The following is a 144,179-nucleotide window of genomic DNA, read 5'->3' as shown; positions in this document are numbered from 1 at the left end:
TTGACGAAGCCAACTCGAACACGATGGTCATCTGCGTATGGTGCATTATCGGCGGCATTTGTCACGAGTTCTCCCTCGATTTCGATAAACGCTTCACACGGCAAAAAATATTTACTGGTATCTTGGACTTGAAGTTCAATTCGCGATCGTAGGTCGGGTTGCGCTGCATAATAAGAATAAAATTGATAATCACGGACAGAATCATCCCTGCGCACTGGGGCGTCCATATCAAACGCGGGATCAGCGGTTCGCGCAAACATTCTATTATTTATCATGTTGATGTTTTCAATTGAAATCCATCAACGTCGTTTTCGTCGTAAATTCTTTGAATTTAAACCACTCCCCGCTATCGCGTTCATGAGCGCGTTGGTTGCCGCATCGGCGGATGGCGAAGTCGCCAACGACGGAGTCGTCGCCAACGACTCTAGTTTTTCTTCCACGGCGTTATTTATTACTTTACTGACATTTGCAGGCATCACTGTCGTTGATGGCATTACCGGTGGTTTCTGTTTTCTTTTTGAAAATCTCTTGGATTTCACCAACGACATTAGTTTGTCCCGCGCGGCTGAAAGCGCCTTTCCGGCAACATCTCCAATAGCGCTGATTCCCTTATCACGAATAACATCAATAGCCTTCATTCCTAATTGTTTGGCTAACGGCGCTACTTTTGGAGCCATTCTTGTAAATAACCCCGCAATGGTGCTACCGAGACCATCTCCATAGTACGCGCGGTAAACAGGCAATCGCGAGTTTACCACGTAGACGAGTACTGGTTTATCGTGGTTGTAGTGTATGATCATCCTTATTAAAAACACCAGTTTTCCAATTAATCATCCACGAGCTCGTCTATGAGCGTTCGATATGCATTAATGTCCATAATACCGCCTGCAAATAACCGCTTGCAAATATCAGCGGCCTCATTGATTATTTCCGGAGAGTTATTTCCGGCTCGTTTTCCTCCGATTAGTACTTCCAGCCGTGATATATCACTGAGAACACTATTAGGACAGGTAACGCCGTAGGATTCTTTACCAACAGAGTATCCTTTTCCTTTTTTTGGTGTTATACTCTTAACTTCCTTGTGGAATGCGTCGTAATCGGATTTACTACGATGTGGTAATGCATCTTTATGTTTACTCGCTAAATACACTATTCTTGCCCAGTCCTTTAACGACTTTATATTTTTCTCGTAACCGCTATTGATATGCTTCTTATCTCGTATGCTCTTAGCAAAATTGTTGGCAGCAAAATTAATTAATTCTTCCCTGTTGCTGAAGCCTCTAATTTCATCTATTGTGCTCTTCTTGAGTACAATACGGGGTATATTCCCCTCTTTTTCTTCCGGTATTTCTTCTTCTGGTGTTTCTTCGGGTATTTCTTCTTCTGGTTCTTTCGCAGTAGCACCTAATTCTTCCTCGTCGGCCATTGTAACATAAGGTTCTTGTGGTTCGGTTATAGCGAGTGGCGGTGGCCTCCGTGTTGTAGCAGCCGCTATTTTTGCAGGGAGTGTTTCTAAAGACCTTTTTGTTTGTTTTGTCTCTGCCGCTATCTTTTCAAGCGCACCAAGAACGGGTACAGTTACCGCCGTAACATCCTTAGTCGCTTTAGTTACCGGGGCAAATAACTGTTCACTTCCAACAGCAAAATCAGTTTGCATTTGTTGTCGCGTTTGAAGTTTCTCTCTCACTCTGTCTCGTAACGGTATAAACTTTCTAAGCGCTGCTAGCCGCTCTCTGGCTAGCCGAGTAGTAAGTGATTCACCTACCATTATTGTAAATTGATCCGCAATTTTCTAATTTTCCGCCGAGTGTACCATCGGGGGCTCCACGGAGTTTTCGTCTATAATCCTTCTAATGTTTTTGATCTTACTAGAAATCTCCCGGCGTCGTTCATAAACACGTCCGAGTTTTTTTCGTATTATTTCAACGGCAGTGAATAGTCCAATGAATGCATTTGCGTCATTGTGGTACAAGTTTTCATTGATCGTATGTTGTAATCGTTTTATAAAAAAGTACTCGCGGGCCAGGGTAAAACGTCCCCGTTTTGATTGCTCGTTAATAATTTCATAATCGGATAATATTTTTTCACTGTCGAGACCATCAGATAATTCAATTCCTTGATTTTTTAATTTTGAAATCTCGGCTAATATATTATTGATGTCTTCGATATTCATTATTCTTATAAAACATCTTGTTTTTAAATAAAAAGAAAAATGAAACCCCGTGTATCAATTCCGAAGGTGTTTAATAATTCGTTAGACGTGACCTCGTCAGCGCCATAGGCGCCGGTGACTTCATCACTCGCTGATTTCTGTTATATATGAAAATCGAATTCTATGCCCGGTCTTTTTTGAGATCGCTGAATTCTGTATTCCTTCTGCAACAAATCGTATTGAGGCGATATAAATGTCAAAATATTTTCCTGCCTCATTCATCGACTGAAATATTTTTTCCTCGTGAGTTGTTGTATCAAATGACTTTACGGGTTTTGCTTTCTTTGGGTATTTACCGGTTTGGCCTTTTTTGGTATTCTGACTTTGCGAGATAGCTTGCAAGTTTGTAAGAGAATTATCAGTCTTATTATTATTAATATGATCAATCACAAGCCCATTTTCGATTAATCCGTTGAATGCTTCAAATACAATCCTGTGAACATAATACTTCTTTTTTCCGGCACCAAACATCAAATACCCCTGATTATTTTTCCATCCAACCGGCTTCTTCAGTCTACGATTTCTAACAATGCCGTCGCGAGATGCCTCGTAATTGACGACCAGGGGATGCGGCTGAAATTCTTGGTCCATTTGTATAATAATACTACTTGTCTAATTTATTATTTGGTTTAATTATGAATCTTTCAACGTAGTCTTGGGGGGTTTTAATGACGAAATCGGCGGTGGGGTCAATGACGGCGTTTTTAATTCGCTTGTCATAATAGCGTTTTAGTTCCCTGTATCGCTTTCCGCCACAATTAATACACAACTGCGATTTTCCTCTTACACCGACGTGACAAACCAAGCACGGGAGGGGGCCAAGAGAACCATTACGAACGCTTTGTAAATGATACCCGCAGAATTCACCTCTACATGATTTATTGCACGGGGTTGTCGACCCAATCATCAACCATTTGCAGTGATTCATTATACTATATTCTTTCATTTAAATACTTGTTTTAATTATATGGATGAGTTTGAGAGATTAGCAGTAATTAAGCCCTGGAAAAATATTAAGTTCAATCTCGATAGAGTCCTCAAGGACACACCAAAAGCGTTAATAAACGATAAAACCCTGTTGAATAAAATACGCGATTGTATCAATGAATTCAAACGTGATGGTGCATCTCATAGTTGGTCAACATTTCGAATTGATGGTGTTGTTGATGCTACCATGAACGACAACCGCGCAGCAATGATAATATCACAACTTGACAGTAAAAGGTATTTCTTCAGAGTAAAATTCATTTTCCGGGTGGAATCAGGCGATTGGATCATACGTGATAAATTTGAACCAGTTTTCAGCGACAAGAAAACAGTCACTGTCAGCCGCGACTCCAAGCCGGGGTTGTTAACCGGAATTGACAGACCATACTATGAACGAGCGTATCCTGAAACAGCAGTTGTTTATGGAATATACCCGTTAAATAAGAAACCTGATATCGGAAAACTGAAACCGATGAAACAGTCAACGGGGATAAATTGTGTAGCAGAACGAATAATAGAGCATTTTACAAATGCATGTCGAGGAAACAAATTGACTGATTTACGACGTAGCAAAATCAACCAGTGGGAACTAACCGTAAAAGAGCGTGGAGCGACCATCAGCGACATAGCGAGATTAGAAACATCGCTGAGATTTCCAATAACCGTTACAACGATAACCGGTGAAGTATTACACGAATCAAAGTACAAATCAAAGGGAGCCCCAATCAAAATTATCGATCATAACGAACACGCATGGACGCCCGTGATCACAATATTTCCACGGAATAGAACAGTAAAGTATATACCCGAAGAATTCCTGGGAGAACAATTCTCCAAGGACGGTTTTCTCGCGGAGAGGAAACTATTTGATGCTATTGCCTACTTGTGTAAAAACGACCCTGTATCAGTGTGGTTACTTCGCAGCGCTGAAAACGATGCGGATACCTTTGATCAGTTTGTAAGGCCAAACGGTGAATTATATCGCACTGAAGCATTTCACAACAGGATGAAAAAAACCGCCATAGAATTTGAGGAGCATGATGAACAACTGCTAACAAATTGTTTTACGATTCCATCGGTTGCGGCTCATGTTGCAGCAAGGAAAAATGCGTGGAGACCAACGCGCAAGGAATTTCTACCGGATGTACAATCCAGTTGTTTGGAGTATTATCACGGTGGATTATGGAACACTGGATACAACCGCGACGCTATGATCTCGGTTGATATGGTTGCCTGTTATCCAGCGAGTTTTCTCGGGTATGGATCCGCCGCTGAGTATTTCAAACGATTTGGACACCCCAGACATGAAATGACTCGTGTTGCTATTAATGGACCACTGCCTGATTTTGATTTAACCGGATTCGCTCGCATAGTATCATTTGAATTCGCGGCAGGACTCCATCGCTGTTGCTATATTTGGATCGGTAGACACATGGCTGAAAAGAGATGGCTTCCAATAGCGCTGCTACGGTATATGATTGATTGTAGCATGCTTGTATCGTTGATTGTCAGTGACGCGATTATATCATACCGGGCGCAGACTGAAGTCTGGTTACCAGAACCAGAGCGTCTAGATAGCATAATTGACGAGTCCAGAAAAAACATTGATGCCGACGAGGAATATATCATCGAATGGTCCAGGAGGATATTTAACCAACGAAACCGCGAGGCAAAAGATCTCGGTAGAAGAATAATTGGTAAGTTCACACAAGGTGGAAAAAACCACGACTACAAACGATATTGCTCACGGCTGATTATAGATGACGCAGAATATGATTTCGTAATCAAGGACGCAGTGGCAAAAAATAGATACGTGAACTGCAAAACAGCTTTCTTGTCCAATGGAACGAGGTTGGGTACAGTTGTTACCTACAGCGATGGAGACAGCCCGGCATATCCACATTTGAGGGCGTCTATGCTGGGTTACGCCGCTATTAATTTATTCTCGATGATAAATAGATTCCCCGATACCGCGGTTAGAGTAGCAGTTGATTCGTTTTATATTGACGTAGCATATAAGGGAAACGTAGCCGAGTTTACTAGTCCGGACGAGAGTTGGGGTACATGGAGAATTAAAAAAGAAATACGACGCGATTATTCCACGTCAACAGATGTCACCGTTGAGAACAACTACTTACGCGGTGATAAATTGTCAGAATGGTCTAATGCACCATCGTGTTCTGATCCAATTTGTAGACACAAGACGGTTTATTTAAGCGGCTGTGGCGGGTCAGGAAAGACGACTCGGGCAATTGAATTATTTCGAACGCGGGCAAGTATAATCGTGCTTACACCGACCCATAGACTAGCGCGAGAGATAAAACAACGAAATGTTGACGCCGTTACTTATCACAGCTTTTTTCGATACAGCGGCGGTGAGTGGACTCCTGATCGAATGGGTGAAAAATTTATTCCCGATATTATCATCTGGGATGAGATATGTACTGTTTCGTTAGACGTTTTACAAATGTTTCTTGAGTGGTTGCTGCGCGCGAATACAGCGGTGATCATGTGTGGCGACCATGGCCAACCACCACCATTTGTCGGCGAGGGTCCACATGATTGGTTGAGCGAGTTCGTGGACTATTATGAAGAAACCGATACTGATTACCGGGCACTTGATGAACAACTGCGCGGGGTTAAAAAATTAATCAGATTACAGCCGGATAGAATTCAATGTGAAATAATCCGCGAGGTGATTCCGGAAACGCCGTTAAATGAATTCTGGGAAACATGGAGACCAAACGATTTGATTGTAGCGAGTAGAAAGATAGTCAGAGACACACTTCAGCGGAAGTTGTTTACGTTGCATAAGGAAAAGTTTCCAACGCGTCCAGTGCCGTTATGTTATAGACCCGCGGACACACGGCGGCAGAACATTGAAGTTGAAATTCCAGCCCCGACAGCGTCGGGGACAAAAAAACAAATTCTCGTGCTGAATGATATCGTGCTCGTTGATATCAGCGTCGTCGAGGACGCGCTACGTGCTGATAAATCCCCGTGGACGCTAGGATACGCAACAACAATACATTCCTCGCAGGGACTAACCATCACGGACACAATTGTTTGGATAGTTGATAATCGCATCGAATGGTCGAATCTAGTCTATCTTGCAGTGTCCAGAGTACGAAGGATAAATCAGCTTCGAAGAATTGTTATTGACGAAGCCGGTGACGGAGTCACTGACGAAGCCGGCGACAAAGTCACCATCGATGCAAGCGTCATTGATAGAAAACTCTCGGGTTACCGCCAACAGGATAAAAAAAAAACAGCGGCGTTTTGATATTGATGCCGAATTAATAATCTCGCTACGACAACAACAGAATAATCACTGCGCGAGTTGCAATTGTATAATGAGTTGGCGTTATTCGGATAAAGACACTCGCCAATTTACCGTGGATAGGATCGATAACAGTCTCGGTCATGTCAAAAACAATGTGAGGTTGACCTGTCTTGAGTGTAATAGACGCAACGGCGCTAGTTAAGACCACGCGGGGGTAATTGAGTATCGTTAGGTATCACTTGTAGTTGCTCGCGTGTAAATCCGCGCTGAGGAGCAGTTGAATCCAGTCTATAGATCGGTGGTCTACCAGTTGATCGTGTTATCGTTGATATGTTATGTGTGGTAACACTCCAAATAGGATCGGTAGCCCTTTTTTTACCGCCTTCAAGCTCTCCTGGTTCATATAGATATCTAACAGTGACATCGCCAAGAATCGGCTTAGAAACGCTATTTATTTTTAATTTTCCGGGTATATACTCGTATTTAATCGCGTCGCTGGGCTTCATGTTGATTACTCGGGTAATCTCGTTATTTAACGCTGCAATTACACCTGGCAACCTTTTAACCCATTCACGAGATCGTTTTTCTTGGATGAATTCCTTCGCGTATTGATATCCAAATAACCGTTCAGCGAGAGTCCGATTGAATCGTTCAACAATTGCCTGATCACGATGTAGCGCAGTATGACCTCGTCGTATCGCGACGCTATGATGTTTCAGCGTTGATAAAACAGCGCCGCGAAATTCACTACCAGGATCAACTTGTAATAGATTTGGCCAGCGCAGAGGACCTCTTCGATAAATCCGCTCAAACGCAGCGGCTACTTCAGTTGCCGACTTTGTTTTTAACGGCTCCGCTTGTTTGTATCGACTCGCAACATCAACTACGGTTAGCGCGTATTTGTAACCGTTGTCATGCGGCAAAAATAGTATATCAGCCTGATGAACTTCATTAGGTACGCTGACATCAAAGCGCGAGAAGTTGATTTGTTTAGGCGGTGGTAGATAGATTTGCCATATAGCCTGTTTGGATAACCAATTAGCCGCAGTGGTCTTTGTTACCTTTGCAGCGCTTGCAAGCTTACCAATTGCGGCCTTCCCCTTCCAGTATCCTCTCGGAGAATAATAGATGGATTCCATGTTGTTATTATAAACGCTATCGTTTTCAATTACCAGCGCGAGAAGCTCCGCTTCCAATCATTAATTTACCTTTCATAGCCGATTTTACCAACCATGAGGCCAATTTTTCTTTGACGGATTTATCAGGAATAGCATTTAATGCGTGAATTAATTTTACATCCGCGATATGACGCTGTTGCAGATCGCTACTTTTGTAAGCAACATCATGACCATGACACGCCTTATCGATAGCGTTTATTGGATACTCACCGGGTTTGGGCTGATTTTGATCATCGAGTCTAATATCTAATCGTGTTCCGGGGCCACAGTAGTTATATCCTGGGAGGTGTTTTTCTCCTGGATACTTTGCCCACGGTGTTCCGGGGAGTTTTGCCAATTTGGCTGCGATGTCACCTCCTCGCTTTTTTTTAAAACATCTCCGGGTCTAATAGAAATAAATCTAAATTTCTTTGTACCGCATTGTACACACTTACCAGTAAGCGCCGATCTGTTATTTCTTGTTGTAGCGGTTGTCATATCATTTGTGCCAGTACGTACTCTACACTTCACACAATATAGATCCATAATTTATGTATAGAAATATGAATATAATTGATTTTTCGGCGACTAAAACAAGAGAACCAGTTAAGCATGTTGCAACGTTACCAAACTCGATCCGGATGATTATCATCGGACCATCTGGATCCGGCAAGACGCAATTGTTACTCAATTTAATAATGAGATGGATGAAGTGGGATAAGTTGTATTTGGTTGCTCCTAGCGTAGATGATCAACGATGCTACGAGGTGTTGAAAGATTTCAACGAGAATGCATCAGCGATCGCTAAAAAAAATGTCATCGAGTTTATTACGGATATCAATGATGCACCGGGTATTGATGATATTGATGGCGACGTTAACAATCTAGTCGTGTACGATGATGTTATGTTAGACAATCAAAAAAACCCAGCTAGGATATTTTCCAGAGGCAGGCATAAAAACACTGACGTGATATATGTCACTCAACGATACACTCAGATTCCAAAAGTAATTAGAGACAACTGTAATATTCTTGCTGTGTTCAACGGCGTTGATACACACACGCTACGAAATATTTGGCAGACATGGTGCGGCGGTGACATGGACTTTAATGGTTTTCGAAACTTTTTTAGTCATGCTCAGTCGACCCCACATGGATTTGTAACGATAAATTTACATGATCCTCGGACACGATATCGTATCGGACTTGACCTAATATTCGGTTAGTTGTAAATAATTTTCATTGTAAATAACTTTTTAGCAGCAGGGGGGGAAATGACATCGACGCGGTCGTCGCTGTGTTTACCGGACGCTGACAACGCTGGGATCGGCGCACAGAAGGTGTTAATTAAACCAAATGACGTCACCGTCGTGTAGGATGGACCGACGTCGTTTTTTTTTTACCAGGCGACGACTACACCGGATCCGCTGAGTGCAGAAGTAATAATTAAGCAAAATAACGATTGGACAAAATGTCCGATTCGCCCCCCCTGCTGCTGGAATTGCCATCACTTAGGGGACATGTCATGCATAATGCTTGTCTGTGATGTGTAAGAGACATCCATGTTAGATAGACTGTCTCGTTGTATTCACTACTGACGTTGTTGTTGCAAATTTTGACGCCATTTTCAGCACAAGATAGGCTATACATGGCGGCCAGTATAAATGGTGGAGGAAGAATCCAGGAAAGCCCTGGAAAGAACCACCGACCCACGAGAACCTACCGGCAAGCTTCCTCTCATCCCAACATTGGCCGAACCCGAGACTCGAAACCATGCCGACAGAGGTGAGATGGCAGTGATCCGTAACGGTGAGCGCTTTAGACCACTGGGAAGTTCGGAGGGTGTGGTGTTTGGACCTTCACTACGGACAGTTTCGTGAATGTTATGTAAAGACGAAATACAAAAAATACAACATTAATTAATAGGAGAACGAATCGATGCATTTACTTTAGGAAAAGAAAGTAAACCAAAGCGTATGTGCATGTAATATGAGGAAAGCTTTTCACATATGTGTCAAAATATGTGAAAATTATTCTCGAATATATGGTAATTACTGTAAAGGACTAAGACACATTATGAAGAAGGAACATAGAAATCAGAAGAAAGAAAGAATATATAAAGACGTGTTTCGAAAAGAGATGTAAAAGTGAAAGCAATTGAGGCAGATAAAGCAACAAGTGTTAAAATATATGATCATCATCTGACAGTTGTTGGTTACATGACCGCCGTCCCGAAGGTGGCCTGAGTGAATATCGAACCGGTCACCCTTGGATAACGAATCGGATACTCTACCAACTAAGCTATCGTGCCTGTCTTCGGAATTAGTGCAATGCTTATGGCCGTCCTACATATGAAATCAAAATCATGCACAGTGAAGAGAAGTATTGAAACTTGTGACTGAGGGTTGCTAGATATCCAAAAGAGAAATAAAACAAAGACGCTGATATGTTCTCTTTTATGCTCGTTATAAAAAAATGACATGCGTCAGCCGGGAATCGAACCCGGATCGGCTGCTTGGAAGGCAACCATGCTAACCTTTACACCACCGACGCGCTGGTTATACTCTATTCTCGTCACTTAGGTGACAGGTCATGTATAATGTTTGTCATTACAGTGACTAATTCAACGTGGCATAGTTTGGATTGATCCATTTATCTTTCCCTTGCAAATATTCTCAAAGAGAACAGTCAAATAAAAATATTTGCAAAAATATTTTGATGTCATTTGTGTCAGTTTTAATATATAGATGTTAGAGTGTCTTCATTGTGTGATCCGTCTGGAGTATTTTATTTCTTTATTCATAGTGCTGTTTTGTTTGCTAGAAGAAATTGTATACCATACCAATCGGGAGATCTGAACTAGGAAGAAATAGAGAAAAAGAAAGATACAAACAATCGCTTTGAAAAGAGATGGAAAAGTGAGGACATTACTAGCAACAGGAGAACCTCAAGCAAGAAACATAAACATGTATCGTTTGGATCCTATAAGGCTGTTGGTTTATGGCAGGTTGACAGTGCATTTTGTATTAAATGTTTAATAAATTCATTGAAAGGTTATGGTCCAGGCATCCATAATTCATTATCAAATTTATAGCTCAAGAGACAAAATCTTAAATTTTGTAAAATCTTTTGATAATTAGTTTAGATTATTATTTGAAAGTAGATGAATACATGTGGGATTATATGGCTGCTTCTGATAATATTTAAGTAGATATTTGCGTCAATATTTCATTTAACGTTGACATTCTAATGCCAAAAAAATTATACTAGACTCCATAACATTATAACAAAATTTTGGTTTTGTGTGTGATATGATGTTTGTTGCGTAGCCCATCTACCTGGATCAACACGAAATATCTTAAAATGATGCTCGCTATTGTCGTAATGCGTGTCTAATCACAGTACTAAAATAATAATTCTTTTAATACGGAGAAAGGAAATGAAGAGATGAGATACATCCATTTCTTTTTATCTCCATTTGTATTAAATAACACGCTTTGATACCGAATCAGAAACTCTATCAACTAAGTGATCGTGGCTGTCTTCGGAATTAGTGGAAGGTTTATGAACGTCCTACATATGAAAAACAAAATCATGCACAGTGAAGAGAAGTATTGAAACTTGTGACTGAGGGTTGCTAAATATCCGAAAGAGAAGAAAAACAAAGACGCTGATATGTTCGCTTTTAAACTCGGTATTGACAAAATGACATGCGTCAGCCGGGAATCGAACCCGGATCGGCTGCTTAGAAGGCAACCATGCTAACCTTTACACCACCGACGCGCTGATGATACTCTATTCTCGTCACTTAGGTAATAGGTCATGCATAACGTTAATCATTCCTGTGTGAGAGATCAGTGAAGTAACAATATTCGCAAATTATCTGGTGTTATTTGTTTCAGTTTGAATTTATAGATGTTAGAATGTCTTCAGTGTGTTACACATCTGGATTATTTTATTCCTTTATTCATAGTGTTGTTTGTTTTGCTAGAAGAAATTGTATACAATACCAATCGGGAGAACTGAAACAGAAAAAATATAGAAAAAAAGAAAGATACAAACCATCGCTTTGAAAAGAGATGGAAAAGCGAGGACATTACCATTAACAGAGGGACCTCAGGCAAGATACGTAAACATGTATAATTAGGATCCTATACGGTTGTTGGTTCATGGCAGTTGGACAGTGCAGTTTGTATTAAATGTTTAGTAAATTCAATGAAAGATTATGGTCCATTCATCCAGAATTCATTATCAAATCGACAGCTCAAGAGACAAAATCTTCAATTTCGTATAATCTTTTGATAATTCGTTTTGATAATTATTTGAAAATAGATGAATAGATGTGGGATTATATGGCTGCTTCTGAGAATATTTAAGTAGGTGTTTGTGTCAATATTCCATTTAACACTGACATTCTTATGACAAAAAATTATACTTGATCTCCATCGCATGATAACAAATTTTTTTGTTGTTGTGTCATTTGATAATGTTTGTTGCGTAGCCCATCTACCTGGACCAACAAGATATCTCTTAAAATGATGGTCGCTATTCTCATAATGCGTGTCTAAACATAGTAATAAATTAATGACTCTTTTAATACGGAGAAATGAAATGAAGACATGAGATACATCCATTTCTTTTCGTCTCCATTTGTATTAAATAACTCCATCTCATTACAAGCAGTCTTAAAAACATCGTGTAGTCATCGCTATAGGTCTATTGATATGTAAAATACATTTTAGTTGCCTTGTGCATATCTGTACTGGATTCAGAGTAAAATACTTCAATGACATGAATATGGGTATTATTTTCTTTTTTCTATCTGCAAACGTAGCATCAACAAACCATATACATGGTTGCTGAAAAAGGACAACAGGTGGCAGAACGGCGTCGATTCTCTTGCTTGTTCCAATAAATATGTGGACTCTTTATGAAAAAAGTTCTCTGGTTAGTCAAGTGATTGATTCTCTAATAAAAATGGCACTGACAGTTGACTAACTGAATTAATTTAAAGTTGGATAGGTTGGTTGATGCAAAAATTATTTGTTGGATTTGATATTACATGGCTTTATGATTAGCAGACTCCTGATCAATGTATCGCATTAGTCTTTTTATTTTCAAAAAGGCATGCCTATCAATGAAGAGATGTGGTTTTTTTGTAAGTCTTGCGGCGAGCTGTCAGGATTTGGACAGTGTGATTTACGTGCGAGACTGAAAAGTTGAAATTCATTGTGATTTAGCCGGTTTGCAATTGTACTTTCTTTTGGACTAATTTGACCAAGCATAATTTTGATTTGGAATGTTTTGTTTCTCATACAAAATGAGAGCAAAGACAACATTCAAATAAAAATATAAGCAAACATTTTGTTTAGTTATTAAGTTGAGTTTTTAATATATAGCTATAAAAATGTATAGATTTCCTATTCAACTGATTTTAAAAGTAGAGTCGGTAGATTGTTTTCTTTTGACATGACATATATTATAATGAACTATCTATTTATGTATATAAACGCTTCAAGGACTGGGCAAAACCGGCTGAAATAGATGCGTCAATCAGTTTCCGAAATTAGTTTTCTTATTTTACCCAGGGGAAAAAGTTCATTGATCGGCAAAGAAAAACATGGACGGTCAGCCGGACGGAAACACATGTATCTGTTTTTCCTTGGGTTTGTTCCCATTGATCTATGTTAGGAAATATTTTCTGTAATGTCATTTTCAAAATATTATTGTCTTTACTATGGCGAGGAAAGTGAAAGTTGTTTGGATTTACCACGAGGTAATTAGTTCCCAGAGAGGCCGCCGTTCGGAGCTTGCCTGAGTAAACATCCAACCCGGTACCCTTTTTGATACCGAATCAGAAGCTCTTCCAACTAAGCATCGCGGCCATCTTTGGAATTAGCGGAAGATTTATGAACGTCATACATATGCAAAAAATAATGATGCACAGCGAAGAAAAGTATTGAATCTTGTGACCGAGGGTTGCTCAAAAATCTCCAACAGGAGATATGTTCGCTTTAAGTAGGGCAGTGACAAAAAGCGATGTTTCAGCCAGGAATCGAACCCGGATCGACTGCTTGGAATTGCCATCACTTAGGGGACATGTCATGCATAATGCTTGTCTGTGATGTGTAAGAGACATCCATGTTAGATAGACTGTCTCGTTGTATTCACTACTGACGTTGTTGTTGCAAATTTTGACGCCATTTTCAGCACAAGATAGGCTATACATGGCGGCCAGTATAAATGGTGGAGGAAGAATCCAGGAAAGCCCTGGAAAGAACCACCGACCCACGAGAACCTACCGGCAAGCTTCCTCTCATCCCAACATTGGCCGAACCCGAGACTCGAAACCATGCCGACAGAGGTGAGATGGCAGTGATCCGTAACGGTGAGCGCTTTAGACCACTGGGAAGTTCGGAGGGTGTGGTGTTTGGACCTTCACTACGGACAGTTTCGTGAATGTTATGTAAAGACGAAATACAAAAAATACAACATTAATTAATAGGAGAACGAATCGATGCATTTACTTTAGGAAAAGAAAGTAAACCAAAGCGTATGTGCATGTAATATGAGGAAAGCTTTTCACATATGTGTCAAAATATGTGAAAATTATTCTCGAATATATGGTAATTACTGTAAAGGACTAAGACACATTATGAAGAAGGAACATAGAAATCAGAAGAAAGAAAGAATATATAAAGACGTGTTTCGAAAAGAGATGTAAAAGTGAAAGCAATTGAGGCAGATAAAGCAACAAGTGTTAAAATATATGATCATCATCTGACAGTTGTTGGTTACATGACCGCCGTCCCGAAGGTGGCCTGAGTGAATATCGAACCGGTCACCCTTGGATAACGAATCGGATACTCTACCAACTAAGCTATCGTGCCTGTCTTCGGAATTAGTGCAATGCTTATGGCCGTCCTACATATGAAATCAAAATCATGCACAGTGAAGAGAAGTATTGAAACTTGTGACTGAGGGTTGCTAGATATCCAAAAGAGAAATAAAACAAAGACGCTGATATGTTCTCTTTTATGCTCGTTATAAAAGAATGACATGCGTCAGCCGGGAATCGAACCCGGATCGGCTGCTTGGAAGGCAACCATGCTTTTTTTTTTCTTTCTTTATTTAAAAAACGTTTTGTACAGTATATAAGTTAAAAGTATACAGTCAGTATTTACATAGGAGTTTGTAATTCTATATTACAAAATAATGGTTCTACAATAGTATTTTGTAATGCTATATTACAAAACAATGATTCTACAAAAGTATTTTGTTAAGCTCTATTACAGAACAATGATTCTAAAATTATATTTTGTAATGCTATAGTACAAAACAATGATTCTACAATGTAATAAACAGTTTATCCTCTTCCATTCTCATTAAAGGATTATCTTTAACAAAATATTTCGTTATCAAAGTCTGATTTTTGTCTTTGTAATGTTGATACGCATAGAATATATATTTTCTAGTCAAATATTGGAACAATCTTTCGATGTCTATTTGTTTCCCTAATAACGACATAATGTTTCTTCTTTTGTAAATGCACAATCGAGCAATGCTCAGAATGTAGTTCAAAAAATAACTATTTACTGATTTTGTTTCTTTGTTATATCCTATCATGAGCATTTGTTCAAAAGAAGTGCTATTGAGAACACCAACTCTACAGTCTTTAAAAAGAATCTCAACTATATATACAATATAATTCTTAAAAGAGCTTAATTCAGGACATTTCAAAAACATGTGAAATAAATCCTCTGTTTCCAACTGGCACACTGGACATAAGTCATTATCAATTTTGCCATAGTATTTTAGTCTCTCTTTTGTAAATATTCGATTGTGCATTATTCTGTAATCCAAATCTATACAATCTGGGGTCTTGAAAGGTAGATGTATCAATTTCCAGTATTTATGCTTTTCCAAACTAAATATCTTACTCCAAAAGGAAACAGAAGCTGGTTCTTGAAAAATCAACGTACATAAAAGCTTGTAAAATAGTTGTGTTGTACATAAACAGAGGTCATATAATTTTGTATCAACTCTGAGAAACATATTATTTCTCCCATTGGTTACAGTGGGTTTTGACTCTGTTGCAACAATATTTCTCCAGCCTAATGGTATACTTTCTATTATGCAATTATAATCTTTTTTTTATCTTATCTGTTTTGATCTCAGAATTTGATTTGTATATCATTTCTTGAATAGCTCTATAAGGTAGTATTCCAGGTACAAATTCATATGTAATATCCTGAACACGAACAACTCCTGCTTCTATAAATTCTGCGAAAAACAACGTTTTACCAGCACATGTAATATTAGGATTTAAAAAGAGAGGTTGTTCAAAAACATTCCTCACATCAATATTTGTATCGATATTATTTCTAAGTTTTTCCCATGCATGAAACATTTCTCTGTAAAATATAGGTAGGGTATTCAATTGTTGCTTATTTAAAGACATGAGAAACAACTCTTTGGTCAACCTCATGTTCAGGACAGTAGATAAAAAGTGATCAAAGATATTTTTCCACATAGCATGGCAATTCACATCAAAGTATCTTTTTAAAAATTTTAGTCTGAATGCATACATTTTCATCTTTATATCAGTTAACTGTAGTCCGCCATTTCGCTTATCACCAATTATTGTATAATAGTGAACCAAATGGGACTTTCCTGACCAGATAAATCTGAGAAATAATTGCTTCAATTCATCAGCAATCATATCAGGAAGAGGCTGAACTGACACTATGTACAATACTCTAGAAACTAATAAGTTATTAACAACTGTTACTTTTCCTTGTATTGTCAAATATCTCTGTGACCACAGTTGCAATAAGTTTTTAATTTTAGACAATCTATCATTCCAGTTCAGTTGCTCACATAACTTTGCACATTTTCCAACATAAGCTCCCAAAATTAAGATGACTTGATCACACATTTGAATTTGTAATTGTTTGCAATAATCATCAGTAAGTTTACCAGATCCAATACACAGAAGTTCTGTCTTTTCCTTGTTCACCTTTGCACCAGATCCTTTACAATACAAGTCAAGTACATTAAAAGATTGATTAATGGATTGTGTGTCCGCTAATGTCAAGGTTGTATCATCTGCATGTTGAAAAACCTTACTTGTATTACTAGACAGTGGGAGTGGAATACCTTTGATAGTGGGATTTGCTTTGATAGCGAGTCCTAAGGGTTCTGCTGCTAATACATATAACATTGCTGATATAGGACAACCTTGTCTGACTGAATTTTTAATTAAAAAGGGTTTCGTTAGATGACCATTGCATTTAACACTACTTTTAATTTCATTATAAAATATCTTTATCCACTGAATAAAATTGTCACCAAAACCGAACTTTCGTAAAACAGAAATCAAATATGAGTGGCAACCTCTGTCAAACGCTTTTTCTTGATCAATTTTTAAGATATATCCCTCAAGATTGTCTCTCTCAACCATATCTATAATATCTCTTACAGTGACTATAGTATCAGAAATATCTCTCCCAACTATACAACATGTCTGAGTTTGAGAAATAATTTTGGGTAATACCATTTTTAAACGTGTAGACAAAATTCTTGCCAAAATTTTATAATCTACATTAAGTAAACTGATAGGACGCCAATTTTGCAATCTTCTATTATCCCCCTTATTTTTATAAATAAGTGATATAACCCCAAATCTCATTGATCTCGACATAATATTGTCATTCTTAACACTCTGAAAGATGTGCAACAGAATATCATATATACAATCATAAAATTTACAATACCACTCTACTGTCAATCCGTCCGGGCCGGGGCTTTTATTTTTAGCCATCCCTTTTATAGCTGTATGTATTTCATCAACTGTTATTATGGCATCACACATATCTTTATCCTCATCAGATACAGAACAATTTACAAAATTTAAAAGTGAATCAGTACAATTATCATCAACAGTTACCGAAGAATATAAATGACTATAAAACTGATGTATTTCATCTAAGATTCCGCTTGTATTTGAAATAATTACACCATGATCATCAATCAATTCATTGATTACATTTTTGTTGTGTCGATATTTCTCAAGATTTAGAAAGTATTTAGTATTTCTATCGCTTTCAATTGCCCATTTCGCCTTAGATCTCAATATAGCACCCCGACAAAAATCGGTTTCATAGTCACTTAGCTGATGTTTTAGTTCTTCATATTTGTTAATGTCATATGATTCTTTATTTGCGACTTTTTCTGAAAATGATTTTAATTTATTTTGCAATGTAAAGTATTCTTGTAATCTTTCCTTATTTCTTCTTGTACAGTATACTTGGGAAAATTTTTTAATTTTGTATTTTACATTATCCCACCAAATGAGTGGTTCACTAAAATACATTTCGTCAGTTTTTCCCTCGGTAAGAATTGATTTCACTCTTTGTACATATTTTTCCTCAAAAAGAACATTGTTATTTAGTATCCATAATCCGGGCCCTGTTTCCACTTTGCAGGTATTTAGTTTAAGGTATACAAAAGAATGATCACTAAAAGATGTATCTGCATAATAAATATTTTGCACATTGGAATGCAATTTTGAGGAAATCAAAAAATAATCTATTCTACTCTGCTTCATTTCGCCTAGTACAACTTGTTTTCTGGAGAAACTACGAGTACTAGGATTTCGTGATCTCCATAAATCGGTAATATTCCTATCATGAATAATTTTATAAAGTTCACGCACTGCTACATCATCAATATGTAAGGCTTTGTTATGTCGATCAATACCTGCTAAAGTTGTATTAAAATCACCAGCCAGGATAGTGCTATCACTAGTACTGTTATGTAAATATGTATTTAGCTTCATGAAAAAGTTAAACCTTTCCTTCACAACATTTGGAGCATAAATATTGATTAAATCAATCACTTTATCATCAATAGCTATTTTAAGATGTAAAATCCTACCCTTTTCAATCATTTCTTGTGTCACCTGATTTCTCAATTCTCTCACTACTAAAACAGCAACACCTGCCCTCCTATTGTCTGCATTACTATAAAATGTCACCATTCCAAATCTCATTTTCTCTAATACTTTCAGCAAACTCATCATCCCAAAAGGTTTCTTGCAATAATAAAATATGTCCTCTTTTCTCTTTAAATATTTCTAAAACAGACTTTAGTTTATTCAAATTACGCAAGCCATTTACATTTAGAGATACAATATTTAAAGCCATGATTATGATGAGTGTATTGAAAGTATTAAAAAATGTTGAGTGTTTGATCATTTCTTAATAGGTGTTCGTCGCATGCTATTCATTTTCAGGTTAGGTACTGGATTAAACCTTCTCCTTCTCCTTTGTACTACCTTGAAATTTTCGATATTAGTACCGTTTTCTTGACATGTACGTGATTCGTTTGATCTTTCAACAACGTCTGCAGCCATCTTCCTGTCATCATCTGAATCTGTCCCCGATCCATCTCCAATTGTATGATTGTTGTTTACTTCCTCCTCAGATTCTATTTCTACATTGGTCATATCAACTCCACTTCTTTCTTTTTCTTCCCCACTTTCTCCACTCTCGTTATCTTGTTTTGCATTCTCAATTTCTTCTTTATCATCTTCGTCACTCGGTAACTCCAATATGTCTTCCCTCGTATCATCATCAACTTGCGAATGAATCCCTGCAATGGCCTCTCTGTAACACATACATGTTTGCGCCTCTTTGTGGCATTTGTCGCATATCCTGCATGTACACATTAGAGGAAAACTTCCACAACTGTCACATCTTTGCCTTGTGCAATTTTTTGCTACATGACCTTGCTCCCCACACTTGTAGCATACAAAATCAGGGCAGTCTTTCATAACATGTCCCGGATCTAGACATCTAGAACATACCTTAACTTGGTTATCGTGTAATACTCTAAAGTATTGCTGACCATTGACAGTCTGAAATTTCAGACTGTAAGGCAAGGATTTTACCTGCTGTGGAAATTTACATTTGACATAACGAGTCCCATCAGCCACACTAGTCCCAGGATAATATCTGCGTTGAATGGGAGAAAGAAGTTCTACTCCGTATTCACCGAGCTTCATACTTATATCATCATCGGTGATGTATGCTGGTAAATGAAGAATTGACACAATAATAGTGTCTGAATATAAGAGAGTACAATCAAAGTGTTCACTTCCAATATCAATTCCACACAAGGTATTATATGCTACTTCCTTGCTCGGTAGTGTGACCTCATACAAATTTGCACCTTTGGGCACAACTGCATAGACCGACATATCTCCGGTTAATTCTTCTACACTTCTAACAATATCACTTGCCTTTATTTTCTTCACATCCTTTACATCAATCACCACGGTACATTCTTTCCCAAAACGACGAGAAGCTCCTGTCTGTCTATCGATGTTACTCGACATGCCATTCTTATTGTTAGCTATTCCACTGGTGTCATTAGAATTTGAGTCCGCTCCCTGTGCTGCACGTGCAGCACGACCAGGCTTTGAATTCATTGTCACAGAAAATAGTATTTTGTGTGGTGGATAAAGTTATCCACACACACAAAATATATCTAACTTCTATATGAATGCGATCACACGAATCTAATAAACGTACCTGTAACAACTTAAAACAGAAAAAATGTCTATTAAAGGAATAAAACTTGAAAATTCACGGAACGATCATCAAACGTGTTTTCCATCTGATGTCATAACCGGAAGTCCTGGGCCCGACGTTGCTTAACTTCGGTCTGGATCGGTTGCTTGGAAGGCAACCATGCTAACCTTTACACCACCGACGCGCTGGTTATACTCTATTCTCGTCACTTAGGTGACAGGTCATGTATAATGTTTGTCATTACCGTGACTAATTCAACGTGGCATAGTTTGGATTGATCCATTTATCTTTCCCTTGCAAAATATTCTCAAAGAGAACAGTCAAATAAAAATATTCGCAAAAATATTTGATGTTATTTGTGTCAGTTTTAATATATAGATGTTAGAGTGTCTTCATTGTGTGATCCGTCTGGATTATTTTATTTCTTTATTCATAGTGCTGTTTTGTTTGCTAGAAGAAATTGTATACCATACCAATCGGGAGATCTGAACTAGGAAGACATAGAGAAAAAGAAAGATACAAACAATCGCTTTGAAAAGAGATGGAAAAGTGAGGACATTACTAGCAACAGGAGAACCTCAAGCAAGAAATATAAACATGTATCGTTTGGATCCTATAAGGTTAATGGTTAATGGCAGGTTGACAGTGCATTTTGTATTAAATGTTTAATAAATTCATTGAAAGGTTATGGTCCAGGCATCCATAATTCATTATAAAATTTGACAGCTCAAGAGACAAAATCTTAAATTTTGTAAAATCTTTTGATAATTATTTTTGATAATTATTTGAAAGTAGATGAAAACATGTGGGATTATATGGCTGCTTCTGATAATATTAAAGTAGATATTTGCGTCAATATTTCATTTAACATTGACATTCTAATGCCCCAAAAAATTATACTAGACTCCATAACATTATAACAAAATTTTGGTTTTGTGTGTGATATGATGTTTTTTGCGTAGCCCATCTACCTGGATCAACACGAAATGTCTTAAAATGATGCTCGCTATTGTCGTAATGCGTGTCTAATCACAGTACTAAAATAATAATTCTTTTAATACGGAGAAAGGAAATGAAGAGATGAGATACATCCATTTCTTTTTATCTCCATTTGTATTAAATAACACGCTTTGATACCGAATCAGAAACTCTATCAACTAAGTTATCGTGGCTGTCTTCGGAATTAGTGGAATGTTTATGAACGTCCTACATACGAAAACAAAATCATGCACAGTGAAGAGAAGTATTGAAACTTGTGACTGAGGGTTGCTAAATATCCGAAAGAGAAGAAAAACAAAGACGCTGATATGTTCGCTTTTAAACTCGGTATTGACAAAATGACATGCGTCAGCTGGGAATCGAACCCGGATCGGCTGCTTGGAAGGCAACCATGCTTTTTATTTTTTTCTTTCTTTATTTAAAAAACGTTTTGTACAGTATATAAGTTAAAAGTATACAGTCAGTATTTACATAGGAGTTTGTAATTCTATATTACAAAATAATGGTTCTACAATAGTATTTTGTAATGCTATATTACAAAACAATGATTCTACAAAAGTATTTTGTTAAGCTATATTACAGAACAATGATTCTAAAATTATATTTTGTAATGCTATAGTACAAAACAATGATTCTACAATGTAATAAACAGTTTATCCTCTTCCATTCTCATTAAAGGATTATCTTTAACAAAATATTTCGTTATCAAAGTCTGATTTTTGTCTTTGTGATGTTGATACGCATAGAATATATATTTTCTAGTCAAATATTGGAACAATCTTTCGATGTCTATTTGTTTCCCTAATAACGACATAATGTTTCTTCTTTTGTAAATGCACAATCGAGCAATGCTCAGAATGTAGTTCAAAAAATAACTATTTACTGATTTTGTTTCTTTGTTATATCCTATCATGAGCATTTGTTCAAAAGAAGTGCTATTGAGAACACCAACTCTACAGTCTTTAAAAAGAATCTCAACTATATATACAATATAATTCTTAAAAGAGCTTAATTCAGGACATTTCAAAAACATGTGAAATAAATCCTCTGTTTCCAACTGGCACACTGGACATAAGTCATTATCAATTTTGCCATAGTATTTTAGTCTCTCTTTTGTAAATATTCGATTGTGCATTATTCTGTAATCCAAATCTATACAATCTGGGGTCTTGAAAGGTAGATGTATCAATTTCCAGTATTTATGCTTTTCCAAACTAAATATCTTACTCCAAAAGGAAACAGAAGCTGGTTCTTTAAAAATCAACGTACATAAAAGCTTGTAAAATAGTTGTGTTGTACATAAACAGAGGTCATATAATTTTGTATCAACTCTGAGAAACATATTATTTCTCCCATTGGTTACAGTGGGTTTTGACTCTGTTGCAACAATATTTCTCCAGCCTAATGGTATACTTTCTATTATGCAATTATAATCTTTTTTTATCTTATCTGTTTTGATCTCAGAATTTGATTTGTATATCATTTCTTGAATAGCTCTATAAGGTAGTATTCCAGGTACAAATTCATATGTAATATCCTGAACACGAACAATTCCTGCTTCTATAAATTCTGCGAAAAACAACGTTTTACCAGCACATGTAATATTAGGATTTAAAAAGAGAGGTTGTTCAAAAACATTCCTCACATCAATATTTGTATCGATATTATTTCTAAGTTTTTCCCATGCATGAAACATTTCTCTGTAAAATATAGGTAGGGTATTCAATTGTTGCTTATTTAAAGACATGAGAAACAACTCTTTGGTCAACCTCATGTTCAGGACAGTAGATAAAAAGTGATCAAAGGTATTTTTCCACATAGCATGGCAATTCACATCAAAGTATCTTTTTAAAAATTTTAGTCTGAATGCATACATTTTCATCTTTATATCAGTTAACTGTAGTCCGCCATTTCGCTTATCACCAATTATTGTATAATAGTGAACCAAATGGGACTTTCCTGACCAGATAAATCTGAGAAATAATTGCTTCAATTCATCAGCAATCATATCAGGAAGAGGCTGAACTGACACTATGTACAATACTCTAGAAACTAATAAGTTATTAACAACTGTTACTTTTCCTTGTATTGTCAAATATCTCTGTGACCACAGTTGCAATAAGTTTTTAATTTTAGACAATCTATCATTCCAGTTCAGTTGCTCACATAACTTTGCACATTTTCCAACATAAGCTCCCAAAATTAAGATGACTTGATCACACATTTGAATTTGTAATTGTTTGCAATAATCATCAGTAAGTTTACCAGATCCAATACACAGAAGTTCTGTCTTTTCCTTGTTCACCTTTGCACCAGATCCTTTACAATACAAGTCAAGTACATTAAAAGATTGATTAATGGATTGTGTGTCCGCTAATGTCAAGGTTGTATCATCTGCATGTTGAAAAACTTTACTTGTATTACTAGACAGTGGGAGTGGAATACCTTTGATAGTGGGATTTGCTTTGATAGCGAGTCCTAAGGGTTCTGCTGCTAATACATATAACATTGCTGATATAGGACAACCTTGTCTGACTGAATTTTTAATTAAAAAGGGTTTCGTTAGATGACCATTGCATTTAACACTACTTTTAATTTCATTATAAAATATCTTTATCCACTGAATAAAATTGTCACCAAAACCGAACTTTCGTAAAACAGAAATTAAATATGAGTGGCAAACTCTGTCAAACGCTTTTTCTTGATCAATTTTTAAGATATATCCCTCAAGATTGTCTCTCTCAACCATATCTATAATATCTCTTACAGTGACTATAGTATCAGCAATATCTCTCCCAACTATACAACATGTCTGAGTTTGAGAAATAATTTTGGGTAATACCATTTTTAAACGTGTAGACAAAATCCTTGCCAAAATTTTATAATCTACATTAAGTAAACTGATAGGACGCCAATTTTGCAATCTTCTATTATCCCCCTTATTTTTATAAATAAGTGATATAACCCCAAATCTCATTGATCTCGACATAATATTGTCATTCTTAACACTCTGAAAGATGTGCAACAGAATATCATATATACAATCATAAAATTTACAATACCACTCTACTGTCAATCCGTCCGGGCCGGGGCTTTTATTTTTAGCCATCCCTTTTATAGCTGTATGTATTTCATCAACTGTTATTATGGCATCACACATATCTTTATCCTCATCAGATACAGAACAATTTACAAAATTTAAAAGTGAATCAGTACAATTATCATCAACAGTTACCGAAGAATATAAATGACTATAAAACTGATGTATTTCATCTAAGATTCCGCTTGTATTTGAAATAATTACACCATGATCATCAATCAATTCATTGATTACATTTTTGTTGTGTCGATATTTCTCAAGATTTAGAAAGTATTTAGTATTTCTATCGCTTTCAATTGCCCATTTCGCCTTAGATCTCAATATAGCACCCCGACAAAAATCGGTTTCATAGTCACTTAGCTGATGTTTTAGTTCTTCATATTTGTTAATGTCATATGATTCTTTATTTGCGACTTTTTCTGAAAATGATTTTAATTTATTTTGCAATGTAAAGTATTCTTGTAATCTTTCCTTATTTCTTCTTGTACAGTATACTTGGGAAAATTTTTTAATTTTGTATTTTACATTATCCCACCAAATGAGTGGTTCACTAAAATACATTTCGTCAGTTTTTCCCTCGGTAAGAATTGATTTCACTCTTTGTACATATTTTTCCTCAAAAAGAACATTGTTATTTAGTATCCATAATCCGGGCCCTGTTTCCACTTTGCAGGTATTTAGTTTAAGGTATACAAAAGAATGATCACTAAAAGATGTATCTGCATAATAAATATTTTGCACATTGGAATGCAATTTTGAGGAAATCAAAAAATAATCTATTCTACTCTGCTTCATTTCGCCTAGTACAACTTGTTTTCTGGAGAAACTACGAGTACTAGGATTTCGTGATCTCCATAAATCGGTAATATTCCTATCATGAATAATTTTATAAAGTTCACGCACTGCTACATCATCAATATGTAAGGCTTTGTTATGTCGATCAATACCTGCTAAAGTTGTATTAAAATCACCAGCCAGGATAGTGCTATCACTAGTACTGTTATGTAAATATGTATTTAGCTTCATGAAAAAGTTAAACCTTTCCTTCACAACATTTGGAGCATAAATATTGATTAAATCAATCACTTTATCATCAATAGCTATTTTAAGATGTAAAATCCTACCCTTTTCAATCATTTCTTGTGTCACCTGATTTCTCAATTCTCTCACTACTAAAACAGCAACACCTGCCCTCCTATTGTCTGCATTACTATAAAATGTCACCATTCCAAATCTCATTTTCTCTAATACTTTCAGCAAACTCATCATCCCAAAAGGTTTCTTGCAATAATAAAATATGTCCTCTTTTCTCTTTAAATATTTCTAAAACAGACTTTAGTTTATTCAAATTACGCAAGCCATTTACATTTAGAGATACAATATTTAAAGCCATGATTATGATGAGTGTATTGAAAGTATTAAAAAATGTTGAGTGTTTGATCATTTCTTAATAGGTGTTCGTCGCATGCTATTCATTTTCAGGTTAGGTACTGGATTAAACCTTCTCCTTCTCCTTTGTACTACCTTGAAATTTTCGATATTAGTACCGTTTTCTTGACATGTACGTGATTCGTTTGATCTTTCAACAACGTCTGCAGCCATCTTCCTGTCATCATCTGAATCTGTCCCCGATCCATCTCCAATTGTATGATTGTTGTTTACTTCCTCCTCAGATTCTATTTCTACATTGGTCATATCAACTCCACTTCTTTCTTTTTCTTCCCCACTTTCTCCACTCTCGTTATCTTGTTTTGCATTCTCAATTTCTTCTTTATCATCTTCGTCACTCGGTAACTCCAATATGTCTTCCCTCGTATCATCATCAACTTGCGAATGAATCCCTGCAATGGCCTCTCTGTAACACATACATGTTTGCGCCTCTTTGTGGCATTTGTCGCATATCCTGCATGTACACATTAGAGGAAAACTTCCACAACTGTCACATCTTTGCCTTGTGCAATTTTTTGCTACATGACCTTGCTCCCCACACTTGTAGCATACAAAATCAGGGCAGTCTTTTATAACATGTCCCGGATCTAGACATCTAGAACATACCTTAACTTGGTTATCGTGTAATACTCTAAAGTATTGCTGACCATTGACAGTCTGAAATTTCAGACTGTAAGGCAAGGATTTTACCTGCTGTGGAAATTTACATTTGACATAACGAGTCCCATCAGCCACACTAGTCCCAGGATAATATCTGCGTTGAATGGGAGAAAGAAGTTCTACTCCGTATTCACCGAGCTTCATACTTATATCATCATCGGTGATGTATGCTGGTAAATGAAGAATTGACACAATAATAGTGTCTGAATATAAGAGAGTACAATCAAAGTGTTCACTTCCAATATCAATTCCACACAAGGTATTATATGTTACTTCCTTACTCGGTAGTGTGACCTCATACAAATTTGCACCTTTGGGCACAACTGCATAGACCGACATATCTCCGGTTAATTCTTCTACACTTCTAACAATATCACTTGCCTTTATTTTCTTCACATCCTTTACATCAATCACCACGGTACATTCTTTCCCAAAACGACGAGAAGCTCCTGTCTGTCTATCGATGTTACTCGACATGCCATTCTTATTGTTAGCTATTCCACTGGTGTCATTAGAATTTGAGTCCGCTCCCTGTGCTGCACGTGCAGCACGACCAGGCTTTGAATTCATTGTCACAGAAAATAGTATTTTGTGTGGTGGATAAAGTTATCCACACACACAAAATATATCTAACTTCTATATGAATGCGATCACACGAATCTAATAAACGTACCTGTAACAACTTAAAACAGAAAAAATGTCTATTAAAGGAATAAAACTTGAAAATTCACGGAGCGATCATCAAACGTGTTTTCCATCTGATGTCATAACCGGAAGTCCTGGGCCCGACGTTGCTTAACTTCGGTCTGGATCGGTTGCATGGAAGGCAACCATGCTAACCTTTACACCACCGACGCGCTGGTTATACTCTATTCTCGTCACTTAGGTGACAGGTCATGTATAATGTTTGTCATTACCGTGACTAATTCAACGTGGCATAGTTTGGATTGATCCATTTATCTTTCCCTTGCAAAATATTCTCAAAGAGAACAGTCAAATAAAAATATTCGCAAAAATATTTGATGTTATTTGTGTCAGTTTTAATATATAGATGTTAGAGTGTCTTCATTGTGTGATCCGTCTGGATTATTTTATTTCTTTATTCATAGTGCTGTTTTGTTTGCTAGAAGAAATTGTATACCATACCAATCGGAAGATCTGAACTAGGAAGACATAGAGAAAAAGAAAGATACAAACAATCGCTTTGACAAGAGATGGAAAAGTGAGGACATTACTAGCAACAGGAGAACCTCAAGCAAGAAATATAAACATGTATCGTTTGGATCCTATAAGGTTAATGGTTAATGGCAGGTTGACAGTGCATTTTGAATTAAATGTTTAATAAATTCATTGAAAGGTTATGGTCCAGGCATCCATAATTCATTATAAAATTTGACAGCTCAAGAGACAAAATCTTAAATTTTGTAAAATCTTTTGATAATTATTTTTGATAATTATTTGAAAGTAGATGAAAACATGTGGGATTATATGGCTGCTTCTGATAATATTGAAGTAGATATTTGGGTCAATATTTCATTTAACATTGACATTCTAATGCCCAAAAAAATTATACTAGACTCCATAACATTATAACAAAATTTTGGTTTTGTGTGTGATATGATGTTTTTTGCGTAGCCCATCTACCTGGATCAACACGAAATGTCTTAAAATGATGCTCGCTATTGTCGTAATGCGTGTCTAATCACAGTACTAAAATAATAATTCTTTTAATACGGAGAAAGAAAATGAAGACATGAGATACATCCATTTCTTTTTATCTCCATTTGTATTAAATAACACGCTTTGATACCGAATCAGAAACTCTATCAACTAAGTTATCGAGGCGGTCTTCGGAATTAGTGGAATGTTTATGAACGTCCTACATATGAAAACAAAATCATGCACAGTGAAGAGAAGTATTGAAACTTGTGACTGAGGGTTGCTAAATATCCGAAAGAGAAGAAAAACAAAGACGCTGATATGTTCGCTTTTAAACTCGGTATTGACAAAATGACATGCGTCAGCCGGGAATCGAACCCGGATCGGCTGCTTGGAAGGCAACCATGCTAACCTTTACACCACCGACGCGCTGATGATACTCTATTCTCGTCACTTAGGTAATAGGTCATGCATAACGTTAATCATTCCTGTGTGAGAGATCAGTGAAGTAACAATATTCGCAAATTATCTGGTGTTATTTGTTTCAGTTTGAATTTATAGATGTTAGAATGTCTTCAGTGTGTTACACATCTGGATTATTTTATTCCTTTATTCATAGTGTTGTTTGTTTTGCTAGAAGAAATTGTATACAATACCAATCGGGAGAACTGAAACAGAAAAAATATAGAAAAAAAGAAAGATACAAACCATCGCTTTGAAAAGAGATGGAAAAGCGAGGACATTACCATTAACAGAGGCACCTCAGACAAGATACGTAAACATGTATAATTAGGATCCTATACGGTTGTTGGTTCATGGCAGTTGGACAGTGCAGTGTGTATTAAATGTTTAGTAAATTCAGTGAAAGATTGTGGTCCATTCATCCAGAATTCATTATCAAATCGACAGCTCAAGAGACAAAATCTTCAATTTCGTATAATCTTTTGATAATTCTTTTTGATAATTATTTGAAAATAGATGAATACATGTGGGATTATATGGCTGCTTCTGAGAATATTTAAGTAGGTGTTTGTGTCAATATTCCATTTAACACTGACATTCTTATGACAAAAAATTATACTTGATCTCCATCGCATGATAACAAATTTTTTTGTTGTTGTGTCATTTGATAATGTTTGTTGCGTAGCCCATCTACCTGGACCAACAAGATATCTCTTAAAATGATGGTCGCTATTCTCATAATGCGTGTCTAAACATAGTAATAAATTAATGACTCTTTTAATACGGAGAAATGAAATGAAGACATGAGATACATCCATTTCTTTTCGTCTCCATTTGTATTAAATAACTCCATCTCATTACAAGCAGTCTTAAAAACATCGTGTAGTCATCGCTATAGGTCTATTGATATGTAAAATACATTTTAGTTGCCTTGTGCATATCTGTACTGGATTCAGAGTAAAATACTTCAATGACATGAATATGGGTATTATTTTCTTTTTTCTATCTGCAAACGTAGCATCAACAAACCATATACATGGTTGCTGAAAAAGGACAACAGGTGGCAGAACGGCGTCGATTCTCTTGCTTGTTCCAATAAATATGTGGACTCTTTATGAAAAAAGTTCTCTGGTTAGTCAAGTGATTGATTCTCTAATAAAAATGGCACTGACAGTTGACTAACTGAATTAATTTAAAGTTGGATAGGTTGGTTGATGCAAAAATTATTTGTTGGATTTGATATTACATGGCTTTATGATTAGCAGACTCCTGATCAATGTATCGCATTAGTCTTTTTATTTTCAAAAAGGCATGCCTATCAATGAAGAGATGTGGTTTTTTTGTAAGTCCTGCGGCGAGCTGTCAGGATTTGGACAGTGCGATTTACGTGCGAGACTGAAAAGTTGAAATTCATTGTGATTTAGCCGGTTTGCAATTGTACTTTCTTTTGGACTAATTTGACCAAGCATAATTTTGATTTGGAATGTTTTGTTTCTCATACAAAATGAGAGCAAAGACAACATTCAAATAAAAATATAAGCAAACATTTTGTTTAGTTATTAAGTTGAGTTTTTAATATATAGCTATAAAAATGTATAGATTTCCTATTCAACTGATTTTAAAAGTAGAGTCGGTAGATTGTTTTCTTTGACATGACATATATTATAATGAACTATCTATTTATTTATATAAACGCTTCAAGGACTGGGCAAAACCGGCTGAAATAGATGCGTCAATCAGTTTCCGAAATTAGTTTTCTTATTTTGCCCAGGGGAAAAAGTTCATTGATCGGCAAAGAAAAACATGGACGGTCAGCCGGACGGAAACACATGTATCTGTTTTTCCTTGGGTTTGTTCCCATTGATCTATGTTAGGAAATATTTTCTGTAATGTCATTTTCAAAATATTATTGTCTTTACTATGGCGAAGAAAGTGAAAGTTGTTTGGATTTACCACGAGGTAATTAGTTCCCAGAGAGGCCGCCGTTCGGAGCTTGCCTGAGTAAACATCCAACCCGGTACCCTTTTTGATACCGAATCAGAAGCTCTTCCAACTAAGCATCGCGGCTATCTTTGGAATTAGCGGAAGATTTATGAACGTCATACATATGCAAAAAATAATGATGCACAGCGAAGAAAAGTATTGAATCTTGTGACTGAGGGTTGCTCAAAAATCTCCAGCAGGAGATATGTTCGCTTTAAGTAGGGCAGTGACAAAAAGCGATGTTTCAGCCAGGAATCGAACCCGGATCGACTGCTTGGAATTGCCTTCACTTAGGGGACATGTCATGCATAATGCTTGTCTGTGATGTGTAAGAGACATCCATGTTAGATAGACTATCTCGTTGTATTCACTACTGACGTTGTTGTTGCAAAGTTTGACGCCATTTTCAGCACAAGATAGGCTATACATGGCGGCCAGTATAAATGGTGGAGGAAGAATCCAGGAAAGCCCTGGAAAGAACCACCGACCCACGAGAACCTACCGGCAAGCTTCCTCTCATCCCAACATTGGCCGAACCCGAGACTCGAAACCATGCCGACAGAGGTGAGATGGCAGTGATCCGTAACGGTGAGCGCTTTAGACCTCTGGGAAGTTCGGAGGGTGTGGTGTTTGGCCCTTCACTACGGACAGTTTCGTGAATGTTATGTAAAGACGAAATACAAAAAATACAACATTAATTAATAGGAGAACGAATCGATGCATTTACTTTAGGAAGAGAAAGTAAACCAAAGCGTATGTGCATGAAATATGAGGAAAGCTTTTCACATATGTGTCAAAATATGTGAAAATTATTCTCGAATATATGGTAATTACTGTAAAGGACTAAGACACATTATGAAGAAGGAACATAGAAATCAGAAGAAAGAAAGAATATATAAAGACGTGTTTCGAAAAGAGATGTAAAAGTGAAAGCAATTGAGGCAGATAAAGCAACAAGTGTTAAAATATATGATCATCATCTGACAGTTGTTGGTTACATGACCGCCGTCCCGAAGGTGGCCTGAGTGAATATCGAACCGGTCACCCTTGGATAACGAATCGGATACTCTACCAACTAAGCTATCGTGCCTGTCTTCGGAATTAGTGCAATGCTTATGGCCGTCCTACATATGAAATCAAAATCATGCACAGTGAAGAGAAGTATTGAAACTTGTGACTGAGGGGTGCTAGATATCCAAAAGAGAAATAAAACAAAGACGCTGATATGTTCTCTTTTATGCTCGTTATTAACAAAATGACATGCGTCAGCCGGGAATCGAACCCGGATCGGCTGCTTGGAAGGCAACCATGCTAACCTTTACACCACCGACGCGCTGGTTATACTCTATTCTCGTCACTTAGGTGACAGGTCATGTATAATGTTTGTCATTACAGTGACTAATTCAACGTGGCATAGTTTGGATTGATCCATTTATCTTTCCCTTGCAAATATTCTCAAAGAGAACAGTCAAATAAAAATATTTGCAAAAATATTTTGATGTCATTTGTGTCAGTTTTAATATATAGATGTTAGAGTGTCTTCATTGTGTGATCCGTCTGGAGTATTTTATTTCTTTATTCATAGTGCTGTTTTGTTTGCTAGAAGAAATTGTATACCATACCAATCGGGAGATCTGAACTAGGAAGAAATAGAGAAAAAGAAAGATACAAACAATCGCTTTGAAAAGAGATGGAAAAGTGAGGACATTACTAGCAACAGGAGAACCTCAAGCAAGAAACATAAACATGTATCGTTTGGATCCTATAAGGCTGTTGGTTCATGGCAGGTTGACAGTGCATTTTGTATTAAATGTTTAATAAATTCATTGAAAGGTTATGGTCCAGGCATCCATAATTCATTATCAAATTTATAGCTCAAGAGACAAAATCTTAAATTTTGTAAAATCTTTTGATAATTAGTTTAGATTATTATTTGAAAGTAGATGAATACATGTGGGATTATATGGCTGCTTCTGATAATATTTAAGTAGATATTTGCGTCAATATTTCATTTAACGTTGACATTCTAATGCCAAAAAAATTATACTAGACTCCATAACATTATAACAAAATTTTGGTTTTGTGTGTGATATGATGTTTGTTGCGTAGCCCATCTACCTGGATCAACACGAAATATCTTAAAATGATGCTCGCTATTGTCGTAATGCGTGTCTAATCACAGTACTAAAATAATAATTCTTTTAATACGGAGAAAGGAAATGAAGAGATGAGATACATCCATTTCTTTTTATCTCCATTTGTATTAAATAACACGCTTTGATACCGAATCAGAAACTCTATCAACTAAGTTATCGTGGCTGTCTTCGGAATTAGTGGAAGGTTTATGAACGTCCTACATATGAAAAACAAAATCATGCACAGTGAAGAGAAGTATTGAAACTTGTGACTGAGGGTTGCTAAATATCCGAAAGAGAAGAAAAACAAAGACGCTGATATGTTCGCTTTTAAACTCGGTATTGACAAAATGACATGCGTCAGCCGGGAATCGAACCCGGATCGGCTGCTTGGAAGGCAACCATGCTAACCTTTACACCACCGACGCGCTGATGATACTCTATTCTCGTCACTTAGGTAATAGGTCATGCATAACGTTAATCATTCCTGTGTGAGAGATCAGTGAAGTAACAATATTCGCAAATTATCTGGTGTTATTTGTTTCAGTTTGAATTTATAGATGTTAGAATGTCTTCAGTGTGTTACACATCTGGATTATTTTATTCCTTTATTCATAGTGTTGTTTGTTTTGCTAGAAGAAATTGTATACAATACCAATCGGGAGAACTGAAACAGAAAAAATATAGAAAAAAAGAAAGATACAAACCATCGCTTTGAAAAGAGATGGAAAAGCGAGGACATTACCATTAACAGAGGGACCTCAGGCAAGATACGTAAACATGTATAATTAGGATCCTATACGGTTGTTGGTTCATGGCAGTTGGACAGTGCAGTTTGTATTAAATGTTTAGTAAATTCAATGAAAGATTATGGTCCATTCATCCAGAATTCATTATCAAATCGACAGCTCAAGAGACAAAATCTTCAATTTCGTATAATCTTTTGATAATTCGTTTTGATAATTATTTGAAAATAGATGAATACATGTGGGATTATATGGCTGCTTCTGAGAATATTTAAGTAGGTGTTTGTGTCAATATTCCATTTAACACTGACATTCTTATGACAAAAAATTATACTTGATCTCCATCGCATGATAACAAATTTTTTTGTTGTTGTGTCATTTGATAATGTTTGTTGCGTAGCCCATCTACCTGGACCAACAAGATATCTCTTAAAATGATGGTCGCTATTCTCATAATGCGTGTCTAAACATAGTAATAAATTAATGACTCTTTTAATACGGAGAAATGAAATGAAGACATGAGATACATCCATTTCTTTTCGTCTCCATTTGTATTAAATAACTCCATCTCATTACAAGCAGTCTTAAAAACATCGTGTAGTCATCGCTATAGGTCTATTGATATGTAAAATACATTTTAGTTGCCTTGTGCATATCTGTACTGGATTCAGAGTAAAATACTTCAATGACATGAATATGGGTATTATTTTCTTTTTTCTATCTGCAAACGTAGCATCAACAAACCATATACATGGTTGCTGAAAAAGGACAACAGGTGGCAGAACGGCGTCGATTCTCTTGCTTGTTCCAATAAATATGTGGACTCTTTATGAAAAAAGTTCTCTGGTTAGTCAAGTGATTGATTCTCTAATAAAAATGGCACTGACAGTTGACTAACTGAATTAATTTAAAGTTGGATAGGTTGGTTGATGCAAAAATTATTTGTTGGATTTGATATTACATGGCTTTATGATTAGCAGACTCCTGATCAATGTATCGCATTAGTCTTTTTATTTTCAAAAAGGCATGCCTATCAATGAAGAGATGTGGTTTTTTTGTAAGTCCTGCGGCGAGCTGTCAGGATTTGGACAGTGCGATTTACGTGCGAGACTGAAAAGTTGAAATTCATTGTGATTTAGCCGGTTTGCAATTGTACTTTCTTTTGGACTAATTTGACCAAGCATAATTTTGATTTGGAATGTTTTGTTTCTCATACAAAATGAGAGCAAAGACAACATTCAAATAAAAATATAAGCAAACATTTTGTTTAGTTATTAAGTTGAGTTTTTAATATATAGCTATAAAAATGTATAGATTTCCTATTCAACTGATTTTAAAAGTAGAGTCGGTAGATTGTTTTCTTTGACATGACATATATTATAATGAACTATCTATTTATTTATATAAACGCTTCAAGGACTGGGCAAAACCGGCTGAAATAGATGCGTCAATCAGTTTCCGAAATTAGTTTTCTTATTTTGCCCAGGGGAAAAAGTTCATTGATCGGCAAAGAAAAACATGGACGGTCAGCCGGACGGAAACACATGTATCTGTTTTTCCTTGGGTTTGTTCCCATTGATCTATGTTAGGAAATATTTTCTGTAATGTCATTTTCAAAATATTATTGTCTTCACTATGGCGAAGAAAGTGAAAGTTGTTTGGATTTACCACGAGGTAATTAGTTCCCAGAGAGGCCGCCGTTCGGAGCTTGCCTGAGTAAACATCCAACCCGGTACCCTTTTTGATACCGAATCAGAAGCTCTTCCAACTAAGCATCGCGGCTATCTTTGGAATTAGCGGAAGATTTATGAACGTCATACATATGCAAAAAATAATGATGCACAGCGAAGAAAAGTATTGAATCTTGTGACTGAGGGTTGCTCAAAAATCTCCAGCAGGAGATATGTTCGCTTTAAGTAGGGCAGTGACAAAAAGCGATGTTTCAGCCAGGAATCGAACCCGGATCGACTGCTTGGAATTGCCTTCACTTAGGGGACATGTCATGCATAATGCTTGTCTGTGATGTGTAAGAGACATCCATGTTAGATAGACTATCTCGTTGTATTCACTACTGACGTTGTTGTTGCAAAGTTTGACGCCATTTTCAGCACAAGATAGGCTATACATGGCGGCCAGTATAAATGGTGGAGGAAGAATCCAGGAAAGCCCTGGAAAGAACCACCGACCCACGAGAACCTACCGGCAAGCTTCCTCTCATCCCAACATTGGCCGAACCCGAGACTCGAAACCATGCCGACAGAGGTGAGATGGCAGTGATCCGTAACGGTGAGCGCTTTAGACCTCTGGGAAGTTCGGAGGGTGTGGTGTTTGGCCCTTCACTACGGACAGTTTCGTGAATGTTATGTAAAGACGAAATACAAAAAATACAACATTAATTAATAGGAGAACGAATCGATGCATTTACTTTAGGAAGAGAAAGTAAACCAAAGCGTATGTGCATGAAATATGAGGAAAGCTTTTCACATATGTGTCAAAATATGTGAAAATTATTCTCGAATATATGGTAATTACTGTAAAGGACTAAGACACATTATGAAGAAGGAACATAGAAATCAGAAGAAAGAAAGAATATATAAAGACGTGTTTCGAAAAGAGATGTAAAAGTGAAAGCAATTGAGGCAGATAAAGCAACAAGTGTTAAAATATATGATCATCATCTGACAGTTGTTGGTTACATGACCGCCGTCCCGAAGGTGGCCTGAGTGAATATCGAACCGGTCACCCTTGGATAACGAATCGGATACTCTACCAACTAAGCTATCGTGCCTGTCTTCGGAATTAGTGCAATGCTTATGGCCGTCCTACATATGAAATCAAAATCATGCACAGTGAAGAGAAGTATTGAAACTTGTGACTGAGGGGTGCTAGATATCCAAAAGAGAAATAAAACAAAGACGCTGATATGTTCTCTTTTATGCTCGTTATTAACAAAATGACATGCGTCAGCCGGGAATCGAACCCGGATCGGCTGCTTGGAAGGCAACCATGCTAACCTTTACACCACCGACGCGCTGGTTATACTCTATTCTCGTCACTTAGGTGACAGGTCATGTATAATGTTTGTCATTACAGTGACTAATTCAACGTGGCATAGTTTGGATTGATCCATTTATCTTTCCCTTGCAAATATTCTCAAAGAGAACAGTCAAATAAAAATATTTGCAAAAATATTTTGATGTCATTTGTGTCAGTTTTAATATATAGATGTTAGAGTGTCTTCATTGTGTGATCCGTCTGGAGTATTTTATTTCTTTATTCATAGTGCTGTTTTGTTTGCTAGAAGAAATTGTATACCATACCAATCGGGAGATCTGAACTAGGAAGAAATAGAGAAAAAGAAAGATACAAACAATCGCTTTGAAAAGAGATGGAAAAGTGAGGACATTACTAGCAACAGGAGAACCTCAAGCAAGAAACATAAACATGTATCGTTTGGATCCTATAAGGCTGTTGGTTCATGGCAGGTTGACAGTGCATTTTGTATTAAATGTTTAATAAATTCATTGAAAGGTTATGGTCCAGGCATCCATAATTCATTATCAAATTTATAGCTCAAGAGACAAAATCTTAAATTTTGTAAAATCTTTTGATAATTAGTTTAGATTATTATTTGAAAGTAGATGAATACATGTGGGATTATATGGCTGCTTCTGATAATATTTAAGTAGATATTTGCGTCAATATTTCATTTAACGTTGACATTCTAATGCCAAAAAAATTATACTAGACTCCATAACATTATAACAAAATTTTGGTTTTGTGTGTGATATGATGTTTGTTGCGTAGCCCATCTACCTGGATCAACACGAAATATCTTAAAATGATGCTCGCTATTGTCGTAATGCGTGTCTAATCACAGTACTAAAATAATAATTCTTTTAATACGGAGAAAGGAAATGAAGAGATGAGATACATCCATTTCTTTTTATCTCCATTTGTATTAAATAACACGCTTTGATACCGAATCAGAAACTCTATCAACTAAGTTATCGTGGCTGTCTTCGGAATTAGTGGAAGGTTTATGAACGTCCTACATATGAAAAACAAAATCATGCACAGTGAAGAGAAGTATTGAAACTTGTGACTGAGGGTTGCTAAATATCCGAAAGAGAAGAAAAACAAAGACGCTGATATGTTCGCTTTTAAACTCGGTATTGACAAAATGACATGCGTCAGCCGGGAATCGAACCCGGATCGGCTGCTTGGAAGGCAACCATGCTAACCTTTACACCACCGACGCGCTGATGATACTCTATTCTCGTCACTTAGGTAATAGGTCATGCATAACGTTAATCATTCCTGTGTGAGAGATCAGTGAAGTAACAATATTCGCAAATTATCTGGTGTTATTTGTTTCAGTTTGAATTTATAGATGTTAGAATGTCTTCAGTGTGTTACACATCTGGATTATTTTATTCCTTTATTCATAGTGTTGTTTGTTTTGCTAGAAGAAATTGTATACAATACCAATCGGGAGAACTGAAACAGAAAAAATATAGAAAAAAAGAAAGATACAAACCATCGCTTTGAAAAGAGATGGAAAAGCGAGGACATTACCATTAACAGAGGGACCTCAGGCAAGATACGTAAACATGTATAATTAGGATCCTATACGGTTGTTGGTTCATGGCAGTTGGACAGTGCAGTTTGTATTAAATGTTTAGTAAATTCAATGAAAGATTATGGTCCATTCATCCAGAATTCATTATCAAATCGACAGCTCAAGAGACAAAATCTTCAATTTCGTATAATCTTTTGATAATTCGTTTTGATAATTATTTGAAAATAGATGAATACATGTGGGATTATATGGCTGCTTCTGAGAATATTTAAGTAGGTGTTTGTGTCAATATTCCATTTAACACTGACATTCTTATGACAAAAAATTATACTTGATCTCCATCGCATGATAACAAATTTTTTTGTTGTTGTGTCATTTGATAATGTTTGTTGCGTAGCCCATCTACCTGGACCAACAAGATATCTCTTAAAATGATGGTCGCTATTCTCATAATGCGTGTCTAAACATAGTAATAAATTAATGACTCTTTTAATACGGAGAAATGAAATGAAGACATGAGATACATCCATTTCTTTTCGTCTCCATTTGTATTAAATAACTCCATCTCATTACAAGCAGTCTTAAAAACATCGTGTAGTCATCGCTATAGGTCTATTGATATGTAAAATACATTTTAGTTGCCTTGTGCATATCTGTACTGGATTCAGAGTAAAATACTTCAATGACATGAATATGGGTATTATTTTCTTTTTTCTATCTGCAAACGTAGCATCAACAAACCATATACATGGTTGCTGAAAAAGGACAACAGGTGGCAGAACGGCGTCGATTCTCTTGCTTGTTCCAATAAATATGTGGACTCTTTATGAAAAAAGTTCTCTGGTTAGTCAAGTGATTGATTCTCTAATAAAAATGGCACTGACAGTTGACTAACTGAATTAATTTAAAGTTGGATAGGTTGGTTGATGCAAAAATTATTTGTTGGATTTGATATTACATGGCTTTATGATTAGCAGACTCCTGATCAATGTATCGCATTAGTCTTTTTATTTTCAAAAAGGCATGCCTATCAATGAAGAGATGTGGTTTTTTTGTAAGTCCTGCGGCGAGCTGTCAGGATTTGGACAGTGCGATTTACGTGCGAGACTGAAAAGTTGAAATTCATTGTGATTTAGCCGGTTTGCAATTGTACTTTCTTTTGGACTAATTTGACCAAGCATAATTTTGATTTGGAATGTTTTGTTTCTCATACAAAATGAGAGCAAAGACAACATTCAAATAAAAATATAAGCAAACATTTTGTTTAGTTATTAAGTTGAGTTTTTAATATATAGCTATAAAAATGTATAGATTTCCTATTCAACTGATTTTAAAAGTAGAGTCGGTAGATTGTTTTCTTTGACATGACATATATTATAATGAACTATCTATTTATTTATATAAACGCTTCAAGGACTGGGCAAAACCGGCTGAAATAGATGCGTCAATCAGTTTCCGAAATTAGTTTTCTTATTTTGCCCAGGGGAAAAAGTTCATTGATCGGCAAAGAAAAACATGGACGGTCAGCCGGACGGAAACACATGTATCTGTTTTTCCTTGGGTTTGTTCCCATTGATCTATGTTAGGAAATATTTTCTGTAATGTCATTTTCAAAATATTATTGTCTTCACTATGGCGAAGAAAGTGAAAGTTGTTTGGATTTACCACGAGGTAATTAGTTCCCAGAGAGGCCGCCGTTCGGAGCTTGCCTGAGTAAACATCCAACCCGGTACCCTTTTTGATACCGAATCAGAAGCTCTTCCAACTAAGCATCGCGGCTATCTTTGGAATTAGCGGAAGATTTATGAACGTCATACATATGCAAAAAATAATGATGCACAGCGAAGAAAAGTATTGAATCTTGTGACTGAGGGTTGCTCAAAAATCTCCAGCAGGAGATATGTTCGCTTTAAGTAGGGCAGTGACAAAAAGCGATGTTTCAGCCAGGAATCGAACCCGGATCGACTGCTTGGAATTGCCTTCACTTAGGGGACATGTCATGCATAATGCTTGTCTGTGATGTGTAAGAGACATCCATGTTAGATAGACTATCTCGTTGTATTCACTACTGACGTTGTTGTTGCAAAGTTTGACGCCATTTTCAGCACAAGATAGGCTATACATGGCGGCCAGTATAAATGGTGGAGGAAGAATCCAGGAAAGCCCTGGAAAGAACCACCGACCCACGAGAACCTACCGGCAAGCTTCCTCTCATCCCAACATTGGCCGAACCCGAGACTCGAAACCATGCCGACAGAGGTGAGATGGCAGTGATCCGTAACGGTGAGCGCTTTAGACCTCTGGGAAGTTCGGAGGGTGTGGTGTTTGGCCCTTCACTACGGACAGTTTCGTGAATGTTATGTAAAGACGAAATACAAAAAATACAACATTAATTAATAGGAGAACGAATCGATGCATTTACTTTAGGAAGAGAAAGTAAACCAAAGCGTATGTGCATGAAATATGATGAAAGCTTTTCACATATGTGTCAAAATATGTGAAAATTATTCTCGAATATATGGTAATTACTGTAAAGGACTAAGACACATTATGAAGAAGGAACATAGAAATCAGAAGAAAGAAAGAATATATAAAGACGTGTTTCGAAAAGAGATGTAAAAGTGAAAGCAATTGAGGCAGATAAAGCAACAAGTGTTAAAATATATGATCATCATCTGACAGTTGTTGGTTACATGACCGCCGTCCCGAAGGTGGCCTGAGTGAATATCGAACCGGTCACCCTTGGATAACGAATCGGATACTCTACCAACTAAGCTATCGTGCCTGTCTTCGGAATTAGTGCAATGCTTATGGCCGTCCTACATATGAAATCAAAATCATGCACAGTGAAGAGAAGTATTGAAACTTGTGACTGAGGGGTGCTAGATATCCAAAAGAGAAATAAAACAAAGACGCTGATATGTTCTCTTTTATGCTCGTTATTAACAAAATGACATGCGTCAGCCGGGAATCGAACCCGGATCGGCTGCTTGGAAGGCAACCATGCTAACCTTTACACCACCGACGCGCTGGTTATACTTTATTCTCGTCACTTAGGTGACAGGTCATGTATAATGTTTGTCATTACAGTGACTAATTCAACGTGGCATAGTTTGGATTGATCCATTTATCTTTCCCTTGCAAATATTCTCAAAGAGAACAGTCAAATAAAAATATTTGCAAAAATATTTTGATGTCATTTGTGTCAGTTTTAATATATAGATGTTAGAGTGTCTTCATTGTGTGATCCGTCTGGAGTATTTTATTTCTTTATTCATAGTGCTGTTTTGTTTGCTAGAAGAAATTGTATACCATACCAATCGGGAGATCTGAACTAGGAAGAAATAGAGAAAAAGAAAGATACAAACAATCGCTTTGAAAAGAGATGGAAAAGTGAGGACATTACTAGCAACAGGAGAACCTCAAGCAAGAAACATAAACATGTATCGTTTGGATCCTATAAGGCTGTTGGTTCATGGCAGGTTGACAGTGCATTTTGTATTAAATGTTTAATAAATTCATTGAAAGGTTATGGTCCAGGCATCCATAATTCATTATCAAATTTATAGCTCAAGAGACAAAATCTTAAATTTTGTAAAATCTTTTGATAATTAGTTTAGATTATTATTTGAAAGTAGATGAATACATGTGGGATTATATGGCTGCTTCTGATAATATTTAAGTAGATATTTGCGTCAATATTTCATTTAACGTTGACATTCTAATGCCAAAAAAATTATACTAGACTCCATAACATTATAACAAAATTTTGGTTTTGTGTGTGATATGATGTTTGTTGCGTAGCCCATCTACCTGGATCAACACGAAATATCTTAAAATGATGCTCGCTATTGTCGTAATGCGTGTCTAATCACAGTACTAAAATAATAATTCTTTTAATACGGAGAAAGGAAATGAAGAGATGAGATACATCCATTTCTTTTTATCTCCATTTGTATTAAATAACACGCTTTGATACCGAATCAGAAACTCTATCAACTAAGTTATCGTGGCTGTCTTCGGAATTAGTGGAAGGTTTATGAACGTCCTACATATGAAAAACAAAATCATGCACAGTGAAGAGAAGTATTGAAACTTGTGACTGAGGGTTGCTAAATATCCGAAAGAGAAGAAAAACAAAGACGCTGATATGTTCGCTTTTAAACTCGGTATTGACAAAATGACATGCGTCAGCCGGGAATCGAACCCGGATCGGCTGCTTGGAAGGCAACCATGCTAACCTTTACACCACCGACGCGCTGATGATACTCTATTCTCGTCACTTAGGTAATAGGTCATGCATAACGTTAATCATTCCTGTGTGAGAGATCAGTGAAGTAACAATATTCGCAAATTATCTGGTGTTATTTGTTTCAGTTTGAATTTATAGATGTTAGAATGTCTTCAGTGTGTTACACATCTGGATTATTTTATTCCTTTATTCATAGTGTTGTTTGTTTTGCTAGAAGAAATTGTATACAATACCAATCGGGAGAACTGAAACAGAAAAAATATAGAAAAAAAGAAAGATACAAACCATCGCTTTGAAAAGAGATGGAAAAGCGAGGACATTACCATTAACAGAGGGACCTCAGGCAAGATACGTAAACATGTATAATTAGGATCCTATACGGTTGTTGGTTCATGGCAGTTGGACAGTGCAGTTTGTATTAAATGTTTAGTAAATTCAATGAAAGATTATGGTCCATTCATCCAGAATTCATTATCAAATCGACAGCTCAAGAGACAAAATCTTCAATTTCGTATAATCTTTTGATAATTCGTTTTGATAATTATTTGAAAATAGATGAATACATGTGGGATTATATGGCTGCTTCTGAGAATATTTAAGTAGGTGTTTGTGTCAATATTCCATTTAACACTGACATTCTTATGACAAAAAATTATACTTGATCTCCATCGCATGATAACAAATTTTTTTGTTGTTGTGTCATTTGATAATGTTTGTTGCGTAGCCCATCTACCTGGACCAACAAGATATCTCTTAAAATGATGGTCGCTATTCTCATAATGCGTGTCTAAACATAGTAATAAATTAATGACTCTTTTAATACGGAGAAATGAAATGAAGACATGAGATACATCCATTTCTTTTCGTCTCCATTTGTATTAAATAACTCCATCTCATTACAAGCAGTCTTAAAAACATCGTGTAGTCATCGCTATAGGTCTATTGATATGTAAAATACATTTTAGTTGCCTTGTGCATATCTGTACTGGATTCAGAGTAAAATACTTCAATGACATGAATATGGGTATTATTTTCTTTTTTCTATCTGCAAACGTAGCATCAACAAACCATATACATGGTTGCTGAAAAAGGACAACAGGTGGCAGAACGGCGTCGATTCTCTTGCTTGTTCCAATAAATATGTGGACTCTTTATGAAAAAAGTTCTCTGGTTAGTCAAGTGATTGATTCTCTAATAAAAATGGCACTGACAGTTGACTAACTGAATTAATTTAAAGTTGGATAGGTTGGTTGATGCAAAAATTATTTGTTGGATTTGATATTACATGGCTTTATGATTAGCAGACTCCTGATCAATGTATCGCATTAGTCTTTTTATTTTCAAAAAGGCATGCCTATCAATGAAGAGATGTGGTTTTTTTGTAAGTCCTGCGGCGAGCTGTCAGGATTTGGACAGTGCGATTTACGTGCGAGACTGAAAAGTTGAAATTCATTGTGATTTAGCCGGTTTGCAATTGTACTTTCTTTTGGACTAATTTGACCAAGCATAATTTTGATTTGGAATGTTTTGTTTCTCATACAAAATGAGAGCAAAGACAACATTCAAATAAAAATATAAGCAAACATTTTGTTTAGTTATTAAGTTGAGTTTTTAATATATAGCTATAAAAATGTATAGATTTCCTATTCAACTGATTTTAAAAGTAGAGTCGGTAGATTGTTTTCTTTGACATGACATATATTATAATGAACTATCTATTTATTTATATAAACGCTTCAAGGACTGGGCAAAACCGGCTGAAATAGATGCGTCAATCAGTTTCCGAAATTAGTTTTCTTATTTTGCCCAGGGGAAAAAGTTCATTGATCGGCAAAGAAAAACATGGACGGTCAGCCGGACGGAAACACATGTATCTGTTTTTCCTTGGGTTTGTTCCCATTGATCTATGTTAGGAAATATTTTCTGTAATGTCATTTTCAAAATATTATTGTCTTCACTATGGCGAAGAAAGTGAAAGTTGTTTGGATTTACCACGAGGTAATTAGTTCCCAGAGAGGCCGCCGTTCGGAGCTTGCCTGAGTAAACATCCAACCCGGTACCCTTTTTGATACCGAATCAGAAGCTCTTCCAACTAAGCATCGCGGCTATCTTTGGAATTAGCGGAAGATTTATGAACGTCATACATATGCAAAAAATAATGATGCACAGCGAAGAAAAGTATTGAATCTTGTGACTGAGGGTTGCTCAAAAATCTCCAGCAGGAGATATGTTCGCTTTAAGTAGGGCAGTGACAAAAAGCGATGTTTCAGCCAGGAATCGAACCCGGATCGACTGCTTGGAATTGCCTTCACTTAGGGGACATGTCATGCATAATGCTTGTCTGTGATGTGTAAGAGACATCCATGTTAGATAGACTATCTCGTTGTATTCACTACTGACGTTGTTGTTGCAAAGTTTGACGCCATTTTCAGCACAAGATAGGCTATACATGGCGGCCAGTATAAATGGTGGAGGAAGAATCCAGGAAAGCCCTGGAAAGAACCACCGACCCACGAGAACCTACCGGCAAGCTTCCTCTCATCCCAACATTGGCCGAACCCGAGACTCGAAACCATGCCGACAGAGGTGAGATGGCAGTGATCCGTAACGGTGAGCGCTTTAGACCTCTGGGAAGTTCGGAGGGTGTGGTGTTTGGCCCTTCACTACGGACAGTTTCGTGAATGTTATGTAAAGACGAAATACAAAAAATACAACATTAATTAATAGGAGAACGAATCGATGCATTTACTTTAGGAAGAGAAAGTAAACCAAAGCGTATGTGCATGAAATATGATGAAAGCTTTTCACATATGTGTCAAAATATGTGAAAATTATTCTCGAATATATGGTAATTACTGTAAAGGACTAAGACACATTATGAAGAAGGAACATAGAAATCAGAAGAAAGAAAGAATATATAAAGACGTGTTTCGAAAAGAGATGTAAAAGTGAAAGCAATTGAGGCAGATAAAGCAACAAGTGTTAAAATATATGATCATCATCTGACAGTTGTTGGTTACATGACCGCCGTCCCGAAGGTGGCCTGAGTGAATATCGAACCGGTCACCCTTGGATAACGAATCGGATACTCTACCAACTAAGCTATCGTGCCTGTCTTCGGAATTAGTGCAATGCTTATGGCCGTCCTACATATGAAATCAAAATCATGCACAGTGAAGAGAAGTATTGAAACTTGTGACTGAGGGGTGCTAGATATCCAAAAGAGAAATAAAACAAAGACGCTGATATGTTCTCTTTTATGCTCGTTATTAACAAAATGACATGCGTCAGCCGGGAATCGAACCCGGATCGGCTGCTTGGAAGGCAACCATGCTAACCTTTACACCACCGACGCGCTGGTTATACTCTATTCTCGTCACTTAGGTGACAGGTCATGTATAATGTTTGTCATTACAGTGACTAATTCAACGTGGCATAGTTTGGATTGATCCATTTATCTTTCCCTTGCAAATATTCTCAAAGAGAACAGTCAAATAAAAATATTTGCAAAAATATTTTGATGTCATTTGTGTCAGTTTTAATATATAGATGTTAGAGTGTCTTCATTGTGTGATCCGTCTGGAGTATTTTATTTCTTTATTCATAGTGCTGTTTTGTTTGCTAGAAGAAATTGTATACCATACCAATCGGGAGATCTGAACTAGGAAGAAATAGAGAAAAAGAAAGATACAAACAATCGCTTTGAAAAGAGATGGAAAAGTGAGGACATTACTAGCAACAGGAGAACCTCAAGCAAGAAACATAAACATGTATCGTTTGGATCCTATAAGGCTGTTGGTTCATGGCAGGTTGACAGTGCATTTTGTATTAAATGTTTAATAAATTCATTGAAAGGTTATGGTCCAGGCATCCATAATTCATTATCAAATTTATAGCTCAAGAGACAAAATCTTAAATTTTGTAAAATCTTTTGATAATTAGTTTAGATTATTATTTGAAAGTAGATGAATACATGTGGGATTATATGGCTGCTTCTGATAATATTTAAGTAGATATTTGCGTCAATATTTCATTTAACGTTGACATTCTAATGCCAAAAAAATTATACTAGACTCCATAACATTATAACAAAATTTTGGTTTTGTGTGTGATATGATGTTTGTTGCGTAGCCCATCTACCTGGATCAACACGAAATATCTTAAAATGATGCTCGCTATTGTCGTAATGCGTGTCTAATCACAGTACTAAAATAATAATTCTTTTAATACGGAGAAAGGAAATGAAGAGATGAGATACATCCATTTCTTTTTATCTCCATTTGTATTAAATAACACGCTTTGATACCGAATCAGAAACTCTATCAACTAAGTTATCGTGGCTGTCTTCGGAATTAGTGGAAGGTTTATGAACGTCCTACATATGAAAAACAAAATCATGCACAGTGAAGAGAAGTATTGAAACTTGTGACTGAGGGTTGCTAAATATCCGAAAGAGAAGAAAAACAAAGACGCTGATATGTTCGCTTTTAAACTCGGTATTGACAAAATGACATGCGTCAGCCGGGAATCGAACCCGGATCGGCTGCTTGGAAGGCAACCATGCTAACCTTTACACCACCGACGCGCTGATGATACTCTATTCTCGTCACTTAGGTAATAGGTCATGCATAACGTTAATCATTCCTGTGTGAGAGATCAGTGAAGTAACAATATTCGCAAATTATCTGGTGTTATTTGTTTCAGTTTGAATTTATAGATGTTAGAATGTCTTCAGTGTGTTACACATCTGGATTATTTTATTCCTTTATTCATAGTGTTGTTTGTTTTGCTAGAAGAAATTGTATACAATACCAATCGGGAGAACTGAAACAGAAAAAATATAGAAAAAAAGAAAGATACAAACCATCGCTTTGAAAAGAGATGGAAAAGCGAGGACATTACCATTAACAGAGGGACCTCAGGCAAGATACGTAAACATGTATAATTAGGATCCTATACGGTTGTTGGTTCATGGCAGTTGGACAGTGCAGTTTGTATTAAATGTTTAGTAAATTCAATGAAAGATTATGGTCCATTCATCCAGAATTCATTATCAAATCGACAGCTCAAGAGACAAAATCTTCAATTTCGTATAATCTTTTGATAATTCGTTTTGATAATTATTTGAAAATAGATGAATACATGTGGGATTATATGGCTGCTTCTGAGAATATTTAAGTAGGTGTTTGTGTCAATATTCCATTTAACACTGACATTCTTATGACAAAAAATTATACTTGATCTCCATCGCATGATAACAAATTTTTTTGTTGTTGTGTCATTTGATAATGTTTGTTGCGTAGCCCATCTACCTGGACCAACAAGATATCTCTTAAAATGATGGTCGCTATTCTCATAATGCGTGTCTAAACATAGTAATAAATTAATGACTCTTTTAATACGGAGAAATGAAATGAAGACATGAGATACATCCATTTCTTTTCGTCTCCATTTGTATTAAATAACTCCATCTCATTACAAGCAGTCTTAAAAACATCGTGTAGTCATCGCTATAGGTCTATTGATATGTAAAATACATTTTAGTTGCCTTGTGCATATCTGTACTGGATTCAGAGTAAAATACTTCAATGACATGAATATGGGTATTATTTTCTTTTTTCTATCTGCAAACGTAGCATCAACAAACCATATACATGGTTGCTGAAAAAGGACAACAGGTGGCAGAACGGCGTCGATTCTCTTGCTTGTTCCAATAAATATGTGGACTCTTTATGAAAAAAGTTCTCTGGTTAGTCAAGTGATTGATTCTCTAATAAAAATGGCACTGACAGTTGACTAACTGAATTAATTTAAAGTTGGATAGGTTGGTTGATGCAAAAATTATTTGTTGGATTTGATATTACATGGCTTTATGATTAGCAGACTCCTGATCAATGTATCGCATTAGTCTTTTTATTTTCAAAAAGGCATGCCTATCAATGAAGAGATGTGGTTTTTTTGTAAGTCCTGCGGCGAGCTGTCAGGATTTGGACAGTGCGATTTACGTGCGAGACTGAAAAGTTGAAATTCATTGTGATTTAGCCGGTTTGCAATTGTACTTTCTTTTGGACTAATTTGACCAAGCATAATTTTGATTTGGAATGTTTTGTTTCTCATACAAAATGAGAGCAAAGACAACATTCAAATAAAAATATAAGCAAACATTTTGTTTAGTTATTAAGTTGAGTTTTTAATATATAGCTATAAAAATGTATAGATTTCCTATTCAACTGATTTTAAAAGTAGAGTCGGTAGATTGTTTTCTTTGACATGACATATATTATAATGAACTATCTATTTATTTATATAAACGCTTCAAGGACTGGGCAAAACCGGCTGAAATAGATGCGTCAATCAGTTTCCGAAATTAGTTTTCTTATTTTGCCCAGGGGAAAAAGTTCATTGATCGGCAAAGAAAAACATGGACGGTCAGCCGGACGGAAACACATGTATCTGTTTTTCCTTGGGTTTGTTCCCATTGATCTATGTTAGGAAATATTTTCTGTAATGTCATTTTCAAAATATTATTGTCTTCACTATGGCGAAGAAAGTGAAAGTTGTTTGGATTTACCACGAGGTAATTAGTTCCCAGAGAGGCCGCCGTTCGGAGCTTGCCTGAGTAAACATCCAACCCGGTACCCTTTTTGATACCGAATCAGAAGCTCTTCCAACTAAGCATCGCGGCTATCTTTGGAATTAGCGGAAGATTTATGAACGTCATACATATGCAAAAAATAATGATGCACAGCGAAGAAAAGTATTGAATCTTGTGACTGAGGGTTGCTCAAAAATCTCCAGCAGGAGATATGTTCGCTTTAAGTAGGGCAGTGACAAAAAGCGATGTTTCAGCCAGGAATCGAACCCGGATCGACTGCTTGGAATTGCCTTCACTTAGGGGACATGTCATGCATAATGCTTGTCTGTGATGTGTAAGAGACATCCATGTTAGATAGACTATCTCGTTGTATTCACTACTGACGTTGTTGTTGCAAAGTTTGACGCCATTTTCAGCACAAGATAGGCTATACATGGCGGCCAGTATAAATGGTGGAGGAAGAATCCAGGAAAGCCCTGGAAAGAACCACCGACCCACGAGAACCTACCGGCAAGCTTCCTCTCATCCCAACATTGGCCGAACCCGAGACTCGAAACCATGCCGACAGAGGTGAGATGGCAGTGATCCGTAACGGTGAGCGCTTTAGACCTCTGGGAAGTTCGGAGGGTGTGGTGTTTGGCCCTTCACTACGGACAGTTTCGTGAATGTTATGTAAAGACGAAATACAAAAAATACAACATTAATTAATAGGAGAACGAATCGATGCATTTACTTTAGGAAGAGAAAGTAAACCAAAGCGTATGTGCATGAAATATGATGAAAGCTTTTCACATATGTGTCAAAATATGTGAAAATTATTCTCGAATATATGGTAATTACTGTAAAGGACTAAGACACATTATGAAGAAGGAACATAGAAATCAGAAGAAAGAAAGAATATATAAAGACGTGTTTCGAAAAGAGATGTAAAAGTGAAAGCAATTGAGGCAGATAAAGCAACAAGTGTTAAAATATATGATCATCATCTGACAGTTGTTGGTTACATGACCGCCGTCCCGAAGGTGGCCTGAGTGAATATCGAACCGGTCACCCTTGGATAACGAATCGGATACTCTACCAACTAAGCTATCGTGCCTGTCTTCGGAATTAGTGCAATGCTTATGGCCGTCCTACATATGAAATCAAAATCATGCACAGTGAAGAGAAGTATTGAAACTTGTGACTGAGGGGTGCTAGATATCCAAAAGAGAAATAAAACAAAGACGCTGATATGTTCTCTTTTATGCTCGTTATTAACAAAATGACATGCGTCAGCCGGGAATCGAACCCGGATCGGCTGCTTGGAAGGCAACCATGCTAACCTTTACACCATCGACGCGCTGGTTATACTCTATTCTCGTCACTTAGGTGACAGGTCATGTATAATGTTTGTCATTACAGTGACTAATTCAACGTGGCATAGTTTGGATTGATCCATTTATCTTTCCCTTGCAAATATTCTCAAAGAGAACAGTCAAATAAAAATATTTGCAAAAATATTTTGATGTCATTTGTGTCAGTTTTAATATATAGATGTTAGAGTGTCTTCATTGTGTGATCCGTCTGGAGTATTTTATTTCTTTATTCATAGTGCTGTTTTGTTTGCTAGAAGAAATTGTATACCATACCAATCGGGAGATCTGAACTAGGAAGAAATAGAGAAAAAGAAAGATACAAACAATCGCTTTGAAAAGAGATGGAAAAGTGAGGACATTACTAGCAACAGGAGAACCTCAAGCAAGAAACATAAACATGTATCGTTTGGATCCTATAAGGCTGTTGGTTCATGGCAGGTTGACAGTGCATTTTGTATTAAATGTTTAATAAATTCATTGAAAGGTTATGGTCCAGGCATCCATAATTCATTATCAAATTTATAGCTCAAGAGACAAAATCTTAAATTTTGTAAAATCTTTTGATAATTAGTTTAGATTATTATTTGAAAGTAGATGAATACATGTGGGATTATATGGCTGCTTCTGATAATATTTAAGTAGATATTTGCGTCAATATTTCATTTAACGTTGACATTCTAATGCCAAAAAAATTATACTAGACTCCATAACATTATAACAAAATTTTGGTTTTGTGTGTGATATGATGTTTGTTGCGTAGCCCATCTACCTGGATCAACACGAAATATCTTAAAATGATGCTCGCTATTGTCGTAATGCGTGTCTAATCACAGTACTAAAATAATAATTCTTTTAATACGGAGAAAGGAAATGAAGAGATGAGATACATCCATTTCTTTTTATCTCCATTTGTATTAAATAACACGCTTTGATACCGAATCAGAAACTCTATCAACTAAGTTATCGTGGCTGTCTTCGGAATTAGTGGAAGGTTTATGAACGTCCTACATATGAAAAACAAAATCATGCACAGTGAAGAGAAGTATTGAAACTTGTGACTGAGGGTTGCTAAATATCCGAAAGAGAAGAAAAACAAAGACGCTGATATGTTCGCTTTTAAACTCGGTATTGACAAAATGACATGCGTCAGCCGGGAATCGAACCCGGATCGGCTGCTTGGAAGGCAACCATGCTAACCTTTACACCACCGACGCGCTGATGATACTCTATTCTCGTCACTTAGGTAATAGGTCATGCATAACGTTAATCATTCCTGTGTGAGAGATCAGTGAAGTAACAATATTCGCAAATTATCTGGTGTTATTTGTTTCAGTTTGAATTTATAGATGTTAGAATGTCTTCAGTGTGTTACACATCTGGATTATTTTATTCCTTTATTCATAGTGTTGTTTGTTTTGCTAGAAGAAATTGTATACAATACCAATCGGGAGAACTGAAACAGAAAAAATATAGAAAAAAAGAAAGATACAAACCATCGCTTTGAAAAGAGATGGAAAAGCGAGGACATTACCATTAACAGAGGGACCTCAGGCAAGATACGTAAACATGTATAATTAGGATCCTATACGGTTGTTGGTTCATGGCAGTTGGACAGTGCAGTTTGTATTAAATGTTTAGTAAATTCAATGAAAGATTATGGTCCATTCATCCAGAATTCATTATCAAATCGACAGCTCAAGAGACAAAATCTTCAATTTCGTATAATCTTTTGATAATTCGTTTTGATAATTATTTGAAAATAGATGAATACATGTGGGATTATATGGCTGCTTCTGAGAATATTTAAGTAGGTGTTTGTGTCAATATTCCATTTAACACTGACATTCTTATGACAAAAAATTATACTTGATCTCCATCGCATGATAACAAATTTTTTTGTTGTTGTGTCATTTGATAATGTTTGTTGCGTAGCCCATCTACCTGGACCAACAAGATATCTCTTAAAATGATGGTCGCTATTCTCATAATGCGTGTCTAAACATAGTAATAAATTAATGACTCTTTTAATACGGAGAAATGAAATGAAGACATGAGATACATCCATTTCTTTTCGTCTCCATTTGTATTAAATAACTCCATCTCATTACAAGCAGTCTTAAAAACATCGTGTAGTCATCGCTATAGGTCTATTGATATGTAAAATACATTTTAGTTGCCTTGTGCATATCTGTACTGGATTCAGAGTAAAATACTTCAATGACATGAATATGGGTATTATTTTCTTTTTTCTATCTGCAAACGTAGCATCAACAAACCATATACATGGTTGCTGAAAAAGGACAACAGGTGGCAGAACGGCGTCGATTCTCTTGCTTGTTCCAATAAATATGTGGACTCTTTATGAAAAAAGTTCTCTGGTTAGTCAAGTGATTGATTCTCTAATAAAAATGGCACTGACAGTTGACTAACTGAATTAATTTAAAGTTGGATAGGTTGGTTGATGCAAAAATTATTTGTTGGATTTGATATTACATGGCTTTATGATTAGCAGACTCCTGATCAATGTATCGCATTAGTCTTTTTATTTTCAAAAAGGCATGCCTATCAATGAAGAGATGTGGTTTTTTTGTAAGTCCTGCGGCGAGCTGTCAGGATTTGGACAGTGCGATTTACGTGCGAGACTGAAAAGTTGAAATTCATTGTGATTTAGCCGGTTTGCAATTGTACTTTCTTTTGGACTAATTTGACCAAGCATAATTTTGATTTGGAATGTTTTGTTTCTCATACAAAATGAGAGCAAAGACAACATTCAAATAAAAATATAAGCAAACATTTTGTTTAGTTATTAAGTTGAGTTTTTAATATATAGCTATAAAAATGTATAGATTTCCTATTCAACTGATTTTAAAAGTAGAGTCGGTAGATTGTTTTCTTTGACATGACATATATTATAATGAACTATCTATTTATTTATATAAACGCTTCAAGGACTGGGCAAAACCGGCTGAAATAGATGCGTCAATCAGTTTCCGAAATTAGTTTTCTTATTTTGCCCAGGGGAAAAAGTTCATTGATCGGCAAAGAAAAACATGGACGGTCAGCCGGACGGAAACACATGTATCTGTTTTTCCTTGGGTTTGTTCCCATTGATCTATGTTAGGAAATATTTTCTGTAATGTCATTTTCAAAATATTATTGTCTTCACTATGGCGAAGAAAGTGAAAGTTGTTTGGATTTACCACGAGGTAATTAGTTCCCAGAGAGGCCGCCGTTCGGAGCTTGCCTGAGTAAACATCCAACCCGGTACCCTTTTTGATACCGAATCAGAAGCTCTTCCAACTAAGCATCGCGGCTATCTTTGGAATTAGCGGAAGATTTATGAACGTCATACATATGCAAAAAATAATGATGCACAGCGAAGAAAAGTATTGAATCTTGTGACTGAGGGTTGCTCAAAAATCTCCAGCAGGAGATATGTTCGCTTTAAGTAGGGCAGTGACAAAAAGCGATGTTTCAGCCAGGAATCGAACCCGGATCGACTGCTTGGAATTGCCTTCACTTAGGGGACATGTCATGCATAATGCTTGTCTGTGATGTGTAAGAGACATCCATGTTAGATAGACTATCTCGTTGTATTCACTACTGACGTTGTTGTTGCAAAGTTTGACGCCATTTTCAGCACAAGATAGGCTATACATGGCGGCCAGTATAAATGGTGGAGGAAGAATCCAGGAAAGCCCTGGAAAGAACCACCGACCCACGAGAACCTACCGGCAAGCTTCCTCTCATCCCAACATTGGCCGAACCCGAGACTCGAAACCATGCCGACAGAGGTGAGATGGCAGTGATCCGTAACGGTGAGCGCTTTAGACCTCTGGGAAGTTCGGAGGGTGTGGTGTTTGGCCCTTCACTACGGACAGTTTCGTGAATGTTATGTAAAGACGAAATACAAAAAATACAACATTAATTAATAGGAGAACGAATCGATGCATTTACTTTAGGAAGAGAAAGTAAACCAAAGCGTATGTGCATGAAATATGATGAAAGCTTTTCACATATGTGTCAAAATATGTGAAAATTATTCTCGAATATATGGTAATTACTGTAAAGGACTAAGACACATTATGAAGAAGGAACATAGAAATCAGAAGAAAGAAAGAATATATAAAGACGTGTTTCGAAAAGAGATGTAAAAGTGAAAGCAATTGAGGCAGATAAAGCAACAAGTGTTAAAATATATGATCATCATCTGACAGTTGTTGGTTACATGACCGCCGTCCCGAAGGTGGCCTGAGTGAATATCGAACCGGTCACCCTTGGATAACGAATCGGATACTCTACCAACTAAGCTATCGTGCCTGTCTTCGGAATTAGTGCAATGCTTATGGCCGTCCTACATATGAAATCAAAATCATGCACAGTGAAGAGAAGTATTGAAACTTGTGACTGAGGGGTGCTAGATATCCAAAAGAGAAATAAAACAAAGACGCTGATATGTTCTCTTTTATGCTCGTTATTAACAAAATGACATGCGTCAGCCGGGAATCGAACCCGGATCGGCTGCTTGGAAGGCAACCATGCTAACCTTTACACCACCGACGCGCTGGTTATACTTTATTCTCGTCACTTAGGTGACAGGTCATGTATAATGTTTGTCATTACAGTGACTAATTCAACGTGGCATAGTTTGGATTGATCCATTTATCTTTCCCTTGCAAATATTCTCAAAGAGAACAGTCAAATAAAAATATTTGCAAAAATATTTTGATGTCATTTGTGTCAGTTTTAATATATAGATGTTAGAGTGTCTTCATTGTGTGATCCGTCTGGAGTATTTTATTTCTTTATTCATAGTGCTGTTTTGTTTGCTAGAAGAAATTGTATACCATACCAATCGGGAGATCTGAACTAGGAAGAAATAGAGAAAAAGAAAGATACAAACAATCGCTTTGAAAAGAGATGGAAAAGTGAGGACATTACTAGCAACAGGAGAACCTCAAGCAAGAAACATAAACATGTATCGTTTGGATCCTATAAGGCTGTTGGTTCATGGCAGGTTGACAGTGCATTTTGTATTAAATGTTTAATAAATTCATTGAAAGGTTATGGTCCAGGCATCCATAATTCATTATCAAATTTATAGCTCAAGAGACAAAATCTTAAATTTTGTAAAATCTTTTGATAATTAGTTTAGATTATTATTTGAAAGTAGATGAATACATGTGGGATTATATGGCTGCTTCTGATAATATTTAAGTAGATATTTGCGTCAATATTTCATTTAACGTTGACATTCTAATGCCAAAAAAATTATACTAGACTCCATAACATTATAACAAAATTTTGGTTTTGTGTGTGATATGATGTTTGTTGCGTAGCCCATCTACCTGGATCAACACGAAATATCTTAAAATGATGCTCGCTATTGTCGTAATGCGTGTCTAATCACAGTACTAAAATAATAATTCTTTTAATACGGAGAAAGGAAATGAAGAGATGAGATACATCCATTTCTTTTTATCTCCATTTGTATTAAATAACACGCTTTGATACCGAATCAGAAACTCTATCAACTAAGTTATCGTGGCTGTCTTCGGAATTAGTGGAAGGTTTATGAACGTCCTACATATGAAAAACAAAATCATGCACAGTGAAGAGAAGTATTGAAACTTGTGACTGAGGGTTGCTAAATATCCGAAAGAGAAGAAAAACAAAGACGCTGATATGTTCGCTTTTAAACTCGGTATTGACAAAATGACATGCGTCAGCCGGGAATCGAACCCGGATCGGCTGCTTGGAAGGCAACCATGCTAACCTTTACACCACCGACGCGCTGATGATACTCTATTCTCGTCACTTAGGTAATAGGTCATGCATAACGTTAATCATTCCTGTGTGAGAGATCAGTGAAGTAACAATATTCGCAAATTATCTGGTGTTATTTGTTTCAGTTTGAATTTATAGATGTTAGAATGTCTTCAGTGTGTTACACATCTGGATTATTTTATTCCTTTATTCATAGTGTTGTTTGTTTTGCTAGAAGAAATTGTATACAATACCAATCGGGAGAACTGAAACAGAAAAAATATAGAAAAAAAGAAAGATACAAACCATCGCTTTGAAAAGAGATGGAAAAGCGAGGACATTACCATTAACAGAGGGACCTCAGGCAAGATACGTAAACATGTATAATTAGGATCCTATACGGTTGTTGGTTCATGGCAGTTGGACAGTGCAGTTTGTATTAAATGTTTAGTAAATTCAATGAAAGATTATGGTCCATTCATCCAGAATTCATTATCAAATCGACAGCTCAAGAGACAAAATCTTCAATTTCGTATAATCTTTTGATAATTCGTTTTGATAATTATTTGAAAATAGATGAATACATGTGGGATTATATGGCTGCTTCTGAGAATATTTAAGTAGGTGTTTGTGTCAATATTCCATTTAACACTGACATTCTTATGACAAAAAATTATACTTGATCTCCATCGCATGATAACAAATTTTTTTGTTGTTGTGTCATTTGATAATGTTTGTTGCGTAGCCCATCTACCTGGACCAACAAGATATCTCTTAAAATGATGGTCGCTATTCTCATAATGCGTGTCTAAACATAGTAATAAATTAATGACTCTTTTAATACGGAGAAATGAAATGAAGACATGAGATACATCCATTTCTTTTCGTCTCCATTTGTATTAAATAACTCCATCTCATTACAAGCAGTCTTAAAAACATCGTGTAGTCATCGCTATAGGTCTATTGATATGTAAAATACATTTTAGTTGCCTTGTGCATATCTGTACTGGATTCAGAGTAAAATACTTCAATGACATGAATATGGGTATTATTTTCTTTTTTCTATCTGCAAACGTAGCATCAACAAACCATATACATGGTTGCTGAAAAAGGACAACAGGTGGCAGAACGGCGTCGATTCTCTTGCTTGTTCCAATAAATATGTGGACTCTTTATGAAAAAAGTTCTCTGGTTAGTCAAGTGATTGATTCTCTAATAAAAATGGCACTGACAGTTGACTAACTGAATTAATTTAAAGTTGGATAGGTTGGTTGATGCAAAAATTATTTGTTGGATTTGATATTACATGGCTTTATGATTAGCAGACTCCTGATCAATGTATCGCATTAGTCTTTTTATTTTCAAAAAGGCATGCCTATCAATGAAGAGATGTGGTTTTTTTGTAAGTCCTGCGGCGAGCTGTCAGGATTTGGACAGTGCGATTTACGTGCGAGACTGAAAAGTTGAAATTCATTGTGATTTAGCCGGTTTGCAATTGTACTTTCTTTTGGACTAATTTGACCAAGCATAATTTTGATTTGGAATGTTTTGTTTCTCATACAAAATGAGAGCAAAGACAACATTCAAATAAAAATATAAGCAAACATTTTGTTTAGTTATTAAGTTGAGTTTTTAATATATAGCTATAAAAATGTATAGATTTCCTATTCAACTGATTTTAAAAGTAGAGTCGGTAGATTGTTTTCTTTGACATGACATATATTATAATGAACTATCTATTTATTTATATAAACGCTTCAAGGACTGGGCAAAACCGGCTGAAATAGATGCGTCAATCAGTTTCCGAAATTAGTTTTCTTATTTTGCCCAGGGGAAAAAGTTCATTGATCGGCAAAGAAAAACATGGACGGTCAGCCGGACGGAAACACATGTATCTGTTTTTCCTTGGGTTTGTTCCCATTGATCTATGTTAGGAAATATTTTCTGTAATGTCATTTTCAAAATATTATTGTCTTCACTATGGCGAAGAAAGTGAAAGTTGTTTGGATTTACCACGAGGTAATTAGTTCCCAGAGAGGCCGCCGTTCGGAGCTTGCCTGAGTAAACATCCAACCCGGTACCCTTTTTGATACCGAATCAGAAGCTCTTCCAACTAAGCATCGCGGCTATCTTTGGAATTAGCGGAAGATTTATGAACGTCATACATATGCAAAAAATAATGATGCACAGCGAAGAAAAGTATTGAATCTTGTGACTGAGGGTTGCTCAAAAATCTCCAGCAGGAGATATGTTCGCTTTAAGTAGGGCAGTGACAAAAAGCGATGTTTCAGCCAGGAATCGAACCCGGATCGACTGCTTGGAATTGCCTTCACTTAGGGGACATGTCATGCATAATGCTTGTCTGTGATGTGTAAGAGACATCCATGTTAGATAGACTATCTCGTTGTATTCACTACTGACGTTGTTGTTGCAAAGTTTGACGCCATTTTCAGCACAAGATAGGCTATACATGGCGGCCAGTATAAATGGTGGAGGAAGAATCCAGGAAAGCCCTGGAAAGAACCACCGACCCACGAGAACCTACCGGCAAGCTTCCTCTCATCCCAACATTGGCCGAACCCGAGACTCGAAACCATGCCGACAGAGGTGAGATGGCAGTGATCCGTAACGGTGAGCGCTTTAGACCTCTGGGAAGTTCGGAGGGTGTGGTGTTTGGCCCTTCACTACGGACAGTTTCGTGAATGTTATGTAAAGACGAAATACAAAAAATACAACATTAATTAATAGGAGAACGAATCGATGCATTTACTTTAGGAAGAGAAAGTAAACCAAAGCGTATGTGCATGAAATATGATGAAAGCTTTTCACATATGTGTCAAAATATGTGAAAATTATTCTCGAATATATGGTAATTACTGTAAAGGACTAAGACACATTATGAAGAAGGAACATAGAAATCAGAAGAAAGAAAGAATATATAAAGACGTGTTTCGAAAAGAGATGTAAAAGTGAAAGCAATTGAGGCAGATAAAGCAACAAGTGTTAAAATATATGATCATCATCTGACAGTTGTTGGTTACATGACCGCCGTCCCGAAGGTGGCCTGAGTGAATATCGAACCGGTCACCCTTGGATAACGAATCGGATACTCTACCAACTAAGCTATCGTGCCTGTCTTCGGAATTAGTGCAATGCTTATGGCCGTCCTACATATGAAATCAAAATCATGCACAGTGAAGAGAAGTATTGAAACTTGTGACTGAGGGGTGCTAGATATCCAAAAGAGAAATAAAACAAAGACGCTGATATGTTCTCTTTTATGCTCGTTATTAACAAAATGACATGCGTCAGCCGGGAATCGAACCCGGATCGGCTGCTTGGAAGGCAACCATGCTAACCTTTACACCACCGACGCGCTGGTTATACTCTATTCTCGTCACTTAGGTGACAGGTCATGTATAATGTTTGTCATTACAGTGACTAATTCAACGTGGCATAGTTTGGATTGATCCATTTATCTTTCCCTTGCAAATATTCTCAAAGAGAACAGTCAAATAAAAATATTTGCAAAAATATTTTGATGTCATTTGTGTCAGTTTTAATATATAGATGTTAGAGTGTCTTCATTGTGTGATCCGTCTGGAGTATTTTATTTCTTTATTCATAGTGCTGTTTTGTTTGCTAGAAGAAATTGTATACCATACCAATCGGGAGATCTGAACTAGGAAGAAATAGAGAAAAAGAAAGATACAAACAATCGCTTTGAAAAGAGATGGAAAAGTGAGGACATTACTAGCAACAGGAGAACCTCAAGCAAGAAACATAAACATGTATCGTTTGGATCCTATAAGGCTGTTGGTTCATGGCAGGTTGACAGTGCATTTTGTATTAAATGTTTAATAAATTCATTGAAAGGTTATGGTCCAGGCATCCATAATTCATTATCAAATTTATAGCTCAAGAGACAAAATCTTAAATTTTGTAAAATCTTTTGATAATTAGTTTAGATTATTATTTGAAAGTAGATGAATACATGTGGGATTATATGGCTGCTTCTGATAATATTTAAGTAGATATTTGCGTCAATATTTCATTTAACGTTGACATTCTAATGCCAAAAAAATTATACTAGACTCCATAACATTATAACAAAATTTTGGTTTTGTGTGTGATATGATGTTTGTTGCGTAGCCCATCTACCTGGATCAACACGAAATATCTTAAAATGATGCTCGCTATTGTCGTAATGCGTGTCTAATCACAGTACTAAAATAATAATTCTTTTAATACGGAGAAAGGAAATGAAGAGATGAGATACATCCATTTCTTTTTATCTCCATTTGTATTAAATAACACGCTTTGATACCGAATCAGAAACTCTATCAACTAAGTTATCGTGGCTGTCTTCGGAATTAGTGGAAGGTTTATGAACGTCCTACATATGAAAAACAAAATCATGCACAGTGAAGAGAAGTATTGAAACTTGTGACTGAGGGTTGCTAAATATCCGAAAGAGAAGAAAAACAAAGACGCTGATATGTTCGCTTTTAAACTCGGTATTGACAAAATGACATGCGTCAGCCGGGAATCGAACCCGGATCGGCTGCTTGGAAGGCAACCATGCTAACCTTTACACCACCGACGCGCTGATGATACTCTATTCTCGTCACTTAGGTAATAGGTCATGCATAACGTTAATCATTCCTGTGTGAGAGATCAGTGAAGTAACAATATTCGCAAATTATCTGGTGTTATTTGTTTCAGTTTGAATTTATAGATGTTAGAATGTCTTCAGTGTGTTACACATCTGGATTATTTTATTCCTTTATTCATAGTGTTGTTTGTTTTGCTAGAAGAAATTGTATACAATACCAATCGGGAGAACTGAAACAGAAAAAATATAGAAAAAAAGAAAGATACAAACCATCGCTTTGAAAAGAGATGGAAAAGCGAGGACATTACCATTAACAGAGGGACCTCAGGCAAGATACGTAAACATGTATAATTAGGATCCTATACGGTTGTTGGTTCATGGCAGTTGGACAGTGCAGTTTGTATTAAATGTTTAGTAAATTCAATGAAAGATTATGGTCCATTCATCCAGAATTCATTATCAAATCGACAGCTCAAGAGACAAAATCTTCAATTTCGTATAATCTTTTGATAATTCGTTTTGATAATTATTTGAAAATAGATGAATACATGTGGGATTATATGGCTGCTTCTGAGAATATTTAAGTAGGTGTTTGTGTCAATATTCCATTTAACACTGACATTCTTATGACAAAAAATTATACTTGATCTCCATCGCATGATAACAAATTTTTTTGTTGTTGTGTCATTTGATAATGTTTGTTGCGTAGCCCATCTACCTGGACCAACAAGATATCTCTTAAAATGATGGTCGCTATTCTCATAATGCGTGTCTAAACATAGTAATAAATTAATGACTCTTTTAATACGGAGAAATGAAATGAAGACATGAGATACATCCATTTCTTTTCGTCTCCATTTGTATTAAATAACTCCATCTCATTACAAGCAGTCTTAAAAACATCGTGTAGTCATCGCTATAGGTCTATTGATATGTAAAATACATTTTAGTTGCCTTGTGCATATCTGTACTGGATTCAGAGTAAAATACTTCAATGACATGAATATGGGTATTATTTTCTTTTTTCTATCTGCAAACGTAGCATCAACAAACCATATACATGGTTGCTGAAAAAGGACAACAGGTGGCAGAACGGCGTCGATTCTCTTGCTTGTTCCAATAAATATGTGGACTCTTTATGAAAAAAGTTCTCTGGTTAGTCAAGTGATTGATTCTCTAATAAAAATGGCACTGACAGTTGACTAACTGAATTAATTTAAAGTTGGATAGGTTGGTTGATGCAAAAATTATTTGTTGGATTTGATATTACATGGCTTTATGATTAGCAGACTCCTGATCAATGTATCGCATTAGTCTTTTTATTTTCAAAAAGGCATGCCTATCAATGAAGAGATGTGGTTTTTTTGTAAGTCCTGCGGCGAGCTGTCAGGATTTGGACAGTGCGATTTACGTGCGAGACTGAAAAGTTGAAATTCATTGTGATTTAGCCGGTTTGCAATTGTACTTTCTTTTGGACTAATTTGACCAAGCATAATTTTGATTTGGAATGTTTTGTTTCTCATACAAAATGAGAGCAAAGACAACATTCAAATAAAAATATAAGCAAACATTTTGTTTAGTTATTAAGTTGAGTTTTTAATATATAGCTATAAAAATGTATAGATTTCCTATTCAACTGATTTTAAAAGTAGAGTCGGTAGATTGTTTTCTTTGACATGACATATATTATAATGAACTATCTATTTATTTATATAAACGCTTCAAGGACTGGGCAAAACCGGCTGAAATAGATGCGTCAATCAGTTTCCGAAATTAGTTTTCTTATTTTGCCCAGGGGAAAAAGTTCATTGATCGGCAAAGAAAAACATGGACGGTCAGCCGGACGGAAACACATGTATCTGTTTTTCCTTGGGTTTGTTCCCATTGATCTATGTTAGGAAATATTTTCTGTAATGTCATTTTCAAAATATTATTGTCTTCACTATGGCGAAGAAAGTGAAAGTTGTTTGGATTTACCACGAGGTAATTAGTTCCCAGAGAGGCCGCCGTTCGGAGCTTGCCTGAGTAAACATCCAACCCGGTACCCTTTTTGATACCGAATCAGAAGCTCTTCCAACTAAGCATCGCGGCTATCTTTGGAATTAGCGGAAGATTTATGAACGTCATACATATGCAAAAAATAATGATGCACAGCGAAGAAAAGTATTGAATCTTGTGACTGAGGGTTGCTCAAAAATCTCCAGCAGGAGATATGTTCGCTTTAAGTAGGGCAGTGACAAAAAGCGATGTTTCAGCCAGGAATCGAACCCGGATCGACTGCTTGGAATTGCCTTCACTTAGGGGACATGTCATGCATAATGCTTGTCTGTGATGTGTAAGAGACATCCATGTTAGATAGACTATCTCGTTGTATTCACTACTGACGTTGTTGTTGCAAAGTTTGACGCCATTTTCAGCACAAGATAGGCTATACATGGCGGCCAGTATAAATGGTGGAGGAAGAATCCAGGAAAGCCCTGGAAAGAACCACCGACCCACGAGAACCTACCGGCAAGCTTCCTCTCATCCCAACATTGGCCGAACCCGAGACTCGAAACCATGCCGACAGAGGTGAGATGGCAGTGATCCGTAACGGTGAGCGCTTTAGACCTCTGGGAAGTTCGGAGGGTGTGGTGTTTGGCCCTTCACTACGGACAGTTTCGTGAATGTTATGTAAAGACGAAATACAAAAAATACAACATTAATTAATAGGAGAACGAATCGATGCATTTACTTTAGGAAGAGAAAGTAAACCAAAGCGTATGTGCATGAAATATGATGAAAGCTTTTCACATATGTGTCAAAATATGTGAAAATTATTCTCGAATATATGGTAATTACTGTAAAGGACTAAGACACATTATGAAGAAGGAACATAGAAATCAGAAGAAAGAAAGAATATATAAAGACGTGTTTCGAAAAGAGATGTAAAAGTGAAAGCAATTGAGGCAGATAAAGCAACAAGTGTTAAAATATATGATCATCATCTGACAGTTGTTGGTTACATGACCGCCGTCCCGAAGGTGGCCTGAGTGAATATCGAACCGGTCACCCTTGGATAACGAATCGGATACTCTACCAACTAAGCTATCGTGCCTGTCTTCGGAATTAGTGCAATGCTTATGGCCGTCCTACATATGAAATCAAAATCATGCACAGTGAAGAGAAGTATTGAAACTTGTGACTGAGGGGTGCTAGATATCCAAAAGAGAAATAAAACAAAGACGCTGATATGTTCTCTTTTATGCTCGTTATTAACAAAATGACATGCGTCAGCCGGGAATCGAACCCGGATCGGCTGCTTGGAAGGCAACCATGCTAACCTTTACACCACCGACGCGCTGGTTATACTCTATTCTCGTCACTTAGGTGACAGGTCATGTATAATGTTTGTCATTACAGTGACTAATTCAACGTGGCATAGTTTGGATTGATCCATTTATCTTTCCCTTGCAAATATTCTCAAAGAGAACAGTCAAATAAAAATATTTGCAAAAATATTTTGATGTCATTTGTGTCAGTTTTAATATATAGATGTTAGAGTGTCTTCATTGTGTGATCCGTCTGGAGTATTTTATTTCTTTATTCATAGTGCTGTTTTGTTTGCTAGAAGAAATTGTATACCATACCAATCGGGAGATCTGAACTAGGAAGAAATAGAGAAAAAGAAAGATACAAACAATCGCTTTGAAAAGAGATGGAAAAGTGAGGACATTACTAGCAACAGGAGAACCTCAAGCAAGAAACATAAACATGTATCGTTTGGATCCTATAAGGCTGTTGGTTCATGGCAGGTTGACAGTGCATTTTGTATTAAATGTTTAATAAATTCATTGAAAGGTTATGGTCCAGGCATCCATAATTCATTATCAAATTTATAGCTCAAGAGACAAAATCTTAAATTTTGTAAAATCTTTTGATAATTAGTTTAGATTATTATTTGAAAGTAGATGAATACATGTGGGATTATATGGCTGCTTCTGATAATATTTAAGTAGATATTTGCGTCAATATTTCATTTAACGTTGACATTCTAATGCCAAAAAAATTATACTAGACTCCATAACATTATAACAAAATTTTGGTTTTGTGTGTGATATGATGTTTGTTGCGTAGCCCATCTACCTGGATCAACACGAAATATCTTAAAATGATGCTCGCTATTGTCGTAATGCGTGTCTAATCACAGTACTAAAATAATAATTCTTTTAATACGGAGAAAGGAAATGAAGAGATGAGATACATCCATTTCTTTTTATCTCCATTTGTATTAAATAACACGCTTTGATACCGAATCAGAAACTCTATCAACTAAGTTATCGTGGCTGTCTTCGGAATTAGTGGAAGGTTTATGAACGTCCTACATATGAAAAACAAAATCATGCACAGTGAAGAGAAGTATTGAAACTTGTGACTGAGGGTTGCTAAATATCCGAAAGAGAAGAAAAACAAAGACGCTGATATGTTCGCTTTTAAACTCGGTATTGACAAAATGACATGCGTCAGCCGGGAATCGAACCCGGATCGGCTGCTTGGAAGGCAACCATGCTAACCTTTACACCACCGACGCGCTGATGATACTCTATTCTCGTCACTTAGGTAATAGGTCATGCATAACGTTAATCATTCCTGTGTGAGAGATCAGTGAAGTAACAATATTCGCAAATTATCTGGTGTTATTTGTTTCAGTTTGAATTTATAGATGTTAGAATGTCTTCAGTGTGTTACACATCTGGATTATTTTATTCCTTTATTCATAGTGTTGTTTGTTTTGCTAGAAGAAATTGTATACAATACCAATCGGGAGAACTGAAACAGAAAAAATATAGAAAAAAAGAAAGATACAAACCATCGCTTTGAAAAGAGATGGAAAAGCGAGGACATTACCATTAACAGAGGGACCTCAGGCAAGATACGTAAACATGTATAATTAGGATCCTATACGGTTGTTGGTTCATGGCAGTTGGACAGTGCAGTTTGTATTAAATGTTTAGTAAATTCAATGAAAGATTATGGTCCATTCATCCAGAATTCATTATCAAATCGACAGCTCAAGAGACAAAATCTTCAATTTCGTATAATCTTTTGATAATTCGTTTTGATAATTATTTGAAAATAGATGAATACATGTGGGATTATATGGCTGCTTCTGAGAATATTTAAGTAGGTGTTTGTGTCAATATTCCATTTAACACTGACATTCTTATGACAAAAAATTATACTTGATCTCCATCGCATGATAACAAATTTTTTTGTTGTTGTGTCATTTGATAATGTTTGTTGCGTAGCCCATCTACCTGGACCAACAAGATATCTCTTAAAATGATGGTCGCTATTCTCATAATGCGTGTCTAAACATAGTAATAAATTAATGACTCTTTTAATACGGAGAAATGAAATGAAGACATGAGATACATCCATTTCTTTTCGTCTCCATTTGTATTAAATAACTCCATCTCATTACAAGCAGTCTTAAAAACATCGTGTAGTCATCGCTATAGGTCTATTGATATGTAAAATACATTTTAGTTGCCTTGTGCATATCTGTACTGGATTCAGAGTAAAATACTTCAATGACATGAATATGGGTATTATTTTCTTTTTTCTATCTGCAAACGTAGCATCAACAAACCATATACATGGTTGCTGAAAAAGGACAACAGGTGGCAGAACGGCGTCGATTCTCTTGCTTGTTCCAATAAATATGTGGACTCTTTATGAAAAAAGTTCTCTGGTTAGTCAAGTGATTGATTCTCTAATAAAAATGGCACTGACAGTTGACTAACTGAATTAATTTAAAGTTGGATAGGTTGGTTGATGCAAAAATTATTTGTTGGATTTGATATTACATGGCTTTATGATTAGCAGACTCCTGATCAATGTATCGCATTAGTCTTTTTATTTTCAAAAAGGCATGCCTATCAATGAAGAGATGTGGTTTTTTTGTAAGTCCTGCGGCGAGCTGTCAGGATTTGGACAGTGCGATTTACGTGCGAGACTGAAAAGTTGAAATTCATTGTGATTTAGCCGGTTTGCAATTGTACTTTCTTTTGGACTAATTTGACCAAGCATAATTTTGATTTGGAATGTTTTGTTTCTCATACAAAATGAGAGCAAAGACAACATTCAAATAAAAATATAAGCAAACATTTTGTTTAGTTATTAAGTTGAGTTTTTAATATATAGCTATAAAAATGTATAGATTTCCTATTCAACTGATTTTAAAAGTAGAGTCGGTAGATTGTTTTCTTTGACATGACATATATTATAATGAACTATCTATTTATTTATATAAACGCTTCAAGGACTGGGCAAAACCGGCTGAAATAGATGCGTCAATCAGTTTCCGAAATTAGTTTTCTTATTTTGCCCAGGGGAAAAAGTTCATTGATCGGCAAAGAAAAACATGGACGGTCAGCCGGACGGAAACACATGTATCTGTTTTTCCTTGGGTTTGTTCCCATTGATCTATGTTAGGAAATATTTTCTGTAATGTCATTTTCAAAATATTATTGTCTTCACTATGGCGAAGAAAGTGAAAGTTGTTTGGATTTACCACGAGGTAATTAGTTCCCAGAGAGGCCGCCGTTCGGAGCTTGCCTGAGTAAACATCCAACCCGGTACCCTTTTTGATACCGAATCAGAAGCTCTTCCAACTAAGCATCGCGGCTATCTTTGGAATTAGCGGAAGATTTATGAACGTCATACATATGCAAAAAATAATGATGCACAGCGAAGAAAAGTATTGAATCTTGTGACTGAGGGTTGCTCAAAAATCTCCAGCAGGAGATATGTTCGCTTTAAGTAGGGCAGTGACAAAAAGCGATGTTTCAGCCAGGAATCGAACCCGGATCGACTGCTTGGAATTGCCTTCACTTAGGGGACATGTCATGCATAATGCTTGTCTGTGATGTGTAAGAGACATCCATGTTAGATAGACTATCTCGTTGTATTCACTACTGACGTTGTTGTTGCAAAGTTTGACGCCATTTTCAGCACAAGATAGGCTATACATGGCGGCCAGTATAAATGGTGGAGGAAGAATCCAGGAAAGCCCTGGAAAGAACCACCGACCCACGAGAACCTACCGGCAAGCTTCCTCTCATCCCAACATTGGCCGAACCCGAGACTCGAAACCATGCCGACAGAGGTGAGATGGCAGTGATCCGTAACGGTGAGCGCTTTAGACCTCTGGGAAGTTCGGAGGGTGTGGTGTTTGGCCCTTCACTACGGACAGTTTCGTGAATGTTATGTAAAGACGAAATACAAAAAATACAACATTAATTAATAGGAGAACGAATCGATGCATTTACTTTAGGAAGAGAAAGTAAACCAAAGCGTATGTGCATGAAATATGATGAAAGCTTTTCACATATGTGTCAAAATATGTGAAAATTATTCTCGAATATATGGTAATTACTGTAAAGGACTAAGACACATTATGAAGAAGGAACATAGAAATCAGAAGAAAGAAAGAATATATAAAGACGTGTTTCGAAAAGAGATGTAAAAGTGAAAGCAATTGAGGCAGATAAAGCAACAAGTGTTAAAATATATGATCATCATCTGACAGTTGTTGGTTACATGACCGCCGTCCCGAAGGTGGCCTGAGTGAATATCGAACCGGTCACCCTTGGATAACGAATCGGATACTCTACCAACTAAGCTATCGTGCCTGTCTTCGGAATTAGTGCAATGCTTATGGCCGTCCTACATATGAAATCAAAATCATGCACAGTGAAGAGAAGTATTGAAACTTGTGACTGAGGGGTGCTAGATATCCAAAAGAGAAATAAAACAAAGACGCTGATATGTTCTCTTTTATGCTCGTTATTAACAAAATGACATGCGTCAGCCGGGAATCGAACCCGGATCGGCTGCTTGGAAGGCAACCATGCTAACCTTTACACCACCGACGCGCTGGTTATACTCTATTCTCGTCACTTAGGTGACAGGTCATGTATAATGTTTGTCATTACAGTGACTAATTCAACGTGGCATAGTTTGGATTGATCCATTTATCTTTCCCTTGCAAATATTCTCAAAGAGAACAGTCAAATAAAAATATTTGCAAAAATATTTTGATGTCATTTGTGTCAGTTTTAATATATAGATGTTAGAGTGTCTTCATTGTGTGATCCGTCTGGAGTATTTTATTTCTTTATTCATAGTGCTGTTTTGTTTGCTAGAAGAAATTGTATACCATACCAATCGGGAGATCTGAACTAGGAAGAAATAGAGAAAAAGAAAGATACAAACAATCGCTTTGAAAAGAGATGGAAAAGTGAGGACATTACTAGCAACAGGAGAACCTCAAGCAAGAAACATAAACATGTATCGTTTGGATCCTATAAGGCTGTTGGTTCATGGCAGGTTGACAGTGCATTTTGTATTAAATGTTTAATAAATTCATTGAAAGGTTATGGTCCAGGCATCCATAATTCATTATCAAATTTATAGCTCAAGAGACAAAATCTTAAATTTTGTAAAATCTTTTGATAATTAGTTTAGATTATTATTTGAAAGTAGATGAATACATGTGGGATTATATGGCTGCTTCTGATAATATTTAAGTAGATATTTGCGTCAATATTTCATTTAACGTTGACATTCTAATGCCAAAAAAATTATACTAGACTCCATAACATTATAACAAAATTTTGGTTTTGTGTGTGATATGATGTTTGTTGCGTAGCCCGTCTACCTGGATCAACACGAAATATCTTAAAATGATGCTCGCTATTGTCGTAATGCGTGTCTAATCACAGTACTAAAATAATAATTCTTTTAATACGGAGAAAGGAAATGAAGAGATGAGATACATCCATTTCTTTTTATCTCCATTTGTATTAAATAACACGCTTTGATACCGAATCAGAAACTCTATCAACTAAGTTATCGTGGCTGTCTTCGGAATTAGTGGAAGGTTTATGAACGTCCTACATATGAAAAACAAAATCATGCACAGTGAAGAGAAGTATTGAAACTTGTGACTGAGGGTTGCTAAATATCCGAAAGAGAAGAAAAACAAAGACGCTGATATGTTCGCTTTTAAACTCGGTATTGACAAAATGACATGCGTCAGCCGGGAATCGAACCCGGATCGGCTGCTTGGAAGGCAACCATGCTAACCTTTACACCACCGACGCGCTGATGATACTCTATTCTCGTCACTTAGGTAATAGGTCATGCATAACGTTAATCATTCCTGTGTGAGAGATCAGTGAAGTAACAATATTCGCAAATTATCTGGTGTTATTTGTTTCAGTTTGAATTTATAGATGTTAGAATGTCTTCAGTGTGTTACACATCTGGATTATTTTATTCCTTTATTCATAGTGTTGTTTGTTTTGCTAGAAGAAATTGTATACAATACCAATCGGGAGAACTGAAACAGAAAAAATATAGAAAAAAAGAAAGATACAAACCATCGCTTTGAAAAGAGATGGAAAAGCGAGGACATTACCATTAACAGAGGGACCTCAGGCAAGATACGTAAACATGTATAATTAGGATCCTATACGGTTGTTGGTTCATGGCAGTTGGACAGTGCAGTTTGTATTAAATGTTTAGTAAATTCAATGAAAGATTATGGTCCATTCATCCAGAATTCATTATCAAATCGACAGCTCAAGAGACAAAATCTTCAATTTCGTATAATCTTTTGATAATTCGTTTTGATAATTATTTGAAAATAGATGAATACATGTGGGATTATATGGCTGCTTCTGAGAATATTTAAGTAGGTGTTTGTGTCAATATTCCATTTAACACTGACATTCTTATGACAAAAAATTATACTTGATCTCCATCGCATGATAACAAATTTTTTTGTTGTTGTGTCATTTGATAATGTTTGTTGCGTAGCCCATCTACCTGGACCAACAAGATATCTCTTAAAATGATGGTCGCTATTCTCATAATGCGTGTCTAAACATAGTAATAAATTAATGACTCTTTTAATACGGAGAAATGAAATGAAGACATGAGATACATCCATTTCTTTTCGTCTCCATTTGTATTAAATAACTCCATCTCATTACAAGCAGTCTTAAAAACATCGTGTAGTCATCGCTATAGGTCTATTGATATGTAAAATACATTTTAGTTGCCTTGTGCATATCTGTACTGGATTCAGAGTAAAATACTTCAATGACATGAATATGGGTATTATTTTCTTTTTTCTATCTGCAAACGTAGCATCAACAAACCATATACATGGTTGCTGAAAAAGGACAACAGGTGGCAGAACGGCGTCGATTCTCTTGCTTGTTCCAATAAATATGTGGACTCTTTATGAAAAAAGTTCTCTGGTTAGTCAAGTGATTGATTCTCTAATAAAAATGGCACTGACAGTTGACTAACTGAATTAATTTAAAGTTGGATAGGTTGGTTGATGCAAAAATTATTTGTTGGATTTGATATTACATGGCTTTATGATTAGCAGACTCCTGATCAATGTATCGCATTAGTCTTTTTATTTTCAAAAAGGCATGCCTATCAATGAAGAGATGTGGTTTTTTTGTAAGTCCTGCGGCGAGCTGTCAGGATTTGGACAGTGTGATTTACGTGCGAGACTGAAAAGTTGAAATTCATTGTGATTTAGCCGGTTTGCAATTGTACTTTCTTTTGGACTAATTTGACCAAGCATAATTTTGATTTGGAATGTTTTGTTTCTCATACAAAATGAGAGCAAAGACAACATTCAAATAAAAATATAAGCAAACATTTTGTTTAGTTATTAAGTTGAGTTTTTAATATATAGCTATAAAAATGTATAGATTTCCTATTCAACTGATTTTAAAAGTAGAGTCGGTAGATTGTTTTCTTTGACATGACATATATTATAATGAACTATCTATTTATTTATATAAACGCTTCAAGGACTGGGCAAAACCGGCTGAAATAGATGCGTCAATCAGTTTCCGAAATTAGTTTTCTTATTTTGCCCAGGGGAAAAAGTTCATTGATCGGCAAAGAAAAACATGGACGGTCAGCCGGACGGAAACACATGTATCTGTTTTTCCTTGGGTTTGTTCCCATTGATCTATGTTAGGAAATATTTTCTGTAATGTCATTTTCAAAATATTATTGTCTTCACTATGGCGAAGAAAGTGAAAGTTGTTTGGATTTACCACGAGGTAATTAGTTCCCAGAGAGGCCGCCGTTCGGAGCTTGCCTGAGTAAACATCCAACCCGGTACCCTTTTTGATACCGAATCAGAAGCTCTTCCAACTAAGCATCGCGGCAATCTTTGGAATTAGCGGAAGATTTATGAACGTCATACATATGCAAAAAATAATGATGCACAGCGAAGAAAAGTATTGAATCTTGTGACTGAGGGTTGCTCAAAAATCTCCAGCAGGAGATATGTTCGCTTTAAGTAGGGCAGTGACAAAAAGCGATGTTTCAGCCAGGAATCGAACCCGGATCGACTGCTTGGAATTGCCTTCACTTAGGGGACATGTCATGCATAATGCTTGTCTGTGATGTGTAAGAGACATCCATGTTAGATAGACTATCTCGTTGTATTCACTACTGACGTTGTTGTTGCAAAGTTTGACGCCATTTTCAGCACAAGATAGGCTATACATGGCGGCCAGTATAAATGGTGGAGGAAGAATCCAGGAAAGCCCTGGAAAGAACCACCGACCCACGAGAACCTACCGGCAAGCTTCCTCTCATCCCAACATTGGCCGAACCCGAGACTCGAAACCATGCCGACAGAGGTGAGATGGCAGTGATCCGTAACGGTGAGCGCTTTAGACCTCTGGGAAGTTCGGAGGGTGTGGTGTTTGGCCCTTCACTACGGACAGTTTCGTGAATGTTATGTAAAGACGAAATACAAAAAATACAACATTAATTAATAGGAGAACGAATCGATGCATTTACTTTAGGAAGAGAAAGTAAACCAAAGCGTATGTGCATGAAATATGATGAAAGCTTTTCACATATGTGTCAAAATATGTGAAAATTATTCTCGAATATATGGTAATTACTGTAAAGGACTAAGACACATTATGAAGAAGGAACATAGAAATCAGAAGAAAGAAAGAATATATAAAGACGTGTTTCGAAAAGAGATGTAAAAGTGAAAGCAATTGAGGCAGATAAAGCAACAAGTGTTAAAATATATGATCATCATCTGACAGTTGTTGGTTACATGACCGCCGTCCCGAAGGTGGCCTGAGTGAATATCGAACCGGTCACCCTTGGATAACGAATCGGATACTCTACCAACTAAGCTATCGTGCCTGTCTTCGGAATTAGTGCAATGCTTATGGCCGTCCTACATATGAAATCAAAATCATGCACAGTGAAGAGAAGTATTGAAACTTGTGACTGAGGGGTGCTAGATATCCAAAAGAGAAATAAAACAAAGACGCTGATATGTTCTCTTTTATGCTCGTTATTAACAAAATGACATGCGTCAGCCGGGAATCGAACCCGGATCGGCTGCTTGGAAGGCAACCATGCTAACCTTTACACCACCGACGCGCTGGTTATACTCTATTCTCGTCACTTAGGTGACAGGTCATGTATAATGTTTGTCATTACAGTGACTAATTCAACGTGGCATAGTTTGGATTGATCCATTTATCTTTCCCTTGCAAATATTCTCAAAGAGAACAGTCAAATAAAAATATTTGCAAAAATATTTTGATGTCATTTGTGTCAGTTTTAATATATAGATGTTAGAGTGTCTTCATTGTGTGATCCGTCTGGAGTATTTTATTTCTTTATTCATAGTGCTGTTTTGTTTGCTAGAAGAAATTGTATACCATACCAATCGGGAGATCTGAACTAGGAAGAAATAGAGAAAAAGAAAGATACAAACAATCGCTTTGAAAAGAGATGGAAAAGTGAGGACATTACTAGCAACAGGAGAACCTCAAGCAAGAAACATAAACATGTATCGTTTGGATCCTATAAGGCTGTTGGTTCATGGCAGGTTGACAGTGCATTTTGTATTAAATGTTTAATAAATTCATTGAAAGGTTATGGTCCAGGCATCCATAATTCATTATCAAATTTATAGCTCAAGAGACAAAATCTTAAATTTTGTAAAATCTTTTGATAATTAGTTTAGATTATTATTTGAAAGTAGATGAATACATGTGGGATTATATGGCTGCTTCTGATAATATTTAAGTAGATATTTGCGTCAATATTTCATTTAACGTTGACATTCTAATGCCAAAAAAATTATACTAGACTCCATAACATTATAACAAAATTTTGGTTTTGTGTGTGATATGATGTTTGTTGCGTAGCCCGTCTACCTGGATCAACACGAAATATCTTAAAATGATGCTCGCTATTGTCGTAATGCGTGTCTAATCACAGTACTAAAATAATAATTCTTTTAATACGGAGAAAGGAAATGAAGAGATGAGATACATCCATTTCTTTTTATCTCCATTTGTATTAAATAACACGCTTTGATACCGAATCAGAAACTCTATCAACTAAGTTATCGTGGCTGTCTTCGGAATTAGTGGAAGGTTTATGAACGTCCTACATATGAAAAACAAAATCATGCACAGTGAAGAGAAGTATTGAAACTTGTGACTGAGGGTTGCTAAATATCCGAAAGAGAAGAAAAACAAAGACGCTGATATGTTCGCTTTTAAACTCGGTATTGACAAAATGACATGCGTCAGCCGGGAATCGAACCCGGATCGGCTGCTTGGAAGGCAACCATGCTAACCTTTACACCACCGACGCGCTGATGATACTCTATTCTCGTCACTTAGGTAATAGGTCATGCATAACGTTAATCATTCCTGTGTGAGAGATCAGTGAAGTAACAATATTCGCAAATTATCTGGTGTTATTTGTTTCAGTTTGAATTTATAGATGTTAGAATGTCTTCAGTGTGTTACACATCTGGATTATTTTATTCCTTTATTCATAGTGTTGTTTGTTTTGCTAGAAGAAATTGTATACAATACCAATCGGGAGAACTGAAACAGAAAAAATATAGAAAAAAAGAAAGATACAAACCATCGCTTTGAAAAGAGATGGAAAAGCGAGGACATTACCATTAACAGAGGGACCTCAGGCAAGATACGTAAACATGTATAATTAGGATCCTATACGGTTGTTGGTTCATGGCAGTTGGACAGTGCAGTTTGTATTAAATGTTTAGTAAATTCAATGAAAGATTATGGTCCATTCATCCAGAATTCATTATCAAATCGACAGCTCAAGAGACAAAATCTTCAATTTCGTATAATCTTTTGATAATTCGTTTTGATAATTATTTGAAAATAGATGAATACATGTGGGATTATATGGCTGCTTCTGAGAATATTTAAGTAGGTGTTTGTGTCAATATTCCATTTAACACTGACATTCTTATGACAAAAAATTATACTTGATCTCCATCGCATGATAACAAATTTTTTTGTTGTTGTGTCATTTGATAATGTTTGTTGCGTAGCCCATCTACCTGGACCAACAAGATATCTCTTAAAATGATGGTCGCTATTCTCATAATGCGTGTCTAAACATAGTAATAAATTAATGACTCTTTTAATACGGAGAAATGAAATGAAGACATGAGATACATCCATTTCTTTTCGTCTCCATTTGTATTAAATAACTCCATCTCATTACAAGCAGTCTTAAAAACATCGTGTAGTCATCGCTATAGGTCTATTGATATGTAAAATACATTTTAGTTGCCTTGTGCATATCTGTACTGGATTCAGAGTAAAATACTTCAATGACATGAATATGGGTATTATTTTCTTTTTTCTATCTGCAAACGTAGTATCAACAAACCATATACATGGTTGCTGAAAAAGGACAACAGGTGGCAGAACGGCGTCGATTCTCTTGCTTGTTCCAATAAATATGTGGACTCTTTATGAAAAAAGTTCTCTGGTTAGTCAAGTGATTGATTCTCTAATAAAAATGGCACTGACAGTTGACTAACTGAATTAATTTAAAGTTGGATAGGTTGGTTGATGCAAAAATTATTTGTTGGATTTGATATTACATGGCTTTATGATTAGCAGACTCCTGATCAATGTATCGCATTAGTCTTTTTATTTTCAAAAAGGCATGCCTATCAATGAAGAGATGTGGTTTTTTTGTAAGTCCTGCGGCGAGCTGTCAGGATTTGGACAGTGTGATTTACGTGCGAGACTGAAAAGTTGAAATTCATTGTGATTTAGCCGGTTTGCAATTGTACTTTCTTTTGGACTAATTTGACCAAGCATAATTTTGATTTGGAATGTTTTGTTTCTCATACAAAATGAGAGCAAAGACAACATTCAAATAAAAATATAAGCAAACATTTTGTTTAGTTATTAAGTTGAGTTTTTAATATATAGCTATAAAAATGTATAGATTTCCTATTCAACTGATTTTAAAAGTAGAGTCGGTAGATTGTTTTCTTTGACATGACATATATTATAATGAACTATCTATTTATTTATATAAACGCTTCAAGGACTGGGCAAAACCGGCTGAAATAGATGCGTCAATCAGTTTCCGAAATTAGTTTTCTTATTTTGCCCAGGGGAAAAAGTTCATTGATCGGCAAAGAAAAACATGGACGGTCAGCCGGACGGAAACACATGTATCTGTTTTTCCTTGGGTTTGTTCCCATTGATCTATGTTAGGAAATATTTTCTGTAATGTCATTTTCAAAATATTATTGTCTTCACTATGGCGAAGAAAGTGAAAGTTGTTTGGATTTACCACGAGGTAATTAGTTCCCAGAGAGGCCGCCGTTCGGAGCTTGCCTGAGTAAACATCCAACCCGGTACCCTTTTTGATACCGAATCAGAAGCTCTTCCAACTAAGCATCGCGGCTATCTTTGGAATTAGCGGAAGATTTATGAACGTCATACATATGCAAAAAATAATGATGCACAGCGAAGAAAAGTATTGAATCTTGTGACTGAGGGTTGCTCAAAAATCTCCAGCAGGAGATATGTTCGCTTTAAGTAGGGCAGTGACAAAAAGCGATGTTTCAGCCAGGAATCGAACCCGGATCGACTGCTTGGAATTGCCTTCACTTAGGGGACATGTCATGCATAATGCTTGTCTGTGATGTGTAAGAGACATCCATGTTAGATAGACTATCTCGTTGTATTCACTACTGACGTTGTTGTTGCAAAGTTTGACGCCATTTTCAGCACAAGATAGGCTATACATGGCGGCCAGTATAAATGGTGGAGGAAGAATCCAGGAAAGCCCTGGAAAGAACCACCGACCCACGAGAACCTACCGGCAAGCTTCCTCTCATCCCAACATTGGCCGAACCCGAGACTCGAAACCATGCCGACAGAGGTGAGATGGCAGTGATCCGTAACGGTGAGCGCTTTAGACCTCTGGGAAGTTCGGAGGGTGTGGTGTTTGGCCCTTCACTACGGACAGTTTCGTGAATGTTATGTAAAGACGAAATACAAAAAATACAACATTAATTAATAGGAGAACGAATCGATGCATTTACTTTAGGAAGAGAAAGTAAACCAAAGCGTATGTGCATGAAATATGATGAAAGCTTTTCACATATGTGTCAAAATATGTGAAAATTATTCTCGAATATATGGTAATTACTGTAAAGGACTAAGACACATTATGAAGAAGGAACATAGAAATCAGAAGAAAGAAAGAATATATAAAGACGTGTTTCGAAAAGAGATGTAAAAGTGAAAGCAATTGAGGCAGATAAAGCAACAAGTGTTAAAATATATGATCATCATCTGACAGTTGTTGGTTACATGACCGCCGTCCCGAAGGTGGCCTGAGTGAATATCGAACCGGTCACCCTTGGATAACGAATCGGATACTCTACCAACTAAGCTATCGTGCCTGTCTTCGGAATTAGTGCAATGCTTATGGCCGTCCTACATATGAAATCAAAATCATGCACAGTGAAGAGAAGTATTGAAACTTGTGACTGAGGGGTGCTAGATATCCAAAAGAGAAATAAAACAAAGACGCTGATATGTTCTCTTTTATGCTCGTTATTAACAAAATGACATGCGTCAGCCGGGAATCGAACCCGGATCGGCTGCTTGGAAGGCAACCATGCTAACCTTTACACCACCGACGCGCTGGTTATACTCTATTCTCGTCACTTAGGTGACAGGTCATGTATAATGTTTGTCATTACAGTGACTAATTCAACGTGGCATAGTTTGGATTGATCCATTTATCTTTCCCTTGCAAATATTCTCAAAGAGAACAGTCAAATAAAAATATTTGCAAAAATATTTTGATGTCATTTGTGTCAGTTTTAATATATAGATGTTAGAGTGTCTTCATTGTGTGATCCGTCTGGAGTATTTTATTTCTTTATTCATAGTGCTGTTTTGTTTGCTAGAAGAAATTGTATACCATACCAATCGGGAGATCTGAACTAGGAAGAAATAGAGAAAAAGAAAGATACAAACAATCGCTTTGAAAAGAGATGGAAAAGTGAGGACATTACTAGCAACAGGAGAACCTCAAGCAAGAAACATAAACATGTATCGTTTGGATCCTATAAGGCTGTTGGTTCATGGCAGGTTGACAGTGCATTTTGTATTAAATGTTTAATAAATTCATTGAAAGGTTATGGTCCAGGCATCCATAATTCATTATCAAATTTATAGCTCAAGAGACAAAATCTTAAATTTTGTAAAATCTTTTGATAATTAGTTTAGATTATTATTTGAAAGTAGATGAATACATGTGGGATTATATGGCTGCTTCTGATAATATTTAAGTAGATATTTGCGTCAATATTTCATTTAACGTTGACATTCTAATGCCAAAAAAATTATACTAGACTCCATAACATTATAACAAAATTTTGGTTTTGTGTGTGATATGATGTTTGTTGCGTAGCCCGTCTACCTGGATCAACACGAAATATCTTAAAATGATGCTCGCTATTGTCGTAATGCGTGTCTAATCACAGTACTAAAATAATAATTCTTTTAATACGGAGAAAGGAAATGAAGAGATGAGATACATCCATTTCTTTTTATCTCCATTTGTATTAAATAACACGCTTTGATACCGAATCAGAAACTCTATCAACTAAGTTATCGTGGCTGTCTTCGGAATTAGTGGAAGGTTTATGAACGTCCTACATATGAAAAACAAAATCATGCACAGTGAAGAGAAGTATTGAAACTTGTGACTGAGGGTTGCTAAATATCCGAAAGAGAAGAAAAACAAAGACGCTGATATGTTCGCTTTTAAACTCGGTATTGACAAAATGACATGCGTCAGCCGGGAATCGAACCCGGATCGGCTGCTTGGAAGGCAACCATGCTAACCTTTACACCACCGACGCGCTGATGATACTCTATTCTCGTCACTTAGGTAATAGGTCATGCATAACGTTAATCATTCCTGTGTGAGAGATCAGTGAAGTAACAATATTCGCAAATTATCTGGTGTTATTTGTTTCAGTTTGAATTTATAGATGTTAGAATGTCTTCAGTGTGTTACACATCTGGATTATTTTATTCCTTTATTCATAGTGTTGTTTGTTTTGCTAGAAGAAATTGTATACAATACCAATCGGGAGAACTGAAACAGAAAAAATATAGAAAAAAAGAAAGATACAAACCATCGCTTTGAAAAGAGATGGAAAAGCGAGGACATTACCATTAACAGAGGGACCTCAGGCAAGATACGTAAACATGTATAATTAGGATCCTATACGGTTGTTGGTTCATGGCAGTTGGACAGTGCAGTTTGTATTAAATGTTTAGTAAATTCAATGAAAGATTATGGTCCATTCATCCAGAATTCATTATCAAATCGACAGCTCAAGAGACAAAATCTTCAATTTCGTATAATCTTTTGATAATTCGTTTTGATAATTATTTGAAAATAGATGAATACATGTGGGATTATATGGCTGCTTCTGAGAATATTTAAGTAGGTGTTTGTGTCAATATTCCATTTAACACTGACATTCTTATGACAAAAAATTATACTTGATCTCCATCGCATGATAACAAATTTTTTTGTTGTTGTGTCATTTGATAATGTTTGTTGCGTAGCCCATCTACCTGGACCAACAAGATATCTCTTAAAATGATGGTCGCTATTCTCATAATGCGTGTCTAAACATAGTAATAAATTAATGACTCTTTTAATACGGAGAAATGAAATGAAGACATGAGATACATCCATTTCTTTTCGTCTCCATTTGTATTAAATAACTCCATCTCATTACAAGCAGTCTTAAAAACATCGTGTAGTCATCGCTATAGGTCTATTGATATGTAAAATACATTTTAGTTGCCTTGTGCATATCTGTACTGGATTCAGAGTAAAATACTTCAATGACATGAATATGGGTATTATTTTCTTTTTTCTATCTGCAAACGTAGCATCAACAAACCATATACATGGTTGCTGAAAAAGGACAACAGGTGGCAGAACGGCGTCGATTCTCTTGCTTGTTCCAATAAATATGTGGACTCTTTATGAAAAAAGTTCTCTGGTTAGTCAAGTGATTGATTCTCTAATAAAAATGGCACTGACAGTTGACTAACTGAATTAATTTAAAGTTGGATAGGTTGGTTGATGCAAAAATTATTTGTTGGATTTGATATTACATGGCTTTATGATTAGCAGACTCCTGATCAATGTATCGCATTAGTCTTTTTATTTTCAAAAAGGCATGCCTATCAATGAAGAGATGTGGTTTTTTTGTAAGTCCTGCGGCGAGCTGTCAGGATTTGGACAGTGTGATTTACGTGCGAGACTGAAAAGTTGAAATTCATTGTGATTTAGCCGGTTTGCAATTGTACTTTCTTTTGGACTAATTTGACCAAGCATAATTTTGATTTGGAATGTTTTGTTTCTCATACAAAATGAGAGCAAAGACAACATTCAAATAAAAATATAAGCAAACATTTTGTTTAGTTATTAAGTTGAGTTTTTAATATATAGCTATAAAAATGTATAGATTTCCTATTCAACTGATTTTAAAAGTAGAGTCGGTAGATTGTTTTCTTTGACATGACATATATTATAATGAACTATCTATTTATTTATATAAACGCTTCAAGGACTGGGCAAAACCGGCTGAAATAGATGCGTCAATCAGTTTCCGAAATTAGTTTTCTTATTTTGCCCAGGGGAAAAAGTTCATTGATCGGCAAAGAAAAACATGGACGGTCAGCCGGACGGAAACACATGTATCTGTTTTTCCTTGGGTTTGTTCCCATTGATCTATGTTAGGAAATATTTTCTGTAATGTCATTTTCAAAATATTATTGTCTTCACTATGGCGAAGAAAGTGAAAGTTGTTTGGATTTACCACGAGGTAATTAGTTCCCAGAGAGGCCGCCGTTCGGAGCTTGCCTGAGTAAACATCCAACCCGGTACCCTTTTTGATACCGAATCAGAAGCTCTTCCAACTAAGCATCGCGGCTATCTTTGGAATTAGCGGAAGATTTATGAACGTCATACATATGCAAAAAATAATGATGCACAGCGAAGAAAAGTATTGAATCTTGTGACTGAGGGTTGCTCAAAAATCTCCAGCAGGAGATATGTTCGCTTTAAGTAGGGCAGTGACAAAAAGCGATGTTTCAGCCAGGAATCGAACCCGGATCGACTGCTTGGAATTGCCTTCACTTAGGGGACATGTCATGCATAATGCTTGTCTGTGATGTGTAAGAGACATCCATGTTAGATAGACTATCTCGTTGTATTCACTACTGACGTTGTTGTTGCAAAGTTTGACGCCATTTTCAGCACAAGATAGGCTATACATGGCGGCCAGTATAAATGGTGGAGGAAGAATCCAGGAAAGCCCTGGAAAGAACCACCGACCCACGAGAACCTACCGGCAAGCTTCCTCTCATCCCAACATTGGCCGAACCCGAGACTCGAAACCATGCCGACAGAGGTGAGATGGCAGTGATCCGTAACGGTGAGCGCTTTAGACCTCTGGGAAGTTCGGAGGGTGTGGTGTTTGGCCCTTCACTACGGACAGTTTCGTGAATGTTATGTAAAGACGAAATACAAAAAATACAACATTAATTAATAGGAGAACGAATCGATGCATTTACTTTAGGAAGAGAAAGTAAACCAAAGCGTATGTGCATGAAATATGATGAAAGCTTTTCACATATGTGTCAAAATATGTGAAAATTATTCTCGAATATATGGTAATTACTGTAAAGGACTAAGACACATTATGAAGAAGGAACATAGAAATCAGAAGAAAGAAAGAATATATAAAGACGTGTTTCGAAAAGAGATGTAAAAGTGAAAGCAATTGAGGCAGATAAAGCAACAAGTGTTAAAATATATGATCATCATCTGACAGTTGTTGGTTACATGACCGCCGTCCCGAAGGTGGCCTGAGTGAATATCGAACCGGTCACCCTTGGATAACGAATCGGATACTCTACCAACTAAGCTATCGTGCCTGTCTTCGGAATTAGTGCAATGCTTATGGCCGTCCTACATATGAAATCAAAATCATGCACAGTGAAGAGAAGTATTGAAACTTGTGACTGAGGGGTGCTAGATATCCAAAAGAGAAATAAAACAAAGACGCTGATATGTTCTCTTTTATGCTCGTTATTAACAAAATGACATGCGTCAGCCGGGAATCGAACCCGGATCGGCTGCTTGGAAGGCAACCATGCTAACCTTTACACCACCGACGCGCTGGTTATACTCTATTCTCGTCACTTAGGTGACAGGTCATGTATAATGTTTGTCATTACAGTGACTAATTCAACGTGGCATAGTTTGGATTGATCCATTTATCTTTCCCTTGCAAATATTCTCAAAGAGAACAGTCAAATAAAAATATTTGCAAAAATATTTTGATGTCATTTGTGTCAGTTTTAATATATAGATGTTAGAGTGTCTTCATTGTGTGATCCGTCTGGAGTATTTTATTTCTTTATTCATAGTGCTGTTTTGTTTGCTAGAAGAAATTGTATACCATACCAATCGGGAGATCTGAACTAGGAAGAAATAGAGAAAAAGAAAGATACAAACAATCGCTTTGAAAAGAGATGGAAAAGTGAGGACATTACTAGCAACAGGAGAACCTCAAGCAAGAAACATAAACATGTATCGTTTGGATCCTATAAGGCTGTTGGTTCATGGCAGGTTGACAGTGCATTTTGTATTAAATGTTTAATAAATTCATTGAAAGGTTATGGTCCAGGCATCCATAATTCATTATCAAATTTATAGCTCAAGAGACAAAATCTTAAATTTTGTAAAATCTTTTGATAATTAGTTTAGATTATTATTTGAAAGTAGATGAATACATGTGGGATTATATGGCTGCTTCTGATAATATTTAAGTAGATATTTGCGTCAATATTTCATTTAACGTTGACATTCTAATGCCAAAAAAATTATACTAGACTCCATAACATTATAACAAAATTTTGGTTTTGTGTGTGATATGATGTTTGTTGCGTAGCCCGTCTACCTGGATCAACACGAAATATCTTAAAATGATGCTCGCTATTGTCGTAATGCGTGTCTAATCACAGTACTAAAATAATAATTCTTTTAATACGGAGAAAGGAAATGAAGAGATGAGATACATCCATTTCTTTTTATCTCCATTTGTATTAAATAACACGCTTTGATACCGAATCAGAAACTCTATCAACTAAGTTATCGTGGCTGTCTTCGGAATTAGTGGAAGGTTTATGAACGTCCTACATATGAAAAACAAAATCATGCACAGTGAAGAGAAGTATTGAAACTTGTGACTGAGGGTTGCTAAATATCCGAAAGAGAAGAAAAACAAAGACGCTGATATGTTCGCTTTTAAACTCGGTATTGACAAAATGACATGCGTCAGCCGGGAATCGAACCCGGATCGGCTGCTTGGAAGGCAACCATGCTAACCTTTACACCACCGACGCGCTGATGATACTCTATTCTCGTCACTTAGGTAATAGGTCATGCATAACGTTAATCATTCCTGTGTGAGAGATCAGTGAAGTAACAATATTCGCAAATTATCTGGTGTTATTTGTTTCAGTTTGAATTTATAGATGTTAGAATGTCTTCAGTGTGTTACACATCTGGATTATTTTATTCCTTTATTCATAGTGTTGTTTGTTTTGCTAGAAGAAATTGTATACAATACCAATCGGGAGAACTGAAACAGAAAAAATATAGAAAAAAAGAAAGATACAAACCATCGCTTTGAAAAGAGATGGAAAAGCGAGGACATTACCATTAACAGAGGGACCTCAGGCAAGATACGTAAACATGTATAATTAGGATCCTATACGGTTGTTGGTTCATGGCAGTTGGACAGTGCAGTTTGTATTAAATGTTTAGTAAATTCAATGAAAGATTATGGTCCATTCATCCAGAATTCATTATCAAATCGACAGCTCAAGAGACAAAATCTTCAATTTCGTATAATCTTTTGATAATTCGTTTTGATAATTATTTGAAAATAGATGAATACATGTGGGATTATATGGCTGCTTCTGAGAATATTTAAGTAGGTGTTTGTGTCAATATTCCATTTAACACTGACATTCTTATGACAAAAAATTATACTTGATCTCCATCGCATGATAACAAATTTTTTTGTTGTTGTGTCATTTGATAATGTTTGTTGCGTAGCCCATCTACCTGGACCAACAAGATATCTCTTAAAATGATGGTCGCTATTCTCATAATGCGTGTCTAAACATAGTAATAAATTAATGACTCTTTTAATACGGAGAAATGAAATGAAGACATGAGATACATCCATTTCTTTTCGTCTCCATTTGTATTAAATAACTCCATCTCATTACAAGCAGTCTTAAAAACATCGTGTAGTCATCGCTATAGGTCTATTGATATGTAAAATACATTTTAGTTGCCTTGTGCATATCTGTACTGGATTCAGAGTAAAATACTTCAATGACATGAATATGGGTATTATTTTCTTTTTTCTATCTGCAAACGTAGCATCAACAAACCATATACATGGTTGCTGAAAAAGGACAACAGGTGGCAGAACGGCGTCGATTCTCTTGCTTGTTCCAATAAATATGTGGACTCTTTATGAAAAAAGTTCTCTGGTTAGTCAAGTGATTGATTCTCTAATAAAAATGGCACTGACAGTTGACTAACTGAATTAATTTAAAGTTGGATAGGTTGGTTGATGCAAAAATTATTTGTTGGATTTGATATTACATGGCTTTATGATTAGCAGACTCCTGATCAATGTATCGCATTAGTCTTTTTATTTTCAAAAAGGCATGCCTATCAATGAAGAGATGTGGTTTTTTTGTAAGTCCTGCGGCGAGCTGTCAGGATTTGGACAGTGTGATTTACGTGCGAGACTGAAAAGTTGAAATTCATTGTGATTTAGCCGGTTTGCAATTGTACTTTCTTTTGGACTAATTTGACCAAGCATAATTTTGATTTGGAATGTTTTGTTTCTCATACAAAATGAGAGCAAAGACAACATTCAAATAAAAATATAAGCAAACATTTTGTTTAGTTATTAAGTTGAGTTTTTAATATATAGCTATAAAAATGTATAGATTTCCTATTCAACTGATTTTAAAAGTAGAGTCGGTAGATTGTTTTCTTTGACATGACATATATTATAATGAACTATCTATTTATTTATATAAACGCTTCAAGGACTGGGCAAAACCGGCTGAAATAGATGCGTCAATCAGTTTCCGAAATTAGTTTTCTTATTTTGCCCAGGGGAAAAAGTTCATTGATCGGCAAAGAAAAACATGGACGGTCAGCCGGACGGAAACACATGTATCTGTTTTTCCTTGGGTTTGTTCCCATTGATCTATGTTAGGAAATATTTTCTGTAATGTCATTTTCAAAATATTATTGTCTTCACTATGGCGAAGAAAGTGAAAGTTGTTTGGATTTACCACGAGGTAATTAGTTCCCAGAGAGGCCGCCGTTCGGAGCTTGCCTGAGTAAACATCCAACCCGGTACCCTTTTTGATACCGAATCAGAAGCTCTTCCAACTAAGCATCGCGGCTATCTTTGGAATTAGCGGAAGATTTATGAACGTCATACATATGCAAAAAATAATGATGCACAGCGAAGAAAAGTATTGAATCTTGTGACTGAGGGTTGCTCAAAAATCTCCAGCAGGAGATATGTTCGCTTTAAGTAGGGCAGTGACAAAAAGCGATGTTTCAGCCAGGAATCGAACCCGGATCGACTGCTTGGAATTGCCTTCACTTAGGGGACATGTCATGCATAATGCTTGTCTGTGATGTGTAAGAGACATCCATGTTAGATAGACTATCTCGTTGTATTCACTACTGACGTTGTTGTTGCAAAGTTTGACGCCATTTTCAGCACAAGATAGGCTATACATGGCGGCCAGTATAAATGGTGGAGGAAGAATCCAGGAAAGCCCTGGAAAGAACCACCGACCCACGAGAACCTACCGGCAAGCGTCCTCTCATCCCAACATTGGCCGAACCCGAGACTCGAAACCATGCCGACAGAGGTGAGATGGCAGTGATCCGTAACGGTGAGCGCTTTAGACCTCTGGGAAGTTCGGAGGGTGTGGTGTTTGGCCCTTCACTACGGACAGTTTCGTGAATGTTATGTAAAGACGAAATACAAAAAATACAACATTAATTAATAGGAGAACGAATCGATGCATTTACTTTAGGAAGAGAAAGTAAACCAAAGCGTATGTGCATGAAATATGATGAAAGCTTTTCACATATGTGTCAAAATATGTGAAAATTATTCTCGAATATATGGTAATTACTGTAAAGGACTAAGACACATTATGAAGAAGGAACATAGAAATCAGAAGAAAGAAAGAATATATAAAGACGTGTTTCGAAAAGAGATGTAAAAGTGAAAGCAATTGAGGCAGATAAAGCAACAAGTGTTAAAATATATGATCATCATCTGACAGTTGTTGGTTACATGACCGCCGTCCCGAAGGTGGCCTGAGTGAATATCGAACCGGTCACCCTTGGATAACGAATCGGATACTCTACCAACTAAGCTATCGTGCCTGTCTTCGGAATTAGTGCAATGCTTATGGCCGTCCTACATATGAAATCAAAATCATGCACAGTGAAGAGAAGTATTGAAACTTGTGACTGAGGGGTGCTAGATATCCAAAAGAGAAATAAAACAAAGACGCTGATATGTTCTCTTTTATGCTCGTTATTAACAAAATGACATGCGTCAGCCGGGAATCGAACCCGGATCGGCTGCTTGGAAGGCAACCATGCTAACCTTTACACCATCGACGCGCTGGTTATACTCTATTCTCGTCACTTAGGTGACAGGTCATGTATAATGTTTGTCATTACAGTGACTAATTCAACGTGGCATAGTTTGGATTGATCCATTTATCTTTCCCTTGCAAATATTCTCAAAGAGAACAGTCAAATAAAAATATTTGCAAAAATATTTTGATGTCATTTGTGTCAGTTTTAATATATAGATGTTAGAGTGTCTTCATTGTGTGATCCGTCTGGAGTATTTTATTTCTTTATTCATAGTGCTGTTTTGTTTGCTAGAAGAAATTGTATACCATACCAATCGGGAGATCTGAACTAGGAAGAAATAGAGAAAAAGAAAGATACAAACAATCGCTTTGAAAAGAGATGGAAAAGTGAGGACATTACTAGCAACAGGAGAACCTCAAGCAAGAAACATAAACATGTATCGTTTGGATCCTATAAGGCTGTTGGTTCATGGCAGGTTGACAGTGCATTTTGTATTAAATGTTTAATAAATTCATTGAAAGGTTATGGTCCAGGCATCCATAATTCATTATCAAATTTATAGCTCAAGAGACAAAATCTTAAATTTTGTAAAATCTTTTGATAATTAGTTTAGATTATTATTTGAAAGTAGATGAATACATGTGGGATTATATGGCTGCTTCTGATAATATTTAAGTAGATATTTGCGTCAATATTTCATTTAACGTTGACATTCTAATGCCAAAAAAATTATACTAGACTCCATAACATTATAACAAAATTTTGGTTTTGTGTGTGATATGATGTTTGTTGCGTAGCCCATCTACCTGGATCAACACGAAATATCTTAAAATGATGCTCGCTATTGTCGTAATGCGTGTCTAATCACAGTACTAAAATAATAATTCTTTTAATACGGAGAAAGGAAATGAAGAGATGAGATACATCCATTTCTTTTTATCTCCATTTGTATTAAATAACACGCTTTGATACCGAATCAGAAACTCTATCAACTAAGTTATCGTGGCTGTCTTCGGAATTAGTGGAAGGTTTATGAACGTCCTACATATGAAAAACAAAATCATGCACAGTGAAGAGAAGTATTGAAACTTGTGACTGAGGGTTGCTAAATATCCGAAAGAGAAGAAAAACAAAGACGCTGATATGTTCGCTTTTAAACTCGGTATTGACAAAATGACATGTGTCAGCCGGGAATCGAACCCGGATCGGCTGCTTGGAAGGCAACCATGCTAACCTTTACACCACCGACGCGCTGATGATACTCTATTCTCGTCACTTAGGTAATAGGTCATGCATAACGTTAATCATTCCTGTGTGAGAGATCAGTGAAGTAACAATATTCGCAAATTATCTGGTGTTATTTGTTTCAGTTTGAATTTATAGATGTTAGAATGTCTTCAGTGTGTTACACATCTGGATTATTTTATTCCTTTATTCATAGTGTTGTTTGTTTTGCTAGAAGAAATTGTATACAATACCAATCGGGAGAACTGAAACAGAAAAAATATAGAAAAAAAGAAAGATACAAACCATCGCTTTGAAAAGAGATGGAAAAGCGAGGACATTACCATTAACAGAGGGACCTCAGGCAAGATACGTAAACATGTATAATTAGGATCCTATACGGTTGTTGGTTCATGGCAGTTGGACAGTGCAGTTTGTATTAAATGTTTAGTAAATTCAATGAAAGATTATGGTCCATTCATCCAGAATTCATTATCAAATCGACAGCTCAAGAGACAAAATCTTCAATTTCGTATAATCTTTTGATAATTCGTTTTGATAATTATTTGAAAATAGATGAATACATGTGGGATTATATGGCTGCTTCTGAGAATATTTAAGTAGGTGTTTGTGTCAATATTCCATTTAACACTGACATTCTTATGACAAAAAATTATACTTGATCTCCATCGCATGATAACAAATTTTTTTGTTGTTGTGTCATTTGATAATGTTTGTTGCGTAGCCCATCTACCTGGACCAACAAGATATCTCTTAAAATGATGGTCGCTATTCTCATAATGCGTGTCTAAACATAGTAATAAATTAATGACTCTTTTAATACGGAGAAATGAAATGAAGACATGAGATACATCCATTTCTTTTCGTCTCCATTTGTATTAAATAACTCCATCTCATTACAAGCAGTCTTAAAAACATCGTGTAGTCATCGCTATAGGTCTATTGATATGTAAAATACATTTTAGTTGCCTTGTGCATATCTGTACTGGATTCAGAGTAAAATACTTCAATGACATGAATATGGGTATTATTTTCTTTTTTCTATCTGCAAACGTAGCATCAACAAACCATATACATGGTTGCTGAAAAAGGACAACAGGTGGCAGAACGGCGTCGATTCTCTTGCTTGTTCCAATAAATATGTGGACTCTTTATGAAAAAAGTTCTCTGGTTAGTCAAGTGATTGATTCTCTAATAAAAATGACACTGACAGTTGACTAACTGAATTAATTTAAAGTTGGATAGGTTGGTTGATGCAAAAATTATTTGTTGGATTTGATATTACATGGCTTTATGATTAGCAGACTCCTGATCAATGTATCGCATTAGTCTTTTTATTTTCAAAAAGGCATGCCTATCAATGAAGAGATGTGGTTTTTTTGTAAGTCCTGCGGCGAGCTGTCAGGATTTGGACAGTGTGATTTACGTGCGAGACTGAAAAGTTGAAATTCATTGTGATTTAGCCGGTTTGCAATTGTACTTTCTTTTGGACTAATTTGACCAAGCATAATTTTGATTTGGAATGTTTTGTTTCTCATACAAAATGAGAGCAAAGACAACAGTCAAATAAAAATATAAGCAAACGTTTTGTTTAGTTATTAAGTTGAGTTTTTAATATATAGCTATAAAAATGTATAGATTTCCTATTCAACTGATTTTAAAAGTAGAGTCGGTAGATTGTTTTCTTTGACATGACATATATTATAATGAACTATCTATTTATTTATATAAACGCTTCAAGGACTGGGCAAAACCGGCTGAAATAGATGCGTCAATCAGTTTCCGAAATTAGTTTTCTTATTTTGCCCAGGGGAAAAAGTTCATTGATCGGCAAAGAAAAACATGGACGGTCAGCCGGACGGAAACACATGTATCTGTTTTTCCTTGGGTTTGTTCCCATTGATCTATGTTAGGAAATATTTTCTGTAATGTCATTTTCAAAATATTATTGTCTTTACTATGGCGAAGAAAGTGAAAGTTGTTTGGATTTACCACGAGGTAATTAGTTCCCAGAGAGGCCGCCGTTCGGAGCTTGCCTGAGTAAACATCCAACCCGGTACCCTTTTTGATACCGAATCAGAAGCTCTTCCAACTAAGCATCGCGGCTATCTTTGGAATTAGCGGAAGATTTATGAACGTCATACATATGCAAAAAATAATGATGCACAGCGAAGAAAAGTATTGAATCTTGTGACTGAGGGTTGCTCAAAAATCTCCAGCAGGAGATATGTTCGCTTTAAGTAGGGCAGTGACAAAAAGCGATGTTTCAGCCAGGAATCGAACCCGGATCGACTGCTTGGAATTGCCTTCACTTAGGGGACATGTCATGCATAATGCTTGTCTGTGATGTGTAAGAGACATCCATGTTAGATAGACTATCTCGTTGTATTCACTACTGACGTTGTTGTTGCAAAGTTTGACGCCATTTTCAGCACAAGATAGGCTATACATGGCGGCCAGTATAAATGGTGGAGGAAGAATCCAGGAAAGCCCTGGAAAGAACCACCGACCCACGAGAACCTACCGGCAAGCTTCCTCTCATCCCAACATTGGCCGAACCCGAGACTCGAAACCATGCCGACAGAGGTGAGATGGCAGTGATCCGTAACGGTGAGCACTTTAGACCTCTGGGAAGTTCGGAGGGTGTGGTGTTTGGCCCTTCACTACGGACAGTTTCGTGAATGTTATGTAAAGACGAAATACAAAAAATACAACATTAATTAATAGGAGAACGAATCGATGCATTTACTTTAGGAAGAGAAAGTAAACCAAAGCGTATGTGCATGAAATATGATGAAAGCTTTTCACATATGTGTCAAAATATGTGAAAATTATTCTCGAATATATGGTAATTACTGTAAAGGACTAAGACACATTATGAAGAAGGAACATAGAAATCAGAAGAAAGAAAGAATATATAAAGACGTGTTTCGAAAAGAGATGTAAAAGTGAAAGCAATTGAGGCAGATAAAGCAACAAGTGTTAAAATATATGATCATCATCTGACAGTTGTTGGTTACATGACCGCCGTCCCGAAGGTGGCCTGAGTGAATATCGAACCGGTCACCCTTGGATAACGAATCGGATACTCTACCAACTAAGCTATCGTGCCTGTCTTCGGAATTAGTGCAATGCTTATGGCCGTCCTACATATGAAATCAAAATCATGCACAGTGAAGAGAAGTATTGAAACTTGTGACTGAGGGGTGCTAGATATCCAAAAGAGAAATAAAACAAAGACGCTGATATGTTCTCTTTTATGCTCGTTATTAACAAAATGACATGCGTCAGCCGGGAATCGAACCCGGATCGGCTGCTTGGAAGGCAACCATGCTAACCTTTACACCACCGACGCGCTGGTTATACTCTATTCTCGTCACTTAGGTGACAGGTCATGTATAATGTTTGTCATTACCGTGACTAATTCAACGTGGCATAGTTTGGATTGATCCATTTATCTTTCCCTTGCAAAATATTCTCAAAGAGAACAGTCAAATAAAAATATTCGCAAAAATATTTGATGTTATTTGTGTCAGTTTTAATATATAGATGTTAGAGTGTCTTCATTGTGTGATCCGTCTGGATTATTTTATTTCTTTATTCATAGTGCTGTTTTGTTTGCTAGAAGAAATTGTATACCATACCAATCGGGAGATCTGAACTAGGAAGACATAGAGAAAAAGAAAGATACAAACAATCGCTTTGACAAGAGATGGAGAAGTGAGGACATTACTAGCAACAGGAGAACCTCAAGCAAGAAACATAAACATGTATCGTTTGGATCCTATAAGGTTATTGGTTAGTGGCAGGTTGACAGTGCATTTTGTATTAAATGTTTAATAAATTCATTGAAAGGTTATGGTCCAGGCATCCATAATTCATTATAAAATTTTACAGCTCAAGAGACAAAATCTTAAATTTTGTAAAATCTTTTGATAATTATTTTTGATAATTATTTGAAAGTAGATGAAAACATGTGGGATTATATGGCTGCTTCTGATAATATTGAAGTAGATATTTGCGTCAATATTTCATTTAACATTGACATTCTAATGCCCAAAAAAATTATACTAGACTCCATAACATTATAACAAAATTTAGGTTTTGTGTGTGATATGATGTTTTTTGCGTAGCCCATCTACCTGGATCAACACGAAATGTCTTAAAATGATGCTCGCTATTGTCGTAATGCGTGTCTAATCACAGTACCAAGATAATAATTCTTTTAATACGGAGAAAGGAAATGAAGAGATGAGATACATCCATTTCTTTTTATCTCCATTTGTATTAAATAACACGCTTTGATACCGAATCAGAAACTCTATCAACTAAGTTATCGTGGCTGTCTTCGGAATTAGTGGAAGGTTTATGAACGTCCTACATATGAAAACAAAATCATGCACAGTGAAGAGAAGTACTGAAACTTGTGACTGAGGGTTGCTAAATATCCGAAAGAGAAGAAAAACAAAGACGCTGATATGTTCGCTTTTAAACTCGGTATTGACAAAATGACATGTGTCAGCCGGGAATAGAACCGGGATCGGCTGCTTGGAGGGGAACATTGCTAACCTTTACACCACCGACGAGCTGATGATACTCTATTCTCGTCACTTAGATAATAGGTCATGCATAACGTTAATCATTCCTGTGTGAGAGATCAGTGAAGTAACAATATTCGCAAATTATCTGGTGTTATTTGTTTCAGTTTGAATTTATAGATGTTAGAATGTCTTCAGTGTGTGACACATCTGGATTATTTTATTCCTTTATTCATAGTGTTGTTTGTTTTGCTAGAAGAAATTGTATACAATTCCAATCGGGAGAACTGAAACAGAAAAAAAATAGAAAAAAAGAAAGATACAAACCATCGCTTTGAAAAGAGATGGAAAAGCGAGGACATTACCATTAACAGAGGGACCTCAGGCAAGATACGTAAACATGTATAATTAGGATCCTATACGGTTGTTGGTTCATGGCAGTTGGACAGTGCAGTGTGTATTAAATGTTTAGTAAATTCAATGAAAGATTATGGTCCATTCATCCAGAATTCATTATCAAATCGACAGCTCAAGAGACAAAATCTTCAATTTCGTATAATCTTTTGATAATTCTTTTTGATAATTATTTGAAAATAGATGAATACATGTGGGATTATATGACTGCGTCTGAGAATATTTAAGTAGGTGTTTGTGTCAATATTCCATTTAACACTGACATTCTTATGACAAAAAATTATACTTGATCTCCATCGCATGATAACAAATTTTTTTGTTGTTGTGTCATTTGATAATGTTTGTTGCGTAGCCCATCTACCTGGACCAACAAGATATCTCTTAAAATGATGGTCGCTATTCTCATAATGCGTGTCTAAACATAGTAATAAATTAATGACTCTTTTAATACGGAGAAATGAAATGAAGACATGAGATACATCCATTTCTTTTCGTCTCCATTTGTATTAAATAACTCCATCTCATTACAAGCAGTCTTAAAAACATCGTGTAGTCATCGCTATAGGTCTATTGATATGTAAAATACATTTTAGTTGTCTTGTGCATATCTGTACTGGATTCAGAGTAAAATACTTCAATGACATGAATATGGTTATTATTTTCTTTTTTCTATCTGCAAACGTAGCATCAACAAACCATATATATGGTTGCTGAAAAAGGACAACAGGTGTCAGAACGGCATCGATTCTCTTGCTTGTTCCAATAAATATGTGGACTCTTTATGAAAAAAGTTCTCTGGTTAGTCAAGTGATTGATTCTCTAATAAAAATGGCACTGACAGTTGACTAACTGAATTAATTTAAAGTTGGATAGGTTGGTTGATGCAAAAATTATTTGTTGGATTTGATATTACATGGCTTTATGATTAGCAGACTCCTGATCAATGTATCGTATTAGGCTTTTTATTTTCAAAAAGGCATGCCTATCAATGAAGAGATGTTGTTATATTGTAAGTCCTGCGGCGAGCTGTCATGATTTAGACAGTGTGATTTACGTGCGAGACTGAAAAGTTGAAATTCATTGTGATTTAGCCGGTTTGCAATTGTTCTTTCTTTTGGACTAATTTGACGAAGCATAATTTTGATTTGGAATGTTTTGTTTGTCATACAAAATGAGAGCAAAGACAACATTCAAATAAAAATATAAGCAAACATTTTGTTTTGTTATTAAATTGAGTTTTTAATATATACCTATAAAAATGTATAGATTTCCTATTCAACTGATTTTAAAAGTAGAGTCGGTAGATTGTTTTCTTTTGACATGACATATATTATAATGAACTATCTATTTATGTATATAAACGCTTCAAGGACTGGGCAAAACCGGCTGAAATAGATGCGTCAATCAGTTTCCGAAATTAGTTTTCTTATTTTACCCAGGGGAAAAAGTTCATTGATCGGCAAAGAAAAACATGGACGGTCAGCCGGACGGAAACACATGTATCTGTTTTTCCTTGGGTTTGTTCCCATTGATCTATGTTAGGAAATATTTTCCGTAATGTCATTTTCAAAATATTATTGTCTTTACTATGGCGAGGAAAGTGAAAGTTGTTTGGATTTACCACGAGGTAATTAGTTCCCAGAGAGGCCGCCGTTCGGAGCTTGCCTGAGTAAATATCCAACCCGGTACCCTTTTTGATACCGAATCAGAAGCTCTTCCAACTAAGCATCGCGGCTATCTTTGGAATTAGCGGAAGATTTATGAACGTCATACATATCCAAAAATAATGATGCACAGCGAAGAAAAGTATTGAATCTTGTGACTGAGGGTTGCTCAAAAATCTCCAGCAGGAGATATGTTCGCTTTTAAGTAGGGCAGTGACAAAAAGCGATGTTTCAGCCAGGAATCGAACCCGGATCGACTGCTTGGAATTGCCTTCACTTAGGGGACATGTCATGCATAATGCTTGTCTGTGATGTGTAAGAGACATCCATGTTAGATAGACTATCTCGTTGTATTCACTACTGACGTTGTTGTTGCAAAGTTTGACGTCATTTTCAGCACAAGATAGGCTATACCTGGCGTCCAGTATAAATGGTGGAGGAAGAATCCAGGAAAGCCCTGGAAAGAACCACCGACCCACGAGAACCTACCGGCAATCTCCCTCTCGTCCCAACATTGGCCGAACCCGAGACTCGAAACCATGCCGACAGAGGTGAGATGGCAGTGATCCGTAACGGTGAGCGCTTTAGACCTCTGGGAAGTTCGGAGGGTGTGGTGTTTGGCCCTTCACTACGGACAGTTTCGTGAATGTTATGTAAAGACGAAATACAAAAAATACAACATTAATTAATAGGAGAACGAATCGATGCATTTACTTTAGGAAAAGAAAGTAAACCAAAGCGTATGTGCATGAAATATGAGGAAAACTTTTCACATATGTGTCAAAATATGTGAAAATTATTCTCGAATATATGGTAATTACTGTAAAGGACTAAGACACGTTATGAAGAAGGAACATAGAAATCAGAAGAAAGAAAGAATATATAAAGACGTGTTTCGAAAAGAGATGTAAAAGTGAAAGCAATTGAGGGAGATAAAGCAACAAGTGTTAAAATATATGATCATCATCTGACAGTTGTTGGTTACATGACCGCCGTCCCGAAGGTGGCCTGAGTGAATATCGAACCGGTCACCCTTGGATAACGAATCGGATACTCTACCAACTAAGCTATCGTGCCTGTCTTCGGAATTAGTGCAATGCTTATGGCCGTCCTACATATGAAATCAAAATCATGCACAGTGAAGAGAAGTATTGAAACTTGTGACTGAGGGTTGCTAGATATCCAAAAGAGAAATAAAACAAAGACGCTGATATGTTCTCTTTTATGCTCGTTATTAACAAAATGACATGCGCCAGCCGGGAATCAAACCCGGATCGGCTGCTTGGAAGGCAACCATGCTAACCTTTACACCACCGACGCGCTGATGATACTCTATTCTCGTCACTTAGGTAATAGGTCATGCATAACGTTTATCATTACCGTGACTAATTCAACGTGGCATAGTTTGGAGTGATCCATTTATCTTTCCCTTGCAAAATATTCTCAAAGAGAACAGTCAAATAAAAATATTCGCAAAAATATTTGATGTTATTTGTGTCAGTTTTAATATATAGATGTTAGAGTGTCTTCATTGTGTGATCCGTCTGGATTATTTTATTTCTTTATTCATAGTGCTGTTTTGTTTGCTAGAAGAAATTGTATACCATACCAATCGGGAGATCTGAACTAGGAAGAAATAGAGAAAAAGAAAGATACAAACAATCGCTTTGAAAAGAGATGGAAAAGTGAGGACATTACTAGCAACAGGAGAACCTCAAGCAAGAAATATAAACATGTATCGTTTGGATCCTATAAGGTTATTGGTTAGTGGCAGGTTGACAGTGCATTTTGTATTAAATGTTTAATAAATTCATTGAAAGGTTATGGTCCAGGCATCCATAATTCATTATCAAATTTGACAGCTCAAGAGACAAAATCTTAAATTTTGTAAAATCTTTTGATAATTAATTTTGATAATTATTTGAAAGTAGATGAAAACATGTGGGATTATATGGCTGCTCCTGATAATATTTAAGTAGATATTTGCGTCAATATTTCATTTAACATTGACATTCTAATGCCCAAAAAATTATACTAGACTCCCTAACATTATAACAAAATTTAGGTTTTGTGTGTGATATGATGTTTTTTGCGTAGCCCATCTACCTGGATCAACACGAAATGTCTTAAAATGATGCTCGCTATTGTCGTAATGCGTGTCTAATCACAGTACTAAAATAATAATTCTTTTAATACGGAGAAAGGAAATGAACACATGAGATACATCCATTTCTTTTTATCTCCATTTGTATTAAATAACACGCTTTGATACCGAATCAGAAACTCTATCAACTAAGTTATCGTGGCTGTCTTCGGAATTAGTGGAAGGTTTATGAACGTCCTACATATGAAAACAAAATCATGCACAGTGAAGAGAAGTATTGAAACTTGTGACTGAGGGTTGCTAAATATCCGAAAGAGAAGAAAAACAAAGACGCTGATATGTTCGCTTTTAAACTCGGTATTGACAAAATGACATGCGTCAGCCGGGAATCGAACCCGGATCGGCTGCTTGGAAGGCAACCATGCTTTTTTTTTTCTTTCTTTATTTAAAAAACGTTTTGTACAGTATATAAGTTAAAAGTATACAGTCAGTATGTACATAGTAGTTTGTAATGCTATATTACAAAATAATGGTTCTACAATAGTATTTTGTAATGCTATATTACAAAACAATGATTCTACAATAGTATTTTGTTAAGCTATATTACAGAACAATGATTCTAAAATCTTATTTTGTAATGCTATAGTACAAAACAATGATTCTACAATGTAATAAACAGCTTATCCTCTTCTATTCTCATTAAAGGATTATCTTTTACAAAATACTTCGTAATCAAAGTCTGATTTTTGTCTTTGTAATGTTGATACGCATAATATATATTTTCTAGTCAAATATTGGAACAATCTTTCGATGTCTATTTGTTTCCCTAATAACGACATAATGTTTCTTCTTTTGTAAATGCACAATCGAGCAATGCTCAGAATGTAGTTCAAAAAATAACTATTTACTGATTTTGTTTCTTTGTTATATCCTATCATGAGCATTTGTTCAAAAGAAGTGCTATTGAGAACACCAACTCTACAATTTTTAAAAAGAATCTCAACTATATATACAATATAATTCTTAAAAGAGCTTAATTCAGGACATTTCAAAAACATATGAAATAAATCCTCTGTTTCCAACTGGCACACTGGACATAAGTCATTATCAATTTTGCCATAGTATTTTAGTCTCTCTTTTGTAAATATTCGATTGTGCATTATTCTGTAATCCAAATCTATACAATCTGGGGTCTTGAAAGGTAGGTGTATCCATTTCCAGTATTTATGCTTTTCCAAACTAAATATCTTACTCCAAAAGGAAACAGAAGCTGGTTCTTGAAAAATCAACGTACATAAAAGCTTGTAAAATAGTTGTGTTGTACATAAACAGAGGTCATATAATTTTGTATCAACTCTGAGAAACATATTATTTCTCCCATTGGTTACAGTGGGTTTTGACTCTGTTGCAACAATATTTCTCCAGCCTAATGGTATACTTTCTATTATGCAATTATAGTCTTTTTTTATCTTATCTGTTTTGATATCAGAATTTGACTTGTATATCATTTCTTGAATAGCTCTATAAGGTAGTATTCCAGGTACAAATTCATATGTAATATCCTGAACACGAACAATTCCTGCTTCTATAAATTCTGCGAAAAACAATGTTTTACCAGCACATGTAATATTAGGATTTAAAAAGAGAGGTTGTTCAAAAACATTCCTCACATCAATATTTGTATCGATATTATTTCTAAGTTTTTCCCATGCATGAAACATTTCTCTGTAACCTTTACACCACCGACGCGCTGATGATACTCTATTCTCGTCACTTAGGTAATAGGTCATGCATAACGTTAATCATTCCTGTGTGAGAGATCAGTGAAGTAACAATAGTCGCAAATTATCTGGTGTTATTTGTTTCAGTTTGAATTTATAGATGTTAGAATGTCTTCAGTGTGTGACACATCTGGATTATTTTATTCCTTTATTCATAGTGTTGTTTGTTTTGCTAGAAGAAATTGTATACAATATCAATCGGGAGAACTGAAACAGAAAAAAAATAGAAAAAAAGAAAGATACAAACAATCGCTTTGAAAAGAGATGGAAAAGCGAGGACATTACCATTAACAGAAGGACTTCAGGCAAGATACTTAAACATGTATAATTAGGATCCTATACGGTTGTTGGTTCATGGCAGTTGGACAGTGCAGTGTGTATTAAATGTTTAGTAAATTCAATGAAAGGTTATGGTCCATTCATCCAGAATTCATTATCAAATCGACAGCTCAAGAGACAAAATCTTCAATTTCGTATAATCTTTTGATAATTCTTTTTGATAATTATTTGAAAATAGATGAATACATGTGGGATTATATGGCTGCTTCTGAGAATATTTAAGTAGGTGTTTGTGTCAATATTACATTTAACACTGACATTCTTATGATAAAAAATTATACTTGATCTCCATCGCATGATAACAAATTTTTTTTGTTGTTGTGTCATTTGATAATGCTTGTTGCGTAGCCCATCTACCTGGACCAACAAGATATCTCTTAAAATGATGGTCGCTATTCTCATAATGCGTGTCTAAACATAGTAAAAAATTAATGACTCTTTAAATACGGAGAAATGAAATGAAGACATGAGATACATCCATTTCTTTTCGTCTCCATTTGTATTAAATAACTCCATCTCATTACATGCAGTCTTTAAAATATCGTGTAGTCATCGCTATAGGTCTATTGATATGTAAAATACGTTTTAGTTGTCTTGTGCATATCTGTACTGGATTCAGAGTAAAATACTTCAACGACATGAATATGGGTATTATTTTCTTTTTTCTATCTGCAAACGTAGCATCAACAAACCATATACATGGTTGCTGAAAAAGGACAACAGGTGGCAGAACGGCATCGATTCTCTTGCTTGTTCCAATAAATATGTGGACTCTTTATGAAAAAAGTTCTCTGGTTAGTCAAGTGATTGATTCTCTAATAAAAATGGCACTGACAGTTGACTAACTGAATTAATTTAAAGTTGGATAGGTTGGTTGATGCAAAAATTATTTGTTGGATTTGATATTACATGGCTTTATGATTAGGAGACTCCTGATCAATGTATCGCATTAGGCTTTTTATTTTCGAAAAGGCATGCCTATCAATGAAGAGATGTGGTTATTTTGTAAGTCCTGCGGCGAGCTGTCAGGATTTAGACAGTGTGATTTACGTGCGAGACTGAAAAGTTGAAATTCATTGTGATTTAGCCGGTTTGCAATTGTTCTTTCTTTTGGACTAATTTGACGAAACATAATTTTGATTTGGAATGTTTTGTTTGTCATACAAAATGAGAGCAAAGACAACATTCAAATAAAAATATAAGCAAACATTTTGTTTAGTTATTAACTTGAGTTTTTAATATATAGCTATAAAAATGTATATATTTCCTATTCAACAGATTTTAAAAGTAGAGTCGGTAGATTGTTTTCTTTTGACATGACATATATTATAATAAACTATCTATTTATGTATATAAACGCTTCAAGGACTGGGCAAAACCGGCTGAAATAGATGCGTCAATCAGTTTCCGAAATTAGTTTTCTTATTTTACCCAGGGGAAAAAGTTCATTGATCGGCAAAGAAAAACATGGACGGTCAGCCGGACGGAAACACATGTATCTGTTTTTCCTTGGGTTTGTTCCCATTGATCTATGTTAGGAAATATTTTCCGTAATGTCATTTTCAAAATATTATTGTCTTTACTATGGCGAGGAAAGTGAAAGTTGTTTGGATTTACCACGAGGTAATTAGTTCCCAGAGAGGCCGCCGTTCGGAGCTTGCCTGAGTAAATATCCAACCCGGTACCCTTTCTGATACCGAATCAGAAGCTCTTCCAACTAAGCATCGCGGCTATCTTTGGAATTAGCGGAAGATTTATGAACGTCATACATATGCAAAAAATAATGATGCACAGCGAAGAAAAGTATTGAATCTTGTGACTGAGGGTTGCTCAAAAATCTCCAGCAGGAGATATGTTCGCTTTTAAGTAGGGCAGTGACAAAAAGCGATGTTTCAGCCAGGAATCGAACCCGGATCGACTGCTTGGAATTGCCTTCACTTAGGGGACATGTCATGCATAATGCTTGTCTGTGATGTGTAAGAGACATCCATGTTAGATAGACTATCTCGTTGTATTCACTACTGACGTTGTTGTTGCAAAGTTTGACGCCATTTTCAGCACAAGATAGGCTATACCTGGCGTCCAGTATAAATGGTGGAGGAAGAATCCAGGAAAGCCCTGGAAAGAACCACCGACCCACGAGAACCTACCGGCAATCTCCCTCTCGTCCCAACATTGGCCGAACCCGAGACTCGAAACCATGCCGACAGAGGTGAGATGGCAGTGATCCGTAACGGTGAGCGCTTTAGACCACTGGGAAGTTCGGAGGGTGTGGTGTTTGGCCCTTCACTACGGACAGTTTCGTGAATGTTATGTAAAGACGAAATACAAAAAATACAACATTAATTAATAGGAGAACGAATCGATGCATTTACTTTAGGAAAAGAAAGTAAACCAAAGCGTATGTGCATGAAATATGAGGAAAGAATTTTCACATATGTGTCAAAATATGTGAAAATTATTCTCGAATATATGGTAATTACTGTAAAGGACTAAGACACATTATGAAGAAGGAACATAGAAATCAGAAGAAAGAAAGAATATATAAAGACGTGTTTCGAAAAAAGATGTAAAAGTGAAAGCAATTGAGGCATATAAAGCAACAAGTGTTAAAATATATGATCATCATCTGACAGTTGTTGGTTACATGACCGCCGTCCCGAAGGTGGCCTGAGTGAATATCGAACCGGTCACCCTTGGATAACGAATCGGATACTCTACCAACTAAGCTATCGTGCCTGTCTTCGGAATTAGTGCAATGCTTATGGCCGTCCTACATATGAAATCAAAATCATGCACAGTGAAGAGAAGTATTGAAACTTGTGACTGAGGGTTGCTAAATATCCAAAAGAGAAATAAAACAGAGACGCTGATATGTTCTCTTTTATGCTCGTTATTAACGAAATGACATGCGGATCGGCTGCTTGGAAGGCAACCATGCTAACCTTTACACCACCGACGCGCTGGTTATACTCTATTCTCGTCACTTAGGTGACAGGTCATGTATAATGTTTGTCATTACCGTGACTAATTCAACGTGGCATAGTTTGGATTGATCCATTTATCTTTCCCTTGCAAATATTCTCAAAGAGAACAGTCAAATAAAAATATTCGCAAAAATATTTGATGTTATTTGTGTCAGTTTTAATATATAGATGTTAGAGTGTCTTCATTGTGTGATCCGTCTGGATTATTTTATTTCTTTATTCATAGTGCTGTTTTGTTTGCTAGAAGAAATTGTATACCATACCAATCGGGAGATCTGAACTAGGAAGAAATAGAGAAAAAGAAAGATACAAACAATCGCTTTGAAAAGAGATGGAAAAGTGAGGACATTACTAGCAACAGGAGAACCTCAAGCAAGAAACATAAACATGTATCGTTTGGATCCTATAAGGTTGTTGGTTCATGGCAGGTTGACAGTGCATTTTGTATTAAATGTTTAATAAATTCATTGAAAGGTTATGGTCCAGGCATCCATAATTCATTATAAAATTTGACAGCTCAAGAGACAAAGTCTTAAATTTTGTAAAATCTTTTGATAATTATTTTTGATAATTATTTGAAAATAGATGAAAACATGTGGGATTATATGGCTGATTCTGATAATATTTGAGTAGATATTTGCGTCAATATTTCATTTAACATTGACATTCTAACGCTCAAGAAATTATACTAGACTCCATAACATTATAACAAAATTTTGGTTTTGTGTGTGATATGATGTTTGTTGCGTACCCCATCTACCTGGATCAACACGAAATGTCTTAAAATGATGCTCGCTATTGTCGTAATGCGTGTCTAATCACAGTACTAAAATAAGAATTCTTTTAATGCGGAGAAGGGAAATGAAGACATGAGATACATCCATTTCTTTTTATCTCCATTTGTATTAAATAACACGCTTTGATACCGAATCAGAAACTCTATCAACTAAGTTATCGTGGCTGTCTTCGGAATTAGTGGAAGGTTTATGAACGTCCTACATATGAAAACAAAATCATGCACAGTGAAGAGAAGTATTGAAACTTGTGACTGAGGGTTGCTAAATATCCGAAAGAAAAGAAAAACAAAGACGCTGATATGTTCACTTTTAAACTCGGTATTGACAAAATGACATGCGTCAGACGGGAATCGAACCCGGATCGGCTGCTTGGAAGGCAACCATGCTAACCTTTACACCACCGACGCGCTGATGATACTCTATTCTCGTCACTTAGGTAATAGGTCATGCATAACGTTTATCATTACCGTGACTAATTCAACGTGGCATAGTTTGGAGTGATCCATTTATCTTTCCCTTGCAAAATATTCTCAAAGAGAACAGTCAAATAAAAATATTTGCAAAAATATTTGGGGTTATTTGTGTCAGTTTTAATATATAGATGTTAGAGTGTCTTCATTGTGTGATCCGTCTGGATTATTTTATTTCTTTATTCATAGTGCTGTTTTGTTTGCTAGAAGAAATTGGATACCATACCAATCGGGAGATCTGAACTAGAAAGAAATAGAGAAAATGAAAGATACAAACAATCGCTTTGAAAAGAGATGGAAAAGTGAGGACATTACTAGCAACAGGAGAACCTCAAGCAAGAAATATAAACATGTATCGTTTGGATCCTATAAGGTTAATGGTTCATGGCAGGTTGACAGTGCATTTTGTATTAAATGTTTAATAAATTCATTGAAAGGTTATGGTCCAGGCATCCATAATTCATTATAAAATTTGACAGCTCAAGAGACAAGATCTTAAATTTTGTAAAATCTTTTGATAATTATTTTTGATAATTATTTGAAAGTAGATGAATACATGTGGGATTATATGGCTGCTTCTGATAATATTTGAGTAGATATTTGCGTCAATATTTCATTTAACGTTGACATTCTAATGCCAAAAAAATTATACTAGACTCCCTAACATTATAACAAAATTTTGGTTTTGTGTGTGATATGATGTTTGTTGCGTACCCCATCTACCTGGATCAACACGAAATGTCTTAAAATGATGCTCGCTATTGTCGTAATGCGTGTCTAATCACAGTACTAAAATAATAATTGTTTTAATACGGAGAAAGGAAATGAAGAGATGAGATACATCCATTTCTTTTTATCTCCATTTGTATTAAATAACACGCTTTGATACCGAATCAGAAACTCTATCAACTAAGTGATCGTGGCTGTCTTCGGAATTAGTGGAAGGTTTATGAACGTCCTACATATGAAAACAAAATCATGCACAGTGAAGAGAAGTATTGAAACTTGTGACTGAGGGTTGCTAAATATCCGAAAGAGAAGAAAAACAAAGACGCTGATATGTTCGCTTTTAAACTCGGTATTGACAAAATGACATGCGTCAGCCGGGAATCGAACCCGAATCGGCTGCTTGGAAGGCAACCATGCTTTTTTTTTTTTTTTTTTTTTTTTTTTTTATTTAAAAAAAGCTTTGTACAGTATATAAGTTAAAAATATACAGTCAGTATGGACATAGTAGTTTGTAATGCTATATTACAAAACAATGATTCTACAATAGTATTTTGTTAAGCTATATTACAGAACAATGATTCTAAAAAATTTTTTGTAATGCTATAGTACAAAACAATGATTCTACAATGTAATAAACACTTTATCCTCTTCTATTCTCATTAAAGGATTATCTTTTACAAAATACTTCGTAATCAAAGTCTGATTTTTGTCTTTGTAATGTTGATACGCATAGAATATATATTTTCTAGTCAAATATTGGAACAATCTTTCGATGTCTATTTGTTTCCCTAATAAAGACAATGTTTCTTCTTTTGTAAATGCACAATCGAGCAATGCTCAGAATGTAGTTCAAAAAATAACTATTTACTGATTTTGTTTCTTTGTTATATCCTATCATGAGCATTTGTTCAAAAGAAGTGCTATTGAGAACACCAACTCTACAGTCTTTAAAAAGAATCTCAACTATATATACAATATAATTCTTAAAAGAGCTTAATTCAGGACATTTCAAAAACATGTGAAATAAATCCTCTGTTTCCAACTGGCACACTGGACATAAGTCATTATCAATTTTGCCATAGTATTTTAGTCTCTCTTTTGTAAATATTCGATTGTGCATTATTCTGTAATCCAAATCTATACAATCTGGGGTCTTGAAAGGTAGATGTATCAATTTCCAGTATTTATGCTTTTCCAAACTAAATATCTTACTCCAAAAGGAAACAGAAGCTGGTTCTTTAAAAATCAACGTACATAAAAGCTTGTAAAATAGTTGTGTTGTACATAAACAGAGGTCATATAATTTTGTATCAACTCTGAGAAACATATTATTTCTCCCATTGGTTACAGTGGGTTTTGACTCTGTTGCAACAATATTTCTCCAGCCTAATGGTATACTTTCTATTATGCAATTATAATCTTTTTTTATCTTATCTGTTTTGATCTCAGAATTTGATTTGTATATCATTTCTTGAATAGCTCTATAAGGTAGTATTCCAGGTACAAATTCATATGTAATATCCTGAACACGAACAATTCCTGCTTCTATAAATTCTGCGAAAAACAACGTTTTACCAGCACATGTAATATTAGGATTTAAAAAGAGAGGTTGTTCAAAAACATTCCTCACATCAATATTTGTATCGATATTATTTCTAAGTTTTTCCCATGCATGAAACATTTCTCTGTAAAATATAGGTAGGGTATTCAATTGTTGCTTATTTAAAGACATGAGAAACAACTCTTTGGTCAACCTCATGTTCAGGACAGTAGATAAAAAGTGATCAAAGGTATTTTTCCACATAGCATGGCAATTCACATCAAAGTATCTTTTGAAAAATTTTAGTCTGAATGCATACATTTTCATCTTTATATCAGTTAACTGTAGTCCGCCATTTCGCTTATCACCAATTATTGTATAATAGTGAACCAAATGGGACTTTCCTGACCAGATAAATCTGAGAAATAATTGCTTCAATTCATCAGCAATCATATCAGGAAGAGGCTGAACTGACACTATGTACAATACTCTAGAAACTAATAAGTTATTAACAACTGTTACTTTTCCTTGTATTGTCAAATATCTCTGTGACCACAGTTGCAATAAGTTTTTAATTTTAGACAATCTATCATTCCAGTTCAGTTGCTCACATAACTTTGCACATTTTCCCACATAAGCTCCCAAAATTAAGATGACTTGATCACACATTTGAATTTGTAATTGTTTGCAATAATCATCAGTAAGTTTACCAGATCCAATACACAGAAGTTCTGTCTTTTCCTTGTTCACCTTTGCACCAGATCCTTTACAATACAAGTCAAGTACATTAAAAGATTGATTAATGGATTGTGTGTCCGCTAATGTCAAGGTTGTATCATCTGCATGTTGAAAAACTTTACTTGTATTACTAGACAGTGGGAGTGGAATACCTTTGATAGTGGGATTTGCTTTGATAGCGAGTCCTAAGGGTTCTGCATCTAATACATATAACATTGCTGATATAGGACAACCTTGTCTGACTGAATTTTTAATTAAAAAGGGTTTCGTTAGATGACCATTGCATTTAACACTACTTTTAATTTCATTATAAAATATCTTTATCCACTGAATAAAATTGTCACCAAAACCGAACTTTCGTAAAACAGAAATCAAATATGAGTGGCAAACTCTGTCAAACGCTTTTTCTTGATCAATTTTTAAGATATATCCCTCAAGATTGTCTCTCTCAACCATATCTATAATATCTCTTACAGTGACTATAGTATCAGCAATATCTCTCCCAACTATACAACATGTCTGAGTTTGAGAAATAATTTTGGGTAATACCATTTTTAAACGTGTAGACAAAATTCTTGCCAAAGTTTTATAATCTACATTAAGTAAACTGATAGGACGCCAATTTTGCAATCTTCTATTATCCCCCTTATTTTTATAAATAAGTGATATAACCCCAAATCTCATTGATCTCGACATAATATTGTCATTCTTAACACTCTGAAAGATGTACAACAGAATATCATATATACAATCATAAAATTTACAATACCACTCTACTGTCAATCCGTCCGGGCCGGGGCTTTTATTTTTAGCCATCCCTTTTATAGCTGTATGTATTTCATCAACTGTTATTATGGCATCACACATATCTTTATCCTCATCAGATACAGAACAATTTACAAAATTTAAAAGTGAATCAGTACAATTATCATCAACAGTTACCGAAGAATATAAATGACTATAAAACTGATGTATTTCATCTAAGATTCCGCTTGTATTTGAAATAATTACACCATCATCATGAATCAATTCATTGATTACATTTTTGTTGTGTCGATATTTCTCAAGATTTAGAAAATATTTAGTATTTCTATCGCTTTCAATTGCCCATTTGGCCTTAGATCTCAATATAGCACCCCGACAAAAATCAGTTTCATAGTCACTTAGCTGATGTTTTAGTTCTTCATATTTGTTAATGTCATATGGTTCTTTATTTGCGACTTTTTCTGAAAATGATTTTAATTTATTTTGCAATGTAAAGTATTCTTGTAATCTTTCCTTATTTCTTCTTGTACAGTATACTTGGGAAAATTTTTTAATTTTGTATTTTACATTATCCCACCAAATGAGTGGTTCACTGAAATACATTTCGTCAGTTTTTCCCTCGGTAAGAATTGATTTCACTCTTTGTACATATTTTTCCTCAAAAAGAACATTGTTATTTAATATCCATAATCCGGGCCCTGTTTCCACTTTGCAGGTATTTAGTTTAAGGTATAGAAAAGAATGATCACTAAAGGATGTATCTGCATAATAAATATTTTGCACATTGGAGTGCAATTTTGAGGAAATCAAAAAATAATCTATTCTACTCTGCTTCATTTCGCCTAGTACAACTTGTTTTCTGGAGAAACTACGAGTACTAGGATTTCGTGATCTCCATAAATCGGTAATATTCCTATCATGAATAATTTTATAAAGTTCACGCACTGCTACATCATCAATATGTAAGGCTTTGTTATGTCGATCAATACCTGCTAAAGTTGTATTAAAATCACCAGCCAGGATAGTGCTATCACTAGTACTGTTATGTAAATATGTATTTAGCTTCATGAAAAAGTTAAACCTTTCCTTCACAACATTTGGAGCATAAATATTGATTAAATCAATCACTTTATCATCAATAGCTATTTTAAGATGTAAAATCCTACCCTTTTCAATCATTTCTTGTGTCACCTGATTTCTCAATTCTCTCACTACTAAAACAGCAACACCTGCCCTCCTATTGTCAGCATTACTATAAAATATGTCACCATTCCAAATCTCATTTTCTCTAATACTTTCAACAAACTCATCATCCCAAAAGGTTTCTTGCAATAATAAAATATGGCCTCTTTTCTCTTTAAATATTTCTAAAACAGACTTTAGTTTATTCAAATTACGCAAGCCATTTACATTTAGAGATACAATATTTAAAGCCATGATTATGATGAGTGTATTGAAAGTATTAAATAATGTTGAGTGTTTGATCATTTCTTCATAGGTGTTCGTCGCATGCTATTCATCTTCATATTAGGTACTGGATTAAACCTTCTCCTTCTCCTTTGTACTACTTTGAAAGTACCGTTTTTTTGACATGTACGTGATTCGTTTGATCTTTCAACAACGTCTGCAGCCATCTTCCTGTCATCATCTGAATCTGTCCCCGATCCATCTCCAATTGTATGATTGTTGTTTACTTCCTCAGATTCTATTTCTACATTGGTCATATCAACTCCAATTCTTTCTTTTTCTTCCCCACTTTCTCCACTCTCATTATCTTTTTTTGCATTCTCAATTTCTTCTTTATCATCTTCGTCACTCTGTAACTCCAATATGTCTTCCCTCATATCATCATCAACTTGCGAATGAATCCCTGCAATGGCCTCTCTGTAACACATACATGTTTGCGCCTCTTTGTGGCATTTGTCGCATATCCTGCATGTACACATAAGAGGAAAACTTCCACAACTTTCACATCTTTGCCTTGTGCAATTTTTTGCTACATGGCCTTGCTCCCCACACTTGTAGCATACAAAATCAGGGCAGTCTTTTATAACATGTCCCGGATCAAGACATCTAGAACATACCTTAACTTGATTATTGTGTAATACTCTAAAGTATTGTTGACCATTGACAGTCTGAAATTTCAGACTGTAAGGCAAGGATTTTACCTGCTGTGGAAATTTACATTTGACATAACGAGTTCCATCAGCTACACTAGTTCCAGGATAATATCTGCGTTGAATGGGAGAAAGAAGTTCTACTCCGTATTCACCGAGCTTCATACTTATATCATCATCTGTGATGTATGCTGGTAAATGAAGAATTGACACAATAATAGTGTCTGAATATAAAAGAGTACAATCAAAGTGTTCACTTCCAATATCAATTCCACACAAGGTATTATATGCTACTTCCTTACTCGGTAGTGTGACCTCATACAAATTTGCACCTTTGGGCACAACTGCATAGACCGACATATCTCCGGTTAATTCTTCTACACTTCTAACAATATCACTTGCCTTTATTTTCTTCACATCCTTTACATCAATCACCACGGTACATTCTTTCCCAAAACGACGAGAAGCTCCTGTCTGTCTATCGATGTTACTCGACATGCCATTCTTATTGTTAGCTATTCCACTGGTGTCATTAGAGTGTGAGTCAGCTCCTTGTGCTGCACGTGCAGCACGACCAGGCTTTGTATTCATTGTCACAGAAAATAATATTTTGTGTGGTGGATAAAGTTATCCACACACTCAAAATATATCTCACTTATATATGAATGCGATCAAACAAATCTTATCAACGTACCTGTAACAAATTAAAACAGCAAAAATGTCTATTAAAGGAAAAAAACTTGAAAATTCACGGAGCGATCATCAAACGTGTTTTCCTTCTGATGTCATAACCGGAAGTCCTCTTGCTAAATATCCGAAAGAGAAGAAAAACAAAGTTCGCTTTTAAACTCGGTATTGACAAAATGACATGCGTCAGCCGGGAATCGAACCCGGATCGGCTGCTCGGAAGGCAACCATGCTAACCTTTACACCACCGACGCGCTGATGATACTCTATTCTCGTCACTTAGGTAATAGGTCATGCACAACGTTAATCATTCCTGTGTGAGAGATCAGTGAAGTAACAATATTCGCAAATTATCTGGTGTTATTTGTTTCAGTTTGAATTTATAGATGTTAGAATGTCTTCAGTGTGTGACACATCTGGATTATTTTATTCCTTTATTCATAGTGTTGTTTGTTTTGCTAGAAGAAATTGTATACAATACCAATCGGAAGAACTGAAACAGAAAAAAGTTGAAAAAAGAAAGATACAAACCATCGCTTTGAAAAGAGATGGAAAAGCAAGGACATTACCATTAACAGAAGGACCTCAGGCAAGATACGTAAACATGTATAGTTAGGATCCTATGCGGTTGTTGATTCGTGGCAGTTTGACAGTGCATTGTATTAAATGTTTAGTAAATTGAATGTAAAAGTATGGTGCATTCATCCAGAATTCATTATCAAATCGACAGCTCAAGAGACAAAATCTTCAATTTCGTATAATCTTTTGATAATTCTTTTTGATAATTATTTGAAAATAGATGAATACATGTGGGATTATATGGCTGCTTCTGATAATATTTAAGTAGGTCTTTGTGTCAATATTCCATTTAACATTAGCATTCTAATGCCAAAATATTATATTTGACCTCCATCACATGATAAGTGAATTTTGTTTTTTTTTTGTATGATATGATAATATTTGTTGCGTAGCCCATCTACCTGGATCAACACAAAATCTCTTAAAATGATGGTCGCTGTTCTCATAATGCGTGTCTAAACATAGTAATAAATTAATGACATCGTGTAGTCATTGCTATATGTCTATTGATATGTAAAATACAATTTAGTTGTCTTGTTCATATCTGTACTGGATTCAGAGTAAAATACTTCAATGACATGAATATGGGTATTATTTTCTTTTTTCGATCTGCAAACGTAGTATCGAGAAACCATATACATGGTTGCTGAAAAAGGACAACAGGTGGCAGAACGTCATCGAATATCTTGCTTATTCCAATAAATATGTGGACTCTTTATGAAAAAAGTTCTCTGGTTAGTCAAGTGATTGATTCTCTAAAACAAATGGCACTGACAGTTGACTAACTGAATTAATTTAACGTTGGACAGGTTGGTTGATTCAAAAATTATTTGTTGGATTTGATATTACATGGCTATATGAATAGCAGGCTCCTGATCAATGTATCGCATTAGGCTTTTTATTTTCAAAAAGGCATGCCTATCAATGAAGAGATGTGATTATTTTGTAAGTCCTGTTGCGAGCTGTCAGGATTTAGACAGTGTGATTTACGTGCGAGACTGAAAAGCTGAAATTCATTGGGATGTAGCCGGTTTACAATTGTTCTTTCTTTTTGACGAATTTGACGCAGCATAAATTTGGTTTGGAATGTTTTGTTTCTCTTACAAAATGATATCAAAGGTAACATTCAAATAAAAATATAAGCAACCGTTTATTTAGTTATTTACTTGAATTTTAATATATAGCCATAAAAGGAATATATTTCGTATTCCACTGATTTTAAAATTAGAATCGTTAGATTGTTTTTGTTTTTACATCACATATATTATAATGACCTATCTATATATCTATCTATTAATCCATATATCTATCTATCTATTTATCCCTCTATCTATCTATCTATCTATCTATCTATCTATCTATCTATCTATCTATCTATCTATCTATCTATGTATCTCTCTATCTATCTATGTATCTATCTATCTATCTATCCAAACGCTTCATGGAATGGGCAAAACCGGCTGCAATAGATGCATCAATCAGTTTCCGATATTAGTTTTCTTATTTTGCCCAGGGGAAATAGTTCATTGATCGGCAAAGAAAGACATGGACGGTCTGCCGGACGGAAACACATATATCTTTTTGACCTTGGGTTTGTTCCCTTTGATCTATGTTAGGAAATATTTCTCCTAATGTCATTTTCAAAATATTATTGACTTTACTATGGCTAGGAAAGTAACAAATGATTGGATTTACCACGAGGTAATTAGTTCCCAGAGAGGCCGCCGATCAGAACATGCCTGAGTAAATTTCGAACCCGGTACCCTTTGATACCGAATCAGAAGCTTTTCAAACTAAGCAACGCGGCTATCTTCGTAATTAGTTGAAGATTTATGAACGTCATACATATGCAAAAAATAATCATGCACAGCGAAGAAAAGTATTGAATCTTGTGAGTCAGGGTTGCACCAAAATCATAAACAGGAGTTATGTTCGCATTTAAGTAGGGCAGTGACAAAAGCGATATTTCAGCCAGGAATCGAACCCGGTTCGAGTGCATGGAATTCCCTTCACTTAGGGGACATGTCATGCATAATGCTTGTCCGTGATGTGTGAGAGACATCTATGTTAGATAGACTGTCTCGTTGCATTCACTACTGACGTTGTTGTTGTAGAGTTTGATGCCATTTTCAGCACAAGATAGGTTATACAAGACCGGTTATATTTTGCGGCCAGTATAAACGGTGTAGGAAGAAAATCGCGAAAGCCCTGGAAAGAACCAGCGACCCACGAGAACCTACCGGCAAGCTTTCTCGCATACCAACATTGGCGGAGCCCGAGACTCGAAGCCATGCCGACAGATGTGAGATGTCAGTGATCCGTAACGGTGAGCGCTTTGGACCACTGAGAAACTCGGTGGGTGTGCTGTGTGGTTCTCCGGAATTAGTGGAACATTTATGAACGTCATACATATGAATCGAGCCCGGATCGGCTGCTTGGAAGGAACCATGCTAACCTTTACACCACCGACGCTCTGATGATCCTGGTCACTTAGTTGACATGTTATGTTTAATGTTTATCATTGCTGTGTGAGAGATAGCCATTGCAAATAGTCTCGTTATATTGACTATTGGCAGTTTTGGAATGTTATATAAAGACGAAATATGAAAAGAAATGCAACATGAATGAATAGGACAATGAATAGATGTATTTACTTTAGGAAGACAGTGTTTACCAAATTGTATGTGCATGAATGATGAGGAAAGATTTTCACATGTGTGAAAATATGAGATACAATTATTCTGGAATATTAATTAAATGCTGTAAAGGAATCAGACACAATAAGAAGTAACACAGAAATGACAAAAAAGATTGAATCTATTAAACAACCGCTTTGAAATGAAATGGAAGATTGAAAACAACTGAAGCAACAAATCTAGACCTCCATAAGATTCTAACAAACGTTTGTTTTTTTTGGTAGTGATTTGATAATGCTTGTTGCGTAGCACATCTCCCTGGGTCAACAAGAAATGTCTTAAAGTCATGGTTGCTATTTGCGTAATGTGTGTGTAAACATATTAATGAAACCATGATTCTTTTAATACTGAGACATGAAATGAAGATATGAGATAGATACAGTTCTTGTCTTCTCTATTTTTTATATTAAATAACATCATCTGCTTACAAGCAACTTCAAAAACATGATGAAGTCATCGCTATAGGTCTATTGAAATGTTAAAGACATTTTAGTTGTCTTGTGCATATTTGTACTGGATTTATCAGATTAAAATACTTAAATTACATGAGCATGGGTATTGTTTTCTATTATCTGCAAACGTAGTATCAGCAAACACGTTACATTATTGCTGCAAATGGACTACAAGTGATGAACGATATCGAATCACTATTGCTTGTTCCGATAAAGATGTGGACTCTTTTTGAAAAAAAAAAACTGTTCTCTTCTTTCTTGTTATTTAAGTGATTGATTCTCTAATGGAAATGGCACTGACACTTGACCAATTGAATATAATTCAAGCTTGATACGTTAATTGATGCATTAAGGTTGTGTTGGCTTTGATATTACATGGTTTTACCAATAACAGGCTCCTGATGAATATATACCATTATGCATTCTATTTTCAAGAACGCATGCCTATCAATGAAGAGATGTGGTCATTTTGTAAATCCTCTGGCCAGTTTTCAGGATTAGTCGTGTATTTTCAGATTCTATCCAATTAATTATTTTAATTAAGCAATGAGTTTGTTTTAGTTATGATTTTGATGTTGTAGAATATTGGTAATAATGAATAGTGGCTTGTTTAATAGAAAGTGTGAGAGAGAATGATGCATATCTTCCTTGCAATGTTTGTATTAAATCTTACCTAGTCAAATTCAGTTGTGAATAAAGTAAAATAAAAACAACAAAGATATGCCACGTAGATCAAACCAGGTGTTTTCATTTACTCCATTGGCTCTTTCAGCGATAACTATATCGATATAAAAAAGAGATTTATTAATCTTGCTTGTTTTAATAATCTAATGTGATAGTGAGTAATATTATGAAAGTTTAAAGTAGTGTGTATAATTAAATCAATACCCTTGTGTGTGATATTTTGTGATTACATGTAACGGTATAGCTGTGTGTATGTAAAAGTTGCCTTACCCTTGTTTTCGACCCTATAAACACATCATATTTGTTTAGCAGGTGAGTTCCAAGCTGAGATGATGTGTAAGTGTTGGCTGTGTTGTTTGCATAAATAAATCACTTTCATTGTCACGCTATTGTAAGACAATATTAAATATCGACTAGAAACAGTTTCTCTTTAGATGTTTATCACTCGTGCACTTGACACACAAAGTTTTCTTCATATTGGATTTGCTAAAATCAATTGTGCATGGTCTCAGTAAATCATGTTCTGTACCGTTGTCGAGAGCTTTGCCCTTGTCGTTTGAACAGGATGCATTGAATGTTACCATTCGTCATGTTTACTTTGTTCTTCACCTACGAAGGTTTGACATACTAAAGTGACATCTCCGCATGTGCAGTATAATATATGGAACTCACGTGTCCATTCAGTTTATAAGATATTTGACGACGGTGAAGGGACACTTCTTTTCAAGCACGAATTATCTGGTACGTCTCCAAGGTATATGCAAAATCTACAATTTTCATTTTTATACAGGGTTTATACAGGGATACATAACGTCCGTCCGATAAAAATGAGTCAGAATTAGCCAGGAATTCATCTAGAATGCGACAAGATAGTTCTTGTGTTACTGTAACTATGGTTTCGTAAAGCAAAAATACTTTGGTTAAAGGATCATTTATTTTCTTTAACTATTGTTAGGGGTCTATGCTCTTAAAATAAGAAATAGAAAAGAGCGAAAAGCATCAATCTGGGTAAAATTCAACAAATAATGTACGGTATTGCGAATTAAATCCAAAATACAATCCTAGAATTATAGACACAAGTATTAATAATTCAAGTTCTGAATACACTTTAGCGGAAATCTAAATTAAATCATACGCAGAAGGTGTTAATGTGCTTGTGGTGACCCGTGTCGTGTTGATGTACCAATAGTCTTTTGTGGTAGCACAAAACTACAATCTAAGAAGAAATCATTATTTGCAATTTCTTCATAAATTCAAGTTTCTTTTTCCAAGAGTATTATCAAAGAACTTTTGTATTTCCAAAGAAGACAATTTTTGAATAATTTCAAATCAAATACTGTAAACAACAATAAATTGATGTTGAAACAAGAATGAGTAATCTTTTCAGTTACAAGATTATATAGTTCTCTTCTTGACCTCAGGTCACAATTAACGTTTCTAAACAATACCATAACTTAATGGAAAATAACATTCTAAAAAATAAAATGTTAGTTGTAATTAGAATGTCTGTTACTAACATTATAATATACAACCTGGACTACGTCAGGTATGCCAGATGAATTGTAGGGGAACTCCGATAACCTTTACCCAGACCCTAATAAACATGCTTTCTTCTATCAACAATGATACTAATAATAAACCATGCATATATAGAAAATTGTATAAGTTATTTACATCATTAAAAAAATCAATAATTCAATATAATGTAGAACTTAAACTTGATTTTGGATAAGATTAAGTCCAACATAAAATGTTACATTACTTTGTTTGTCATGAAAACAAAATATAACTATGCTCACTATCAAACAATGCAAATCAGATACACATATCTGTGACTTAAAACACATGGTGTTAACTATCTTTATCTATTGAATTTATAAATTATATGTTAGGGAAATATCATGTACATTTGTTTGTTCTGTTTATAATTATAACCAGGGTAAATCCTTGCTTACGGTCATAGGTCGGAACTGAGGAGCTAAAACATCAATTCGAAAATAAATGTCCTCACTTATTTGCCTTACACTGGCATTACTCGGCCTAATCAGTTTTAAGATAAATGCCGGCATGACAACATACATGAAAATATGGCTTAGATTTCTTATGGGACGTCAATGACACTTCGTAAGCTTCAGAGAGTAATCGGAGCAACATCGATTTTACTGAATGATACCTAGATAATGCAATTTATTTCATAATTGGTTTCGGTCTATATTTTTTGTTTGCTGTCAAAGGGGTACAGTTTCATAGAACATGAATTAGGATGGATTCGACAAAAAGCATAATGCTACAGTTTAGGACTCCTCTACTCTGTTCATTCCATCTGGGGTTGGAGAAGTTCCATGGCAACACATTTAAATATATAGTTTTCATGTATACGATAGGTTTTAGAGGTACATCTTGACGGGTTATTTTTGTAGCATACCTATTTTCCAATATTTGCATCTTAAAAAGTGGACAATGGATCAATGAACTAAATAAGTGTGAACAATGGATCATTGGACTAAATAACTGTTAAAATGGATCAATGGACTAAATAAAGCGGATTATGGATCAGTGGACTAAATATAAGTAGACAATGAGTCAATGGAATAAATTAAAGTGGACAATGGACTAAATAAATGCGGAATACTTTTCAATTTCGGTGCTTTTTATAGTTTTACTAAATATTATGCAGATCTTTTGCTTTTCTAAGTCAGCGTTTAAGTAAATCTTTTGACTTTGGTCAAAAGGATCAGAACTTTTAATTACATTTTAATTAGAGGATATATCTGACACTAGTGAAACTTTTCCTTAGACTGTAATTATTGTTATTAAGGTTCAGAACAAAGGTTGAGCAAACATCCAGTTAAAATTTAATTTCCGATATTATCTCTTTTATAGTTTATTTCGTTAGCTGTCAGAGCCATATGATGAACCGACTGCGCTGTAAAAAGTATAGGGATGCTATTGCAAAGATTATTTCATTGAGCTGAAATACGGCTTGTGTCCCTGTAAAACCTGTGCCACATACGTATTCGCAAACTGGTTTTAGAATTTCCACATTTGCATTTTAATTTTCAAGTTTTGTAAATTTGTTTTAAATGTTTATCATTTGTATCTTTTGAATATTTTGCTAAAGAAAATGAAACAAATTTTATAATTATATGATACGTTATATCATATAGTTGTAAATTTGTTTCATTTTCTGTTGAAATTGTTTGCTCATTTCTTTCTCTATTAGTTAACGGCAGTTTATTTTAATTTGTTTAATATTATATAAAAATTGTAAATGTTATTCTTTCGTTTTCCAATAAGTATATTACATTATCTGCGTAGCTATTGTTTTAAACTTGTTACAAATATATATGGCTGTATTGTTTTGGGATTTTTAAAAATGTTTTCAAATTCACTAATTGTATAGAACTTGTTTATCTAAATTTTTATCACGAAAATTAATTTTTAAAAATATTTATCTTCTCTCTACTTTTATATATCTAATATCTCTTGCTACAGTCTGGACGTAACAGCAATGGCTGCAGGAAGAACAATGACAAAAATTGCAACCAAAATAATTATTCACCAGGGTGAAGAATCGGAAGAATGCGCTGAATCAGACACACTTGTACCCTGTCCATGTCTGTAGGTCCGAAGAAACAAATCGTCTATGAGAGAAAAAGATCCATTTTAAGGTAACAGTTGGTCCTATTTAGGATCATCCAGGTTTCCAGAAATAGAAACACTACTTAAAATAAAAATTTATTTATGTTTATTTGTATGTATGTGTCTGTGTGAATAAATGTGTCTGTAATGTTGTTTGCATGTTACACGAGTATATGTTCATTTTTGGAGGTGAGTTAATGGCATTTTTTGTTAAAAATATTTTGTGTAGAATTTTAATGCTTATTTGAGAAAATATTTATTTTACTCAAAATTGTAAAACAAATCCATACGTTTTGTAATTTTTTAAACTAGGAAAATGTTTTTATATCATTTTAAATTGGTAAAGTTTACATGATTATTTTTAGTCTGCACTAAATTTCGTGAATGGTTCATAATTTTAGCATTGCTTTTCGTGTCATCCGTTTTAATAAAGTATTGTTTTTCTAATTTTAATCCATGCTAAATTGTGCATCAGTGTCGTTATTTAGTATAATCAAAATAATATTTTCTGTTGTAATTTGTTTAATTATTGTAATTAATTTCGACTAATGCTGTCTTCACATACGGTATTTAACTTTTATGACTTCAGGTTAATGTGATTGGACATGTCTATGTATTCAATCAACCGCCAGAGAATCCTGGAAACTCTCTATTAATGTCACCACTTACAGCATCATAACTGCCAACAGTTTAAATTCAAAGTGACCTGATATTTTAAACCTATGGATATTGTTAACATTAAACAGCCTTACGGCCCCTGAGAATCCCTTTCGGTTATTATTGTGGAGAGATCTTTCTTGTGGGATCCCAGAATTTCTCTGGTAGCTCCAGACCATCCCAATTAACCACTAAACACACACACACACACACACACACACACACACACACACACACACACACACACACACACACACACATTCAAGCAAAAGAAAAGAAAAATGTTTATATTCGGTACTTGCAGCTAATAATGAAAAAGGAAAGATGGTAAAAATATGTTGTATTATCAGAGTTATATCCATCGTAGCATATTAGCCGCTTAGACTAATTTACAAAAGCCTTCTCAGTTGATTACTATATTTATGCGTTGATCAAATTTTTGTAAAAATAAGAGAAATCTATAAGTACTGAAATTCGATTTAATACAAGATGCATCAAGAAACTTGCAGTCTAATAAATGTGGACGTGACAATCTTATGAGGGTCATGCTTTTAATATGCACCAATACATGTTTTTGAAACATTTACTAGTTTAAAGACATTAATGTGTGAAATGAGTAGGAATTAACAGTTCATACATTTACTAGAATCTTGAAATAAGAACACCAGTAAAACTTGACCATCCACCGCCATGTATATTAACACTTGATGAGGCCATGCCCCTTACGAACACTTCATCATTTGTGTCCATGGTTGTGACAACAGTGACTGAGCCGGTATCTCCCCAACTGCTTTTACTGTCCCCCGCATAGACTCTGCCAATGTATGAAAGATTTTTCATTAGCTCGAGATGGAGGCCATGTGGCGGTGTACTGTGGATCGTAACGGATAAAAGATACATTCCCCTGAGAGGAGCTTTGAAGACACCGGTGACTGGGTTGTATGCCCCTCCTTTGTTTTCCAATACCCTGTCAAATATGATTGTCTTCAAAGGAGGATAGTTCTGATTTGTGGACAGCTCAGCAGTAAATCCGACAGTGCTGTTTGATGTCTGTTTATCTAGAAAAATAATCGATAATTCATTTATTTGGATAAAACGTTACACTTTATATTTCAGTACAATCAATGTAAAGAAAATGTCACTTGATACTTTTATATGACGTTTAATGGAGACACCGCACCCAAACTTGATTGTGTTTGTTAAAATTGGACCTTCACTGGCAAGAGCACCGCTGGCAATTGTTAAGATATTGGTAAACGTCATATCTAGAAATCTTGTCATTTACTGATAGTATTGCTATATACCCTGTTAACGTCGTAAATGTCACCGGTGATGTTGGATATTGAGTATGAAACCCGTGAAATACTTTTAGGGAAGTCGTGTGCTGCTAGTATCTTAAACTTTAAAACAGTCGGTGTTGGAAAGCCATTCATTTGATTGCCAGACTTCTGCCTGGATTAGCTGGGGTTGCTTGTTGTAGTGATTTTCTGAGGAAGGCCCTTTAGCCCCATTGATTAGATACTCAGTATCATCTACTGTGCTAATGTACGGCTAACCACATAGAAAAACAAAGAGATAAACAACGACAATTATAGAAAATCTTTCGAAACTTCTAACGAGATAGTGAGGCTGACATATTAGAAAGTAATCTGTAGGTGGTTTGAGAAAGATGAACTATTCTTTTTCATAAAATATAGCACCGACATGCTAAAACAATGTGATCAACTGGTGTTAGTTACATTACCTAACACTAGATATGTCCGTTTAAAACAATCACGTTGACGCAATAGATTAAACATTAGCTGCATTTTGGACCCTGCGTTTTGTTATGGGACATTTAAAGCTATTACATTGCAAGTATGCATGCCGTAAACATGCAATGCCATTTTCAGTGTCTTACACAATTTACTATCCCATTTACAACGAGTGTCTGATGGAATAACATGAATGTTCGTGTCCCTTCGTTATATGCAGATTTAACATTTAACCCGTTTAAGAGTGACAGGTAGTAAAGCTTTGAACAATAAGATCAAACAGAAACCAGTTTCATTTTCATAAACTTTCATTAAAAGGAAACTAGGATTGTCGGGTTTCCTTTTATTGAATTAATTATACAACGGGTGGTAAATCAAAGATAGTGTACAGATATAATTTTGTTATGTCACATACAAATACACAAACTTGGATTTCCAAAGTAGTTATGAGTGACTACAAGCAACTTTGTATTTACGGAATGCATAAACTCTGCACAGCTCTGTCCAGTGTATCCCGTACAAAATGTAATTCTTAACCTTTTACAATTAATCCCAATCCCCTTTGAAAATGATAAATTGCATTGGAACTTCTACTTGCGTTCATATTGATTAAATAAATAGAAGATGCAATTATGATTTATACAGGAAAGATGGTTTAAATGAAGAAAGTTGAGCACTACCAAGATATCATAGTTACCTTCTGGAACATTGAACGCGGTGCATATAGGCCATCGTATTTAAAGGAGTTGGAAACATAAACTAAGCAAAATAGGAACCGGGAAGAGGTAATTGAAAGGTTGAAATGTATTTACAGTTCAGCTCAGTCATTATTATAATTTAATTAGCAGCAATATAATTGATTTTCCATTTTCATTTCTTCGTGTGACTATATTTTTCGAATATTTAACGGCCCGGAGATATCGACGCATGCCACTGATGAAAATCTGTCACGCTTGGTTTTGTAACGGACTTTCGCTGGGATCTGTCCACCAAGGTCCAGAGAGAGAGAAAGAGAGAGAGAGAGAGAGAGATATTGGTGGTGGGGTTGGATAGACGACCTTTAGGGTATTTATTCATTGCTTATCCCTATGTTACTTTACTGGTTGACTAGTCTGCTGCCTTAACAATCCACACAATTTTACGAGGACATTTTAATATTAAATTACATGTTTCTAGACCCTCATTATTAGGTTTTATAAAGCATGAAGAAATAAATATATATACACAAAGCATTAAGTAGATTACACTCTGTGTATTCCTCCTTATATATAAATGTACCGTACAAATCATGAGAGGATATTGGAACTTTGTATCTTTGCTACTGTGAACACCAAATCAGTCATCTTGAAAATCTGACATTCAATATGACCACCACAGCAGTCATCTTAAAAATCTGACATTCAATATGTCCACCACTATAGTCATCTTGAAAATATGACATTCAATATGACCACCACAGCAGTCATCTTAAAAATCTGACATTCAATATGTCCACCACTATAGTCATCTTGAAAATATGACATTCAATATGACCATCACAGCAGTCATCTTAAAAATCTGACATTCAATATGTCCACCACTATAGTCATCTTGAAAATATGACATTCAATATGACCACCACAGCAGTCATCTTAAAAATCTGACATTCAATATGTCCACCACTGTAGTCATCTTGAAAATCTGACATTCAATATGACCCCCACAGTAGTCATCATGAAAATCTGACATTCAATATGTCCACCACTATAGTCATCTTGAAAATATGACATTCAATATGACCACCACAGCAGTCATCTTAAAAATCTGACATTCAATATGTCCACCACTGTAGTCATCTTGAAAATCTGACATTCAATATGACCATCACAGTAGTCATCTTGAAAATCTGACATTCAATATGAAAACCACATCAGTCATCCTGAAAAATCTGACATTTAATATGACCACCACAGCAGTCATCTTGAAAATCTGGTTATCGGTACTCATCCTGAATGGATGGTAATTTTGACATGGAGTTTTCATCCAAAAACCTCTAATGAAGTCTGCTTGATACTAATTTAATTTTCTACCACTATGACACACAATATATTGTCGACCTTAGCAACTATTTTGAAAATCTTGTTATCGCTTAAGAGTAGTAGTGAGGGTTACACCAGTCAGCGATTAAAATGAAGAAATAGTCTTGAACTCCTTCGAATTCTTTTCAACAAGGAGGGCATCAACACCTTCGAGTGTCTCTTATTAATAAAATATTGTTGACCACTGACCCAGGGAGTTCATCATACTTTTAAGGTCAGTGGCCTAGGTTTATTTCATAACATTTGATCGATCTGTTGCCAATGGATTAATCTGTACAACATTTCAAGACCAGTCAAATGGCCTTGGTGGCAATGACTTTAGCATCTAATGTTTGAAAGGCATTGGACGTTGGTTTTGCAAAAGAACTTGGAGAATAGGAAAGAAGTTTCGAAGAGTTTTCCAAAACAAATAAAATCGATTAAACAGCCGATAGGTTAGATAACGATTTTAAATAGAGAAACGAAGAAGTCAACCTTAGCCGTTTTCTTCAACAAGCTCAGTCCTGTATATTCATCGATTTGTGGCTAAGCAGTCACTCTCTGTCTGTTTCTCTGTCTCTCTCTCTCTCTCTCACCATGCAAGCATATCTTGCAGGAGTTTAATAATATTTTACCCTTTAATTACGAAATTTTGCTATAGATATGTTTATGAAATATTCAAATTTCATTAATGTTTGGCGTAAACTTTGTTGTTTTGTGAAACGAGACCAATATGTTTGAAAGCCTACTTCCTGCCAACGTATTCTAAATATCTATCCTTTAAATGTCTGCATGACAGATTGCATTTGTCTTACCGCACATATTGCCTCCTAGTCGTCTCTCTAGATCTGCAAGCCAATGCCATATTTCCGCTTGATTTCGGATCAAAGTCATCGTTGTTTTCTCTTCTTCCAGTCTCGTCTTTATTGTGTCAATATTGTTCTCTTTGACCTCGGCAAGAGTTCCCCATAGGAAAAACATTATAGGGAAAATTGTACGATGTAAATTCTGCATTTGCATTCTCAAATCTCAGTCCAGTTCAGGAACGGATTTCTCGGCTTTGTATCTTACTCTGAAATTAGATGTGCTTGTGCAAGCTTAAAATCATCCAAGAGATTCCGTTTAACCAATCAGCGGAAATCTTTAGCCCAACGATGTCAATGTGGAACAAGACTATGCAAATTCGGGTGAGAACACCTTGAACAGGAAAAAACTTGTATGAACGAGTCCAATAATCTGTAGTGTTATATACTTGACACATTTTCCTTCCATCGCAACCTGCCTTGAATTAATTAATGTACCTGGTTCGTACTTACATTCGACTTATAATGAAAACTATCATGGTCATATAATTATGCAATTGTTTCACCTAGCTGGACATTCTTTCATTATCTAAACGTTCCAAGTTATATAAAAATTGCTACATTTATTAATTTTACATTCACGAGAATGATATTTCGTAACAAAAGGAAACGACAGCAAAAAGAGCAAACTCCACTGTTCTACAGTTTGGGTTTGGTTGCTGTCACTCGGGTTCAGGACAACATCCAGTAAATCGCAAAACTCTACATTTTACCTAGATTTTAGAGTGGATAGAAATGGAAGCATATAATCTGATAGTGATTAAAGATTTTACGGTATAATTATTATGCTTATTTCTCGATGTTCGACAATTACGACCATAACAAAGAAACAATTAAGCATTACTCTTTCGTGAGTTGAATTCTTAAAAGAGTAAAAAAAATAGATAAATACATATCGACGAACACACGATGGCGGGCCTGACTGGATTGACTTAAGAGATGGCATTAAATCAGAACTGTCCTTCTTTACACAAAAGCATATTTAATTTAGTGCTGCAAGATCAACGTGGAGGATACAATTTTCTTGCCTTTCAATGATATATATCATATAATATGCAATATTAATAATCGTTTTGAAGTGTTTTCGAGTGATGACAGGCTTATAAATATAAAAATGATTTTAGAATAGACATATTGATTATGAAGAAAGATAAATTACTTTAGCAATATACAACTGTTCGAAATGATTTCCTTCTGAAAACATTAAATATCGTCACCTAGGCTTTATCTCGTCGCTTTGGAGACTGGATTTAGAAAGAATTAATTATTATATGCTCATTTTATTCTCCATTATCTTTACATTGTCAGAATCGTTCAATAGTTTACGATATTGCACACCTTCATATTGCATTCACGTGCGTAAAGGAGCTACTTTCTATTGTAAACAAACAATAGACGCAGATTCCAGCACTTTTGATTTGTAAACAAATCATGTACACTCGCGTAGTAGGCGCTTTACGTTTTGGTTGCTTAAATTTGTTTCTGAATGAAGTAAAGCAGATGTTTCGTGGACTATCACATTCCAGCTGCATTGGCACATTCCAAGTTAACTTTTTTGATACAATGTTCCGGACTTAGGTTAGCTGTGCAGTTGACGCCAGAAAGGGTCCTTACAAATAACATAAAAGTGACAAGGGATAAACTGTCTTCTATAGCTGGTAATAACAATGGAAAACAAATATACTTACAGTTTTACATCCTGAATTTACTCAGAATGTACTTTCTTAGTTCTGCAAATCCGAATTACATGAGCCATGTCAAAGGTTCTCAATATTGATTACACATTTGGAAATTGTACTGTAATTTCGAATATAACTTCTGCACTCAAAATGAAATAAGCATTAATTTCCATAGCGTCTTTTTGATAATTGCAATTGAAAGACTTCCGATTTGTCCCACATTATGATTGCAAACATTCAATGACTGCAACAGAAACACATTTGCTGATGCAAACACGCTTCTCCCTCGCTTCTTCAATTGGATGTATTGTCACATATAAATCCAGTCCATAATCAAAAAATGTTATAGAATCGAGAAGAAAAAAAAACCAAAATCTATTCATTCCAGATCAAATGGAAAAGTTGTTGCAATGCGCATTCATTCAAAATATGACTATAAATTTCAACTTTAACTAGACACGCCATTTTCTTTCGAAAGTTATGTCGGGGTGGAGTTACGTGCGCAGTAATAATGTTGTTGTTGTGTAATGATGAATCTGGGCTTGTGCATTTAGTTTGGAATACGGCATACATTCAGTTACTTTGTTTCTTGTGGTGTATTTTGTTAATATAGTTAGGCATTAGGTAGAATAAGAAAATTAGCATATAGTAAAAAGATTACTGCATTTGTATTGGATAATATGAAGTCGTTTTGTCGGTTGGATATACTTCACTCCCAAGGTCGTGAAGTATTTACGTCCAAAAAACTCGTTCATATTTTCCCATACAAATGGAGTAACTGATAATTTTTTATCGATATCTTTTTAGAAACATCAGCAAAAATCTTGATATGTACTAAGCTATGGCATGTAATTTAATGTAAAGTTTCTTTACCTACCTACGTACCTATCTACCTACTTACAAGATTAACGCATGCTATTTTATGAACACTGGGGACAGTATGTCCTCATCTATTGTTGACCCCATCTCAATCCAGCAAAGGTTAAAGAAGTGGCTACGAAAAGTTATTTAGTCACAACACAAAAGTAATGATACATTCATGGAATAACTAAGAAATTTTGTATTGCTAGTTATAACTTGTGTGATTTTTTAGGCGTGATTTACCTCATGACATAAATTAATTATGCGGTATCAACATTCATAACGTTGATAAATATAATGTTGTTGAATGAACTTGTGACCCTAAACTATGTCGTAAAATGACATTTGACAACCGCCTTGAAATAAGAATGTTGTCTTATTAGAACATTAAGATACATTACGGCTGTATGGAAGTTTGTCAAACAGTATCTGCCACGTACTGACACAATTCCAATATGAATCACACCTTTTTATCGAACAGTTGTTTGTTAGGGTCTGACTATTTTGAATCGAATCACTGTAATACGTATTTAGTCATCGTATAACAATAACGAGGTAATCTTCAAGTAAACAACAGTGTAAGTTTTATCGAAATATGATACAGACTTGTCGAAAAGTGCGTGTTTTAAATTTTGTAGGGGACATAGTCACCGTCCAGCTAATTGAGGTTAGATAATGTGATAGACGAGATTACAAATAAGTATGATCATTTTGTTGATGGTAGTTGTGCCAACATTTTGAAGCAAAAGCACGTGAACCATTCACGATTAAATTTGAATAGTTAGTTTCTTAATTACACTTTCAATGATGTTCTTAAAATATCAGCATCATATCTGATTTAACATATACATAAATCTTCTTTTTATACGTATGTGTCTCGTAGGTCAGTGCAATAAGTTTAGTCTGCTTGTCGAGTATAGACTGTAAACTTCAAGCACTCTTTAAGCAAGGAAACTGTGGTCTGACAACGCCTTATTGTCTGAGGACTGACCAGCTTTGTGGAGGGCGGTAGCTGTCCATTTAGATTCAAGGAATTCTTCCATCGTCTGCGGCAACGTCAATCGAGCTTATAACTGGCAAATGCTGCCTTCCGTGTTGAGTCAAAGCTGTGAAGCGAGGTTGGAGTGACCTCTCCAGGTAACAAACATGTGCAAGGTAATGTGTTGCCCAGTCACCAATATCTACCTCTCGGCGTCAGTGGAGGAGTACAAAGGAAAGGGGAAACAATACAGTATAGAATGAGTTCATCTGCAGCAGTTGCCGGCAAGATATCTAAATATTATCATTGAAATACGTTCGGGGCTCAACTCTAGATTATCTTATCAAGATTTGCTCCTTTAGCTTTCCTTTTTACCGAGATAACCCGTCACACTTCAATACGCTTTGCTGGCGTGTGGCCACCGCCAAGCACCAATTATCAACTTCGAACCAGCAGTAAGAGCTGAGTGGTGGGTGAGGTAAAGTGGTTCCTTCCACCCATGGGTTTAGGTGCAGCCTTTCTTCAACATATCATTCCCTCCTCTTGGAGATATCCCAGATCTGAACACTGGCATTAGCTGGTTTCTGATCATCACCAAGGGCGTCAACCTCAACAGGATCGTCGCCACATGGATCATACCTTGATATGCAGCAAGGTCAGACTTTGTCCAAAGCAATCGTACCGCTAGAAACTCAAATGAATAGTTCGCCCGCCACAATCTCTGCACCACAGCAGACCAAGAGTAGCAACACCTGCACACTGATGTGCAACACAATTTTATTAGTTTCTGTCAAAAAGCAGAACAAGGCCAATGATTAATTCGTAGCAAGCTCGTGAAATGACCCCAGTCACTGAATTCATCCGTACCACCGCTGTCAACTACAACAGCTTCCTAAACAATACACTTTACAAGCAATGAGAACTGCCAGATCGGAGTATTCCTAACTTCTTCTTCCACCTACTATTTAGGACGCAACGTATAGCCTAACTAGTGCTGAAAAATGGCATTATACCCCATAACAACAATAGCAACAACGAAATTTATAGCAGAACTACAAGACGTGTTGTAAAGGACAGATTGTAGAGTGTTGTTCGATTTATAGGAAGGCATATGTGAGACGATCGAGCGGGCGCATGGCAGAATTTCTCTGAGATGAATATAATAACTTACATCGCCTCTTTGTTACGTTCACCTTCGAGCATGGTTGGACGGTAACCTATCAGGTATAGGCCAAGTATAATCCTCTGTGGTAAAATGAGTTCTACAGTTTCATTTGGGTGTATTGATATTTTGTATTATAATATATAATTACACACTTTCCTTATGTCAAGATTTCATGATTTTTCTAAATACTTCCTTTCGTCTTTTTGTATGTCTTAAATGGCTTTCTATGTCAATAATGAGCACCCTCACCCCATTGTTTTCTCCATGGCAGCCTTATATGATACCCTTTGCTCGATTAATTTTGGGTTGCCCGTTGTTTAGATTCGAATTTAAATATGTATATGGTAAGGAACAATCGAATAGTAAAGTAAAACATACACAAATCTCTCTCTCTCTCATATATATTCCTGCTATGTGTTTCGTTCATTATCACTCCAATGTTTCAAAGTTGCCACTGGCGTGACTTGTTCTTAAAGTCAGCATAAACTTAAAAAAAGCCACATTATATATCCCACTCTCTATACTCCTCCCTTTCTATGCTCCTTTTAAGTTAACTGTGTGCACAATACACGTTCAAGCTGCATTGATTCAAGTTTGCCTGTGCTACGATTTATACTTTAAACAACAATCATCTGTGAAGAGCCATATAGCTTCTTCCTCTGTATATGCCCTCGTTATTACACCTTTCTCTGTCTTACTTTCTTTCCATTTACCTCTTTTTCTTTGCGCCTATGCATTTCTCTCTCCTCTGACTCTCTTTTTTATATATATCGTAACAATCAAAGTGGCTCACTTGACTGAGCGTGTCACAGAATAAGGCAATAAATAACTTGACCATTTTTCGTCGTACATGCGTACTACTTGACCTGGAGTGGATAATTGTTTTTCTAGTTAAGCAACTGAAATAGCATGTATCTCGTTGTAGATGGCTTGCGGCGAGAGACACAAAAACACGGCATGCACGGGCATTTTACCGTTAATAATACTCATGATCCTGTAGATTTAAGGCAAGTGACTTTTCTAACTGAAACACTGGTCTTTTGGATCTTGTCAAGGAGTGTACGTTCTCCATTTTTGTTACACAGCCATAGGGCTGTCTGTGCGTATGTGTGTGTGGGTATATCATGCTGTCAGTCTGACTGTCAGTGTGTCTGCGTGGGGATGGATGCTAATGTGACCATAAAGGATATATATATATATATATAATATATATATATATATATATATATATATATATATATATATATATATATATATATATATATATATATATATATATATATATATATATATATATATATATATATATATATATATATATATACTTTTTTATAATAGCAAGTACAACCAGCGAGGAAACCCAGAAAAATTCATTTTCCTTAAAATTCCAACCCTATGCAAAATACAAAACTGTAAAGCGCCACAAAAGCCTTTCTAGTGGGTGAACCATATAGGAAATTGCTTTTGACTCTCCTTGTATCTTGAGAACAATATATCCGCAACAGAATTATGTTAGCTTGGAAGTAAACAGAATTATATCAAAAATTAATTATAGGATCAGTGTTTCCTCTGAAATGCCTTCTGTTAAACCAATGCAGTGTGTAAGCAAGCAAAGTCAATGCTTTTATTGCTCTAAATGTCTCAAAACTATGATAGTTTTACTTTAATATTGTCAACGTGGGACTTGTCAGGATAATAATTCATTATCCTAGTCTATCTGTCTGCGGAACGTTTGATGTGCACCATCAATTTTGATGTCTGTCGGCTAGGAAGGAAATACTAAATTTTTGTTTTATACATGGTTGTTGTTGTTGTTGTAGGGTTTAACGCCATGTTTCAGCACACGATAGGCTATATATGGCGGCCAGCTTTAATGGTAGAGGAAGAATCCGGTAAAGTCCGCAAAGAACCACCGACCCACGAGAAGCTACTGGCAAGCTTTCTCACATACCGACATTAACCAAATCCAAGACTCGAACCCACGCAGACAGAGGTGATATGGCAATGATCCGTAACGGAGAGCGCTTTAACCCACTCGGCCACTCGGGGCCCTTACATGGTGGTAGAGATATCTTTTTTATATTTGTATGACTGTGAACAACACCATACGTTCACAGCACTTAAAAATTCCCCCTGGTTGGGCGTTTTATCGCGTGTTTTTGAAGACTTACACATTTTATGTTGGGTAGTTACCATATATTTTCATTTTTTCTGAAATACGCATGGAAACGGTATAAGAAAACTATATTATAAGTCTTTGGAGTTCCGGCCAAATATTACAATCATTTTTAGACACTACAGATACTGTTTCAAATGTTGGAAAGTGAAATAAAGGCAGTTTAAAGTGGACGGAATTTAAAAGGATAATAATCCACTTAAGTCTTCTTGTCGGCTCCTTGAACAATTCTTAATTAAATCATTTTGGTCCAGGCTTTACCTTTTCGGATGATACATTAATTTGATTCTTGTACACCGCCTGTATCATCTTGTAAATAATTTGATATGCATTGCGAATTGATGCACAATATATAGAGAGAGAGCTTTGATTTTAGCTACCATGAATGGCCTTTGCATCGAAACTTCATTAAATGCGTTCATGTATGTTAGTACATATGTGCCGGATGATACATAATTACATCATGAATGCAACAACCGCATACCATTTTTCGACGTGTTCAATATCAACCTTCAGGAAAATAATATTTTACATAGATGAAGTGTATACAAAATAGCCATCAAAACCGACTAAGAGACGTTGCTAAAAACGTAATTTGAATGGTAGAAAGATTATTAATCTCGAAAACCTGAAACTGTTGATTTGATTGGAAGATGCAGCACTCGCTTAAAGCAACCTACATTTATGTGTACCCTAAAAGGCAAGATCTATGAAAAAACACTTTTGATCAACTACTGCTTGTTTTACTGCGACTATTGTTCCATAATGCAGACATGACAAAGAAAGATGTTGACTTAGATAGAATGTCATTATTGAAGAACGAGCGTTCTCTGCAAGTATCAGTTAAATCAAGAGAACACAAAAATGCTTTTGTGATGAAAATATCAGCCTTTAGTTTGAAGGATCTCAATCCACGAGATTGTCTGCTTGACAAGCAAGCAATCCTTTCCATTATGCTCTCCACGTTTTGATCTGATTGAAGTTATGAGGATTATTAGATTTTAAAGCTAAACAGTGTCTTTAGATCTTCCAGTACGACTATGATGGTGTCTTGACTGGCATTACATACACTATGGTTTGATATTTTATTATGGACTCGCAGGTTGGCTGTAGGATGATATATATATATATATATATATATATATATATATATATATATATATATATATATATATATATATATATATATATATATATATATATATATATATATATATGTATATATATATATATATTTTTATATATATTTATATATATATTCCTTCGTTCAATTATACATGTTAGCGATAATGTTTGTAGAAATTTCGATCGTCAAAGTAAATTCCTTTCATGGGGACAGAGGACATTGCATCCACCAAAAATAGAAAACAAGTTGGGACAGAAGGTAATGGACATTATTGCCTTATCCAAAAAGGCATTTGAAGACGATGAGTAATATATAATAGTCGATCAATCCACTTTTGCGACTATTGTTCAGGGCTTTGCCAAAAGTATCATTAAAATAGTGCCCAGAGGTTCGACAAGATGGTGACCGTTTAAATAATATCGAACAGGAATTCGTATCACATGTTTTTTATTCGTAAATGAGAGGTTCATTTTGGTCCAACTGTTCTTGAACTTGTTCTTTCAGGATATCGACGACGAAAATATTTTGGCTTTCGTTGCTATCTGGTCCTTCGTAGGTTGACTGATTTCTGCAAAAGCAACTTCCTAATGAGCTTTAGGATGTATTTCGTCCTTGAAATAAGATAAGAAAGGAAGTTAAATAAAACATGTTACTCAAAGTTTGATGGTTCTGGCTTCTGAGGTGTTACTCGATGTTAAAGGTGAATAATTTTCCAAATGTTACAAAAATGGATTGCTGCTGTTGTAACTTTGAAGAAGGTGACACGTTGGCCGCTAGGCTACCGTTGATACCACACTTCGTAGTATATTTCAAGGTACAATTGGGAGGAAAATATGCGACACGACTGCTGGCTTAAATGATCCACATCTTCTTATTGCAAACTCACATTTGCAACGGTTGTTCTGATGACACAATAAACCACATAGATATGGCAGAAAAGACAATTTCAGTTTTATGCACAAGTTCTCCACAAAACACCTGCAGAGGTTGCTTTATCGTTTTTGAAGAGAGGAACTGCTCTGTTTAACGGCTAGATAGTTACGTCTTCTTCTTTCTTCAGTCAACGACTTATGCAGCAATTTAAGAATCGAAACTATGTGGGTACCCTTTTCAACTCATTTGCATATCTTCGAGTCGGCATTTGCCTACTGTACGTGTCCATCCATCGATAATGCTTTTCCATTTCTTCATCAAATTAGGAAACAGTGATATTAAATAAAGGTAAATAATACGTGGCTGTAGGAGGTGGCGCCATCACCTATCGGCGTGGTTTTCTGAAGTGCGTACGGGTCCTATCCGCAGTGCTTCTACATGTGTTTCGTTTCTTGGGACTTTTCTTCTTGTGCCATTTCTTTCCGGATCTGAACATGAGGTACCACCACTCCTCTTTTTGATCTGCTGCCGTCTTTTAGGGCTTTGGTTACTTCTTTGCTTTAGATCCTGCGTTTGGATCACATTTGAAAATAAACGAATAAGGATTCCTCCTAATTAACTACTTCTAACAGGTTTCAAAATGAATTATGTTTTGGTTTGCGTATTGTTTCTTGAATCTGTCAATTGTGACATCACGTGTTTTTCAAAAACAAGTTGGGTTTGATAAAGTATGTGAAAAATCAATATAATAAGTTGACTTGCTATGAAAGTAAACCATCATAATACTTCTTTGAGAATTTCTTCTACCTGTCCATGTATTTCGCGACTGATGCCATACAATGCATGAATCAGTTGGACAGGATGATGAGACTAGAAGCAGGCCATGTTGAATACTGTTTGAAAGTAAGGAAGTGCAGGATGTTTTTCTATTTTTTTTTATTCAGATAGACGATGGTTATCTCATGTTTGTGTAAACAAATGTTTTAATTCTACTTCGTCTTCCCCTGAAGATCAAACTCATTCGATCTTTTCGAGTGCAGAGGAGGAATAAAGGGAGGTGGATGTAGCTAGTCTTAACTACAGTCTTGAGAATTGTGAACAAAAACGTATTTACATTTTAAGACTAAAACGCTAAATCAGATTGGGCACGTCTGAAGCACATATTACAATCACCAAAGTTGCACATACTTCAGCGTACAACATTTTCGATGTATTTGTATCCTATTCAATCTATGTACACACACTAGTGTTCTCGTATATTTCGCACAAAATTAAGTTTCTACAATTTCTTCTTGAATGGCCTTTTGTTCTCATTCATTTCTATTTTGTACGAGGGTACGCTTTTGTATTTGTAATACTTCATCCTTTTGATCGGGTTTCTACTATACTACTGCTAGTAATGTTGTCTTAAATGCTATGTTCTCTTCTTGTACTGGTTCTAAGTGCACCTTTTTGGATTAGAGACATATAGCGTGTATGGCTAGCCACTTCTTGTATCCGAGCATCGAAACATAAGTTTATTATCACGTACTTCTGTCCAGTCGTAATTTAATTAGTGTAACCAACTAACTATGCACATTTCTTGATACGTATGAAGCGTAGATAATGTTCGATGAATGTCTTCTTCAGGTGGCGATACACAATTATTTCATCACTATTTCACTAATTTTAACACAATTTTAATTTCGTGTACATATACAGTTTTGCTTGGTTTGTCTTTGCTGGATGTACTGTTCATAAATAGTCCAGAGTGAATCTGCTGTGAAAATATTCCGAGAAAGGTAGCCACTAACACGCACATGTCACCGGTCCAAAGTATGTCCTCGCGCAGCATTCAGGTTCCACTGATTTTCAAAGTTTATGCCGTACAGAATGTGGTTCATCTATGTGTTTCGTAACTTGCATCTGCTCGAGCATTTTCTAAATGCATTCTAATAGCACAAGAAGTAAACTACGAATTATATCTTCTAAATTATCCGACATTTATATAGCATTTATACTATCATTTGTTATGTATGTATGTATGTATGTATGTATGTATGTATGTATGTATGCATCCATATATGTATGTATGTATGTATGTATGTATGTATGTATGTATGTATGTATGTATGTATGTATATATATATATATATATATATATATATATATATATATATATATATATATATATATATATATATATATATATATATATATATATATATATATCTGTGTGTGTGTTTTCTAACTCCTGGTATATGTTTTTATCTAATTTCATTTTTTTTTCACGGCTGTATATACAGATTATGTTTAATTTGTGCTGCTTACATGACCCGAGTATCTTAAAAGCGTAGTGGTTGCATAATGTCTATAAATAGGCGTTTACGTATGTACTGAAAATTATTGCAAAAGGTTTATAAATGGACGTTACCGTATGTGCTGAAAATAATTAATATTAATCTTAATAACAGGACTTAAATTGCACTAAGGCTTCATTTTTCAATAACTGATAGGGTTTAAACTTTTCTAGAATAATTCTGTATCCTCACATTTGTTGGGTTAGGTCATATGAATATTTAATTTCGAGGAAAAATGTGTAGAGCATTCCGTCACGTGGGGCTTTTTGGAGTCGTCCACACTTGTAGTGTTCCTGCTGTAAGTCTGCAAACACGTTTTTAGGTTGTACTTAGATATTGTTCGAGAGGAAAAACATTTATTTGGACTGTTCACTGAAAGTAGAATGTATTCATTATTTGTACTATAATAATATTTTGGAATTGCTATGAATTATTCGAAGGAATTCAGGATAACGTCATCTTGACAGCGTCAAGGTTCTTGCAGGATCAATTTCAGGCTTTAAAATTTATAAGGAACATTTCATTCATGTAAGACTTTCATATACATTTATAGTCTGGATTCTCTTCATAATGCTGAAAATTCCTCTTTCTTTTCCCCTTATAACTTTGAATTGGATGTTAAGTTTTACAAAACTTGTTGGTTTTTATTTATCGTCGGTTACTTAGCAAACAGTGACCATATAATAGTAACACATTCGTCACACCATAATTTCAACACTCTTCTCGATCTCCTTTTGCCAAGTTGTCTAAAGATTTTGGAGGAGGCCCGTCCAAAGTTTTAAAGACATCTCCCTTTGTACGTCTCGAATCGCGAAAGTCTCAAAGACAGTCGTTCATTGAGGAGTGGTGTTTAGGTCTGTGGCATTTAAAATGTGTTTGTCGTAAATGTGGCTCTCTGGGTACAATAGGAATTGAATTTTTATTTGTAACAAGACATTTCCCAATGTTCCAAAAATGTTTTGTTTTCTTTATTTTAAGTACAAAATTGCCGCTGTCTACAAGTAAAAAATGTAATATTCTGTCAGACATTAAACATTTATTATACAGTGGGAAAGTTGCAGAAACAAATAAGTATTTGTAAATCACGAGGCTAAATGCATAATGCTTATTGTCCTTTGCTTGGCAGCAGTCCATATACATTTCAATGGTCCGTACTAAACTCAGACATAGACAAGAACAAGAACAGATTAAACAACTCTTTGAAAGAAAATTTAGTGTTCCTACCTTTGTTTTATAAATATTTTCATATGCAATAAAATAACATGCCTAAAACCGACTGTACGGCATGAAACAAAAGGTTTAAAAATATACAGAAATATGCCTGATACACCGGTAAAATGTCAAACCCTGAAGAAAATACATTGTCTAAATCTTTGGAAATCAAACCAAGTGTACACTTTAGAAACCACTGTTCTACCCGTACAATGCTTTGAATTGTGTATACTCTAAATACCTGACATAACAATATAGAAAATATCATTTACCAATAATCATTAGACACCAGCTTTGTCGCTGTCTAAACCGTCATGTGTACAAATTATTCTGTGTCTGGACCAAGCAGAATAGCTGGGAGGTCTTATTAAATTTTACTACTGCACCAGGATTCCAAACATATATACACTTTGACTTCCATATTTGGACTATATTCTCCTTTCCATACTATTTTTGTTGGCGTCAGTGCGACCTATAACACAGATAGACCTTTCTCCTGAAATAAATTTTAAGTGGAAGGTATCGGTTTTATAAGATATAACTTAGACATATACTGTTACAAAAATGCTTAAAAGCACGTGATATTAGAAAATATTCATCTGATATTAATATAGATACAATGCACAATTTGTTAGTCAATTAGTGAGAGTATTTCCACTCTGTAAGAATATGAAGGAAAACTTTTTGTAGGAGCTTGCATCTAATCCTTTTGAGTGTCTTCAGAGTTGGAAAATTCACAATGGCAAGGAAAACTACTCAACATTACAAGTATTGTCAAGAAGATGTAAACGTAGACGGTGATGACAGTCAGGTATTGTTCATGATTATGCACTGAAGCTCATCAGCTGGTTCAGAAATACAATACTCATTGTTCACATTGTGTAGCCTTACGTGTAGGTTACAAAAGTTATAAATCTTATATAGCAGTGAGAACTCGACTTTTAGGTCCCCTTTTCATTATCACAGTGACCATTCGGCCCTATGTGTCCATTGTAACACGTCAATAAACTCTGTGATATTTATCAAAATGAATTCAATTGCTACATGCCACACATTTGTATGGATATGGCAGCCTACTGTAGCAGTTGCAAGGTCATTTATTACATACACAATTCAATGGTTCATCGTAAACTCAGATATAGAAAAGAACAAGAACAGATTAAACAACTCCTTGAAATAAAAATTAGAGTGTTCTCGCCAAGTGTTTGCATCATAAATATGTCATGTAAAATGAAAAACAATTCCAAAACCAACTGTACAACAGTTTTTATTTTCTTCAGAGTCAAAAAATTCACTAAGGCAAGGAAAAGTACTCAAGTTTGCGGTGTTGCCACGATGTGAATGTAGATGGCGATAAGGGTTAAATATTTTTGATGATTATGCACTGAAGCCCATCGAGGAATACAATACGCATCGTTCAGATTGTTACAAAATGTATAAATCTTACATAGGAATGAATTCCCCTTTTCAAAGCCGGCATCATTAATTTGAAGCATGTGACGTCCAAACTGGCTTGTTATTTAAGTGTGCAAACGAATGTTTCAGTTTTGATCTTAAATCTGACATTATCATGATATCTAAGTTGACTGATCTTTTACAGCTTTACACTTCAAGACGTCAAAAATTAAATCTCATATAATACGATAAAACCTCAAATATACAAATTGACTATCTGAGTTATGTTATCTCTTTTGAATAGTCTTATACATTTCTGAGCCGATCGTAATTGAATTTTCGTTGTTGTTTGCATTGTTGATGTAAAGATATCCGTTTAATTGTTGCGTTATTACTAGCCAATTTAATATTAAATATCAACCGGAAACGGTTTACAAGTTTTCTCTTTAGAATATTAATATTAAGGTACTTTTTATACAAGGTCTTCTTCATATTCGATTTGTTAAGGATACAGTTTTACGGTCCCAATAAAGCAATCATGTACTGTTGTTGAAACTTGATTTTACTTTTCAACATGATGTCTTGAATGTTACCATTCGTCATGTTTACTTTGTGCTCTCGTGTGATAGTTTTATACACTACAATGACACCTCCTCATGTGAAGTGTTATAAATTGTACTCACGTTTCCATTACGTTTTGATGATAATCGAGGAAAGTAACTGGCCTGTTCTTTATAATTACGAATTACCTGGCACGTCTTAAAGGTGTGTGTTTAATCCTGCTGTTTGATTTTATAAAAGAATACATATTGGCATATTAACATGCATCTTTTAAAATATGGTTTTCTAGAAAAAGTTTCATGTTATTCGATATAAGGGTAATAAATCTTCCTTAACTTTAAATGTTTTTACTTTTTTATTTTTTACTAAGTGTATATTTATAACAAAGCTTACATGGACAAATAGGGCCCCGAGTGGCCGAGTGGTCTAAAGCGCTCTCCGTTACGAATCATTGCTGTCTCACCTCTGTCTGCGTTGGTTCGTGTCTCGGATTCGGCCAATGTGGGTATGTGAGAAAGCTTGCCAGTAGCTTCTCGTGGGTCGGTGGTTCTTTCCGGGGTTTTCCCGGGTTCTTCCTCCACCATTGATACTGGCCGCCATGGATAGCCTATCGTGTGCTAAAAAATGGCGTTAAACCACACAACAACAAACACCAACATGGATACATAGGTCGTACCAAAGAAGTGATTTTAGAGTTAAAGAAATCAACCGGAAAAACCCCAAGCAAATACTACATTGTCATATAGTACATTAGTGAGGCATTACTGAGCACACCAGATTAAAGAAAATGCCGACATGGCACCAGACATAAAAATAAGCTTGTGTGTTTAAAGGATGTCAGTGATATATTTTACGTTCCAGAGAGGAATCGGAACAGAATAGATGTTATTGAATCAAACATAAATAATGGCGGTTGCTCTAAATTTGTCCTCTGTCTATTTATTTGTTTCCTGGCATTTGGGTAGACTCTTATAGCAGAGGAATTAAGAATGATTTGACATAATGAATGATGTCACAATTTTATATGCTCCTTCCTTTTGTTCATTCCATCTGGACTTACATAAGTTCTATGGCAAAAGAGATTGTTTTGGGAGGTACGTTATGGCTGGTTATTTTACAACTTACAATTATCTATCTTTGCGTTTAAAAGTATACAATGGATCAATGTACAAAACTGATCAAAAGGTTCGGAACATATAATTACATATTCAATAAAGTATCTGTCTAACACTTATGAAAATATTGTACTGGTGATTATTATTGTTAGTAAGGTTAATAGCCCGATGGAGAAAGTACCACCTTAGAGTTTAATTTTCCAATAGTTGCTTTTTACCAATTTATCTAATTAGCTGCAAGAGCCATGCCACAGCTGAACCGCCAAAATGTATCAGGATGATTTTGGCTAGATTATTTAATTAAACTGAACACGTGTATACTTCTCTACAACTTAAAATGAGCAATGGAAAAGAGAAGCAGCAAGCGTTGCATAATTCAACAATACATTTATTTCACTAGAAGACTACGTGAAAATGTGACCACGGAACGTACGGCATTCGGAATAAAATATCAAATAATCGTAGAATTGCTGACACATGTCCACATAATAAATGATCTGAATGAACTTTAGTGGAAATCCAACTTATATTCTACGCTTGAAGTATTGATGTGCCTTTGTTGACCCGTATAGTGGTTATGTGAGAACAGTCTTTTCTTGGATCACAATAATGCAATCTAAGGATATATCCTTATTTGAAACGATACAATAAGTTCAAGTCTTTATTTTTTAAGAAGTTTATTTTTGAAGAGCACTTTGTATTTCCAGAGAAGAAAAATCATTTGAAGTAAATAAGTTGATAAATACATTCCAGCCCAAATGAAGGAGTGGACACAACAATAATACAATTCATTCTGCTAAGTAACAAAATTATATAGTCCTCTACCGTAACTCAGGTCACAATTAGCAGTTCCTGAAGAGAAAAACTAATACTCAATGGAAATTTCATTCTGGAACGTTCCACATATTTGCAAAAGAAATTCTTAGTTATGATTAGAAGTTCATTACTAAAATCATAATGTAAAACCTAGTTAACAACATATATACATGGCAATTCATGGGGAATTTTCAAAGTTCTAGATTCAGACGAAGATAAACATTTTATTTAGGAAACCAAAATCCGTCAGGTAGAAAATGAACTTAACTTTGGACAAGATCAATTTCAAAATACAATTTTACATATTGAACAGCATATCATGAAATACCAAAACTATAAGAAAATAAAAATTAAATATACATAACACTTCCACTCGCAAAGAAATATGAAGATTATGCAATAAAGGTTTCTTTTAACTAGTAGTCAAACCTGCATGTGTTACAAAATACACAAGATGAAATCTTATGAATGCTACACTCTGTACAAGAAGGTTAATATTTCTATACACGTGAAAGTGCATCTCCATCAATTGTCTTTCCTCTTGACGTACCTGATGTCAATATTGTATTCCTACGGCACCAAAATCCACCGTATTAATGTCTGAGTTTTTTGTTATATCTTGCTAATAAAAGTAAGGGGTTGTGATCACTAAACACAATAATCGAAGAAGGAGCTGAACTAATATACGCTACAATGTATTACAAAGCCAATATCAAAGTCAAACTTTCCTTCTCGATTGTTGAATAATTTCCCTGGTACATATTTAATATCTTAGATAAATAACACAAAGGATGATCTACACCATTTTTGTCTTCTTGAATCAGTACTGCACCCCGACATCACTTGCATCAACAGCTATTGACTGAATTTTGGAGCTTAAAGAACTGTTGCATTGTTTAGCATGACCTTTCACTTATTTAGCCTCCTGACATTTTTCACACCAAGGAAACTTGGTTTTCTTATTCAATACATTTCTTAGGGGTTCAGCAATAATGGAAGAAGTTTAACAATATTTCCGATAGTATCCAACCATACCCAAAAACCTCATTGGCTACTGTTTACTGATAGGCACAATTCCTAGAAAGCCTTGATGGCATGTATAGATATAACTAATCAATGTGCCACGATATGTCCTAGAAATGTAACAAAAGCACTGCAAAACTCACTTTTATAAATATTAATTGCATCATTGAGTCTGTCAAAGAATTTCCGAGCGGTCTTTAAACGATCTTTCCAGGTGACATTATAAATGGTTTCATCTTGTCTTATCATGCACACGTGAAAGCTTATGATCTAGATTATTCATGATTTCTGAATTCCAAAGACTAGTTACTCCAAGTTCACTACAGTCCGATTGCATTCCGTCCTTTAAATCGTCACTGTAAGGGACAGGTATTACCAAATGATTTCATGATTAATCTGTCTGTTTCTATCTACATAATGGTACTCCTTTAATACATTTACATTCCAGGAGTACTGATATTATAATTGATCTATCAGGTTTTCTTCTGAACTTTGTAAGGACCATAATACTTATTCTGAAGAAAGTTGGAGAAAGAGCAAGAGTGAGAGAGAGATAGAGACAGAACCTTATCACCAGAATGAAATGTTCTCTCCATTGTAGTTCTGTCGTACCTTAATTTCACTTGTGACTTTAATTATTGGATGCCTGATTCCCCCGTAACTCGCTGAAACATTCCATGCATAAAATGTGACCCTTGATCAGATGGGACAGATTTGGAAGAAGAAAAAAACTGAGCAGCAAATTTTATCAAAGCTTTTATGGCCAGCAGGCATTGTTTGCTTGACCTGGTCTTAGACACCCATACAGTCTACCATTATACTGCTAATGGTTCGTCAAATAGAGGAATATGCTGCCGATGAGCCTTAGGTTTCTTCTGATTGGGTTTTCCTTCCATTTCACAAGTGTGGTAAGACCTACAGTATTTACAACATTCACTTTTAAATTTTGGTCAACAAAAGTGATTGAAGATCTTGTGATAAATCTTATTGATCACTAAATGACCAGCCAAAGCTGTTTCAAAAACTAAACGAAGACTTTCCTGTTTATACCTTGAAAGTAAATTTTAATAGCTTAATGACCAATCGTCACCAGTAGGTATCTTCAGTTTTTCATAAGGACCACAGTTGTAAAAAGAAATAACATACATGTACTTCGGTGGGTTCCGTTTCGCAAATAGCCCTCTGACACAAACTGGAGATATTAGGATCTTTCCCTTGTTCAATGGCAAGTGATTGTCGCGTGTCGACCTAATTAGATTGAAGATAATTAGTTGTTAAATGAGTAGTTAAGAGACAAACACTGTGAGTAATACTCTTTGATTTATCTACACGAGAAGTAAAACTTACCTCATCAAAAACTTGACCAATACATGTGTCAGCTAAAGGAATACTTTCCTTATCAACATCATTCTAAAGAGGTTTTGTTACCATATCTCGAGTAACTGCACAAGATGGGTATAAATGAGGATTTCTTTTTAAATAGGACCAGCTTTCTGTTCCAAACATGCTTGTCAGTTACAAGTGTATTGACCACATCCTTTTCTCCTGAGACTGATGACAAACGTGCATAATGGAGAAGAACATTAACACAACTGCAGTCTACTCCTTGAAGAAGAACACTCTTATTAGAAGAAGACTTCTCAGAAAAAGGAAAAGTACCTGTTATAAAATTCCCGAGAAGCTTCTTTGTCCATTAACATTGTAATAGGGATAAGATTGGCTGAAGCACCAACCAGTGATATAGAACCGTTCAACACGAATGGTTGATAATTCTCCATAATAAAATCAGACTGGGGTTTGTTTGACCCAAGAAATGTATTGCTTTTAATACTGGAACTTGACCTTGCCCACTTAGAAATAAGAGTATTTGGAATAAGTCTGAAATGATTCTGCTGCTTTTTTTAATTTTTAGCAATGGGAAATAATGTGATTTTTCATCATGAAATATGTGCATTTAGGAAAAGATAATAATTTCCGATAATTTTTTAGGAACTTGATCCATATAGTTGTGCCAGTTCGAAATATGGAAGTACCCGTATTAGGCTGAAATAGCTTATGTTTACCAAAAGACTGAGTGGAGGATTTAGGGACAAAAGAACCTTTATGAGCTAAGGAACACTCGTCAAAACCAAGAATGTATTCACACACACACACACACATACAAACACACACAGAGGCCGACACACAGAAACACAAACGAATACACACACCTTAGTTTCTCAACACATATTCATATTAAATCAACCCGTCTTTATTTCCCTGTTAACGCTAATAACAAATGTAATATATTTCTTGATTCTTTATGAAGACCCTAATTGGAACTAAACGACCTAGCCATCTAACTTGGGGTATCTTGGGAGGGGTATAGAGTGAAAGAAAGTCAAATTCAAATAAAACTTAGTATGCCATAAGTAAATGGCATCATGAAACGGTCAAAAAGCAATCATTCGGACATAAATGAAACTACGTCGATGATGACTTTTTTGACTCTCATAGATAGCTGTTTATACACTGACCGAACTGTATACATCAATACCACGTTACGAATGAACGAATCTTTAATCCCCAAGTCAAAATAAATACAAATAAAATAAATTGTTTTTGCGCGTGAGTACGTGTGTATTTATGAAAGAAAAGAACCCCTCAAAAATAGTTATTTATTCATAGTCTTGGTTTCAGAAAATAGGAGGGAATCATTGACAATGAATATAAGGTATTGCATGTAGAATGTGGATAGCGCAAAAAACTTTTAAAAAAATGAGAAAAACAATGCCTATCCTTACTGATCAACACGCATCCGTATTGACCAATACATGTCCTCACTGACAAGTACTCACTTACACTGACCAACACTCACACACATACCAACTTAGTATTTGGTGAGTTGCTCTAGCTGCACATGGACATAACAAAGTAACCCGCTGCAACAGCAGTAGGAATAACAATTGAAACAATCACCGCCAGAAATGATAATCCTGAGAGGGAATGAGTTTATTCAAGTAAACTTCAACCTGTCCATCTATGTTTGGCCATAGAGACAAACCTTCTCTGAAAGAAAAAGTGCCTTCACATGACAACAGACGGCCCTTTCAGTGTCGCCCAGTTTCCAAAGCACGGATACTGATGTAAAATATATATTTCGTTTGCTTTGTATGTACAGCATTACAAGCTTCACAAGTTTATCTTAATGTATTATTATGAATATGAATAATACTTCGTACATGTACCTAGTTTCCATTGATTACGTAGTCCTGAGACGGTCCCTCGTTGCAAGTAACTTTTAGGTAATTATTTCTTACGGAATGAGGATAATATATGTGGCCTTATTTGTGAAATGTGAATTTTAGTCATTTACTGGCTTCCGAAACGTGCTTTGCTAAGTTTGTAATGGTGTCATTTTTCGCAGAATCCTATGTAAATGAGCTCAAGGTGATTGGGTTCCTGTTTCTAACACCAAAATCGGAGAACCTTGGTTGCTGCCGCTGAGTATGTGCAACCATCCGATGTTCCCCATAGGTGATGAGTGTGTGTGTATGTGTGGTTTGGATTTTTAATGCAGCTGTAACACATTGTAAGTCATATCTTTACGATGTCTGCAGTGTGGCAGTTTATTGTGATGTCTGGCACTGAAGCATCATGCCGCAAACATGTAGCACAATGTTCTACCCAGTCACATCCTGACACCAGGCTGACCAGACATAACACTTACCTCTTAATGCTGAGCTCCTAGTGTGGCAGCTGTTAGTATCATTT

General features: G+C 35.6%; 1 protein-coding gene and 29 non-coding genes across 30 annotated transcripts; all 30 read right to left on the bottom strand.

Annotated features, from left to right (window-relative positions):
* Positions 1-10,120: 10,120 nt before the first annotated feature.
* On the bottom strand, positions 10,121-10,192 carry Trnag-ucc (transfer RNA glycine (anticodon UCC)). The gene has a single exon. It is a non-coding gene; the product is annotated as a tRNA-Gly (tRNA).
* A 1,158-nt stretch (positions 10,193-11,350) lies between these two features.
* Trnar-ucu (transfer RNA arginine (anticodon UCU)) lies at positions 11,351-11,422 on the bottom strand. Its single transcript has one exon. It is a non-coding gene; the product is annotated as a tRNA-Arg (tRNA).
* A 17,037-nt stretch (positions 11,423-28,459) lies between these two features.
* On the bottom strand, positions 28,460-28,531 carry Trnag-ucc (transfer RNA glycine (anticodon UCC)). Its single transcript has one exon. It is a non-coding gene; the product is annotated as a tRNA-Gly (tRNA).
* A 3,277-nt stretch (positions 28,532-31,808) lies between these two features.
* Trnag-ucc (transfer RNA glycine (anticodon UCC)) lies at positions 31,809-31,880 on the bottom strand. Its single transcript has one exon. It is a non-coding gene; the product is annotated as a tRNA-Gly (tRNA).
* A 1,158-nt stretch (positions 31,881-33,038) lies between these two features.
* Trnag-ucc (transfer RNA glycine (anticodon UCC)) lies at positions 33,039-33,110 on the bottom strand. The gene has a single exon. It is a non-coding gene; the product is annotated as a tRNA-Gly (tRNA).
* Positions 33,111-36,387: 3,277 nt separating this feature from the next.
* Trnag-ucc (transfer RNA glycine (anticodon UCC)) lies at positions 36,388-36,459 on the bottom strand. Its single transcript has one exon. It is a non-coding gene; the product is annotated as a tRNA-Gly (tRNA).
* Positions 36,460-37,617: 1,158 nt separating this feature from the next.
* Trnag-ucc (transfer RNA glycine (anticodon UCC)) lies at positions 37,618-37,689 on the bottom strand. Its single transcript has one exon. It is a non-coding gene; the product is annotated as a tRNA-Gly (tRNA).
* Positions 37,690-40,966: 3,277 nt separating this feature from the next.
* On the bottom strand, positions 40,967-41,038 carry Trnag-ucc (transfer RNA glycine (anticodon UCC)). The gene has a single exon. It is a non-coding gene; the product is annotated as a tRNA-Gly (tRNA).
* Positions 41,039-42,196: 1,158 nt separating this feature from the next.
* Trnag-ucc (transfer RNA glycine (anticodon UCC)) lies at positions 42,197-42,268 on the bottom strand. Its single transcript has one exon. It is a non-coding gene; the product is annotated as a tRNA-Gly (tRNA).
* A 3,277-nt stretch (positions 42,269-45,545) lies between these two features.
* Trnag-ucc (transfer RNA glycine (anticodon UCC)) lies at positions 45,546-45,617 on the bottom strand. Its single transcript has one exon. It is a non-coding gene; the product is annotated as a tRNA-Gly (tRNA).
* Positions 45,618-46,775: 1,158 nt separating this feature from the next.
* On the bottom strand, positions 46,776-46,847 carry Trnag-ucc (transfer RNA glycine (anticodon UCC)). The gene has a single exon. It is a non-coding gene; the product is annotated as a tRNA-Gly (tRNA).
* A 4,507-nt stretch (positions 46,848-51,354) lies between these two features.
* Trnag-ucc (transfer RNA glycine (anticodon UCC)) lies at positions 51,355-51,426 on the bottom strand. Its single transcript has one exon. It is a non-coding gene; the product is annotated as a tRNA-Gly (tRNA).
* Positions 51,427-54,703: 3,277 nt separating this feature from the next.
* Trnag-ucc (transfer RNA glycine (anticodon UCC)) lies at positions 54,704-54,775 on the bottom strand. The gene has a single exon. It is a non-coding gene; the product is annotated as a tRNA-Gly (tRNA).
* Positions 54,776-55,933: 1,158 nt separating this feature from the next.
* Trnag-ucc (transfer RNA glycine (anticodon UCC)) lies at positions 55,934-56,005 on the bottom strand. Its single transcript has one exon. It is a non-coding gene; the product is annotated as a tRNA-Gly (tRNA).
* Positions 56,006-59,282: 3,277 nt separating this feature from the next.
* On the bottom strand, positions 59,283-59,354 carry Trnag-ucc (transfer RNA glycine (anticodon UCC)). Its single transcript has one exon. It is a non-coding gene; the product is annotated as a tRNA-Gly (tRNA).
* A 1,158-nt stretch (positions 59,355-60,512) lies between these two features.
* On the bottom strand, positions 60,513-60,584 carry Trnag-ucc (transfer RNA glycine (anticodon UCC)). The gene has a single exon. It is a non-coding gene; the product is annotated as a tRNA-Gly (tRNA).
* A 3,277-nt stretch (positions 60,585-63,861) lies between these two features.
* Trnag-ucc (transfer RNA glycine (anticodon UCC)) lies at positions 63,862-63,933 on the bottom strand. Its single transcript has one exon. It is a non-coding gene; the product is annotated as a tRNA-Gly (tRNA).
* A 1,158-nt stretch (positions 63,934-65,091) lies between these two features.
* Positions 65,092-65,163, bottom strand: Trnag-ucc (transfer RNA glycine (anticodon UCC)). Its single transcript has one exon. It is a non-coding gene; the product is annotated as a tRNA-Gly (tRNA).
* Positions 65,164-68,440: 3,277 nt separating this feature from the next.
* On the bottom strand, positions 68,441-68,512 carry Trnag-ucc (transfer RNA glycine (anticodon UCC)). Its single transcript has one exon. It is a non-coding gene; the product is annotated as a tRNA-Gly (tRNA).
* A 1,158-nt stretch (positions 68,513-69,670) lies between these two features.
* Trnag-ucc (transfer RNA glycine (anticodon UCC)) lies at positions 69,671-69,742 on the bottom strand. The gene has a single exon. It is a non-coding gene; the product is annotated as a tRNA-Gly (tRNA).
* Positions 69,743-73,019: 3,277 nt separating this feature from the next.
* On the bottom strand, positions 73,020-73,091 carry Trnag-ucc (transfer RNA glycine (anticodon UCC)). The gene has a single exon. It is a non-coding gene; the product is annotated as a tRNA-Gly (tRNA).
* A 1,158-nt stretch (positions 73,092-74,249) lies between these two features.
* Positions 74,250-74,321, bottom strand: Trnag-ucc (transfer RNA glycine (anticodon UCC)). The gene has a single exon. It is a non-coding gene; the product is annotated as a tRNA-Gly (tRNA).
* A 3,277-nt stretch (positions 74,322-77,598) lies between these two features.
* Positions 77,599-77,670, bottom strand: Trnag-ucc (transfer RNA glycine (anticodon UCC)). The gene has a single exon. It is a non-coding gene; the product is annotated as a tRNA-Gly (tRNA).
* A 1,158-nt stretch (positions 77,671-78,828) lies between these two features.
* On the bottom strand, positions 78,829-78,900 carry Trnag-ucc (transfer RNA glycine (anticodon UCC)). The gene has a single exon. It is a non-coding gene; the product is annotated as a tRNA-Gly (tRNA).
* Positions 78,901-82,177: 3,277 nt separating this feature from the next.
* Positions 82,178-82,249, bottom strand: Trnag-ucc (transfer RNA glycine (anticodon UCC)). Its single transcript has one exon. It is a non-coding gene; the product is annotated as a tRNA-Gly (tRNA).
* A 1,158-nt stretch (positions 82,250-83,407) lies between these two features.
* On the bottom strand, positions 83,408-83,479 carry Trnag-ucc (transfer RNA glycine (anticodon UCC)). Its single transcript has one exon. It is a non-coding gene; the product is annotated as a tRNA-Gly (tRNA).
* Positions 83,480-87,986: 4,507 nt separating this feature from the next.
* Positions 87,987-88,058, bottom strand: Trnag-ucc (transfer RNA glycine (anticodon UCC)). Its single transcript has one exon. It is a non-coding gene; the product is annotated as a tRNA-Gly (tRNA).
* A 3,277-nt stretch (positions 88,059-91,335) lies between these two features.
* On the bottom strand, positions 91,336-91,407 carry Trnag-ucc (transfer RNA glycine (anticodon UCC)). Its single transcript has one exon. It is a non-coding gene; the product is annotated as a tRNA-Gly (tRNA).
* Positions 91,408-109,904: 18,497 nt separating this feature from the next.
* Trnag-ucc (transfer RNA glycine (anticodon UCC)) lies at positions 109,905-109,976 on the bottom strand. Its single transcript has one exon. It is a non-coding gene; the product is annotated as a tRNA-Gly (tRNA).
* An 8,921-nt stretch (positions 109,977-118,897) lies between these two features.
* LOC149771603 (complement C1q tumor necrosis factor-related protein 6-like) lies at positions 118,898-123,346 on the bottom strand. Its single transcript, XM_089948292.1, has 2 exons — positions 123,059-123,346; positions 118,898-119,490 (listed from the first exon to the last, which is right to left on the bottom strand). The coding sequence occupies exons 1-2, from the start codon at positions 123,261-123,263 to the stop codon at positions 119,075-119,077; spliced, it is 621 nt and encodes a 206-aa protein (XP_089804418.1). The 5' UTR covers positions 123,264-123,346; the 3' UTR covers positions 118,898-119,074.
* Positions 123,347-144,179: the final 20,833 nt, after the last annotated feature.

The sequence above is a fragment of the Sinohyriopsis cumingii genome, unplaced genomic scaffold (genome assembly GCF_028554795.1).
Source record: "Sinohyriopsis cumingii isolate HCF-2022 unplaced genomic scaffold, ASM2855479v2 utg001752l, whole genome shotgun sequence".
In the NCBI taxonomy this organism is placed as follows: Eukaryota; Metazoa; Mollusca; class Bivalvia; order Unionida; family Unionidae; genus Sinohyriopsis; species Sinohyriopsis cumingii.
The sequence above is the reverse complement of the archived record's forward strand: the minus strand, read 5'-3'. Positions and strand labels throughout refer to the sequence as shown.

Bases quoted from the DNA above. Each gene is read 5' to 3' on its own strand.
- LOC149771603 (XM_089948292.1), bottom strand. From the start codon at position 123,263: ATGCAAATGCAGAATTTACATCGTACAATTTTCCCTATAATGTTTTTC. The intron at 119,491-123,058 runs GTAAGACAAATG...TTATTTTTCTAG, and splicing joins ACTAGGAGGCAATATGTGCG to ATAAACAGACATCAAACAGC.